A 116,098-nucleotide genomic window follows, 5' to 3' on the forward strand; every position below is an offset into this window, starting at 1 on the left:
CGACTTAATGCATCAACACCATGACGCTGCGGTATGTCCAGAGATGGGAGATATTTCAAAAACATGTATAGCCCAACCACCAAACCTGTCAGCGTTTCATATCTAAAAGCGTGAGGCCTTCAGGTTATATGTGCCTCTTGGACAGAGTAAAATGACCTCTAACTACATGCTAAAGTTTGTAGACAAACTTTGCGTTGGCTTGACAAATCCTGACCTGAACGTTTAAAACTGTTTGACAGAAGCTTAGTTCAGCTGTTAGCATGTTTAAGTACGAAGCTTTTTAACGCATGAAGCATGAACATGGTTTAACGCCGATGTTATAAAACAAGGTGTTTACCATTAGACGCTTCTGTGTTTCGAAAGCAGGTCCCTTCCTGTTTCCCTCCCGCCACCTTACAGTGCAGGCCCTGCTCTAACTCTTAAATGAGACCCTGGGGTGAACCGCGACCCGCGCCCGCCCTGCACCGCAATCCATGTGCGGTACAGGCCACAGCTGTCTGCGCACGCAGGGTGCACGTCAAGCGGGCGGCACGAAGCCGGGGCAGCCAAGCCGCTAGTCCCGCCCAGGGCGCTGCATCCCGAGCTAGGAAACAAGCGAACCTAATGGCAGCACCTTGAAGCGACCTAAACCTGAGGGCGGACAGGGCACAACGGTGTAAACCGGGCACATTCTGAAAATAACCATCTTTGCGCTTGACTTGCAGAAACAGCACATCTAATAACAGGCAATAACATTTCCATGAATTTATGCCCATCTCTTGTACGCCGATGCATGAAAAGTGGAACTACTCACGGCGGGCCGTAACGCTCTCAGTGTCATCGCTGGGTCCTGTCAGGGGGCGAGGAGTCCCGCGGGGAGTTTTCGGATCCTTCGCCGCTTAACGTCTCAGCCACGTCACTCGGCTCCCTGTGAAAGAAACGAGGCGCTGCTTCATGGTGTTGACGCATCAACACCATGACGCAGTGGTAGGTCCAGAGATGGGCAATATTTCAAAAACATTTATGGCCCAACCACCCGACTTAATGCATCAACACCATGACGCTGCGGTATGTCCAGAGATGGGAGATATTTCAAAAACATGTATAGCCCAACCACCAAACCTATCATCAAACGTGTCAGCGTTTCATATCTAAAAGCGTGAGGCCTTCAGGTTATATGTGCCTCTTGGACAGAGTATAATGACCTCTAACTACATGCTAAAGTTTGTAGACAAACTTTGCGTTGGCTTGACAAATCCTGACCTGAACGTTTAAAACTGTTTGACAGAAGCTTAGTTCAGCTGTTAGCATGTTTAAGAACGAAGCTTTTTAACGCATGAAGCATGAACATGCTTTAAAGCCGATGTTATAAAACAAGGTGTTTACCATTAGACGCTTCTGTGTTTCGAAAGCAGGGCCCTTCCTGTTTCCCTCCCGCCACCTTACAGTGCAGGCCCTGCTCTAACTCTTAAATGAGACCCTGGGGTGAACCGCGACCCGCGCCCGCCCTGCACCGCAATCCATGTGCGGTACAGGCCACAGCTGTCTGCGCACGCAGGGTGCGCGTCAAACGGGCGGCACGAAGCCGGGGCAGCCAAGCCGCTAGTCCCGCCCAAGGCGCTGCATCCCGAGCTAGGAAACAAGCGAACCTAATGGCAGCACCTTGGAGCGACCTAAACCTGAGGGCGGACAGGGCACAACGGTGTAAACCGGGCACATTCTGAAAAATAACCATCTTTGCGCTTGACTTGCAGAAACAGCACATTTAATAACAGGCAATAACATTTCCATGAATTTATACCCATCTCTTGTACGCCGATGCATGAAAAGTGGAACTACTCACGGCGGGCCGTAACGCTCTCAGTGTCATCGCTGGGTCCTGTCAGGGGGCAAGGAGTCCCGCGGGGAGTTTTCGGATCCTTCCCCGCTTAACGTCTCAGCCACGTCACTCGGCTCCCTGTGAAAGAAACGAGGCGCTGCTTCATGGTGTTGACGCATCAACACCATGACGCAGTGGTAGGTCCAGAGATGGGCAATATTTCAAAAAAATTTATGGCCCAACCACCCGACTTAATGCATCAACACCATGACGCTGCGGTATGTCCAGAGATGGGAGATATTTCAAAAACATGTATAGCCCAACCACCAAACCTATCATCAAACGTGTCAGCGTTTCATATCTAAAAGCGTGAGGCCTTCAGGTTATATGTGCCTCTTGGACAGAGTATAATGACTTCTAACTACATGCTAAAGTTTGTAGACAAACTTTGCGTTGGCTTGACAAATCCTGACCTGAACGTTTAAAACTGTTTGACAGAAGCTTAGTTCAGCTGTTAGCATGTTTAAGTACGAAGCTTTTTAACGCATGAAGCATGAACATGGTTTAACGCCGATGTTATAAAACAAGGTGTTTACCATTAGACGCTTCTGTGTTTCGAAAGCAGGGCCCTTCCTGTTTCCCTCCCGCCACCTTACAGTGCAGGCCCTGCTCTAACTCTTAAATGAGACCCTGGGGTGAACCGCGACCCGCGCCCGCCCTGCACCGCAATCCATGTGCGGTACAGGCCACAGCTGTCTGCGCACGCAGGGTGCGCGTCAAGCGGGCGGCACGAAGCCGGGGCAGCCAAGCCGCTAGTCCCGCCCAGGGCGCTGCATCCCGAGCTAGGAAACAAGCGAACCTAATGGCAGCACCTTGGAGCGACCTAAACCTGAGGGCGGACAGGGCACAACGGTGTAAACCGGGCACATTCTGAAAATAACCATCTTTGCGCTTGACTTGCAGAAACAGCACATCTAATAACAGGCAATAACATTTCCATGAATTTATACCCATCTCTTGTACGCCGATGCATGAAAAGTGGAACTACTCACGGCGGGCCGTAACGCTCTCAGTGTCATCGCTGGGTCCTGTCAGGGGGCGAGGAGTCCCGCGGGGAGTTTTCGGATCCTTCGCCGCTTAACGTCTCAGCCACGTCACTCGGCTCCCTGTGAAAGAAACGAGGCGCTGCTTCATGGTGTTGACGCATCAACACCATGACGCAGTGTAAGTACAGAGATGGGCAATATTTCAAAAAAATTTATGGCCCAACCACCCGACTTAATGCATCAACACCATGACGCTGCGGTATGTCCAGAGATGGGAGATATTTCAAAAACATGTATAGCCCAACCACCAAACGTATCATCAAACGTGTCAGCGTTTCATATCTAAAAGCTTGAGGCCTTCAGGTTATATGTGCCTCTTGGACAGAGTATAATGACCTCTAACTACATGCTAAAGTTTGTAGACAAACTTTGCGTTGGCTTGACAAATCCTGACCTGAACGTTTAAAACTGTTTGACAGAAGCTTAGTTCAGCTGTTAGCATGTTTAAGTACGAAGCTTTTTAACGCATGAAGCATGAACATGGTTTAACGCCGATGTTATAAAACAAGGTGTTTACCATTAGACGCTTCTGTGTTTCGAAAGCAGGGCCCTTCCTGTTTCCCTCCCGCCACCTTACAGTGCAGGCCCTGCTCTAACTCTTAAATGAGACCCTGGGGTGAACCGCGACCCGCGCCCGCCCTGCACCGCAATCCATGTGCGGTACAGGCCACAGCTGTCTGCGCACGCAGGGTGCGCGTCAAGCGGGCGGCACGAAGCCGGGGCAGCCAAGCCGCTAGTCTCGCCCAGGGCGCTGCATTCCGAGCTAGGAAACAAGCGAACCTAATGGCAGCACCTTGGAGCGACCTAAACCTGAGGGCGGACAGGGCACAACGGTGTAAACCGGGCACATTCTGAAAATAATCATCTTTGCGCTTGACTTGCAGAAACAGCACATTTAATAACAGGCAATAACATTTCCATGAATTTATACCCATCTCTTGTACGCCGATGCATGAAAAGTGGAACTAATCACGGCGGGCCGTAACGCTCTCAGTGTCATCGCTGGGTCCTGTCAGGGGGCGAGGAGTCCCGCGGGGAGTTTTCGGATCCTTCCCCGCTTAACGTCTCAGCCACGTCACTCGGCTCCCTGTGAAAGAAACGAGGCGCTGCTTCATGGTGTTGACGCATCAACACCATGACGCAGTGGTAGGTCCAGAGATGGGCAATATTTCAAAAACATTTATGGCCCAACCACCCGACTTAATGCATCAACACCATGACGCTGCGGTATGTCCAGAGATGGGAGATATTTCAAAAACATGTATAGCCCAACCACCAAACCTATCATCAAACGTGTCAGCGTTTCATATCTAAAAGCGTGAGGCCTTCAGGTTATATGTGCCTCTTGGACAGAGTATAATGACCTCTAACTACATGCTAAAGTTTGTAGACAAACTTTGCGTTGGCTTGACAAATCCTGACCTGAACGTTTAAAACTGTTTGACAGAAGCTTAGTTCAGCTGTTAGCATGTTTAAGTACGAAGCTTTTTAACGCATGAAGCATGAACATGGTTTAACGCCGATGTTATAAAACAAGGTGTTTACCATTAGACGCTTCTGTGTTTCGAAAGCAGGGCCCTTCCTGTTTCCCTCCCGCCACCTTACAGTGCAGGCCCTGCTCTAACTCTTAAATGAGACCCTGGGGTGAACCGCGACCCGCACTCGCCCTGCACCGCAATCCATGTGCGGTACAGGCCACAGCTGTCTGCGCACGCAGGGTGCGCGTCAAACGGGCGGCACGAAGCCGGGGCAGCCAAGCCGCTAGTCCCGCCCAGGGCGCTGCATCCCGAGCTAGGAAACAAGCGAACCTAATGGCAGCACCTTGGAGCCACCTAAACCTGAGGGCGGACATGGAACAACGGTGTAAACCGGGCACATTCTGAAAATAATCATCTTTGCGCTTGACTTGCAGAAATAGCACATTTAATAACAGGCAATAACATTTCCATGAATTTATACCCATCTCTTGTACGCCGATGCATGAAAAGTGGAACTACTCACGGCGGGCCGTAACGCTCTCAGTGTCATCGCTGGGTCCTGTCAGGGGGCGAGGAGTCCCGCGGGGAGTTTTCGGATCCTTCGCCGCTTAACGTCTCAGCCATGTCACTCGGCTCCCTGTGAAAGAAACGAGGCGCTGCTTCATGGTGTTGACGCATCAACACCATGACGCAGTGGTAGGTCCAGAGATGGGGAATATTTCGAAAAAATGTATGGCCCAACCACCCGACTTAATGCATCAACACCATGACGCTGCGGTATGTCCAGAGATGGGAGATATTTCAAAAACATGTATAGCCCAACCACCAAACCTATCATTAAACGTGTCAGCGTTTCATATCTAAAAGCGTGAGGCCTTCAGGTTATATGTGCCTCTTGGACAGAGTATAATGACCTCTAACTACATGCTAAAGTTTGTAGACAAACTTTGCGTTGGCTTGACAAATCCTGACCTGAACGTTTAAAACTGTTTGACAGAAGCTTAGTTCAGCTGTTAGCATGTTTAAGTACGAAGCTTTTTAACGCATGAAGCATGAACATGGTTTAACGCCGATGTTATAAAACAAGGTGTTTACCATTAGACACTTCTGTGTTTCGAAAGCAGGGCCCTTCCTGTTTCCCTCCCGCCACCTTACAGTGCAGGCCCTGCTCTAACTCTTAAATGAGACCCTGGGGTGAACCGCGACCCGCGCCCGCCCTGCACCGCAATCCATGTGCGGTACAGGCCACAGCTGTCTGCGCACGCAGGGTGCGCGTCAAACGGGCGGCACGAAGCCGGGGCAGCCAAGCCGCTAGTCCCGCCCAGGGCGCTGCATCCCGAGCTAGGAAACAAGCGAACCTAATGGCAGCACCTTGGAGCGACCTAAACCTGAGGGCGGACAGGGCACAACGGTGTAAACCGGGCACATTCTGAAAATAACCATCTTTGCGCTTGACTTGCAGAAACAGCACATTTAATAACAGGCAATAACATTTCCATGAATTTATACCCATCTCTTGTACGCCGATGCATGAAAAGTGGAACTACTCACGGCGGGCCGTAACGCTCTCAGTGTCATCGCTGGGTCCTGTCAGGGGGCGAGGAGTCCCGCGGGGAGTTTTCGGATCCTTCGCCGCTTAACGTCTCAGCCACGTCACTCGGCTCCCTGTGAAAGAAACGAGGCGCTGCTTCATGGTGTTGACGCATCAACACCATGACGCAGTGGTAGGTCCAGAGATGGGCAATATTTCAAAAAAATGTATGGCCCAACCACCCGACTTAATGCATCAACACCATGACGCTGCGGTATGTCCAGAGATGGGAGATATTTCAAAAACATGTATAGCCCAACCACCAAACCTATCATCAAACGTGTCAGCGTTTCATATCTAAAAGCGTGAGGCCTTCAGGTTATATGTACCTCTTGGACAGAGTATAATGACCTCTAACTACATGCTAAAGTTTGTAGACAAACTTTGCGTTGGCTTGACAAATCCTGACCTGAACGTTTAAAACTGTTTGACAGAAGCTTAGTTCAGCTGTTAGCATGTTTAAGTACGAAGCTTTTTAACGCATGAAGCATGAACATGGTTTAACGCCGATGTTATAAAACAAGGTGTTTACCATTAGACGCTTCTGTGTTTCGAAAGCAGGGCCCTTCCTGTTTCCCTCCTGCCACCTTACAGTGCAGGCCCTGCTCTAACTCTTAAATGAGACCCTGGGGTGAACCGCGACCCGCGCCCGCCCTGCACCGCAATCCATGTGCGGTACAGGCCACAGCTGTCTGCGCACGCAGGGTGCGCGTCAAGCGGGCGGCACGAAGCCAGGGCAGCCAAGCCGCTAGTCCCGCCCAGGGCGCTGCATCCCGAGCTAGGAAACAAGCGAACCTAATGGCAGCACCTTGGAGCGACCTAAACCTGAGGGCGGACAGGGCACAACGGTGTAAACCGGGCACATTCTGAAAATAATCATCTTTGCGCTTGACTTGCAGAAACAGCACATTTAATAACAGGCAATAACATTTCCATGAATTTATACCCATCTCTTGTACGCCGATGCATGAAAAGTGGAACTACTCACGGCGGGCCGTAACGCTCTCAGTGTCATCGCTGGGTCCTGTCAGGGGGCGAGGAGTCCCGCGGGGAGTTTTCGGATCCTTCCCCGTTTAACGTCTCAGCCACGTCACTCGGCTCCCTGTGAAAGAAACGAGGCGCTGCTTCATGGTGTTGACGCATCAACACCATGACGCAGTGGTAGGTCCAGAGATGGGCAAATATTTTAAAAACATTTATGGCCCAACCACCCGACTTAATGCATCAACACCATGACGCTGCGGTATGTCCAGAGATGGGAGATATTTCAAAAACATGTATAGCCCAACCACCAAACCTATCATCAAACGTGTCAGCGTTTCATATCTAAAAGCGTGAGGCCTTCAGGTTATATGTGCCTCTTGGACAGAGTAAAATGACCTCTAACTACATGCTAAAGTTTGTAGACAAACTTTGCGTTGGCTTGACAAATCCTGACCTGAACGTTTAAAACTGTTTGACAGAAGCTTAGTTCAGCTGTTAGCATGTTTAAGTACGAAGCTTTTTAACGCATGAAGCATGAACATGGTTTAACGCCGATGTTATAAAACAAGGTGTTTACCATTAGACGCTTCTGTGTTTCGAAAGCAGGGCCCTTCCTGTTTCCCTCCCGCCACCTTACAGTGCAGGCCCTGCTCTAACTCTTAAATGAGACCCTGGGGTGAACCGCGACCCGCGCCCGCCCTGCACCGCAATCCATGTGCGGTACAGGCCACAGCTGTCTGCGCACGCAGGGTGCACGTCAAGCGGGCGGCACGAAGCCGGGGCAGCCAAGCCGCTAGTCCCGCCCAGGGCGCTGCATGCCGAGCTAGGAAACAAGCGAACCTAATGGCAGCACCTTGGAGCGACCTAAACCTGAGGGCGGACAGGGCACAACGGTGTAAACCGGGCACATTCTGAAAATAACCATCTTTGCGCTTGACTTGCAGAAACAGCACATTTAATAAAAGGCAATAACATTTCCATGAATTTATACCCATCTCTTGTACGCCGATGCATGAAAAGTGGAACTACTCACGGCGGGCCGTAACGCTCTCAGTGTCATCGCTGGGTCCTGTCAGGGGGCGAGGAGTCCCGCGGGGAGTTTTCGGATCCTTCACCGCTTAACGTCTCAGCCACGTCACTCGGCTCCCTGTGAAAGAAACGAGGCGCTGCTTCATGGTGTTGACGCATCAACACCATGACGCAGTGGTAGGTCCAGAGATGGGCAATATTTCAAAAAAATGTATGGCCCAACCACCCGACTTAATGCATCAACACCATGACGCTGCGGTATGTCCAGAGATGGGAGATATTTCAAAAACATGTATAGCCCAACCACCAAACGTGTCAGCGTTTCATATCTAAAAGCGTGAGGCCTTCAGGTTATATGTGCCTCTTGGACAGAGTATAATGACCTCTAACTACATGCTAAAGTTTGTAGACAAACTTTGCGTTGGCTTGACAAATCCTGACCTGAACGTTTAAAACTGTTTGACAGAAGCTTAGTTCAGCTGTTAGCATGTTTAAGTACGAAGCTTTTTAACGCATGAAGCATGAACATGGTTTAACGCCGATGTTATAAAACAAGGTGTTTACCATTAGACGCTTCTGTGTTTCGAAAGCAGGGCCCTTCCTGTTTCCCTCCCGCCACCTTACAGTGCAGGCCCTGCTCTAACTCTTAAATGAGACCCTGGGGTGAACCGCGACCCGCGCCCACCCTGCACCGCAATCCATGTGCGGTACAGGCCACAGCTGTCTGCGCACGCAGGGTGCGCGTCAAGCGGGCGGCACGAAGCCGGGGCAGCCAAGCCGCTAGTCCCGCCCAGGGCGCTGCATCCCGAGCTAGGAAACAAGCGAACCTAATGGCAGCACCTTGGAGCGACCTAAACCTGAGGGCGGACAGGGCACAACGGTGTAAACCGGGCACATTCTGAAAATAATCATCTTTGCGCTTGACTTGCAGAAACAGCACATTTAATAACAGGCAATAACATTTCCATGAATTTATACCCATCTCTTGTACGCCGATGCATGAAAGGTGGAACTACTCACGGCGGGCCGTAAGGCTCTCAGTGTCATCGCTGGGTCCTGTCAGGGGGCGAGGAGTCCCGCGGGGAATTTTCGGATCCTTCGCCGTTTAACGTCTCAGCCACGTAACTCTGCTCCCTGTGAAAGAAACGAGGCGCTGCTTCATGGTGTTGACGCATCAACACCATGACGCAGTGGTAGGTCCAGAGATGGGCAATATTTTTAAAAAACATTTATGGCCCAACCACCCGACTTAATGCATCAACACCATGACGCTGCGGTATGTCCAGAGATGGGAGATATTTCAAAAACATGTATAGCCCAACCACCAAACCTATCATCAAACGTGTCAGCGTTTCATATCTAAAAGCGTGAGGTCTTCAGGTTATATGTGCCTCTTGGACAGAGTATAATGACCTCTAACTACATGCTAAAGTTTGTAGACAAACTTTGCGTTGGCTTGACAAATCCTGACCTGAACGTTTAAAACTGTTTGACAGAAGCTTAGTTCAGCTGTTAGCATGTTTAAGTACGAAGCTTTTTAACGCATGAAGCATGAACATGGTTTAACGCCGATGTTATAAAACAAGGTGTTTACCATTAGACGCTTCTGTGTTTCGAAAGCAGGGCCCTTCCTGTTTCCCTCCCGCCACCTTACAGTGCAGGCCCTGCTCTAACTCTTAAATGAGACCCTGGGGTGAACCGCGACCCGCGCCCGCCCTGCACCGCAATCCATGTGCGGTACAGGCCACAGCTGTCTGCGCACGCAGGGTGCGCGTCAAACGGGCGGCACGAAGCCGGGGCAGCCAAGCCGCTAGTCCCGCCCAGGGCGCTGCATCCCGAGCTAGGAAACAAGCGAACCTAATGGCAACACCTTGGAGCGACCTAAACCTGAGGGCGGACATGGCACAACGGTGTAAACCGGGCACATTCTGAAAATAATCATCTTTGCGCTTGACTTGCAGAAACAGCACATTTAATAACAGGCAATAACATTTCCATGAATTTATGCCCATCTCTTGTACGCCGATGCATGAAAAGTGGAACTACTCACGGCGGGCCGTAACGCTCTCAGTGTCATCGCTGGGTCCTGTCAGGGGGCGAGGAGTCCCGCGGGGAGTTTTCGGATCCTTCGCCGCTTAACGTCTCAGCCACGTTACTCAGCTCCCTGTGAAAGAAACGAGGCGCTGCTTCATGGTGTTGACGCATCAACACCATGACGCAGTGGTAGGTCCAGAGATGGGCAATATTTCAAAAAAATGTATGGCCCAACCACCCGACTTAATGCATCAACACCATGACGCTGCGGTATGTCCAGAGATGGGAGATATTTCAAAAACATGTATAGCCCAACCACCAAACCTATCATCAAACGTGTCAGCGTTTCATATCTAAAAGCGTGAGGTCTTCAGGTTATATGTGCCTCTTGGACAGAGTAAAATGACCTCTAACTACATGCTAAAGTTTGTAGACAAACTTTGCGTTGGCTTGACAAATCCTGACCTGAACGTTTAAAACTGTTTGACAGAAGCTTAGTTCAGCTGTTAGCATGTTTAAGTACGAAGCTTTTTAACGCATGAAGCATGAACATGGTTTAACGCCGATGTTATAAAACAAGGTGTTTACCATTAGACGCTTCTGTGTTTCGAAAGCAGGGCCCTTCCTGTTTCCCTCCTGCCACCTTACAGTGCAGGCCCTGCTCTAACTCTTAAATGAGACCCTGGGGTGAACCGCGACCCGCGCCCGCCCTGCACCGCAATCCATGTGCGGTACAGGCCACAGCTGTCTGCGCACGCAGGGTGCACGTCAAGCGGGCGGCACGAAGCCGGGGCAGCCAAGCCGCTAGTCCCGCCCAGGGCGCTGCATCCCGAGCTAGGAAACAAGCGAACCTAATGGCAGCACCTTGGAGCGACCTAAACCTGAGGGCGGACAGGGCACAACGGTGTAAACTGGGCACATTCTGAAAATAACCATCTTTGCGCTTGACTTGCAGAAACAGCACATCTAATAACAGGCAATAACATTTCCATGAATTTATGCCCATCTCTTGTACGCCGATGCATGAAAAGTGGAACTACTCACGGCGGGCCGTAACGCTCTCAGTGTCATCGCTGGGTCCTGTCAGGGGGCGAGGAGTCCCGCGGGGAGTTTTCGGATCCTTCGCCGCTTAACGTCTCAGCCACGTCACTCGGCTCCCTGTGAAAGAAACGAGGCGCTGCTTCATGGTGTTGACGCATCAACACCATGACGCAGTGGTAGGTCCAGAGATGGGCAATATTTCAAAAAAATTTATGGCCCAACCACCCGACTTAATGCATCAACACCATGACGCTGCGGTATGTCCAGAGATGGGAGATATTTCAAAAACATGTATAGCCCAACCACCAAACCTATCATCAAACGTGTCAGCGTTTCATATCTAAAAGCGTGAGGTCTTCAGGTTATATGTGCCTCTTGGACAGAGTATAATGACCTCTAACTACATGCTAAAGTTTGTAGACAAACTTTGCGTTGGCTTGACAAATCCTGACCTGAACGTTTAAAACTGTTTGACAGAAGCTTAGTTCAGCTGTTAGCATGTTTAAGTACGAAGCTTTTTAACGCATGAAGCATGAACATGGTTTAACGCCGATGTTATAAAACAAGGTGTTTACCATTAGACGCTTCTGTATTTCGAAAGCAGGGCCCTTCCTGTTTCCCTCCCGCCACCTTACAGTGCAGGCCCTGCTCTAACTCTTAAATGAGACCCTGGGGTGAACCGCGACCCGCGCCCGCCCTGCACCGCAATCCATGTGCGGTACAGGCCACAGCTGTCTGCGCACGCAGGGTGCGCGTCAAACGGGCGGCACGATGCCGGGGCAGCCAAGCCGCTAGTCCCGCCCAGGGCGCTGCATCCCGAGCTAGGAAACAAGCGAACCTAATGGCAGCACCTTGGAGCGACCTTAACCTGAGGGCGGACATGGCACAACGGTGTAAACAGGGCACATTCTGAAAATAATCATCTTTGCGCTTGACTTGCAGAAACAGCACATTTAATAACAGGCAATAACATTTCCATGAATTTATGCCCATCTCTTGTACGCCGATGCATGAAAAGTGGAACTACTCACGGCGGGCCGTAACGCTCTCAGTGTCATCGCTGGGTCCTGTCAGGGGGCGAGGAGTCCCGCGGGGAGTTTTCGGATCCTTCGACGCTTAACGTCTCAGCCACGTTACTCGGCTCCCTGTGAAAGAAACGAGGCGCTGCTTCATGGTGTTGACGCATCAACACCATGACGCAGTGGTAGGTCCAGAGATGGGCAATATTTCAAAAAAATGTATGGCCCAACCACCCGGCTTAATGCATCAACACCATGACGCTGCGGTATGTCCAGAGATGGGAGATATTTCAAAAACATGTATAGCCCAACCACCAAACCTATCATCAAACGTGTCAGCGTTTCATATCTAAAAGCGTGAGGCCTTCAGGTTATATGTGCCTCTTGGACAGAGTATAATGACCTCTAACTACATGCTAAAGTTTGTAGACAAACTTTGCGTTGGCTTGACAAATCCTTACCTGAACGTTTAAAACTGTTTGACAGAAGCTTAGTTCAGCTGTTAGCATGTTTAAGAACAAAGCTTTTTAACGCATGAAGCATGAACATGCTTTAAAGCCGATGTTATAAAACAAGGTGTTTACCATTAGACGCTTCTGTGTTTCGAAAGCAGGGCCATTCCTGTTTCCCTCCCGCCACCTTACAGTGCAGGCCCTGCTCTAACTCTTAAATGAGACCCTGGGGTGAACCGCGACCCGCGCCCGCCTTGCACCGCAATCCATGTGCGGTACAGGCCACAGCTGTCTGCGCACGCAGGGTGTGCGTCAAGCGGGCGGCACGAAGCCGGGGCAGCCAAGCCGCTAGTCCCGCCCAGGGCGCTGCATCCCGAGCTAGGAAACAAGCGAACCTAATGGCAGCACCTTGGAGCGACCTAAACCTGAGGGCGGACAGGGCACAACGGTGTAAACCGGGCACATTCTGAAAATAACCATCTTTGCGCTTGACTTGCAGAAACAGCACATTTAATAACAGGCAATAACATTTCCATGAATTTATGCCCATCTCTTGTACGCCGATGCATGAAAAGTGGAACTACTCACGGCGGGCCGTAACGATCTCAGTGTCATCGCTGGGTCCTGTCAGGGGGCGAGGAGTCCCGCGGGGAGTTTTCGGATCCTTCGTCGCTTAACGTCTCAGCCACGTCACTCGGCTCCCTGTGAAAGAAACGAGGCGCTGCTTCATGGTGTTGACGCATCAACACCATGACGCAGTGGTAGGTCCAGAGATGGGCAATATTTCAAAAAAATGTATGGCCCAACCACCCGACTTAATGCATCAACACCATGACGCTGCGGTATGTCCAGAGATGGGAGATATTTCAAAAACATGTATAGCCCAACCACCAAACCTATCATCAAACGTGTCAGCGTTTCATATCTAAAAGCGTGAGGCCTTCAGGTTATATGTGCCTCTTGGACAGAGTATAATGACCTCTAACTACATGCTAAAGTTTGTAGACAAACTTTGCGTTGGCTTGACAAATCCTGACCTGAACGTTTAAAACTGTTTGACAGAAGCTTAGTTCAGCTGTTAGCATGTTTAAGAACGAAGCTTTTTAACGCATGAAGCATGAACATGCTTTAAAGCCGATGTTATAAAACAAGGTGTTTACCATTAGACGCTTCTGTGTTTCGAAAGCAGGGCCCTTACTGTTTCCCTCCCGCCACCTTACAGTGCAGGCCCTGCTCTAACTCTTAAATGAGACCCTGGGGTGAACCGCGACCCGCGCCCGCCCTGCACCGCAATCCATGTGCGGTACAGGCCACAGCTGTCTGCGCACGCAGGGTGCGCGTCAAGCGGGCGGCACGGAGCCGGGGCAGCCAAGCCGCTAGTCCCGCCTAGGGCGCTGCATCCCGAGCTAGGAAACAAGCGAACCTAATGGCAGCACCTTGGAGCGACCTAAACCTGAGGGCGGACAGGGCACAACGGTGTAAACCGGGCACATTCTGAAAATAACCATCTTTGCGCTTGACTTGCAGAAACAGCACATTTAATAACAGGCAATAACATTTCCATGAATTTATGCCCATCTCTTGTACGCCGATGCATGAAAAGTGGAACTACTCACGGCGGGCCGTAACGCTCTCAGTGTCATCGCTGGGTCCTGTCAGGGGGCGAGGAGTCCCGCGGGGAGTTTTCGGATCCTTCGCCCCTTAACGTCTCAGCCACGTCACTCGGCTCCCTGTGAAAGAAACGAGGTGCTGCTTCATGGTGTTGATGCATCAACACCATGACGCAGTGGTAGGTCCAGAGATGGGCATTATTTCAAAAAAATGTATGGCCCAACCCCCCGACTTAATGCATCAACACCATGACGCTGCGGTATGTCCAGAGATGGGAGATATTTCAAAAACATGTATAGCCCAACCACCAAACCTATCATCAAACGTGTCAGCGTTTCATATCTAAAAGCGTGAGGCCTTCAGGTTATATGTGCCTCTTGGACAGAGTATAATGACCTCTAACTACATGCTAAAGTTTGTAGACAAACTTTGAGTTGGCTTGACAAATCCTGACCTGAACGTTTAAAACTGTTTGACAGAAGCTTAGTTCAGCTGTTAGCATGTTTAAGTACGAAGCTTTTTAACGCATGAAGCATGAACATGGTTTAACACCGATGTTATAAAACAAGGTGTTTACCATTAGACGCTTCTGTGTTTCGAAAGCAGGGCCCTTCCTGTTTCCCTCCCACCACCTTACAGTGCAGGCCCTGCTCTAACTCTTAAATGAGACCCTGGGGTGAACCGCGACCCGCGCCTGCCCTGCACCGCAATCCATGCGTTAAATTAAGTTAAATTAAGGCTTATTGTATTTGTCAAAGGAAGGGAGACTGATTTCTAGATATGTATTTAATGTTTTGAATCTTTTCGTTTGCAGAGAAAGCATGGTGGCCAACATTAAAAGGTATGTTGCCGTAACATCATCAAGGAAAAGAAACCTGGAAAGTGAGGAGGCTCCATCAACCTCCAGATAGTAAAAAAACCTCCTGTGAACCTGTGCTTAATTCAAGTATTTAATACACTTATACTGTTAAATTATTTAACAAATAAATCTTGAAATGAGTCTCTCAAATCCTGTTATTTAATGAAAACGTGTGTACACCAGTTTCCATGCAAAGGTTGTGATTTCTAAATGAGACCCCAGGTCTTAGGAGGATATGAAGAGTTTGGTTCCAAAACGCGATAAACGCCATTTTTGAAAAAAATGAGTTACTGCCAAAATCAGTATTATATCAGGTCAGTAGTTAAAAGTAAATTCTTAATTTTACGCAAAATCCAATATCCGCCGTGTTATTCTGTCATCTTTTCTCCCTTTTTTCCCAAAATGCGATAAACGCCAGTCCTCCTTTTTTACAGAACGCAATAAATCCATTTCTGATATTACAGCTCACCAGTCACGCAATGTAAACAAACAATGGCGGACGCGCTGAGTACACGGAGTCCTAGTTTTCCTCATATACTTTGTACTTCGTGATCAACAAACAAAACAAAATAATACTTTAATTGCATCGCTAAACCTGTGATGGTTTTCTGTGATGGAAAAGAAACGTAAGCCATCAGCATCTAATATTTCCCTGAGAGGCACTCGGGAGACGGGTGCTTGTTCTCCCGACAGCATCAAGCTTCTCATGCTAACACATTGACCCCAGAGGATCTTATGAAAAACTTTACATAATTTTACTCAAAGTCAACGAAAATCGAGCAGGACCAAAAACATTTTACAGCTGATCTCTGTGAAAGACGTTAAGCGACGTCGTAACCGCAATGACAGTGATCTTAATATGACAAAGTAAGTGTTTTGATTAATGACATTAATGTTTATATTTTTAATTAGTGTGTACAACTAGTCAACTAAATGAATATAACATGGCAAAGATGAATGCACATTTATATAGGCTATTGATTCAATAGATTTATAGCATTTTGAATAAAAACTTGTCATGGATTTATTGCATTTTGTGGAAAAAATAATCCGTTTTTATAATAAATCTTTGAAAATCAACTTATGGATTTGAATTTTTTATGTTTTTATAACCTAAAGATGCTATGTGAAAGTTTGTAACAGAAAATAGTTGTTTTCATCTTGTCACTTTCTTGGTATAGAAAACACGTTTTTACCAAAATTTGTCAAAATGGATTTGTTGCGTTTTGGAACCAAACTCTTCATATATTTTAAATCTGGAAAGAAATTATTTGTTTGTGCGTCTGTGAACATTTAGTGTGGTAAATGTAAACTCAGCTGCCATAGCTTTTACCATTCTCATAAAAAATCAATCAACCTACCTAATCAAATCTTAAACACTGGTCTCCTGTAGGCTGCCCCTATCAACCCTATCAGAATTCAGGGTACTACCAAATTAAATTAATTCCATTTCTCTGATATCTAAGCCACCAAGTTGTGTGGCTGCATGCACGGCATAATTTTGATCACCCCTCACTCCAAGGTTTTTTGAAAAGTTGGCAGGTATGATTACAAGCACCTGTGGTAGTGAAGACTGGGTCCGTGTTTGACGTCGTGTTAGATGACATAAGCTGACATCAGTACCATGCATGATTCAAAAGCTTCCTATGCACACAACCCCGTTGTGCAACCTCACTGATCCGCGCAACGCTGTGAAGCCTCACATCACTGAGGCACTATGGTTTTAAAAGGATGCAGTCGTTTTCGGATTCACTTCAGGTGCAAAATTTACAGCGCCGTCACAAGATGTGTCATATCATCTCAATATTTAAACATCCAATGTCAAGAGATACCAGAGAGCCATTCGATCATTAACGTTACATCCTGACTGAGAACAGGTTAGAGGACGACACGACACAGCTAATCGCTAATATGATAGCAAAAGACTAAAAGCTGATTAATGTTATGAAGCTTATGCTTTGACTGGACGTGTTTTAAAGCGTGTTGTTATTGTGCACATCTACAACGGGGGTTAAACTTTCTATCCAGTACATTAATGTAAGTCTTGCATTTTGTGCAGATAGATGCATGTTGTATAATACAGTTATGTTGTATATAAGGCTGAATACTACGTAGAGTGCGTCATATAGAAATCGCTTCCATTTGTGTTTATTAACCCTTTAGTTTCACTTTATCACGCAGCTATTCCTGTTAGAGGTTTCTGTTAAAAACATTTAATTAATCAAAAATCTAGTATGTGTTCATTTTTCTGTCATAGTTTCTTCAAAATCAAGTTTTATTTGAGTTTTTTTTTATAAAAATATGTTATTTTCACCATGACGCATACGCCCCGCCCCTAGTTAAACGAGTACCCATTTTTCAGACCTATGGATTAATTGAAATGAAAAAATGACATACATGCATCCCAATCCAGAAGGGACCCTACTTCTATTCAAATGTGTTAGAGTTTTGGTCTTTACAATTTCTTTTTGGTTCATTTTAAACAAAGTATAATAATCTTTACATATAGAGATTATAACACTCCTGACAGTGCAGGCCCTTCTAACTCTCTACTTCTAACTCTTAAAATGAGAGCTTGTGTCAGCCAGGAGTGCTTTACAGAGAATCAACTACACATTCACTATAATAAACCATGGTTAATTTTCAAGTAGATGTGTGATTTAACCCTCTACAGCACAGTGTTGTCCTCAGGCAACAAACTATCTTTTTGAGCCTCACACCGCCCCTTACATTTTTTTTATTTAAAAAAATATATGTATAATATCACCTGACATGTCTCTCCAATGAAATGAAGTGCTAAAGTGGTTGTGACCATAGATATGTATAAAGGCTAGATGGCTCAAGGCGGAGTCCCTAACGGCATCACCTGACGGCCATCTTACGACAGGGCGCTCGCTCACTCGTAGCATTGAGTTTAATGGTGCAGGTACTTTTAAATGACCATAACTTGCTCAATTTTCTACCGATTTTCAAACGGTTTGGGTTTTTACAAACGTTATTAACGTGGCTATAATTCTGGATGCTTTAACATGTTTCATGAATTTATTTTTTATTTTTAGTATAGGTATGCAGTGTCATAGGTACATCTTTGACGTTTATAACAAACCAAACCGTTTGAAAATCGGTAAAAAATTAAGCAAGTTATGGTCATTTAAAAGTACCTGCATCATTAAAACTCAATGCTACGAGTGAGCGAGCGCCCTGTCGTAAGATGGCCGCCAAAATGCGGACGTTGCACTCCATTGGCCAGCAGCGCGGACGAGCCATCTAGCCTTTATACATATCTATGGTTGTGACCTTTTGTTTGGGGGTGGAGCAGTGCTTTTTGGAAGCAAAGCCACATGGGATGCAGTGCCACCAATTGGCAGGATAAATATCACTTTTTAACATATTTAAATTGAAATAATTTAACAGAAAAATATGTGTATGTGCAGCAGTATGTCAAGAAGTATGTCTGATTGTCTGAAGACTTTCTTAGTTTTTTTTATACTTAGAACGTGTTTTTTGTTTGTTGCCCCAGGGCAACGTTGTGCTATGAGGGTACTAAAACACCAAGGTTTTTTATCTGATAAGATCTATGCATTAAAAAGTTTAACTCTAACAAACAGCAATCACAAATGATTCCACTTAACCCATTTCAGCCCGCCGGCAACTATAGTTGCCACAGTGCATAGTTGTCATTTTCCTTTTTTAAAGATTTTTTTAGATGTTATACATGTTTTATTTCTGAATGACATGCAAGCTAACAACCAAATAAAGGATTTAAAAAAGAAAGAAAAGGTATTTATCTCCTTTCTGTCACATGAGGCTGTCAACTTCTTACCTCTTCTTCCAAGAAACATGGCGAAGGCAAACCCTCCCAAAGAAAGGTAATTTTCATTTTACTAACAAATATTATTGGTTGACATTTATGTATCTACATAATCATGAAGGTCTCTAGAGTCATCCAAACAAAACAAATCTTACAAGAGATCTATAGTTTTTTATATACTTAGTCAAAAGTCCAAGCGGCAACTATAGTTGCCGGTGGGCAAATGCCTTGTAAGTAGATGTATCATGGGGAAATGGTGTATACTGTGTCAATAGGTTAATAATCAAGGTTATTGGTCTTTTTTAGTGCTTTTTTCTTTCATAATATCATACCTAAAACACTTTAACTATCATCTCTACTGTCCATTAGACCTTAATTTGATAGGGAATAAAATCCATTCATACAGGTCATTTAAAGAGGGAGACAGAGATCTCCTCTTCTTCCAAAGACTGGTTGCCCATTTTATTGATTTATTTTCATATTATTTTCATTAAAGGACAACTCTGGTGAAAAATGAACCTAGGGGTAATAAACACATGGTTACCGAGTAGATCGTTCTCTGGGATGCGTTTTCATGATAATCGAATGTAAAGAGTTTTTTATCAATAAAAACAGATTAGCGTATAGCGCTAGTATATGGGGCAAAGAGTAAGTACAAGTAAATCGCTAGTTAATACCACTAACAAGTCTCAAAATAGCCTCACACTATCACAGTAGCATAATGAGGGTCCTTACATGCAAACCGAAACATTGAGAACTTTGTAAGTGTACAAACAGTTTAATAAGGAGCTACTTCATAAAGACAGCACATTACGCGTATTCAGACAGCAGACATCTTGAAAAACAGACTCGACAAGTCGAGCCACGAACAATGTGCTAAGTGATATGAACTAAGTGATATGAACTGATTTGGAGCTGACATATGGTCCGTTGTTTCTGGAAGAAAGCACTGAATGCAACAGAGAAAATAAATAAATAAAAATAATAATAAAAAAACGTGAACAAGTCACAGTTTATATCACTTAGCACGCGTTCGTAAATCTAAACTTAAGACATTCTTCTTTAACAAAGAATTCACATAAAATGTCCAGTAATTGTACTTGTCCCGCAATAGTTATTTTGTCTAGAACAAGGCACTCATATACCTCATATGGGTAATATACTAGGTAGCCTGTCTGGAACCGAGCGTTTTTAAACCACAATACTGCATGACACTTGCGCTACATGCAACCGGCCCCTACGCTAATAGAAGTCTGTTTCTCTCTCCCTGTCTCGTCCTCGACCCCGAGGACAATGGGACAAACAGACCCATTTCCTGTTGCTGTGAAGGTCATCACACCACTGATCTACTGACTGTCCTTCAACGTGTTGCCCAGCCGATGCGCGACCACCGGCTGAACCAGTTTAATCTGCTTACCCGCCTCCTATCCCTACCCTGTTTATATATATAAATATATATATTAATTTCTCCCAAGGGCTTTTGTCCTGCTAGGAGTTTTTCCCACAGGGTTTTTTCCTAGGGGGTTTTTCGTCCCCGGGAGAGTCAGCCAACTTTGGCTTAACTTAGCACTTTACTGTATACGTTACATTAATACGCTCGCTTGTACGGTTTATCCTAAGCTGCTATATTGTACTTCTTATATTATCTATTGATTTTCTGTGTTCTCCTCTACATCTTCTCATGTAAAGCTGCTTTGCAACAATTAACAATTGTGAAAAGCGTTATATAAATAAAATTGAATTGAATTGAATTGAACAAGAGATTATAAGCTAAATGCATTTTTTTGAGGGGGGGGTTCGCATCGAATGTTCTTTGACTGTTATACATAATAAATGTGTTTATGAATAAAGGTTGATCTGTTGAAAGCCGTTATTTTGAGTAAGATGCCAAATGTATTAAAATTTCACATTAAAGGGGTGCATACAACCTTTTTGCCCACCGGCAACTATAGTTGCCGCACATTCAAATACGATTTTCAAAAAAATAAAATAAAAATGGGGAAAATAAATGCAGAACATGTTTACAGAGGACACTATTAACACAATTATATGCATGAAACCATTCAGAAAAATTTGGGCACAAATAAACATGACTAATTAGTTTTATGGGCAACATTGTGCAGTTAGACCACTTTTGTTCAGGCAATATCATGCCAAAATGATGCATAACACACACACACACACACACACAAACACGCACGCACGCACGCACGCACGCACGCACGCACGCACGCACGCACGCACGCACACACACACACACACACACACACACACACACACACACACACACACACACACACACACACACACACACACACACACACACTTGTTGGTTTATATGTTTATATGAAAATGTGGAAACATTTAAACATGCAGTGTTAGTTACAATTAGTAGTGTGCATGTTTGGCTGGAATAATTTGTGATTGATGATTTTTTTCTAATGCATATAATGCTTATATTTATCATATAAAAAACCTTGGTGTTTTTGTACCATTGTAGCACAAAAATAATAAAAAATAATAAATTCTGAGTCAGGGGTGGTGGGGGGATAAAATGTATGATGGATATTTTATCAGTGAAATCCCAAACTTCCAAAAAGTGAGGTGAAATATTTTTTCCCCAAAAAATAAAAAGTCATGCCATAGAGGGTTAAACAGGCCCAGAAAAAACACAATCAGCCTGCAATGCAATTATTCACATTTCCCCTAAAATAACTGTATTACTGACAAATACTTTAATAATAAATAAACTTAAATCTCTAGGCATTTATTGCACATGTCCTTATGTACAATTGTCAATTGATCAAACTTTCAGAATAGGATGTTGTGAACCAAAGAATCATACAACTCCCTTGACTAATTCTAGCCCTAAGATACCCCAAAAGACTCAGTTACATCAAAAGGTAGCCTTCAACATATCAGCAAACTATACATGTCTTTTAAATTAGCCATAGAGATTCCCTGCTGATCTTAGGTCAGCAGCAACAATTGGTATAAAATCACTATAGTTTATATGTTGTAATTGATTGGTTGCAGGTAATATGCATGATTTTATTAAACTATACAAAAACTTATACATATTAAAAATTAAAAATAAATACATCATAAATTACTTTGTAGAGCCAATTATTTTCATAATTATTTACAGATGGGCTTAAATGGTACAGTGCCACAAAACATAACTTGTTTTTAACTTAAAGGAGTAGTCCACTTTAAATATGGGGCCGATTGACTTACCCTAGTATTTTTTTCCTACTATGAAAAGTCAATGGACCCCATCTTTAAAGTGGACTGGACTATTCCTTTAATAATGACAAGTACAAAAAACTATAGCACCTGACCAAGAATCATAGAGGCATGTCACCGTGAAGACACAATAAAAAATTGTCTATGCTGGAAATCTTCTCAGTAACAAAACAGAGATTATTGGAAAGGGTTGCATTCTTTGTTCATGAAGTGAAGAGTTTTGAATATTGCATGTTATTCATGTTGAATGTTATTTAGTTAGGCTTAACTGGAACACATGTGTGATTAAATGGTACCAGTGTGACTTTTAACTTTATTCATAAAATATCTTAATTTTTTTCTAATATGTACATCAACTAATTAATACAATTTAACTGAAATGAAAAATGAATCTTCACTGCAAAAAATGACTTAATTACTTAGAATTTTTGTCTTGTTTTCAGTAAAAATATAAAAAAAAATCTTAAATTAAGATGTGTTGTCTTGATGAGCAAAATGACCTAGGAAAATAAGTCTAGTTTTTAGACAAAAAATATAAACTTTAAGTAAATTAGTGCTTAAAACAAGCAAAATTTTCTTGAAATAAGTTTACTTTTTTCATAAACAATTCATAAATACTAAGTAAGAAAGTAATATTTTGCAGTGTTGGTATGTAGATACACATGAAGTACACTTAAGTACAGTACAACCCCGATACACTTTTTAGCTTATCACTATATAATATTCTGTAATGCAGATGTAATTAGGAAGTCACTACATGTATTTAAGCAATGTACTGGTGAGTTTATATAAACTAAGGTACAGATAGATAAGGTAAGTAGATACAAATTAAGTACACTCAAGCACAATACCTGATAATGCAGATCTTGGTGGGTGATTGATCTGTTTATGTTTTTCCTTGCAGGCAGCTTTTCCTGAACAGGTATAGCATATCTTGACAGAGAGACAAAATATAAACACACAAAATTATAAAAAGTGCTTTTAACCAACTACAATATAAAAGGAAAAAATGTAACCATGCTGTTTGGATTTTTGCTTTTTAAGACAAGATTTTGTTCTTCTGATGTAGCAGTTTTAAGAAAAAAAAAAATCTGAATCTCCCTGTTACTCTTAGAAGCATGTAACAGTAGTTACAACAGTAGGCCACTGAATGTATACATTTATCATGTGTAAACAAAGGCTGCTTCATACCTTAGTATGTAGTACTAAGTACTTTCTAAGTCTGTAATATATATGTAACAGGTTCTTTTGGTTACATCAGTAGTTGTGTAACCAACTCAGCATCTTACATATGTACATGTACAAAATATCCAAATACAATAATACTGTCTATATATATATGACTGTAAAACCTGCCAATCAATATTAGAGTGCCACCTTCAGGCTGAATTACACAAGGACACCAAACCTCTGCCGACTGTTCTGTACATTATGTGTTCAGTTATTGTTGTGCCAAGTTTGTATTGCAATGCTTGGTAAGTTTTCTTTCCTACCTCCTTTGCAGTGTCTTCCCGAGTGTTGTCAACCTTTACTGTTCTGAGTCTCACTATAGAATAACCAAACACACTGCAAACAGCGCTTTATGAGAGCAGCGTTCTCTATGACATCACCAATTATACATGTGATGTCATCTGGTTCATGGCGAGAGAGAGAGAGAGAAAAAAAGAAAAAAAATCTGGTTTAAAGCGGCTCAGTGTAGTTCAAAATGAATCCTATATAGCATGGAGTTTTATTTCTTGTAAAAGAATTGCATGGTATTTATTTGTCTATGAGAAAACTATTTCATCGATTATATTATTGGTTCTTTATTATTATTATTAGTATTATTAAAAGTACCATGATGCTGCAGTACAAATAAACCCCGGGTAAACTGACTCCTGGGTTATCTGTTTCACGTTTCACAATGCATTTATGTTTACATTACTAAATCCTGGGTTAACTTAAGCATACAAGATGAAACGACTCTCGTACACCATGCAAACTTATGCAGCAGCGTTCTGCCTTCTCGCGTGGCTAATATTCACTGCTTTGACTAAAATATTACAGCGTTACGTTTTGCAATAATCCTTCGTCTTCGCGTTGTGCTGTACACATTTGTGAAAAACATTTGTGTTTCTCTCAGCGCTGTCTCGCAGTGTTGCCAGGTTCACGTCTTTTTGGGGGGGGCTTACATAAGTTACCGCTGTGGCCCAAGGCTTTGGTTCATGAAGCGTAGTTTTTGGTGTTTTTAAAGTGGAAATGTGCCGATCGCAATATTTTAATCTTTGAGTAACGTTAAAGCAATAAGATTTACTTCGCTTTGTAATGGGATTTCCAGTAATGTTTTTTTTTTTCGTGCAAGATCTGGCAACACTAAGTTAAGCGCTCATGCCTCCGCGTGCAGAACACTTTTCCTCCATTTAGGCTTTTTTTTTAGAATAGAGGCCAGTAATGTCCATGAAGCACCCTTGCGAAAATTAAACCATGTTTTGTGGTAAAAGTGTTGTTTACTAAAAAAAACCAAGTTTTTTTTAACTGTAGTAAAACCAAAATATCTCAACAACTATTTCTTCAGTTCGGTTACACACTAGTTTCTGTAAAGGTTACTTACCTACTTCCATACTATATAGTGCGTGAAAATCGCTACTTTACGTACTATATAGTATGGAAGTAGGCGGTTTGGGATCCAGCATATGACTTATCTGCATTTTGCGAGAGTTAATTAGTAAGGAGAATTCGGTTGTCACTCCAGTAAATTACCGCAGTGTACTTAAGGCCTAACGTTAACCACACAGCTTGAACATTTCGCGCTATTTACTAAAACATACAAGACCGCAAAATATATACGTCCATCTGTAGCATATTAAAGTGTAACGTTAACTTACCAATGGCGGCGGGTCTCTAAGTAAAAAGAGCTTCATCTCCCCACTCATATACGTTATGATTTTCAAATGCGAGCTCTATAATGACAAACCGCCAAAATGTGTTTTTCAGACGGCATGAAGACTGTATGCTTACTGTAACAATTGTATATAATTTATATCTACAATATCATATTACAACCAAACTGGATATTCAAATTTTAATAAACAGGGCAGCTACTAAAAACAAAATAAAAAATATTGAAGGGTGCGTGCACTCGGAGACTTACTATTGGCTGTTGTATTTGAATAAATAATGAGTTGAGTCTTAGAAAGGCTTATAGGTGCTATTTTGGGGATAATTTTTACTATAAATATAATTAGTTTAACATTATTATGTTATATTATTACGTTTAATGTAATAATGCGCTGGATTTTCTGAATTATATTCTTAATATGTATTTTTTTAAGTTACCGTTTTAGAGATTGGTAGTACTTTTCTGATGAGTTAAGTAATGTTACTGTTGAAGAGATTAAAGCTGTATGTACACAAATTGAGCTAGTTTTATATTTGCAGATCACGTCTCATCAGCTCTGGGGTGGTGCTGCACAAAAACGACTGTTTGATATTGTTTTTCTGTCGTGGAGGGTGATTTTTGCTTACACACGTTTGGCACTCTAACGTTACCCTGAACGAAGAACGAACACTTCTATCAAGTAACGTTATTCCGAGCCTTTGACTATGTGAAACGTGCTGCGTCTCATTTTATTACGCTAACGCAAGAAATGATGATAGACTTCTGCTGCGCGCACATTAAAAGTTACAGCATACAAACATTAAAATCATAACGTGTAAATTGACCTTGACAAAAACAGCAGCACTCGCAAAGGGGCAATGAATTTGTCGATTTTATTGTTTTATACTGTTGTCTGAGGTCTACTTATGATGTTCGCGTGGTTTTTACATTCAAAAACATCAAAAGCAATAAGTAATAGGCTATATTGTTAACTTATATGATAAAAAAGCTTTGTTGAGTGTTGGACCTTTCAAACGCAACTTGCCTAAATTACCGTAACTTACACAACACTGTAAGCGGGCATCAAAATCTAAATTGCGGCTGGTAAGTCCTTCCTTATCACTAACTTTGTATATTTCTATCGTTATATATTGTTAAGTGTTGCACCTTTATTAATCGTTTAATGTTTTTAGTAAATTAAAACAGTCAAACATACCTGTTTAGACACGGATGTTACAACAGGACATCTCTTACAAAAGCAATAGTGAAACGCTAACGTTATCTTAAATAAAGTAAAATGTCTTACCTACTGTGTGTTATTTATGTCATAAGTACACTTTATAAAAGTACACTTAAGCACACTTTTTTTTCACAAGCTATGCTGTGTCATTTTTGTCAGATCCAATAACGTTATTAGTGGTGCTTTTAATCACAGTCTCTCTGCAAATCCAGCGTCGACTTTTGGCTTCTTTACAAACGAATCCGCGGTACACAAAGTAAACAAACATTCCCCACGCGAGCTGTAACTTCTTCAAATACAAACTTTAACTACGCATTCCTAATGTTATGGTCCGACCCTCCAGCGTCTGTGTTGTTCCCAGGTTCTTCGAAGACTCCGTTTCCATGGTTACTCATAACAAATCACCGCGTCAAAATAAAAGTCTTTCAGGAAAAATATATTTAAAAGTAATTTTGGTTACCCTTTCCAATAAAACTGGTTGTTGTATTTTATTGTATTTTCTATTTTTTTTTTCTTTTTTTTCTCTTTTTTCCTTAAAGTGTATTTCTTTTACTTTAACTGTTATTTGTAATCCTTTATGCTTACAATGTTGCTACATGATGCTTTGATTGTACACATTTTGATACAAAATAAAGCACAATCATTAAAAAAAAAGTGGTTGTTGTATTTGGGTTTGGGGAGGTGTTTCAATTCTACTCTGACATCATATTTCTGCACATTCCCGAACCAACCATTTTCTTGGCTTGGTGCCAAAAAAAAAATAATAATTAGGTAAAGAGGACATTTTCAGTTTTGAAACATGCAGGGTGTTCATTTAAGTATGATGACCTCTTATATAAAAATTATCAAGTTAAAACGGATTGTTTGATTCACCGCTCCTTTTGGTCGCTGATGCGAGCATCTTAGGTGCAGTCTGGAGCCACGTCAATTATTGGGGGAGGGGGGACATATGTCGTTTTGATTATTTGGGGGGGAGCATGTTCTATTTCTTTTATTTATGAAGCACATTTAAAAGTTTTCACCAGACTGACCAAAGTGCTATACAGAATAAACCTTTTTAAGAGTTAAATCAAGTCCAAAGAAACACATAAACACACAAAATACTAATCAAGAAGAAAGTAAAACACATTTAAGCAAGACACATAATAACATAAATAGTAGATTTCTGTATGTCATTTGCCAAAAGCTAAGGGAAACAAATGGGTTTTTAATAAAGATTTATAAATACATAAAGATGGAGCAGCTCTGAGGTGTGTTGGCAGGCTGTTCCACAAGGCCCATGACAGAAAGGCTTTATCTCTGTTTTAACCTTGCAGACGGAACCATGAGAAGTTTTGGTTACCAGATCTTAAGTCTCTAGAAGGGATGTATGGAAGTAGTAGTTCAGATAATTAACTTGGGGCCAGATTATGTATTTATAAACAATTAAATAATTTTAAAATTAATCCCACTAATCGAGTTGCACTATTGTCTTCTCTCTACCATAACAAACATGTCTTAAACACACAAAGTTATAGGTAAGGTAAGAGTCAAGAGTCAAGTTCAACTAAAGCAAACAATGATCACAATAATGGTGATTTTAAATGAAACAGCCAACATCTAAAATGACTCTACAAGATGTAAAATGCAATTTTAGGTTTCAGACAGAGATGGTGAGAAAGAGGATAACAGAACTTATAATTCTGCTTCAGTGTTACTTTTTAACATTCTGTAAGATCGGGACAATATATACATCCAGCAGTGTTATTTTTCTGTGTGAGGGCTTCCTGGGGGCTAAGTGAGGGCCAGCGCTAAGGGGCCAATGTTTTGCCAATGAGCAAACCTGCGCCATCATAGGCTTGCTTGCAGGGTTGAGCCAAACGCTTATCATCCAAACCCATCAATGACGCAGGGGTACAGTCTTTTCTGAACAGAAAAGGCCCTGAACAGGAACTGTTAAAACTAAGGAAACAAAATTCTTGAAAATGCTGCTATAGCGTTATTATTTATTTTGACTGGAATTACTGAAGTAGATGAACATGTTTACTTATTTATTAACGCCATTCCAGCACTATATTCATGGTTATATAGAACTGGTTAATCTATACACAAGTTTATCTTTACAGAGACTGAAGGAAGTGCCATTTGACATCTCTAGTTCACCAAACACAAAGAGAATATGCAAACTTCACACAGAAAGACTTCCAGCTGGGGCTCAAACCGATGACCTTCTTGCTACCACTTACCTTAAGAAAAATTAGTAAATTGAATGAATCATTTTTTACAGTGTACTTGAAGTATACCCCATAATGCAACAATGCACTTTCAATAAACTTATACTATAGGTACACAGATCTAGGCCTATATCATGTCATATGTTATCTAGAAATAGTACACATTGATTATTATCAATTATAAATATCTGGATCAAAATAAATGATTGGACTGTAGTCTGAAGTAGGATATAACTCTTTTGGCCAAAATTATTAATATCCTAAAATTTAAGAGCAGTATCTTTTTAGAGACTTCAGATATGAGCATGAACAACAAACAACATCACGTGTGATATGAACCAGACTTTATATACTAGACTAAACACATACTATTCTAACATACACACACAAACATGCAGTTCAGCATTGGAAGAAAGTAGTTTAAATAGAGAAAATAATAAAACACAAAGTTATGGCAGTATTTGTACTACAGCAGAAATACAGCCTGAAACAAACCATTTTACTTAACATCGGTTAATAAGACCAAGTATGATATTTGCATGTCTGGTCCATTACATGAAAGTGTCCTGATTATGTATGGCTGTGATGTGAGGCTCCTTCAGGGGTAGGCAATGTCGTTTTTTTTCTTCTCTATGATATTTTCCACTCATATTTTTGAATGCTTATGCTGTTTTTCCACATTCTGCACTTTCCCAATAATTGCTACGGTATTCTTGCATAGAACAGTCTTAGCATCAGATGTCATGCATATGACACTTTCTGATAACTCTTTACTTCAGCAGATTTCAAAGTTGTCCTCTGATTGGTTGAATTATACAAGATTTCCAGGAGATGTGTGCATGATGTGATCTTTAACGGTTCGCCTGGACGTCATCCCTGCGGCACTTTATAGTTGCAGTTATAGTTTCATGTAAATCAGGGGCGTGCTTTAGGGTCACCATTGGTCCACTAGTTCTAGATTGACAGCTCCTCCTCTTCTAGCCAAAAAGTTGAAGGGGAGTTGACTTCACTCCAGTGCAACTCATGGCTGCTGTGCTAATGATGCTCCCAAAGAAAGAAAGTATACAAGAAGTGAAACTTAAAGGTATTGCGGAGGATTTTCTTTTTCCGGGTGGATCATCAAGACTATTGGTCCTCCTAGTTGTCAATCAGGAGTGTTGCGCAATTGCATTTTTTTTAAAAGTGAAGGCGTCGGTTCTTTTCTAAAATTCAAGAGTAATCATCAAATCCTTTTAATGGTTTATTTTAAAAACGTTGTGTCTTCCATACTGAATTAAAACCAACATATGAAATTTAATTAAGGAAATGCATCAGAAAAATTGGGAATGTTGGACAATAAATATATAACATGAATATAAAAGCTTGACAGTAAACTGTTTTGGCAGTATTAAAAACTTAAAAACAGCCACTTTCTCCAAATAAAATGTCATTATTCAATTATGATAGACAAAGGTATGCATAATAGTGTAATAGTAATAGTCTTGCATAACATGAAATACTCAAAGTAAGCTAAAAACAACTCTCAAATGTGTAATAAGCTGAATCCCACCACTGAAAACATAAGACAAAAAAACATCAGACAATACAGCATTTACTGTAGGGGTCATAAAATTTACAGATGACTTCATTTTAGAAATGTTCTATTACTATTTTCTATTCTGATTTGGCTGTGAGATTCATTAATGTTAGATGTCTCTCTGAATTAAGTATGACAGATAAGAATAAAGTCATATGAGTTCATCTAATGTTATAATAACATTAGACCATTTCCCAGAAGGTACATATAAATACAGTACATAAAATAAATAAATGAATTTAGCAAATTAATTTATGGTTTATATAGCTAGCAATTTCTAAAGGAATCAAGTTTATTTGCACAAAAAAAGTTCAAAATGATAGCAGAAAACGATAAAAGGCAAGCTTTGTACTGTTAAACTGTTTATGAGTTCACACTTACAGATAAGTTGGATAAAGTCATTAAAATGTGTATTTGGCTTAATAAATCTCCTCGCTGCTTGGCGGGGAGAGGGCTCTGCATGGGCTCGGCTTTAGGCCCAAACCCAGAACACCTCATTTTTAAAAATAGTACTAACATTAATATACAATTTAAAGAAAAGGATGTTTTATTTTTTATGAGCGTTCTATTGATTTCAAAAGTTGGTACCTTATGAATTTATTAATTATATATAGAAATTTCTTTATCCATAAATGTAAATGGGCTGTGAAAAAAGCTATTTTACCTATTTTAAATCACTACCTGTACACCTTAAAAGAAATAACAAAGCAAAAAAGACTTTAAATTGTGCTGTCGTTTGACAAATTTTGTAAGACTTTGTATTTTTTTGTATCTACATTTTAAGTTCACCGTTCAATATATAACATAATAATTAAAAAAAAACGGATTTCCTTTTTCCCTAACTGGAAATAACGTGACCCTTTCTGAAGCTCTCCCACCGAATATTGACCAACTCAATACACTTTATGAAATGCGACAGAACTTTTATAAAGACAAAAGTTTGTTTTAGTTTTAATATAAACGCACATTGCTAGACAGGAAAGGACCACCATCTACTTAATATTTAAATCAAATATACTCTTTGTTTAAATGTAATATTCCTCAATGTCTCCACGGAACTGACAGGCGGAAGACGTCAAAGTACCGCGAGAACGAGTCAAAATTAGACTTCTCCATAAGGTTTCTTGAATCGCTCTCGCGGTACTTTGACGTCATCCACCTGACGCCTCTGCTTGTACCACGTGACCTCTGCAACTTCACGCGCAAACACTTCCAGAATGTTATTATTGTTACTTGACGCACTTTTTATGTTCCATAATATTTAGAAGAAGCATTAAAATGTAACTTCATGTTGTAAGTATGTTTTTACAGCTGCCAACAAGTGGGATTAATTTTATGTCGCAAAGCGTCTTCGGAGATACATCGAATGAATGACCAGATGCACACTGGGATTTGTAGTTCTTCTTCCTCTGATAGTTTTTAGGTTTGTCTGTGAGGGTTTATGGGATTTTTGGAAACATCAACGCATAATGTCGTCTCTTTAAACTCGCTAAATTGTTCATATAAGAGATGAGGGCAAAGTGAAGCTTCGTTTTCCAGACTGATCTGGAACTTTCTATCCGCGGCTCAACCCCGCCCTCACTCCACCCATAATCCTCCGCGGCACGCCGGGGTCCTTTCTTCTCTACTGTTCAACATGTTCATGCCGGAGGGTCCGTTAAGCGTGTTCGGCCAAAGAACGAGCGGCGAGTCCGTTCGGAGTCAAAATGGTAAGTCCGGTTGTGTTTATATTCGCGCGTTAAATTAAAGCGACGGGCGCGGAAAACCGCTCTGGTGTGACGATATTATAACGGAAGAGGTGCTGCGCGTGAGGCCGGCATCTCGTAAAGCACGTGCAGCTTAGCGCTATCGGAAAGCGTTTATTCACAATATAAACATTACACAACATTGTAGGTTATACATAATTACTTGGGTATGAATATACAAAAACAATGAATGTAACGTAAAGTAATATGCATGCTAATGCAGGGCACATCAAGCGCTCGTGCCCTGATATGATTCATCTACATTTGCAGTCATGGCCGCTGCATCCATCGCAAACATTGTGAAGAGCTCACTCGGACCTGTCGGACTCGACAAGATGTTAGTGGATGACATCGGTGTAAGTGCCTATGTGACGATTTGTCACAGCTTTGATGCTTAGCTCATATATATTTTTATTTAAATCAAAATGGCGTAGACATTACTAAGCTTTTTTCTACTGTGTGTGTATGAATTTCAGGATGTGACCATAACCAATGATGGTGCCACCATCCTGAAGCTCTTGGAGGTGGAGCACCCAGCAGCAAAGGTCCTTTGTGAACTTGCAGAACTGCAGGATAAGGAGGTTGGAGATGGCACAACATCAGTGGTAAGATGTTTGCTCATCCACTGCATAATGTGAAGTGATACTCTGTGCTATTGGATATCAGCGAGAGTACAAATGTTACTGAAGCTTTGTGATGACTTGACATGTTTGCTTGAGGAACAATGGTTGTCTTGTTGCTTTGTCTAAATTACACTGTAATATCTCATTTTTAAATTAAATAATGTATGGGGTGGTACTGGTTGAAGTGACTGGCTTTGTCATGTGCCTTTTAGTAATAATAACTTATTCCTGAGTAATGTTACTTGCAAGTTCACCCTGAAATATGGGGCGGTGATTTAACTATATCTGTTTTTTGGAAGCCATATGCCCATCAAATGTTCACTCAGTCATTGCATTAGGTCCGAATTAAGATAAGGCGATAATGGAAGGCAAACACCGTGAAGCGTGGCCTTGACGCGATCGCCAATCACACAGTGGCCACAACACAAAAAAACAGATTTTGTTTTGACAGCTAATTGGTTATAGGACAGAGTGATTATCCACCGCAATGATTAATCTTTCTTACATTTTTATGCTACTCTGTTCTCTGCTCTTGCATAAATGTAATTGGCTAGCATCTGCACCAGGTTATTCGCATCAGCGGATCTGATTGGCTAAAGCCTGTTGAAAGTTCAGATTTTCAACTTCTGCCGCGGGCAACACCAGTGAAGCGACGCAGACGGATCCACAATTCAGTTCGGCAACGCGTTACATCTCCCATTTAAATAAATGAGAAGCGTTAATGCTGACGCCCCATGTGTATAGTACCTTGTATGTGTGACTATGCTAACTTCCACTTAGTGCAAGATTAGCCAGTATTAACTCTGCTCACTGACATGTATGTGTAGGTGATCATTGCTGCTGAACTTCTAAAGAGCGCAGATGAACTGGTGAAACAGAAGATCCACCCCACCTCCGTCATCAGCGGTTACAGACTGGCCTGCAAGTAGGAATCACTTTCCATGCTAACATGTAGTACTGTAGGTCTAATGCTGTTTATCAAGCCGTTTGAAAGAATCTGACTGTTTTTGATTCACAGGGAAGCAGTGAGGTACATCAATGAAAATCTGACCATCAGCACAGATGACCTGGGCAGAGAGTGTCTTATTAATGCTGCTAAGACTTCCATGTCTTCCAAGATCATCGGAGTGTATCCTTTATTCCATTGTGTTGTCAACATTGCTTTCAAAGAATCAAGTTTTTGGTCAGATTTGTCCTCCGTTGGATATTATAATAATAGTTTTGAATCACTGTTGTTGTCTTCTATCAGGGTTTATTTTCAATCTGAGAACAGTGTGAACTGTGCTTATTTTTTTCCGAGCGTATGAGCGAATTGAAAATGCGCCCAATGGAAACACGGCAATTTCGTGTAAACTCTCGTATATTGGCACTTGACGTGCATTAAATCACGTGGTCGTTCTATAAATATGGCGTAGTATGTTTGGTTGGGGAGAAGACATAAAAGTAGAAATGGGGAAATGAAGCCTCGAATGAAGCACTGATACTTCCCCTACTGTTTTGAACCATGATTCAGAGCCTCAAAGAGGGTGTCAAAAACAGTGCCATCTTTTGGTTAATAAAACGTATAGCTCCGTCAATGAATCAAAAAGCTAATTAATGTTGATATTATGTGTACGAATAAAGCTTCGACAACGTGTGTGAATGGTCAATATAATAAATGTAGGCTATTTACACTCATTCAAGTGTGGCAATAAATTCCAGTATGAGTTAATATTAAAATGATTCAATACTGTACTTTATTGAATAATTTCTACACGCACAAGTACATGTACATACACTATTATCTATACAATGTTATGTGGGATAAAATGTGAATAATGCAAATAACTGATAAAAATATTTATAATATATCTGAGATGCGAAACGTGCACGTTACTGAGCAGAAATTGACGCTTAATTTGTCATTGGTCGCGTGATTTCACCGTTAACACAAGCTTCGAGTTGAGGCTTCATCTGGCACACCCACTTTCATATAACATCACTACATAAGAGGTGTTTTTACTTCGTTTGGTGTCACAAGAACCGTCAAACGCATGGCATCAGAATACAGCAAGATGTCATCTCTGTATGCTTTAAAATCACTCTTGCAGCGTTTTGAGGTCACACACATGCCAGTTTGAACTTGCAGTCGAACATACACGTCTCCATGATTTTTGCCATGACCTATTGCGAGACAATAAAATAACATTTTAGTCACACAACATCGGTTAACGGAAACATGCATGGGGTAAATGTCACTCTAAAGCTGTATGACTGTCCTTTTTTATGAAATATGTCACATACAAAAAATTAGTAACAAGTTTCTCCAAATCCTCGATTCGGTTACATTTTTGATTCTAAGGTCACGATTCGATTCTCGATTTTTAATTCTTTTTTTTTTTTTTAAAGACAAAAGATCACTAGGTAGTTATCCTGTTTATGAAATGCATTTCAAGGAGTTGTAGCAATACATCCCTCGTGTTTAAAATATAAATCGCGTTCTGCTGGGCTGATGTTTTTAAAGGCACCTCTTAGAGGTTTATTTTCCCCTGCTTGGCAAGCCGACCAGACGTGACATGGGGGCGTGGCAGCATCGACGATCCCATTTTTTTATTCGAAGTTCAAGGTTGTGACTTAATTTCGATCGATTTCAATTTGAAATCGAAATCGTGACACCCTTAGTAATAAGTGAAGGCATTTATAAAGCCTTATTAGGTTTAAATGAGATTAGGCTTAATCAGTAAAGATGATGATGGTCCTTAACATTCTGGCAGCGATGCAGATTTCTTTGCTAACATCGTGGTGGATGCAGCCCTGGCTGTGAAGTTTGTTGATGGTAAAGGTGTCGCTCGCTATCCCATCAACTCTGTGAATGTACTGAAGGCCCACGGGCGCAGTCAGAAAGAGAGTTTCCTTGTCAATGGATATGCTCTTAACTGCACCGTCGGATCACAAGGTATGTCTCTCTTGTTTACTTAATTTTTCACCATTTATGTGTTAAACTGGTTAACACTGACACATCCTGTACGTTCAGGCATGGTGAAGCGTGTGTCCAACGCTAAGATAGCCTGTCTGGACTTCAGCCTGCAGAAGACCAAGATGAAGCTGGGCGTTCAGGTTGTCATCAATGATCCAGACAAGCTTGATCAAATCAGACAGAGGTGAGATCAGACTCGAACGTAAAAGAAGTGGAAATGTCCCATTTTCATTGCTGCCACACTATCAGTGGTGTGTGTAGTTATACGCGTGGGATAAAGTAACCTCAGCCCAAAGTCTTTGTTTGACACGATGCTCATGTGCATCTTGTTTTATCTTTGGGCGGTACATTATGTCTTCATGCCAGCTGGCATGAACAAGCTCTTGTTACACAAGAATTTAGAAATGTATTGATAGATTAATTTTGTGGAAACTCCAGAGTTCAGCCCAGACCCCTGGTTTGTTTAATTGTTTATACATTACGTTCATGTCTTTTTGTGTTTGTTTTGTAGGGAATCAGACATTACTAAGGAACGCATTCAGAAGATCCTGGCATCAGGGGCAAATGTAATCCTAACTACAGGAGGCATTGATGATATGTGTCTGAAGTATTTTGTGGATGTAGGAGCTATGGCAGTGAGGAGAGTGCTGAAAAGGGACCTCAAACGCATCGCCAAATCAACTGGAGGTCGGTGGCTTGCTTTGTTTTGTCTACATTTAAAAAAGAAAAAATTTATAATTTTATTAAAATTTAGTAAAATGAAACATCTGTTATTTAGCTAAATACATGGTGTTAAAAAAGTGTTTTCTTACCCTTAAGGGTAGACTTTGAGCAAGCGAATATTTTTCGGACGTTACTGCCAATATGGGCAGAAAGCGATTCATAAGTATACGTTTTTTGGCTTCGTCCATCTTTGCTTTTCAGTAGAGAGTAAGGTCATGTACCGGTTTCTACCTGTCACATATCTCTACACAATATGATTTTGCAGGTTAGAGTTCACCAGACTTGAAATTTGGTACGCAGCGAATATCTTCACACAAGCTTACATTTTCGGGTTGACGCATTTGCATGCGTATGAATGGAAGTCAATGATCAGATAGCGTGTTTCCCTTTCGCAAATCGCGCGAAAGAAGAGGTGAATGGTGTGGCGAGTGAGTGCTGCAGGTCATATTACGTGTAGAAAGGGCAAGTGGGAGAGAAAAGGAAGTCTGCCCGGAGTTGGAGGATGCGCCAGCGTCGTATAAGTTTGGTGTGTGGAATTTTTTTTATTTCATGTTACCTATGATGACAGCGGAAATAAAATAATAGATAGAAGTGCAGTCTATAGGTTGAATGTGTTCAAACAGCCACAGGAGACCTCTTTCTCTCTGCTCATTTATCTAATCTGAGGTACTGAACGTCTTTTCAGACTTCTGTCGCGAAAACACGGTGAACCTTCGCTATTTTTAGCCTGTCATTGATAAAACTAAAGGGGCTGATTTCCGCGTAGTTTCATTTTGCTAGCGTGTGAAAGTTGCGTGATCTTATTTCATAAATTGCCTCTCAAAGTAATCAGAACAAAAGTGGACAAAAGCGACGGATCTAAATATTACAGGTGTAAACGTTATGTTTCTCTCTCGTCCACATATACTCTCTGCAGTATTTAAGCAGCCTCTAGAGAGAAATCTAAGAGCTACACTGAAGTTGGCAGTTTGATAAATTCAAGTTATCTTTGTGTGCTAAAAAGGCACATAAGTTCATGTAGATGGAAATACACATTTCTCTTTTTTTGACAAATAAATGAAAAGCATGTTGAAATCATCAATGTCTTCCCTCTTGCTGTATCAAAATCTCACCTGGCTTTCCTCAGAGATGGTCCCAATAATGTGTTTAAAGTCAAATTCAGTTTGTGCATGATTACATGATATAACTTTAATACTGTATCCTAAATTATGGATAATTAATACATTAATAAGATGATACATTTCTGGAGTGTTAAAAATTAAAAGAAAAAATAACAAGAACCGTACAGAACTGAGAACCGTGGCCATTAAACTGTGATACGAACCAAACCGAGGGTTTTGTGAACCGTGCCACCCCCCTACTCATTTGACTTAAGTCTACAAAAAGAAAATAAGTTCAAGAAACTTGCAATTTTGTGTTTCAAAACAACATGGTGATAGAAAAGTAAATGTTATGGATTGAAGCTTTAAAGCGATAGTTCACCCAAAAAGGAAAATTCTGTCATACTCGCCCTTAAGTTTTTAAAACCAGTATGATTCTCTTTATTCTGTTAAACATAAAGGTGAGTAAATAATAGGGGTGTAAATCGAACGTCATTACGAATCATTACGATTCAATGCAAAATCAATTTTCTCCACCAGCGATGTGTGAGTTTTGCTGATACATCGAACGCTTTTTCGATGCGGTTACGATTTGATCCGATTCAATTAATTTATCAATATTTGTATATTACGTGCCTAGTTAAGCAGTTATATTTACTTACAAATGCAACCAAAATATTTGACGTGAACATTCAATTAAACTCTTTGAAAATGGCACATCTCTGTCCCAATTGAAACATTTACAAGAAGAAGCTATGAACAAAATATTTTTTTATAAAGAAAAATAATAATGAAGGGTAAAATGTCACATAAAATCAAGCTTATGGTGGCAACATCACTGAGGTAGTTTTAAAATAAATTTAATTAAGTTGGAAAAATAAATGAATCTAAAAAATAAACTTAAAGCATTTGATATGTCACACAACATCAGATCTAACAGTCAGATGAAAATAAACAAAAATCCACACTTTGGCCTTGAATTTATTTAGGCACAAAAGTAATTTAGTATCTAGGTTTTAAAATACAATGTTGCATTTGTCACCCTACAGCCACTGTTTGCTCGTCTCTGTCTAACCTGGAGGGTGAGGAGACATTTGAGGCGTCTATGCTGGGTCAGGCAGAGGAGGTGGTACAGGAGAGAGTGTGTGATGATGAACTTATCCTCATCAAAAAGTAAGATCATCATTCTTATATTAACAAAACTTGATGAAGCAAATGTGAGCTGGTGCCAAATTTGTTGCCCTTCATGCCGAAATGGTGTGGGTGTTTTTTTTTATTGTTAAGGTGTTGTTAGTGGATTGCTATGCAGTGCCATCTTGGTGTACAAATGTCACACAGATGCAGTAGGAAAAACTGTTAATCTCCGAAGCATGCAAAACATTTAAACATCTCACTTGTTTAACTAAATTTTTTGCTTCATCCGATTGTGTTTTTCAGCACAAAGGCACGCACATCTGCCTCTATCGTCTTGCGTGGGGCGAATGATTTCATGTGTGACGAGATGGAGCGCTCGCTGCATGATGCTCTGTGTGTGGTGAAGAGGGTGCTGGAGTCCAAGTCAGTGGTACCAGGAGGTGGCGCTGTGGAGGCTGCTCTGTCTATTTATCTGGAGAACTATGCTACCAGCATGGTAAGGACTTGGTTTATTTATGTATTTTTGTGTCAAACATCAGTACATAAATATGCAAACAAGTGAATTTGTCTACTACATTCTGTGGTTGTTGGTATGTAGGTTAGCTAGGTGTTGTTGGTAACACATCCAAGGATTTTATTTTTCTATTCATAAACAGATTGCTCAGATTAAGTACAAACTTTCAATAGCTTATGAACAGTAAAGCCATTCGCTCATAATCGTATGACAATAGCCAGTGGTACCCCCCCAAGTACATATATAACTGTCAGTGCCCCCCAACCCTCTACTACATCTATTTTTAAATTTGATTTTGCTGTTATGTTGACAAGCACGTTCAGATGGAGAAAGCAAAACTGAAATTATTATTTTACACAAGAATCTTTTTAACTTATCTTGGCATTGTAAGCATATTTGTTTTAAAAACCTTTTTAAAATATATTTTAATAAAATTATTAGTGTAAGATTTTATGCATATTATGAATATTGGACACACTCAGCTTTATTATGAGGGTACTTGCATCCAAATTGGCTGAAGGATTTAGGAATTACAGCTGTTTAATATGTAGCTCCCCCTTTTAAAGGGGTCAAAAGTAATGGGACAGTTGACTTAAAAGCTGTTTTATGGACAGGTATTGTCTATTTGTTAAATCATTTCCTCATGAATGACAGATGTTAAAGGTCTGGAGTTGATTTTAAGTGTGGCAATTGCATTTGAATGCTGTGGCTGTGAACCCAAATAATTCGGTTCAGGGACATCTCCATGTAAGTGATACAGATCATATTTAGGTTTCAAAAACACAACAAATCCATCAAAGAAATAGCAGGAACATTAAGAGTGACCAGATCAACAATTTGGTACATCCTGACCAAACAAAATCTTGTACGTCTATATAGGATAACAGTGGTGGATGATCGCATTATCCTCTCAATGATAAAGAAAAAACACTTTACAATGTCCAGACAAATGAAGAACACTCTACAGGAGATAAAGATGTCATTGTCAATCAAAACAAAGAGAAGATATTACAGGGAGAAATACAGAGGGTTTACCACAAGAAACAATAGCCACAAGAAGAGGAGATTAGACTCCAAAAAAGTCAGACAAGCTCTCAAAAAGCTTTATTTGGAGAGATTAAACTAATATCAACCTGTATAAGACTAATGAGAATAAAAATGATGGACAAGGCCAAGAACATCTTAGGATATCAGTAAACAACATCTTCAGTAAATAGTGTTCAGGCAGTGGGATTGCATTTCCATGCATGGTTTCCTAAGGCACAAAAATGTTACTTGAAAGTCAAAGCCTTTATTTAAACAGTTTGCCTAATCTTTGTGGCTGAAGTTGTACCATAAAGTTGTAAACACTCCCTAATAAACTATCTATTCCCCTTCAAATCAAAACAAAAATGAATGCTATACCATGCAGTACCATATATAAAAAAAATCATCTTTGTTAGAGCCTTTATCTCGCCCGAAATTTTGTTGTTATAGTTTATGAAATGGCTGTTGACAGCGCTGTTTATCTATGCATTTACTCACGCATTAACTGTATCAAACTGTGACCGCTTGCGGAGGTAATAAATAATGAATTAATATCCAGACATTTATTTGGATATTTTAGTAAAATAATGTTTATCTGGTAAATGTTAATATAACTTAGGGTAAATCTTGTTAAAAGTTAGCTACTGGCTGTGCATCAGCCTTCAACCCCGGTAACTTAAGTGAACAGCAATATGAACGTGATTTTACGAGGCTAATGATAAGCATAAATAACAGAAAAACGAAGTTAATTTAGTGTTTTTAATTCCACAAAGCATTAATTTATGGCTGTTTTATTCATGCAAAGCTACGTCGTTTTTGGGACCGAATTTGATGGATCAGCATGACTCTGTGAGTTCGTCTCTATTCTTAGACAAGCTGCATACATTGCTTTTTAATAAATCAACTTATTTAACATAACATACATTAATGCACAGATGAGATGTGTTATAAATGCCTCATATGCAAAATAAGTACTCAAAGATCTTTTAATGAATTTGCGTCACTCCGCCGTCATATTTGCTGTGCACGCTGCTGCTGCTGCTGTTAGCTCCTCTCCTCAGATGCGTCCAGCGCGAATTCTCAATTCTCTCGTTTATCAGTCAATCCGATATTACAAAACCGATATCCGATAATCGGCAAATGCTCAAATATCGGAAAACAGATATATCGGTCAATCTCTAATATTGGTGCATTAACCTACAGAGCCAGATGAAGTTACTCCCATTAAAATTGCTGCCATGCTGGTTTGATAGCGTGTGCAGTTATACGCGTGGGAGACAATAAAAGTCCTGAGTGGAGAAAGGGGCAGATAAATGTCTGCATCCATTCTGCTTTAGACGAACATCTCATCCTAATAGATTTATATTCTTTCCTTAGCTCAATTATACTCATAACTTTGTAGATTATTCTCATTGTTAGCTCTCTAGGCAAAATGTTTAATGCTCTCTCATTTGTAAGTCGCTTTGGAAGAAGTGTCTGCTAAATGAGTAAATGTAAATAAAGTCAGCAGGTTTAGCTTAATGTGTCAATTTCTTACCTTAGGTGGTGGAAATCACTGAGACTGACTAGGGAAACGGGGTATTTATATATTTTAAATCCATAAATGCAGAATGGTTTCTGTCATTTGAGCATTTGGAGACACTTACACACTTATACTGGAACTCGGTCCCCTCTCGAGTCTACTCAAGTCTCTACCATTTCTAGTCCTGTTTATGTTGTGAAATTGTGTGCACATAAGTAACTCTGTTTCTCCTTTATGTTTGCTGCAGGGCTCTCGTGAGCAGCTGGCTATTGCTGAATTTGCTCGCGCTCTGCTCGTCATTCCTAAAACTTTGGCAGTCAACGCTGCACAAGACTCCACCGACCTGGTTGCCAAACTCCGAGCTTTCCACAATGAGGCTCAGGTCAACCCTGAACGCAAGAACCTCAAATGGTGAGTGTGTCATCACAGTTTATAAATCACGAGACAGACAACAAACCCACAATGATTTCAATCATGAATTAAAATTGTGTGCTGGTTTACTTGAAATCTCAGATTTTGAAAAGGTGGTGTTTTGTAGTTGTATGGTGGGATCGGTTCAGACAATGATCTGGAACCTATGTTGCTCATTTTGGAGTAAAGTGAAAACTGTTTGTGTTAAAAATAGATGTTTTATTTTAACCTGTTTATTTTTGTGTGTCTGCACTTAGGATCGGGTTAGACCTGGTCAATGGAAAGCCAAGAGACAACAAACAGGCCGGTGTGTATGAACCCACGATGGTTAAAACAAAGAGTCTGAAGTTCGCCACAGAGGCAGCTATCACCATCCTTCGAATCGATGACCTTATCAAGCTCTTCCCCGAGCAAAAAGAGGGCGGGTCCTCATACCAAGATGCTATCCAATCAGGCTCTCTGGAAGGCTAAAAGCCATCTGCATTTAATCTGGTGTCATCCTACTCAGCTTTGTATTTATATTTAAATATAATCGATGAGCTGTTAGTGTCGACCATGCACTTTGTTTGCGTTACTTATTTTTTTCTAATATGGTTCATGTTACTTTTTGTCATGTAATGTAACATGTTTCTGTTTTCCCATTTCAACCACAATAAACCAGAATGATGGTGGGCAACCACTGATCGGTGTAACTCACTTTTATTGTTTGCTTCACTGTGCATCACAAGTCTTTGTATTTATTTGTTTCTGTGGTTGTTACCACAGTAAAATGAATATTCTTTCTGATGATAAACTTAGTTTTAGCAATACAGCACATTTAAACAAAAAGTGCAGATGTTGTAGTGCATTAATTAACTTTTTATCATTTTAATGTAATTGATTTTGACAGACAAATTTTAACTGTGTAAGTAAATGCAAAACAATAAAACTTTTACTGTGTAAATCAGTAAACAAATTTAAAAGCAATTTAATAGGAACAGACATTTCAATACAATTTAGTCCTCTTCCCAAAAACCTTTAAAGAAATTTTATATAATAGATAAAACAAAAATGTATTAAGTATTGACATTTATTGAGGATTTACACGTTAATTTGTTGTTTTTATTCTGTAAAAGCACAAAATTAGATCATAGACAGAATGTCTGAGCTGATAATTTATACAATGAAAATAAGTGTGATTTATTCTGTCAAGCTTATAGTACTACAAAATACAAAGTAGTGGTGGAGAGGAGCATTCATTTTCTTGTGTCCTAGTTTCTCCCTTCTATGAATGAAAAAAAGAAGCAGGGACAGAGAAATTATTCTTTTATTGGAAATTAGCTTAAGTCACTTAAAAGGGAGGTCTTAACGCACCTGGGAATTCATGAGTTTGTTCATTAAGCTTCCGTGTATGTATGGGTGCAGTTGTGATTAGAGAGTTGGACTAACCCGAAGGTTGCCGGTTTGAATCTCACGGCCGGTGTTGTGACTGATGTGCATGGCACCTTTATCCCAAAAACACCAGGCGGACTGCAGTGATAGCTGCCCACTGCTCCGTGTGTGTTTTCACCAGTACCCACTGGGATGGGTTTAATGCACTTTCATTGTATGTTCATAAGAGAATCAAAGTCACACTGCTTCTCACATGAACCCAGGCGAATCATAACAAAAACAAGCAATTTTTATTAATATCTCTATATGTGTTTTCAGCTGAAAATTGCCAGGAATGGAATGGGTGAAACTTAAACTGACTTGCAAGATGTGAAACACATTTATGCTTCAAGTGTTTTGATTAAAAAGACAATAATGCATTTGGCAAATACTTTGGAACAAATTGCAACCTAATTATACTTTTTATAAGTATGTGTGTCAAAATTCTGAATCCTAAACTGTCAAATTGTGTAGGATATGTTGTAGTGCTTTTAAAAAGTTGGCATTGTAAGTCACCATCCATTTTTCCTATATGGAAAACAGAAGCGTAGAGTTGGAATGACATAGAAGTGAGAAAATAGTAACAATATTTTTATTATTAGGGGTTGTGCACACCAAAGCAGCTGAAAACACCAGGCGGACGGCGACTGTATAGGCGCTTGCCAACTTTTTTCAGCTAAGCGCTTGGTTGCTTGGATACTTCTGGGGTGCGTTTCCCGAAAACATTGTTAGCCAACTACTGTCGTAAGTTTCTTCGTTACTGACAAAGTTCAACAATTTGGTGTTTCCCGAAACCATAGTTCAAACGAACATTCGCAAGCTGCATCGCAAACTTGTGTGGTTTGAATGACAGCTCTTCTTCTGTCGTTAGAAGCATCGTTCCTTGTTATTATAATATGTAGACTTACGTTGATCATGCTTTTAAACAAAATAAGCAAAAAATGTAGTACATTCTATATCCATCATTCTAAATATATTCAAATTTTATTTTACGTCTTTAAGTTTGTAAACAGAATTAAAGCGCTGCATTTGAAAACTGCGCATGTGCACAGTCATACGAGCTTTAAGACCCTGGGGAATCCCTGGGAGGAGTGACGTAAGAGGGAACTTGCGCATTAATTGATTATCTTAAAAATATACAACAGATAACTAAATCAGTCTTCCGATGCAATACATGTTATTTACAGCAATAATCTGAAATTAAATTGATTTGCACTGATTAATTAGTACTTCACCTCCCACGTGACATCATCAACTATGTTGTTAAACCAACATGGTTCAAATGACGAATGTGTGACAAAGTTACTATGCTTTCGGGAAACAGTCGTGACAAGGTAGTTCGTTTCTCCAACTATGCATCGTACTATGTTGGTTCAGCAGCAAGTTACGTCGTTGTTCGGGAAACGCACCCCTGCTTTGTTTATCAGTCATTGAACGATGCGCTGGTTGGTTGTTGTGATATTTGTCCCACCCCTCCTCCACTGAGATTGGATGGTTGAGTGAGAAGTGACATTTTTCAACTCGGCGCTGAGTGCAAAAAAACTATTGAGCGTTGGTGCTCAGCGCGGACAAAACCTGCCAGCTGCTGACGTTTTTGAAAATTGTGGCGCTTCCATTGGAAACAATTGAAAACATACATTATTGGGTTTTGAACGTACACATGGCCTGAATGTGATGTGAACAACAATCTTAAATTTAAGACCAACAATCTTGAAATGTAACCATTTGAAACAAATAAATACTACTGCATCGAACTTCATCTCGCAGCGGACATTTCTATGACCGATGCATTGTTTGTGCAGTATCATAATCAGTCAGGTCACATTCACTTGACCCCAAGCATCAAGTTTCTGAGGACTTGATGACATGAAGTTAAATGTTACAAATTTGGTGTTCACTAGGCAGGATTTACATCAATTTACACTGACTGCCATCTCCATGTATCCAGTGGCATATCTGGGCATATTTTGGAGGTGTAATCCTAACTGCCACATTATAGTCCTTCTGTGTTCCATTGACATCCACCCACTGGTGTCCAGAAAACACACCGATAACTTTTCTCTTCCACTTCCCTTTTTCTCCCTGTTTCCTGTTTGGCTCTTGTAACCTTACATAAACACCTGCTCCACTAGATCCCTTTTTAGCATCACAGTACTGGTACAGTAGGTCGTTGGATTCCTCTAAGACTGAACAGAAACGGTAGACCACCTTCCCTGATTGATCATTATCAAAACCAGAGAAGTGGATTCTTCCAGCGGGGATGTATTTTACTGCAGGAACGATGCCTAATTCCATGTACCTCGTCTTATGGGGTCTTTTCAGCTCCAGTAGGGCGTAATCGTAGTCGACTGCGACTTCATTACCAACTTTGTTTATCCAGCCGGCTGGCACTTGTGTTACTTTGACACGAGTCCACCGCAGTGATGGTTGCCTAGAGTCTGTCTCTGTAAATTTGGACCGATCGGTGTCACGTCTAATACGGTTCTTTCTCCTGAGTCCCTTGCCTTTTTTAATTAGATGTTCTTCAATGGCTACATCTTCTGTATTTCCCACTCCACCTTCTTTCATCTTTTCTCCTCTCCTCTTTCCTCCTCGTTGACGTCCTCTCCTGCGTTTGGAGCGAAGCTTCATGATGCCCACTCGAAGACTCCTGTTTCCTTTCAGGTAGTCTTGTCCATCGTGAACACAGTGAGCAGCGGTCAGAACGTGTTTTGGTGACACCAGGATACCCGAGCAACCAGTGGAGAGCTTCACAGAGGCAGAAAATGGGTAATTGGTGGAAAAATGTTTATCTGTGATCACAAAGCGCCCATCCATGCCATATACCTGTCGTTTTCTACGTTTGGAGTGTCCTTGTTTGCAGAAAACAAAAGCAGACGTGTTTTTAACATCAGTGACCCCATCCAGTTTGATTTTGGTGAAGGTGCGCGTTCCATTCTCGTACATTGTTTCATATGAGAGTAGTCTTTGCAGCTCAGTGGGCTTCAGCTCTGGCAGATTTTTTTGGCACTCAACCCCACACATTGATGGCTTGCCGAAATCATCAGCAATGAATTCTGGGCTTTGAAGTCTCACCGTGCTTTGGTCCTGGATCACTGGGATCTTTATCTGCATCAATTCACAGTCTTCTCCATACTTTGTGCTAGAATCACCGATGTAGACCAGTGATAAAATCACAGACAATGTATTTACACTAAACAGGAAATGCAGAGGATGTGCCATTTTGCTTCTTTACCTGAGGATAAGGAAAAAGAAAAGTTCTGGATTATCAGGCTCCCAACAGAGTCCTGCTCCTTTTTCAGGATAGATGCCATATTTTTTTAATGAGGTGATGGGGTATAGATGTAAAGTCCTGTAATATACTGGATATATTACTACTCCACTATTTACTGACTTAAAGGGATAGTTAAACCCCAGAACAAAAACTTTGTTTTACAAATCTGTGTTAGGGGTCTGAAGAACAAAAAGAAAGACATTGGGTGTTTAAATGACACAAATCCATAAATCATGATGAACTATTACCTGAATTCTTACTTAAACATGAACTAATGCTGAGTTAAGCCAAGTACTAATCATAAACTACGAAGAGACATTACTAAGGACTCAATACATGAATTCATTCTTAATTAATACATTAACAACTTAAAACATAAAATGTCGTACTTAATGATGACTCTTCATTAGTTTTTAATTAACTCTGCATTAGTTCATGCAAAAGTATAAATACATTTGTCATTATGATTCATGGACCCTTATTATAAAGTGTAACCAAAACAGCTTTATTTGTCATATATCTCATTTAAAACAGAAAACACATAACTAGACTAATATTTTTCTGATGTCTGATTCTATCATCAGGGGTTTAGGAAAATATAAAACAGATAATTCAATATATTGGTAATGAAAGCTGAGTATTGCTGGTATTATTGTTATGTATAAAGATTACCAATATATTACAATACCAATATAGTCTTTATTTATTATAATTGATCAATACATTGTGGACATGTATGGTCAATTATAATATAAGACTATATAATGAATATTACTGTGAAGAAATAAGAATAATTTGTTATTATTTCTGTATTTAAGCTATAAATAAATTCAATTAAATAATAATTTGATAATTATTATATTATGTAATATTATAATATATATTATATTATAATTTGAAATTAACTGTGATTTACTTTAGCAATGCATGCGTACAGTGAGATGCCAAGAAAATTATTCATATTTAATTAATGAGCAATGCTGTGGGTAAATAACACTTTCAAATCTAAGTTTAACAATGTAAAAAAATATAACTCGTTACTAGAAATATAAAAATGATTGGTGTTGTAGCTGTATTAAATATTTAAGTAAATAATCCCATGCTAAACAAATCGTCACTGTCTTCGCAACTTTAACTGGCAACTTTATCTCGATGTATGTTAATAATTTTCCCCACGTTTAGCTCTTTAATAACATATAGCCTAATAAAATACTGTGCACAATCTTACCTTAAGTGCATGAATCTGACGAAAGACGAAACAAATATTGGCACAGACAGACGCTTCTCACTACTGTAGTCATAACATTTCTTCAGGAGATCTGTGAATGTGTTCAGCAGCTGCGCGCGAGCACTTTTGTCAGTGATGATGATGCGCGTGTCTGTAGAAGGGCGGGAACTACCCAGGATTAAAACGAGCCGGTTTTTGCATTATTCATTGAGTTAAAGCTTTTTAACTCAAGTTACTTTTACTCCTGTTTTATTCTTTTTAACATTTTAAACTGTTTTTATTAAAATCAAATTTATTTTCTTTAATTGTTATTCTAAATTCTCATGTATCTTTGTTTTTATTGTGATTTTATTGTGTATCTATTATTTTTACATTTTCTTTTTTCTCTTTTATATATTGTTTCCTCATTTCTATGTAAAGCACTTTGAATGACCTCTGTGTATGAAATGTGCTATACAAATAAACTTGCCTTGCCTTGCCTAAAGCGGGTCATTTCTGACACTAGCTATGCCTCTATATTACATCTGGTTATACTGTTAAATTATACATAATTTTATGGTGATCTTTTCTTTTCACACAGTGTCGTCATTATTTGTTATTACAGTGTGTCCCACCTTGCTCATTTTTTACACATTTACAGATTTTTTGTAAATGTTAGATGTTACCGTCAAACTGTTTTAAATAATAACAAACATATGGTGTAAACCTAAGATTTTATTTCTCAATTTAGCTGATTTATCTGCCCCCAAAGTCTAAACAACAGACTTGCATTAAATACTGTTTTACATTTATATTGCCATTGCACCATAAAAATTGAAAGACTGAAGCTGCAGCTTATCTACCAAGTCATGTTAACCCTTATCCCTTATGAAAATTAACCATGAATTTTGTGTAGTAATTGTTGTGTATTGATTACTATTAGCAAAAACGTGGTTTTACTAACCATGGTTTTCCTGCTAAAAAAAAGCATCAAACCAGCATGGACCAGCATGGGAATTATGCTGGTTTGATGCTGGTTTAGCTGGTGGTCACCAGCATAACAGCACCAAAACACAACATATGCTGGTCTTGCTGGTATGACCAGCATGGGATGCTAGTGCCAATGCTGGTTTGGTGCTGGTTTAGCTGGTGCTAATGCTGGTGCTGGTTTAGCTGGTTCACTAGCAAACCAGCACCAAAACACAACATATGCTGGTCTTGCTGGTATGCTGGTTTTTTCAGCAGGGTTGACTATGGTTTTTAAAAACCATTGTTTTCAAAACCATGGTTATTTTGTGGTTATCATGGTTTTACTACAGTAACCATGGTTTTTAACTGTACTAAAACCATGGTTAATTTTTGTAAGGGATAGGGATCCTTCAATGACATATTTTCTTCAATCTTTGAGCATTAATATTGCACTCAATTGACTTATTACGTTTTATTGTTTATTTTGACAATATACCAAGAAAGCAAAGTGTAATTTGTAACTCTTAGCATGTGTTACTGTTGGCGCATTGTAAGATAAACATACATTTTAAGCTGTAAGGGAAGCCAAATACTCTTGAAGTGGGATGAAACTTTGTTTGGGTTAGTGTGCAGTTCACTAACACAGTTTCTGCTTTTGGTCTTAATACTTTGCAAATGCGTAAATATGTAATCTGGGCCAACATGTGTTGCACGTTTATTCACGAAAATATTTGAAAGATATTTTACCTGCACCACTTATTTCAGCGAAGTTACTAATTTTATTTCTTGTTGACGTGTCTACCACTGTTTGTCTTTTCTGTCTGTTTCGAATCAGATCTGTCTGTGGTCTGTAAGGTATGAAGATGCAGACAGGGTAATGCAGAGGTGTGCAGTTACTGTACTGACCACTAAATTCAGTCTTTTGAGAGCCAATGCCTAATCACTACCTGTTTCACTGTGTGGACTGTTGATGATAGAGATCACAGAGCATCTACTTGGCGCTTCTGTCCTTTTTGCTTGCGAATGAACCCAATGCTACAGTGCCAAGAATTTAAATAGTCCAAGGTTGCTTCACAGTAAATGTCAACAATGTACGATGCACTGCGTTTTGTGCAGGGTGGCTTTCCTCAAATCTACATTTAGAATAACAACAAGCACATTGACAATTACAAACACTGTCAAATAAACCAGTTTTAGCTGGTGATCTGAGAAAACAGATATTATTACTACACTCTATAAAATGTTGGGTTGTTTTAACCCATGGTTGTGTTAAATATGTACAAACCCAACTCCAGGCTTATACCTGGGTTGTTGTTACCCAACCGTGGGTTGATTCTTGTTAATGTTATGTGTATTATTGCCTGTCATCTTGTTCACCGTTCCATTAAAGTTATGTGTTATCTGTCATCCTAATCGTTTATCTGTACACATCTCGTGACACTAGCATTTGGGTTTAAACAACCCAGCTTTAATGGTTGGATTTATGCATATTTGACCCAACCATATGGTGTTTTAAAGGAAAACACCACGTTTTTCAATATTTTACTATGTTCTTACCTCAACTTAGATGAATTACATACCTATCTTTTGTCACTGCGTGCACTTTTAATCTTTGTACAGCGCATGGGCAGCTCATGACACCACATCCAAGGGGCGTTAATTCAAAATAAGTATTCGGAGTATCATGTGTGTGGTTCCCTTGAATGTGTTAGCATTTAGGCTAGCCCCATTCATTCCTATGGCTCCAAACAAAAATTTTGTTTTGTGCCACCATACTTACTCGTGTAACTACTCATGTAATGTCTTTAAATAGAGAAAACATGAAAGTGTTTCAGGGCTCCAGGCTGCCACAAAATGGTGGCATTTTGCCACCAAAATTTGAGAGTGTGCCACTGAATTTTACATCTAGTTGCACATGTGCGACCAGTAAATTTGACTTTTTTTGTGATGTGACACTGAATTTGAAACAGCACATTGTACTTTCTACATCTACCATTAACGTATTTATTAGTAATACAGTGAAAATTAGTAGAAATGTGAATATTTGGTTAGCATGTTGATTTACGGTGTGTGTCCCTACATTTTCTGGTTGTGCCCCTAAAATTTTCAGTTGGGGGACACTGTGCTCCTAGTGAAAAAAGTTAGTCTGGAGCCCTGTGTTTGGTGGCTTCTAAATTCATCCCTGCCTGGAGCCATAGGAATGAATGGGGCTAGGCTAAATGCCAACACATTCACAATGCGCTGGTCAAAGATTAAAAGTCCACACATTGAAAAAAGATAGGGATGTATTAATTCGTCTAAGTTGAGGTAAGAACATAGTAAAATATTGAAAAACTGTGGTGTTTTCCTTTAAAACAACAAAACGTTTTTTTTACATTGTCACTTACAGTAGATCTTACTATAACAGCTGTCATATAAAAAAGTATACAGAGAAAAAAACAAACATTTCTCTTTAAGATCTCTGCTTTTTGTAAGAGTTCACTTTAGTATCCAGACTGGCAAGAGATCAAACTTGAGGGATTAATTTCAGAGCATTTGTTTTGTTGAACTTGTGACATTCATTGAGAAGATAGCTTCCTGTTTTTAGCGTACCCTATGAGGAGAACTGCTGAAAGCTTGGATTGAGACTGTCGGGATACATTTGTATTAAGAGCTAGTTTGGAGGAAAAAAGTCCTTTTCCTAACAGCCTAGCAAACAGAGTGTCCAGTGATACCCTAACTCACAAGTGTAGCATGTGTGAAACCTAATAGCACTGGCACGGTAGCGTCAATAGCCTCCCTATAAGTTGTATAACGTAAACAGGTTTGGCACATGGCTAACGAAAACAGTTCACACAGAGACGCTTTCACACACACATAAATGTCTTTCATGTCTGTGTGTATAACCGCGATGCCATAGATCAGCAAATCAGCAATAAACAATACTAAACTAAAGAGACACCCTCAGGCTACAGCATAAACAGCGCTGGTTTCATCTGAAACAGATTATGGCTTTGAGCTTGTGAATTGAACTTTGCAGGTTCAGGAAATCCGCCAGTTCATAAATAAAAGGAAATGATTCACTTAATCACAATCAGCATCTAAGATATAAAAAAACTGCCATGCTTTCGTTGTTTCTTGATTGTATGTATACTTTTCATTTTTCTATACCACGTAAAGCTGCTTTGTAACAATGAACAACTGTGAAAAGCGCTATATAAATAAATTTGAATTGAACTGAATTAAATTCGATTTTTCACATCTAGTTCTTTTCATTAAAATAATAGCAAAAAACAGCCTTTTATCCAACTTGTTTGTTTATTTCCCCAATTATGACCCATGGAAGTGTTTACCAAATTACTTTGGGGTAGCTTTATGTACCTTTTGCAGATCATTAACATGCATTAATACACCCTTACACACCAAAGGAAATGTAAGAACATGAATCGGACAATAGGTGCCCTGTAGGTACAAATAAGTGTACTGAGGTCAAACGATTAATTTATGTGAGGGGAAAAAAATCTCAGATTTGGTGTGTGCACAATCAATTAAAAACATAGTAGTAGTCAAAAACAGCTTTGCTTGACGTTTTCATTTTCAAAACACCAAATTTATACCCATTTATTTCCATCTAAAAATTCTGTAATCTGATATATTCTCAAGCAAAAATTTAAGGAAAGGTAGGGCAGGAAATGATTTTATCTTTCTGGAATTATCAGGAAACTGGGACTTTTTTAGTCTGTAGTCATCTCTTGATACAACAACAGCATGTGTGTTCTTGCATGCATGATTTACATGTTTATATGCATTTCGGAAAAGTAAATTATGAAGGGATCAGTTATGCAAACAAAAACTCTGAGTGTCTGTTTATCTGGAGAACGAAACCGAGTCCACTTAAAATTTAGTTTATTTTAACAAATACCAAAAGAATAACAAATGGATTGTTTATAAATACTATAAATTCTTTCTTTCTATTACCAATTTCAAGTTGTTGTGTACATGTAAATATGAACACAATTATAGCAGATTTTCTCAAAAGCAGATTTGGGATGTTGACTTCTGTTCTGTATGGAAACATTTTTAGGGCACACAACAAAGTTTGCTTACTGCACTGTCACACAATGATAAATAGATGAATATAAATAGATGAAATGATAACAATTCTCACATGTAAACAAACTAGCCTGTTCTCACTGGTAAAACAAACTTTGAAAAACACAAAACATACTTTTTTTGTATGTTTAAATAGATGCAGAAATGTACAATGTAGACGTATTTGTAACATTTAATCGTAGGGTTTTTAATTTTTCACAGCTACAAAACGTAAAACATTTACAAATCTTTCATACTATAAAGATTGCTTTCCCTTTAACCGTTTTATTGATAATGTTACTACCCCAAACCTTACCCTAAACCCAAACACTTTTATACATTTTTAAAATACGTAATGTATTCTTATTATCCATATAACTGACAGAAATGTGTAGGATAATTTTAGTAACAATATGGTAAATGGACTGCATTTATATAGTGCTTTCATATAGACCCATGGCCATCCAAAGCACTTTACATATATTGCCTCACATTCACTCACACACCGGCAGCAGTGTCTGCCATCCAAGGCACCATCCAGCTCCTCTGGAGCAGCTGGGGTGTCTTGCTCAAGGACACCTCAACACTTGGTCAGGTGAAGGCGGGATTGAATCACCAACCTTCTGATTTGTAGAAAACCTACATGAACCACTGCTGCCCTTTAAAAAAGACATTTAAGCCGGTAATACAGTCCTCAAACAGTTTATTAGAATCATGTACTGTAAGAAATAAAAAGCATAACAGACAAGTGTAATCACAAATAATTTATTTTTAAAAGCACTACCAAAAGTAGTTAAAGTGATGATGTGCTGCAGCTGTGGTCCTCTCTGGAGTTTATGAAGTATAAAGAAATATTAAAGTTATTATTCCACCAGAACGTTAATTCCTGTCATGGTGCACATTTCGAAATTTAAATGTACACTGAATGAAAGATGGTAATGTCACATATCTGTGACAAAGCACGCAAGAGCCAATGAGCATTTGATATCACTGCCGTAAAGCAATGTGTCATAAAGCTTCTTGGCGCAATATTTACATTTGAATTTATAACAAATACAAGATTTGACGTTTATGGTTACTGTTGAGGGATCAAGATCAATTGGGATCAAGATCGCTGGATAAAGGGCTGAATTTGGATCTGTTCCTCACAATCTTAGGTCTGAATAAAAAACATCTTTTGTGAATTTATGTTAAGTTTTGATGTAATTATTGTTGCGTAGGAGAAACACATTTTTTTGTGTCATGGAAACAAACTTAATATTACAAAATGGTTTAATGATTACAGAAATGGTATTGATTTTAAGGTTTTAAAGTGTCTTGTTTGATATTTTGTAATTCTCTGAAAGTCATGAACATTTCATTAGATAAATGAATAAACTGTCATAAATAAGTCACAAAATATGCCTGAAAACATGTCATTAAAATGAGTAAGAAATGCCAATGCACGCAAATGTAATAATTATTCATATGAATGCATACAAATATGTACGCCTGTACAGCTGTTAATACATAAATAATTAACATATTATATAAAAGACACTCACATGTTGCAGTTCGCATAAATATAGTTTTTGTTGTTGTTGATTGCTTGAACAAGATTGAACTTAGGCCCACTGAGTAAAACTATTCACTCATATAACAAATCCTTTGAGTTTTGACAAAGTCTGCGAATCTGTAGCACATTATATGCTTTACACTCAGAAATAGAAAATTGTACCACAAACTTTTTGCAAAACTATAAACACAGTTCTTAACATAAAACACATCATTCAAAACTCACAACTCTTGTGTTTTATTGGGAAAATACTTAGAATTATAGACATCAAGTGATTTGGACAAGACGAGGCCATAGACCATTCTGGAGTAAGAGTTAGACTTAGAGGAAGAGAAGTGAGAGAGTTAGATGAAGAGGTATTAGAGGAAGAGGAGTGAGAAGAAGAGGATAACGAGAATGAAGAGGACCCATGTGAAAAACTTCAGGCAGCCATGTTTACAACACCTCTGAGCAGTTATTTCAGGCATTCAAGACTAAAGTCTACCTGAATTGGGAAAGCCATATCTAAAATCAAAATTAAGCAACATATCAACAATCAAACCTGACATTAACTGTACCATAACCTTAAACTCAAATTGTACTAAAAAGCACCTTTTAGAGGTTGCACATGCGAACAGGTTGTCAAACGCCTCACGCAACTCTGTACAGAGAAACATCAGTCTTTATCCATTGATTTCTGGTTCTTCTAGACTTCCATCACCAGAGTTGTTATGTTGAGTGTTGCATTTTGCCCCATTCATAGTGATAAGCGACCTTGGGTACTATGAAAGGCGCTATATAAGTCTAAGTTATTATTATTATTATTATTATAGCAGTGCTCAATGTTGTTGGCCTAAATGCAGTAGTCATTTGCCAATTCATAAATGTAATGTAAATGTAATGTTAATCCCTAAATTTTGCATAACAAGTGTCTCAAACCAACACCAAACAAATAACCAACATACACACAGACTCAGCAAATGCTGTATTTTGTCTCTCACGCTATTACTTTCTTTTATAACTTTCCCATATGATGGCATGCTTAACTCAAAAGCCAGTGCACATGTTATTAATCTGTATATGACAGTGATAAAAGGGATCAGTGTCATTACACATACATTCTTGGACTAAAAAAATGGTACGAAAAGCAATATGGGGTTTGTTATATTATGATTAGTTTAATAACTAGAGCACCCTTTAAACTTTGTTGCAATGCTGGCTATCATCCATAAAACATGACGGTAAGATTTTCACAAGCAAGCACCACCCACTTTTCTTGTAATGACAAATTGTAATATTGTAGTTTTATTTATATTGCTTTATATCTTACCAGTAATCAAGTTCAAGCCCAAACATCCAAATGAGTAGCCATTTTAGGCCACACTGTCATTTAACATAATCACAGTTTCTCTATTTAACTCTCACCTCAGATTAAGATATACGAGCATCTTTGCAAACAAACAAAGAAGCACACACACACACACACACACACACACACACACACACACACACACACACACACACACACACACACACACACACACACACACACACACACACACACACACACACACATTCCTGTACAACTACCAAAATGAGGACCGGGTAAATTAACCTGCAGTATGAGGACCACCATTTCTGCTTTAATTTGAGATAAACAAATGTTATATTCTAACACTAGGGGTGCCCATAAGCCTAGTTATCACCTCAGATTCTTAGTAAAACAAAGGGAAAGAAAAAGTTTTTTACCAGCAGAGCGAGGACATTTTCATGGGGGCGCTATTGAGTTCATTTGTCAATGTATTGTTTGAACTACATTGATTTAGCTTTCAACCATCTTTGCCATTTTATGTTTCATCATGCAAGCCACATACTGGGATTTTTAAAAAACTAAATATGTTTGTTATTATAATCTGACTACAGTACTAAAATGCAAAGAGTTTCCAGTGCAATTATTAATTATACTAAAGGAACCAAACTTTAGCAATACATACACCCACCATCCCGCAACCTCCAAAAAGCCGCAAGAGAGACACCATCCGCAGCAACCAGATGAACACCCACTCCGTTCACAATTTCAGAAAACAGCAAACGTTACAACAAAATGTTAAAACCAAAAAAAAAAAGGAAAAGTGAGAAACAGAGAAAGAGAGATTGAGATGAAGACCACATTTAGCCTTTAAAATTTTAGTTTTCTTGAAGCAGATCTCCGATTTAGAGTTACAATTGTGTTGTACACAAAATTCTTCACATCCTTCCAAGATCGTTCATTTAGGGCTTCTTCTTCCTCTATGCACTTCATGCATGGCAGTTTTCCAGGAACTCTGCGCTCGGCTATAAACTTGGCCAAGTGTTTGTGTACTGCACTCCTCTCTGCCTCACTCCATGGTCTCTTCACATTTACCTTGGCCGACACTACAAATGACAATGTAGATTTTGTAACATTAAATCATAAACCATTTACATTTATACTTTTGGCAAAAGCTTTTATCCAAAGTAACTTGCACTGCATTTAACATGTACATTATTTGCATTCCCTGGTAATCAAACCCACAATCTTTAGTGTTGCTAAGTTACATGAACAACTAAAAGTATCAATTAAATAAAGTTTTTTTTTAAACTGCAACTGCTTGCTCACAGGCCGTACCTTTGGCACTTTTGGTCTGTCGTCCTATTTTTTTATTTGGTGTGTTTTTTTTCAGCAGGTTTGCTCCTGAACACTCATCTGTAGCAGAAACGCATGAGAAGCTATTAGTAAAAACATTAGGTATTGTTAACCCTGTGTACTAAAGTGTAAACAGTAAAATGTGACATCAAGCCTTCATGAAACACTATCACACTACTTAAAACAAGATTAAAACATTACTTACCATCTACATCTGATTCTGAACTACCATCTTCACGGCATGACTTAAGTCGCTTTTCAAGGAAGGAGAGATCAGCACCTCCATCTAAAAAACAAAGTCACACATAAACCTGTGCCTGTAACAGGAGTATGGTACGGTCATGCATTACAAGATTTGTTGAGCCACAAACTTTTAGACAGTATATAGTGTAAGGGTGGTTGAATACTGTACTGTCTCTGTTGGAATTATAAAATTTTTTGCAATCTAGATGGAAATTGTAAGAGTCGGTTTACATCAACAGTGTAAAATCCACCTATGGAAAAGGACTTACCAATAACTAAGCACCCACCCACCAGATGACCTGTATGATGCGAAATCAAACAGCTGCCCACCCGACCGTCGGTTTCTTTTGAAACGTTTTTACAGCAAGGTAAAGTTCAATTTCATTCCATTTCATAATTGTTTTATGTAATTGATTTTTGTCTTCATACTAGAAGTGTTCGAATTGTTATAGTTGCCATTTAAAATACATAACTGTGAATGTGTGTAGATAAATTCTCAGTCTGCGAAAAAAGGGCCAAGATGAGATGATCTTTGATCAAAACCACAAATCAGTATGTGTGGGTTAGCAGCTAGCATATTTTACTGTTTTGTATATTTAACTCATGAAAACCTGCCTTTCAAGACATGCTTGTTGTTTAAAGTATCTCTTTAGATCAGGTCCAAGATTGTGGCATTTAAAAAACATTTTACTTCACTTCATGGATTCCAGATGCCTTTGCAATAAAGTATTTTTCTGTGTGTACCTTAACCTTATTTTTTTAAATATAAAGTTTATCTACATTTGTGTTTACAGAAATCATGTACCACAGTGTTGACACTAAAGAAGTGGACGTTGTGCCTGCAGTCTGAGTAAAAATATATGTGAGTTTAATACATAGATGGTAAATAACTGTGTATAATAAATGTGTATATAATTATGTGTGTGAGCAGTCTGCTCTCCAATCACTCACGATCGGTCCGTGCAGCGTGCATGATGTCAAACACACCTCTGTTACCTGGGGTCATTTAGGATGCGATGACGCGCAGCTGTATGCATTTGTGCTGCACATGTCCAATTGTTATTGAGGCTGTTTACCCCTGGTATTAAGATGCATTTTGCCTGTTCAGATCACAAGTGAACAATGCTATAGACAAGTGTAAACGAGGTCTAAAACTTTTTAACCTCGTCAACTTTTGACCACATTAAGTAGTTTAAAACACATTCGACCGGATTGCTTTGTGGGGCAGATGCTCATGTGGTTGAATGTGCTTGAGCAGCCACAAAAGACTGTTGACTCTCCGCCTATTGATCTAATGTATTGAGCACAATGTTTTTACATAGGATCTGACTTCTAGAGCGTACACACAATATACAGCACTATCTTAAGGCTTTCATTGATAAAAATTAAGTGGCTGCTGTCCGCCTCTTTCATTTGTTTTAATTTCCGAGCATGTGAAAGTTGTGTGAGCTTATTTCATTAATTTTTCTGTTTACTAATAATATAAGCAGCAGACTCTAACATAATATTAGTTCACATCAATTTAAACCTGTCATTTTTCCCACTCGCGTTTAAACGAAAGCAGAGGGACTTGCCCACAGTTTCCACAGACCATCCCCTCAAAGCAATCAGGACAGAAGCGGTCGAATGTGGACAAAAGAGATCAATTAAAATACCAGGTGTGAACTTGATGTGTCTCTCTCGTCCACCAAAACGCATCTTAATACCAGATGTAAACAGCCCCTTACCATGACACGAAGCTTGGCATTCAGAAGCGAGTGCCTCACCCCCGAATCAAAGTAAACCCTACCCGAGACAACCTCTGCAAAGTGCACCAAGTTACGCTTATGCGTACCACACTCTGGTACAATTCGAAGCAATCACACCAGCAAAACGAACTGTACTTTGGGCTCAAACGTACCTTGGTACGATATGGTTCACATAATGCGAGTACACCCTAACTCTGCCAAACATACCAGAGTACGATGATGGTCCTCCCACACTCATGATGGTCCCCCCATACATGTTTTATGATCCGGAAACAAGTATGTTTATGTCATTGTGATGTAAATTGTTTTTGAAGGTCAGAAGATATGCATCCTGTCTCAGCAAAGCCAGTGCAATGAAGTTCACGGTAATTGTTAAGTTTGTAGTTTATTAGACGTGTTTGATTTCATGTGGCGTTGCGCAGATCGAGAGTAAAACTCAAGCTTTCTGTCATAGTGTTTAGCAACTGAAAATATACTAAAGTTATACTTAAGCTAAAATTATACTTGGCCTCTAAATGCACACAATAGTGAGTAAAATCTAAAAATGAATTAGACAATGGCTAATATTAGACAATACTTAGTTACCCAGAGTGAAGATTTTGACTTGTATCCGAGTGATGTACTTGCATTGTAGAAGGTTGCTAGCCGTGATATTTTATGAAGATGTCAAAGGGAATGACAGGCACTTTTGGTAAAAGGTAAATGCATAGACAAATAAGTTTGGTTAAAAATATACCATTAGTTTTGAGCACGTTTTGTGAATGTTTTTTACTTCAGTCTCTGTTTGTTTAATGGTCTGATTAGTTGCTAAATTGAACCATTGAACAAATACCTTGTCGAAAATAACAAATGTTTTGGTTTCCTAGGTAATCTACGTGTTGTTTAATTTGCTTGTTATATTAATTAACTACTTTAAAAAGGACTTTGTTGTTATTTATTCTTAGCAGGGTTTACCAGAAGTTACATGTGTTCCACAAAAGCCGTTTATGTTGTTACTGCTGAAACCATCTACATGATCTAGGGATGCCACTAACGACTTTTTATAACGACTAATCTATCGATTATTCTAAACAAATAATTTACCACAAAAAAAAAATCAACAAACTTTTAATCAAACATCCCTAAACCTTAATGTTCTTTTAACGTGGGATACTCTTTTTATATTGTATATAAATACTATTTATTATGTGATTTATATATATTTTTTTCACGTTCTGGAAAGGGAAGCACACTCAATGTGACGCATATAAATTTACCTGCTAACATCAATTGATCCACAACAAGTAAAATGTATTATTCTTGCAACTGTATTTGAAGAACTCATGCAAAGCAGAAATACAAAGATTTAAGCTGCGGTCACACTGGACTTATGTGAGACCAGTTCATCAGATCTTTGGCTTCATTAATTTATGCTTTTTAGTAAAGAGAAAGGTCACTCCATAACATAACGCTTTTCTGCTGGTCACATATCTCAATGTGTTATACCCCTGTCTGCCTTGTTGCCCTGATTATTGGATTGTTTACCCGTGTATGACCTTCTGCCTGTTTACTTGGACTTATGTTTGTGGATTGCCCTGATATTAAACTGCATTTGGATCCTCAACCCTTTGTGTCTCTGAGCAGTTTGTTACAGATTTAAATGTCTGTTGTATTGTGTTTACTTAAAAAATAATCAACTTACCCTTTGCTTCCCCACTCTTGGTCTGTCGTCGTTGTCGTCTGTTCTTATTAGGTGTGGGGTTTTTCTTCAGGTTTGCTCCTGAACAATCATCTGTAGCAGAAATGCATGAGAAGCTATTAGTAAAAACATTATGTATTGTTAACTCTCGTGGTACATGTCTTCAAGATTCAAACATTACTTACCATCTACATCTAAACCATCAGCTTCATGGCATGATTGACGTGTCTTTTCAGGGGATGAGAGATCAAAACCTTCATCTAAAAAACAAAAAGTGTAACTGTGAGCTTCATACATTATAACAGGATCAGGTGTTTTATTAACTGAGCTTGACACAAAACAGAGATTTGAATCATGTCATAAAAAATAACTTACACTTTGTTTCCCCACTCTTGGTCTGTCGTCGTCGTCTTTTCTTATTTGGTGTGGGGTTTTTCTTCAGGTTTGCTCCTGAACAATCATCTGTAGCAGAAATGCATGAGAAGCTATTAGTAAAAACTAGGGGTCGACCGATATATCGCCGAGGCCGATAAATCGGCCGATATTTGGACATTTCTTATTATCGGCATCGGCCGATAAATCTTTCCATTTGGCCGATAAATTCTCCGCTTTGGTCACGTTAGCGCATTAGCATTTTGTTCCTTAGGAAGACGAATACACTCGACCCCACAGCGCCGGTTGGTGCATGACGTCAATGCACTGCGAGAGCAATCTGCTTCATATGCTTTCAAAACACTCCCGCAGATCCCCGTGCCTCACGCCGACTGGCTTTTGCTGCGCCGCCCGACGTCAAATACATAGCTAGTCTGCCACAGTGAAATAACCAACCATCATTTCCTTATAAAAATGATGTTGTGTTGTGTATAAAACTCCGGCATGCAGCAAAGTCTCACTTAAAATGTTCCGTGAGCTGTCATATCCGCAGCTCGGCGGTAACAACAACTTGGGACACAAATAGATTTAAAACATACTGAAATTTTTTTTACCTACCAAACAGTGACAAATTCCGCGACCGGCTCTTCCTCAGATATGCGCGTTGTTGTCAGTAACTTATAAAAAAGACGCTGTTTCCCTCCGCAATAACCAGCGCCACCGAAGCCCAGCATGAAAGTTGGGCGTGCACGCAGGTGTGTGTTAGGAGGACGAGACGCACGTTGTATGGTAAATACATAACTTGCTAATATGTTTGCATTTCTATATATTTTTCTTCATTATCCACCGCATTTAACTGTGCATGATACCTAATGTGTGCACCGGATTGTACATTGTCATGTTTAAGTTTGTTTTGTTTTGATGCTAAGCTACCTGTCGCTAAATAAGCAAATACTGTTATAACGTAGGCTGTGCATTTTGTCGTGTTGTTTTTACAAAGACAAAACGGAAAAACAGAGATAAATCTTTTGGTAACACTTTGCAATAAGGTTCAATAGTTAACATTAGTTAATGTATTAACTAACATGAACAAACCATGAGCAATACATTTGTTACAGTATTTATTAATCTTTGTTAATGTTAGTTAATAGAAATAAAGCATTGTTTGTTCATGTTAGTTCACAGTGCATTCATTAATGTTAACAAGATTTTAATAAAGTATTGGTAATGGCTGAATTTAACATTAAAAATATTAATAAATGCTGTATAAGTGCAGTTCATTATTAGTTAATGTTAACCAATGTAGTTAACTAATGAACCTTGTAAAGTGTAACCAATCTTTTTTGTTTAGTAATATATTTTTAACTTTAGGAAAGTAAAAACAACCTCTTACTAAGTAAAGTACTATTATATTTTTTGCATATTTTTTTTAATAAATCTTTAATTTCTGTATGTTTAAGTTAAACACATAAATTGCACTAATTGTTTATACATATTATGCTTAATAAATGTTAATTTACTTTCATTAATTGTTGGTATGCTTTTTATTTACTTTAATTTCATTTCTTATATCGGCGTTATATCGGCCAATCGGCCACATTGCTTGCTTCATATCGGCATCGGCATCGGCCATCAAAAAACCCATATCGGTCGACCTCTAGTAAAAACATTAGGTATTGTTAACTCTCGTGGTACATGTCTTCAAGATTCAAACATTACTTACCATCTACATCTGAACCATCAGCTTCACGGCATGGTTGACGTGTCTTTTCAGGGGATAAGAGATCAAAACCTTCATCTAAAAAACAAAAAGTGTAACTGTGAGCTTCATACATTATAACAGGATCAGGTGTTTTATTAACTGAGCTTGACACAAAACAGAGATTTGAATCATGTCATAAAAAATAACTTACACTTTGTTTCCCCACTCTTGGTCTGTCGTTGTCGTCTGTTCTTATTAGGTGTGGGGGTTTTCTTCAGGTTTGCTCCTGAACAATCATCTGTAGCAGAAATGCATGAGAAGCTATTAGTAAAAACATTAAGTATTGTTAACTCTCGTGGTACATGTCTTCAAGATTCAAACATTACTTACCATCTACATCTGAACCATCAGCTTCATGGCATGATTTAAGTCTCTTTTCAGGGGAGGAGAGATCAGAACCTCCATCTAAAAAACAAAAAGTGTAACTGTGAGCTTGATAGTTTATAAAACACCTGATCCTGTTATAATGTGACCTTCACACAAAACAGAGATTTGAATCCTCAGGGCGCGAAAGTGTGACCAATTCAGCCCTGGTCCGAAGACGGCATTAGGTAATGAGCCTCTTACAATCGAGTCAAAGCACCAATGTCGCGTGCGCCCAATTTATAGAAAAAAGCCAGGAGTCAGGACCACTGTTTTCTTCATAATCTTACTTCCCTGCCAGACTGGCTGTCTTAAATAGAGAAATAAATTCATTCATTGATTTGCATTGTTGATTCATTAATAAATAATTCCCCCCCAAGGGTTTAATTTATGCGCAAAAAGCATTACAATGAATAGGACATGATGATTATGTCTTTCTTTGGTGAAAAACTAATAAAATAAATAAGACTACATGAAATGTGTTTCACTTAAATAATTAGAAAATTTACAAAACGAATTCAAAAGTAGCCTATAGCCAATATGAGTTTACTTTTTGTGTGACGCGCTCCAAAACCAATGCAGCACAAAAAACTTTTTTTTACCCATTTAAAAAGCACAATGTTTTGTTATTATTGTGAGTGTAACTTTACAAAAATAAATGAACACCATTACAGTTTTGAATGTTGTTTTACTTTTATTTATATGACCATAATTTAAGGTAATGCAAGATGCAAGCTCATCACGCGTATCATGCGATCACCGGCCGGGTTTATGCAGGGCAGCAATAAAGAGATATTAAACTTTAAACATTTAAAATTCTACTTTAGGGTTTTTTTGGACATCCCTTTGGAATCACTGCCATCATATCATCAATTTATCAGGCAATTATAAATATAAGCGCAGCGCTTATGAGTGTTCAAACACTGCTGAACCCTCAGCTGTCAATCTGCCGACCCTCACAAAGTTTTACATTAAATGATAGTATATTTGTCCAATCATTGCCCTGTGCTTATTTCTGTCAATGTTCTGCATGAAGATCTTTAAAAGTTTCTACTTCTTACTTCACGATTGCGGTGCGGCCGGTCGCAGTCTTTATGTCAAATGGGCGGGTATGAAATAAATTGATGCTGATGTCGGATAACGGGTCAAGTGTTATTTTAATCGCGCAGATGCGGGTTATCAAACAGGACTGTGCATGACTCGTATAAGGAAAATGGAATGGCAACATGAAAATTATAAAATAGCCTACATGTTTATATTCTGTATTAAACCACCATGGGCCCTAAACTAGCGGTGTTAAAGGGACAGTTCACCCAAAAATGAAAATTCTGTCATCATTAACTCTCTCTCATTTTGTTACAAACCTGCAAAATGTCTTTGTTCTGATGAACACCAAGCAAGATATTTTGAGGAATGTTAATAACCAAACCAAGCATGAGTCCCATTCACTTCTATAGTAGGAAAAAATTATACTATGGAAGTGAATGGGGCTCATGAATGGTTTGGTTACAAACATTCCTAAAAATATTTTCATTCATGTTCACCAGAACAAAGACATTTATACAGGTTTGTAACAACATGAGAGTGAGTAAATTATGACAGAATTTTCATTTTTGGGTGAACTACAAATCCGATGCAGTCAAAAATTTGGGTGCACCTATTTTTTGTACTGGTGCACCTAAGAAAAAATGTTAGCCCTGATCATGTCATAAAAAAACAACTTACACTTTGTGTCCCCACTCTTGGTCTGTCGTGGTCTTTTCTTATTTGGTGTGGGGTTTTTCTTCAGGTTTGCTCCTGAACAATCATCTGTAGCAGAAATGCATGAGAAGCTATTAGTAAAAACATTAGGTATTGTTAACTCTCGTGGTACATGTCTTCAAGATTCAAACATTACTTACCATCTACATCTGAACCATCAGCTTCATGGCATGAGTTAAGTCTCTTTTCAGGGGATGAGAGATCAAAACCTTCATCTAAAAAACAAAAAGTGTAACTGTGAGCTTCATACATTATAACAGGATCAGGTGTTTTATTAACTGAGCTTGACACAAAACAGAGATTTGAATCATGTCATAAAAAATAACTTACACTTTGTTTCCCCACTCTTGGTCTGTCGTCGTCGTCTGTTCTTATTTGGTGTGGGGTTTTTCTTCAGGTTTGCTCCTGAACAATCATCTGTAGCAGAAATGCATGAGAAGCTATTAGTAAAAACATTAGGTATTGTTAACTCTCGTGGTACATGTCTTCAAGATTCAAACATTACTTACCATCTACATCTGAACCATCAGCTTCATGGCATGATTGACGTGTCTTTTCAGGGGAGGAGAGATCAGAACCTCCATCTAAAAAACAAAAAGTCCTTTGCCTATAAACTCTTTACTGAGATAATTAAGTTTCAGGTGCTTCTAACACCATGTCCTAACTACATGCACCACGGCGACATCCGATAAAAGTTACGTTTTCCATGATAATCAGAGTTTTGTCCTAACCAACCACAACGTGATACCACAATTACTCTATTTTAGAAACGGTCTGACATGTCATGGCTGACAGCTCCACCTATACAGAGATCTTATTTAATGAAAGCTATGCGCATTATGAATATTATGTCTCTCCTCTTTCATGTTTGTAGATGTTTGATTCAAAAGCAGAAATAAATAACAAATCCCTAAAGTTGCACAGGGGAAAGCACCAAGAAGCATAGGAATGTGTCTGTGTATTAGGGGTGGCACGGTTCATGAAAAAAATCCGAACCGTTCGGTTCGCTTGTCTCGGTTCGGAGCGCGTGTGTGTCGTACGGTTCAACGGTTCATGGCATGCGCAATGTATGTAGCCTCGTGCCCTGTATGTGACCTCAGATAGCGTGTTCCCCTTTCGCGAATAGCGCGAAAGAAGAGGTGACTGGTGTGGAGAGTGAGTGGTGCCGGTCATGTTACGTGTAGAAATGGCAAGAGGGAGAGAAAAAGAAGTCTGCCCGCAGTTGGAGGATGCGCCAGCGTCGTATAAGTTTGGTGTGTGGAAACAGTTTTTATTTCATGTTACCTATGATGACAGCGGAAATAAAACAATAGCTACAGCCACACGCGACAGCCTTCTCTCCGACCATTTATCTAATCTGAGGTAATGAACACTGTTTTACGTCTTTTCGTATTCAGCGCTATTTTTAGCCTTTCGTTGATAAAACAAAAGCGGCTGATTTCCGCGTAGTTTCATTTTGCTAGCGTGTGAAAGTTGCGCGATCTTATTTCATAAACTGCCCCTTAAAGTAATCAGGACAGAAATGGTCAAAAGTGGACAAAAGAGACGGATTTAAATATTACAGGTGTAAACGTTATGTTTCTCTCTCGTTCACATATTCTCTCTGCATTATTTAAGCAGCCTCTCAGTGATAAATCTTAAAGCTACACTGAAGTTGGCATTTTGATAAATGCAAGTTATCTTTGTGTGCTAAAAATGCACACAAAGTTCATGTAGATGGCAATACACATTCTCTTTTTTGCCAAATAAATGAAAAGCATGTTGAAATCATCAATGTCTTCCCTCTCGCTGTGTCAAAATCTCGCCTGGCTTTCCTCAGGGATGTTCCCAATAATGTGCTTAAAGTCAAATTCAGTTTGTGCATAATTACATGATATAACTTTTTTTAATACTGTATCCTAAATTATGGATAATTAATACATTAATAAGATAATAAATTTCTGGAGTGTTAAAAAAAACAAGAACCGTACTTAACCGAGAACCGTGACCATAAAACCGTGATACGAACCGAACCGAGGGTTTTGTGAACCGTGCCACCCCTACTGTGTATGTGTGCATGCTCTTCAGCTGCAGTGTGATAGGGCAGCGCACAAACAGAGCAAACTGTTATGATGTGGCACGCCCCTGTTTTAGCCCGATTTATAGTCGTGCATAGGTTCTACACCGTAGCTACGGTGTAGGCTATCCGTAGCCTGTCGCGCACCTCACAAAAATTTTAACAGCGCGTCAGATCTACGCAGACCGCAAGCGTTGTGATTGGTCCACCAGAACCCCTCGCGTCAGGTAAAAAAAACTGCGTCATAGGTATTTGCGTTTGTGACGGCGAAAACAAGATGAGCCAAGTTGAGGAGTGATTTAACTCAAACTGCATCAAACGTCGCTGTTTATTTACTTCCACCATTGCTGGTCTTCTCAAATTATACACAACAAGTTGCAGTTTCTTATTCGTTTGTGGGTTAACTTGCTAAGCTTCTCCTTCTTTGACGTTTGCGCTGCTGCTGTGGTGACACGCATGGTTACTGCATACCAGCGGTCTGTGCGTGTGTTTGCATGACGACGCAAAAGTATAAATGAAAACCTACGCACCTACGCACGACTATAACGAGCCCTTTAGTCCTGTTCAGTATGGACAGACAAACTGCCTGTCGCTGGAATCATATCGCTTCGCATGTAGTTAGGACACGGCCTTAGTTAGGGTGACCATACACTGTAAAAAATTCTGTGGAAGTTTCAGTGTTGTTGCGGCTGGGTTGCCGGTAATTTACCGTAGATTTGGGTTTATGTTGTTTACTGGCAAGGGTTTGTTCAAGGTTAGATGATTTTTAAATATTAACACATCTTTGTCTTTACAGGATAAAATTATACAATGGCGGCTTCATGCAAAGCATTCTGGGAACCAGAAATCATCATCAACCTTTTTCTGTTTTTTGCTTCAGGTTTTGTTTCCCAGAATGTTTTGCTTGATGCAGTTTTTTTTTAGTTTTACTCTATAAAGACAAAGACTTGTAAATGGTTAATGTTCATTTTACTTTGAACAAAATGTTGCCAGTAAAAAACATAAATTTAAATCTACGGTAAGTTACCAGCAACCCAGCTGCAATTTCTACGGAATTTTTTTACAGTGTATGTGCTATTTTCCCAGGATGTGTTCTCGATGACGTGTGCGGTCGACAAATTATACTTTCGGAAGATGCACCCGAAAATCATGGCCAAGACACGTCCCGGGAAAATGGCACGTATGGTCCCCTAGTGTTAGTGCCAAAAAAATTGAAATTTAAAAACTTACCCTCAGCCAGCTTTACTCTCTTTTTCTTTGTTCTCGGTGAGACACCCACAGAATTCAGTGTGGGACCTTCACCTGTAACAGATAACAACATTAAAATTTTATAGAAATATACTTTTACATGGACTTCTTCTAAATTAAAATAATTACATTGGTAGTATACAGTAAATGATAAATCTGCTATCAGTTGTCCAATAAAGTCAATGATTAGCTCTTAAAAATTACCCTAGTGGGTAAACCACAGGCAGTTAAAAGATGTGTGTCTACACAATAAAAATGCATTGGAGATAAAACTGCAAACGTACCACAGGCCGGTGCAAGTGTATTAAGGTTCTTCCCCCTTAAAGTCTGAGTGCCTTGCTCCATTGCAAACAGAAGCTTACTTATTTTGGCAATTTGAAATGTTTTGTCAGTTTGCCTATAAAAGTCACGGTGAACTCTGATATCATGCCCCATGAACCTTGCAACTTGCTCCAGTTCTTGTTCACTAAGGTCCAAGAGTTGGCAAAGTGTGGCAACTTGTTTTCTTAATTTAGTTGACCTCAAGAGTTCAGGGTTTTCTGCTTTGCTTTTTTTTGCATATTTCCGCAGACAGTCACATCCGCGTATGTTTGTCATCACACCGGGTCTTGCAAAGAGATAGGGATTTTCAGCAGGTACACCAGCTTCCACTCGCTTTTGAACCAACAAATCAATTGATGCCTTCATTCTCTTTGTCAAGAAAACTGGAACTTTCTTTCCTCGTTTTCCTCTGATTTCTATGCGGGTTAATAACTTGCTGAGCTGCTTTTCCAATGGTGACAAGGTTTTATAAATGTCCTCGTTTATGGCACTTGTGCTTGCTTTCATGTAAACGTCAAGAGTAAGGCGTGATGCTTCCCCTTCACGCCGCTTGTTGAAGATAATGACCTGTGCTAGAACGGACTCGTTTAATGTTTTGTATGCATGTAAATCCATTTGTTCTGTCAATTCCTTTCTTGCTTCATCTTCTACCATCCTGAGATGGTCTCTTAAAGCAATCACATTTTTTGTGAGGGGGATGTCATCATCTTTATTCCATCTTTTTTCTTGTATGGTTTGGTGAGCTGTGACAGAAACACTGTTTCTCCAGTTTTTCTCCAGAAGTTCCAAAAACTTTTTAGCTTTCTTTTCTGCAAGATCATCTTCATTCATTAGAGTCTGTCCTATTAGGACCTCCACAGCCCCTTTAAGACAGAATCCAATTTTGACTGCTGTTGAAGGTTTTCCAAACTCATTTTTGCCTGGACTAAACTGAGTTAGACACTTGGCAACACTGACAACAAGCTGATATTTTGATGGCACACACAAATCTTCAAGATAATTGACAGTCTTGTCCATGTCCTTAGCCACTAACATGAATCGGCCAAGCTCTCTCATTCTTTGTGCAATGTACTGGTGCCTGGACTTCACTCGACCATGTTTTGCGTACAGTGATTCACCATAGTTGCAAATTAAACTATCACTCCTGATATGAAACGAAACATCATCTTGTCTCATTTGGTTAATGATGCTCTGACAGCCATCTGAGGAAGCTGCAATAGGAAGCAGGGATGCGGCGCGACTTTGTATTCTACTTCGTCTATTCTTTGTTTTTTCATCGGTCACACAAGATTTTCTTGTTCTGCATGATGATTGATGTCTCCAAAGGTCTTTTCTCTTAAACATTCCAAAACAGTATGGGCAAGGCAAATAATCCTTAACCGAGGCTTTATCAGATGGCTGCTTCCACGTCACTATTTGTCCTCTGCCTTTTTCCAGAACTTTGGAATTATGTTTAAAGTCTCCTTTGTTGCGGAGCTGTTCTAAAAGACTTTTTCTTTGTTTTGATCCTAATGAAAAGCTGAAGGCATATGCCACATCTTTGACATCCATGTGTTTTCTCTCTAAATGTCTTGAAATCTTTAACTGAGATTTCCCACAGTAGAGGCAATAATGTCTTTTGTCCCAAGCTCTTTTCTTGTCTTCCCGCCTTGTGCAAATTTTTAGGGTCACATTTAATTTGGATGTATCTGTCTTTTTTATCTTGTGTAGTTTATGGTGTTTTTTTACATACGTTCTTGTGTTTTCAGTTTTTTTGATGGCACTGTCGCTAGAATTTGTGTCGGAACATTCAAGTATTTCACTGGACATCATTGGTTTCTTCCACGATGAACCTTTGTCTGGGCTCAAATCACTGGACGATGAACTCTGACCTGGTTTGTAATCTGGGTCTAGTCCTGCACAACTGGATAACTCTGATTCTGATGAATCACTATCCTCCTGCTCCTCAGAAATAGCATCCAGCTACAAATTAAAAGTATTATTATTATTATTATTATTATAAGCAAAAAAGCAGAGAGTTGGCTCCAAGTTATATATATTATATAAAAAAATTAAAAACCTTCAAATTAATACAATAAATTTTAATGGTATAAACCTTATGATCAGAAATTAAAATTTAAAACGCAGGGTTCAAGAGTTTAAATCAATTTCTTACAATTTAATAGTAAAATGAATTTAAAGTACGTTTAAAAAAAGAGGAAAAAACTGGCAACACTTTATAATAAGAATATATTTCTTAACAATTAGTTAATGCATTAGATAGCAAGAACTAACAATGAACAATATTTCTACAGCATATATTAATCTTTGTTCATGTTAATTTCAGCATTTGTTAATGCATTTATAAAATCAAGCGTTATAACTTTTAACATTAATTAATGCATGTTTAATTTGTTGATGTTAGTTACTGCATTTACTAATGTTTACTAATACAACCTTATTGTAAAGTGTTACTTACTAAGATTTGTATAATTTGAATGTCATGTAACCATTATGCAATACTACAGTACATCATAAAACCGAGAATTCATGCGACAGACATCACTTCGCCCAAGAAGCAGTGCTTCACCTTCTGAGAATATAGTTCCCACTATGTATACTGTTAAAAGATGGCTTATATGACTTTGTTATTTGTACACGGTGTGATTTGTATAGTCACAACACATAAATAGGAAAATGTTGGCATTATTTTGTCACTTATTTGGAGCAGTATGCTAGCTGGAGCCATTCACTTCCAGTCTTTGTGCTAAACTAAGCTAGCAGGGGCATGCGTCAGACAGAGTTACAGCATGCACGGAGATGAAAAAGGTATGGACTTATTTAACTCTGGGGGATACGGTGAATAAGCTAAATTCCCAAAATGTGGGCGTGTTCCTTTAAAAACGTGTCTTTACGGGATCTTTGCTGTATCTGTGTGAATGCAAACACAGATTCCGAGAAGTCATTGACAGTGTGAATGAAGATCAAACAATTCCAGACAAAACCAGGATGCGTTTTCTGTAATATCTGTGTAAAAAAGGGCTGAATAAACTTAAATACGGAAGAAAAATTAATGTTTTTAAAACATGCAAATGAGACATTAAAATATTTACTGGAAAATCACAGGGAAATTCTCAAGTAAATAATTTAGGTCAAAGGTGTTCAGCTGACAAAAAAGTCTGAAAACCAGTGGTGGCCGGTGACTTATTTTTCGAGGCCAAATGATGTGAAGCTCGTCACAACATGTATGTAACCTGTTATGTGTGTGGTTCATCATTTTAAAAATATGTGTTCGGCACATCATGTAAACTGTGCATCACGTCATGTCAAAATATGAGCCTGCTGCAGATGCTTCAAAGGGGTTTATGATAAGAGAGACGCTCACATTTGCCAGATACTCTGTTAATCTTATGTGTAATCAAAGTTAGGGTTAAGTAGGTGTCGTACGAGTATTTTGTGAACATGAGCATCTCTTTTATCATTCGACGTGTGTGCACCAGGCACGCATTTTAAAAAGAGGCATGATGCACATGGTTCACATGACGCAACAAACAAATACTTTGACTTGACGAGCAACACACGACACTGCAAACACATTATGAATTACGCACCTCAGAAGAGAAGTCATCAGCCGCCACTGTTAAAAAACCCTGTGCTGTAGCTTAGAGCCAATGGAATTGTCCAGATACTTGATGTTTTATATGTGAAACATACCTAAAAACACAATTAGACTGAACCACAGTCTCTATAAATAGCAATGCTGACATTGCGGACACGTGTGTCAAAATTTTGAGGCATAAAATCTGTTTCCGCCACACGGGACTTTTACAATGCATCTCATGCAATATCCACCCCTCGCCGCATGGTTGTTGTATGTTTTTACTAAATACAACAATAAATACGTCAAGTCTGACCACCAAAAGCGTTTGATATTTTGAGCTTTCAACCCAGAGGTGTTTGTTTTTAGTTCAAAGCAACTGTTTGAAAATGTGTGACACTTTCAATCATTTCGTGTGCTTCCACTAAACTCTGGACACTAATGAAAGCTAGGTGGACATGAAATTATATATATGTATGTATGTATGTATGTATGTATGTATGTATGTATGTATGTATGTATGTATGCATTTATATGTATGCATATAAATAAAAATTATAATATATTATATATAGGCTATATTGTGTCACCATTGGAAGCAGTGACATGAGCGACCCCCGCAACTCCTTCTCGTACTTTTGAGTGACTGACAGCTCTCTGTGCAAACACTTCAAAGTCACAACCAGATTCATCGAAACAAATAACGCAATTTGACGCGAGGTACAGAGGGGCGATTTAAATCCGATAAAGCATTACGTTATCCTCGCCGAGCGCAGCTCGTGGTTGCTAAGAAACACGCCACGGGAGCGCGCTTTGGAAGAAAGAAGCGCTTTGATCCGGGTTTAGCACGTGTTTTAAAACGTGACACGCGAACGGCCACGGAACGCTGTAATGTAACATTACGAAATACACATTTCCTCCTTACATTAAATGACAAATGGAACTTTTTAAAAGATTTTGAAAAAGCACATACCTGTGTTGAACGCTCTCCCATTGTTTCCTGGACACCAAGATTGAAAATGTATATCAGCATAACACATATTAAACATATCAAAATGTACAGACTGCACAAATACAACCAAATGAATGCATCCTAATTCATCTTAATCTATGATCACATGACTCTTAAAGTGAGGCCTACAGGCTGTACTGATGTTAAAATCTATGGTCTTAAGTTCTGATTCAATCTTAAAACATTAAACAAGGGTTAAAACATTGAGATGTTTTACAAAAACGACAGTTAGTCTGTGAATTGATATGCATTATGCTTTCTGGACAATTAAGACAATTAAAACAAAAACATGCATTTAAATAAATATGAAGATAAATAATAATGTTAGAAACACTTACCTGACGAAGAAAAGTTTGTTCAAAACGGCTTGCGCATTTATTGTGATGCTGTCTAAGTCTCTCCAATCTTCTCTGAAATCGCTCCATCAACCATGAGTTATAAACAAACGCTGATGAGCAGTGCAGTGAAATGGGGGATGGGGAAACAGTGTAGCAGTGTAGCGCTGGTCTGAGGAGTGGGGGTTGGGCGACGCAAACACGTGCAGTGTAGCGCTGGTCTGAGGAGTGGGGGTTGGGCGACGCAAACACGTGCAGTGTAGCGCTAGTCTGGGGCAATGGGGGATGGGCGTTGATTTTGTATCACAACAATATTGTCACAGTGTTTCACATGGAAGAATCTTGACTTTTTCAACATTAATAAGATCTTAACCTACGTCAGATTTAACCATTCATTTAAATATAACTGTAGTGAAAAATATATGATATTTTAACACTGTATTCATTTTGTTAAAGGCCTGCATTAAAACTTTTATTAAAGTAAATTTACAAAAGCAGTACCATTAAGCATTATATGCAAAAATTTAGTGATTATAATACAGTATGTAAATGATGCATTGATTAAACAATTCTTTATATTGGAATTATATGAGAAAATGAAGACTAAACTAAACTTCGATTAAATTAGTATGTCTACACTGTATTTAATGTACTTAACTGGCTCACAGAGGTACAGTGTTATTCGTTTGTGAGCTGAAGTTATATGGATGTACATTTACTTTAATGTGTGGCTACAAACAGTTGTGTAGTGCAAGGTATATACAGAGTATACCCACTTTATTAGATGGCATGGGGTAAACCCACTTTTAAATTTCAAATATTAATGAATAATATTAATTTCATAATGATCCTTATGCTGAGAAGTCAAGCAGCTGTAGTTAAGCGACAATACTGATTCCATTTTGGAGTTAACCAAATATGCAAGACTAATCAAACATGTCACTGTTTATAACACAGGGCATTCAACCTTAGTTTGGCCACTATGTACTGTGTCTTAAGAACTAGTCTAATCAACTAGGGCTAATCAGTACATTTTGGATTGAAATGAGATCAGTCTTGACCAGTTTTGAAGAAAATAGATTACTAACTTGTATGACTAGTCTAAACAGTTTATGCAGTCGACCACAGGACATACTGTGTGAGTGACTGGAAGATAGCATTGTGCTATCAGCCCTATAACTAATTTAGTTATAAATTGCTAACGGTAGCCGAATAGCAATGAAATCACGATGCCCCTCTCCATTCAAATTGCCATCCAAAGTCACACCTCTTTCAAAACACATGAACACGCACAGATCAGACGGTCACATCTCATGTCTCGTTCACCAGTGAGAAAACTTTGCAGTACAAAGTGAATAACATTACCAAAATAACCAACATAAACAACTGTTTTACATCAGAATTAAAGAACACTTTCGGCTGTGTAGACATAGTAACATAACTATATCGTTATGCTAATCCATAAACGAACACAAATTTCAGAAGCAACACAATGTTTCATCAAAGTAGAATATCTGAATCCATCTCAATACAAACATATCGTGTACCTGTCTTACCAAAATAAACTTTTAGACCCTTTGCCTCCTGCAGCTGTTTGCATCTCGTGGTAAAGCAAGTTGCCGATGTTCATTTGTGTTTTTGCTCTTTGCTGAGCCAGACAGTTTTTGCTGTTGTTGTTATAAAAGATTTCTTTCGTTGTGTGGCTCCTGTGCAGGTTGTCAATTCAGCAGAAAAGTTTGTCATTATCCCTCTGTTTACAGACAGGAGATGAGCGCACGTGAACACACCGATGATGTATGGTGTCTGCGTGAACAAGCTGCGCAGTGACATTCAAATTATGCTTACGGATGAGGGACAAAAAAGACAACATCCGTTCGAACCGAGATCTATGATTGGTTTAAAATTTTTTGGTCCTACGCCTTTCACAGATGACAGAAATTTCAACAAATACATTCAAACAACTTAACATAGTGATTGCTATCAGGATGTGAGGAAACTTTTAATCAGCATAACTAAAAGTGTTTCTGGATCAAATCAGATACCCTGCCTTTAACCAAATAGCTGTCTCCCTCCAAGTGACCATGTCTGTGTGGCCAGGTAATACAACATCTGACTTCAGTAAAACTCCATCAACCTCCAAAATAGACAGCATAACACTAGTGATGACAATAGAATAAATTATATGAAAAATAATAAAGTATACCTGGAAAATGTACAGTCACCTCCATAAGTATTGAAACAGAAGCAGGTTTTGTGTTATTTAAGCTGTTTACCAAAATTTATTCCAGTTAAAGTCATATAGTAAATATAGGCTTAAAGTGCACACATCCAGTTTGGATGAATGGTTTAGGCAGTTTAAAATGTGAGAGTAAAATAAGATCATCCACCACTGTTATCCTATATAGGTGTACAGGATTTTTATGTTGCTATGCTCACCATTGTGTTTTTTTAGTTAGAATGTTGATCTGGTCACTCTTAAGGTTCCTGCCATCTCTCTGATGGATTTGTTGTGTTTTGATGTATATCTAAAAGGGGCAGTTACATTAAATGGCTGTTATTCCCCTGCTGAAAAAAACAGCATCAAACCAGCATGGACCAGCATGGGAATTATGCTGGTCTATGCTGGTTTAGCTGGTGTTCACTAGCACAGTGGTTCTTAATGTTATTCCTGGAGGCCCACTGGCCTGCACATTTTGTATGTCTCTTTTGTCTGACAGACTCACTTCAGTTCATGGAGATCTCTTCTAATGAGCTGATGATTTGAATTAGGTGTGCTAAATAAGGGAGACATACAAAATGTGCAGGGCAGTGGGCCTCCAGGAATAACGTTAAGAACCACTGCACTAGCAAATAAGCACCAAAACACAACATATGCTGGTCTTGCTGGTATGCTGTTTTTTTTAGCAGGGTCCTTAACTATTTAGACAATCTGGATGTGAATGCCCTCTGAGTAAAGCTGAGGGTGTGCACTATAAACTATGTAACACAAAATGTGCTTCTGTTCCAATATTTATGAAGGTGACTGTATGTAAGGGTCAAAGATCACATAAAGTTGAAATTTAGTATCATAGTAGCACCAGACCCCGAGCCTAACCCTCATTTGACTTGACATTGTTCATTTAAGAGCATCTCTGTGGCTATTAGACACAGATGCATATAAAGGCCATATTCCTGCATAAAAACTAGAAAAACTCCTTATTTTAGAGACTTTGTATGACATCTTTGTATGATACTCAGGGGATGCTGCAAAACCACCATGTGAAGTTTGGGGCTGGTCAGATCTGTCTAGAACAATATATTGATGACAATACATGCACAATATAAGCACACCTGAAGTGTCGCTTATAGACCTTTCAGCTGCAATAACACAAACAAACGGATTTTGTGGCCCAAACTTAACTTCCAGTAAACGTCTGCATAGAACAGAAGTCCATCTACAGTACAGTAGATTATTTCTGATAACAAGCAAAATAAATAACCACAAAATTACTCAAATCAGAGCTAAAGTGTATCAACCATAAAACTGAGAAACAATTGCTTGGAGGAAGAAGACTGGAGAATCAATGAAATTATTAATATAAACTTTAATTACAGTAACAAAAACCAGGCAGACTTAAAGTTTATTTCCACATCCTTTTTGTTTCCTATCTGAATTTGCGGAATTGCCCATGTCCTTCACACGTGATGCCTTAGATTTAGACATTAAATAGGCTATACTGTCTACTGTCATTCTGTCAAATGTTTAGATGAAGGTTGTGATTTATTTCACCTACAGTTCAATTTGAAGTCATCTAATACAACATTGTTTAGTCAAGAGAGACTACACGACTGTCAGCGTGTGCCACAGTAGTAGAAACAACACAAATATGGATATAAAGTCATTAACCCACTGTAACTGTACTATATATGTCTTAATACATAAAGCTGCGTTTAAGTAATAAGTATACATGCAACCAGAGGTGGGTAGGAACGGTACATTTACTTCATTACATGTACTTGAGTAAGATTTCTGAAAATATTTACTATTAGTACATTTAAAATGCCCTACTAAAAAACAGCTAAAACCAGCATAAGCTGGTAGCTGGTTTCAGCTGGTTTAAGGTGTCAGTAGCTGTTTTAAGTTGGCCCATCCAGCCTGGCAAAGCTGGTCAAGCTGGTGGGTCTGGTCTTCCAACCTGACCAGCTGTACAGCTTAACCAGCTTAAAAAATGACCAAAACACAGGTAAACCAGATAGTTCATTAGCACAACCAGCTAACCATTAGGCCTATGTAAATTAACCATGGATTTATTGCGGTAAAAGTGTAGTAGGTTTAACTATGGTTTTTGAAATCCATGGTTGTCAAAACTTATTTTGTTCTTACCATGGTTTTACTACAGTAACCATGTTTTTTTTAACTCAAAGAGCTAAAACCAGCTCACCAGCTTATGCTAATTTTAGCCGCCTTTTCAGGGTTCACTTTAACTCTTACTGGAGTAAATTTAATGGACAATTTGTACTTTTACTGCGTTACTGTATTTTAATTCATTATTGTTTCTTGGCCATTTGCTCATTAATTACTCATTTGAGTCGATTCCTTCGTGGATTGCAAATAAATGAGTCCTTTGAGTCGATTCTTTTCACGAATGTATTGAACAATGGGCCAAACGTTTGAATTGATTCGCGAATCAGTTTGAATGAATTGTTCAGTACGCTGCGCAAACTGAACCGTCTGTTGCGGTTTTTTTCACTCATATAAAAAAACACGGAGAACATAAAGAGTGTTGGATGGCATGGATATGAATCTACTACATCTATTTACTAAAAGCAAACTTCACACGTGTACTATTGATGAAGACCCGGCAGTATAAGCGCGCGACCTGTTCGTCGTCAGATAAACGCGCGCACTATACTGTAACAGCACAGACTGAAGAAAATCCGTCGATGATTGACGTGTGATTTGCTGTATCTTCAAATGTAAGTGCTTCTTATTTTACACTGTCGATGTCATCAGACCACTTTGGCAGATGCTCTGAGTTTAGTTAACTTTTTTGCATAGTGAATTCGAAACTGTCGGTTTATTTAATATTGTCTGTACTTTAATATTGACTGTACATCGACATGAAGACTAACTGTTAAGAGATAATTTCACAGAAATGCTTCTCTATTGTGTGTTTGTTATTACAGTACTTGTACAGTAGTCTTTAACCTGTACTGTTTGTGAATGGTGCAATTTTTACACATATTGTGTAAATACAGTAACATAAATGTAATATTTTAAGGTCCATTTAAATTTCAGATACTGATCATGCAATCCTTGATAAAAAGTGCAATACCTAAATTCACCATGGTTTTACATTTTTAATACATCATTACTGTAGTAACACAGGTAACTGGATTTTAATAAATACACTCATAAAATATAATTTAAATAATATATATGGTTATTCTTGCAGAGGGTAATAAAAATGCATAAAATATGTAGGGTTTTGGTAAGACATTGAGATGTCACATGGAAGTTGACCTTTGACCTGAGATATAGCCAAAAATTGTTGTGTAAGATCACAAACTTCAAAATATCACTAGACATGTATCCAGATGTAATAAAAACCCCTTCATCTGTTTTTGATATCAATATATAGAGATCTAATCAGCTTTAACATTTGTGTCAGACTTAAAGAAATTCAGGCATTCCTGAGATATTGAATTCACAAGTTCAATTATGGCCAACATTTTGATTTGTTAAGTCACAGTGACCTTGACCTTTGAACTCTGCTCCTCAAATAATTTGCACCCTAAACATTTATGACAAATTTGAAGAAATTCCCTAAAAGCAGTCTTTTTAGAGCTATCGCAAGGACTATTTATAGGCGCAATATGTTGTAAATTCATAGGGGGCGATAGAGAGCAAACCGTGTGTGTATCCAAGGTAAAAAAAAAAATCGGTCCCTCTCATTTTTCCATCAATCTGAGGACCTCTTTAAAACTTAGAGAAAAGCCTATATTACAGCCATTGGAGGCCATTACAGTGAAAACATAGTGAGGACCGGCCTAAATGTCCTCACTTTGTAAAAAGGTCCTCACTCCAAAGGTTAAAAACTCACGCTGGTCCTCACAAAGATAGCCAAACAAACACACTGGTTTCCATGTTTTGTGGGGACATTTCATAGGCGTAATGCATTTTATACCATACAAACTATATATTCTATTCCCCTTACCTACCCCATTCCCTAACCCCAACCATCACTGAAACCCTTCTGATACTTCACATTTTCAATAAACATCATTCCGTTTGATTTATAAGCTTGTTTCCTCATGGGGACATCAAAATGTCCCCACAAGGTCACAAAAACACTGATATTCCTATCTTTGTGGGGACAATTGGTCCCCGCAACGTGATAATTACCAGGTACACACACACACACACACACGCACACACACACATTCGCATTCAATTTACATTTCTGAAGTGTCATATATTATAAAGAGATTCTCAGATGGTTTTTCATATTTAATAAGTCAGTACCAAAATCAAGCAAAAATATACACAATACTGTCACCTAGCACACTACCTATGTGTTAATTAATAATGCAATGCAATAAAATAAACATTTTGTAAATTAAAAAAAACCCAGCAAAAGTCATCAGTTTGCTTCATATTGCTCAATGTCTCACAATCTTATTTTGTGAACTGTTTTTACATTTTTATTTTATTTTTGATTATACGTAGCATTTTGACATTCTGTATCCATATTTAGATTGTGACACACCAGCTGAGGGTCACTGTGATAAATCATATCTGTCTATGAATTATAGTTTTGACTCACATTCTTCTGTGTTTGCAAGTGGAGGCTTTGTTCCAAAACCCCAAGAATACATCATCTTTGTAAAGCCGGTTTCAAAATCAATGCAGGAATATTATGTTGCCTTGTAAGATATACCCATTCTGCACATGCATTAAAGGGAAATAACATTCATGTCACCAGGTGACGATCTGTGAGGGCGGAACCAAAAGTGTGCAAGATCGGTTCCGCCCGGTGATGGTTCCGCCCGGACGACTGACTCCAAACACCGGAATTCCCGGGGTTTCCCCGAACACCAAATCAAGCCCGATATCGTACAGGTGAGGGCGATTAACACAGCGATTGCTGATAGGCCGATAAGGAGAGAAGGCTGAGTATAAAAAGACCTTTGAAGACATCGGATGGGTGTGCTGTTCTTTTTGTACTTTGTGAGTACGTTGCTTACGCTTTGTTGCTACGGTGGAGATCGGATAGGTTGACTCACATTGATCCCTTAGGGAAGACGAGAGGTTGGAGACGTCTGGGTAAGGAAGCTATTGTGTGATTTGGATGTTGAGAAGAGCACACGAAGACATTGGATGTATGGATGGGGAGACTTTTTGACAACAAAGCGTGAGTAACAATCAAAGCAAACTCTATGCGCTATTCAGAAGAAGAGTTACCGGTGTATTTTGTGAGTGTGTTGAAGGTTACCGGCCCCACTACGAGGGGAAACGTGGGCGTGCCGTACGTGGATTGTGGAACACCAACTGGGAGATCTGTAGACGAAACTCTCCATCATTCACGGCCCTGCGGATAATGGAAGCGTAGGTGAGCCGAAGAGGTAACCAGGAGACATACAGGGGTGTTGCTGAACATATTCACGTGTGAATTCTTTTCTCTCTCTCTGGCGAGTACAATGCCCAACCCGTCTCTCGAGGAGCCGAGGCCTAGTCGGCCAAGTCTTAACTTCACGCGGAGTGTGTGTGCAGAGTGCTGTGGTGAGTTGTGACTTTCATCGGGTGTTTTCACTAAGCTTGCTGTGTGTGTGCTGTGTTTACAGTAACCGAAGCCGCCCTGGCTCCGTGCAGATTGTGCGAAGTAACAGCACGTTGAGGCCGAGCCATATGAGAGAAACCAACGACTACCATAACCCCCTGAGTGTCGGCTAGAGCTCACGTCAACCCGGAAAGCAGGGAGTGGTGTAACCCAACTGCACATCAAAGTGAACAACGGCCAAGGTACATTGTACGGATTGAGGGTTGAAGTTGTGTCTGTTTAGAAGAACTCGGTGTGTGCGCGGAGCCTCGTCGAGAGTTCGCCCCAGTTGAAGACCCCCTGGCATTGACCAGGAGGGGGAGCTTGGGAAGCGTTCAGCTCTGCGGCGCCCGACCTTGCAGTCCCCACGACACCTACGAAGCTTTGGCAGACGGGTGAAGGCATATAGTGTGCGGCCGTTGTGGTGAAAGTCCGCTGCCTGGAGGAGTGAACCAAAGGCTCCAGTCTTGTGAGTAACCTACCTGTGTAGTGTGTGACCTACCTGTGTTTACAGCAACGCCTCGAAGAGGACCAAACAGTGTCAGTAGTGAGAACCCCTTACCTCTGTCTCCACGTATGCCTTGGAGTGAACCAAAGGCCCAAGTGTTGTGAGTAACCTACCTGTGTAGTGTGTAACCTACCTATGTTTGCAGCAACGCCTCGAAGAGGATCGAACAGTGTCAGTAGTGAGAACCCCTTACCTCTGTCTTCGCGTATGCCCTGGAGTGAACCAAAGGCCCAAGTCTTGTGAGTAACCTACCTGTGAAGTGTACAACCTACCTGTGTTTACAGCAGCGCCTCGGAGAGGACTGTACAGTGTCAGCCGGGAGATATACTTACCTCCGCTCCAACGTAGATCCCGAGGTGAAGGACGGTCCAGGTCCCGTGAGTAGCTTACCTGAGGACGAGAGGGACAGAGAGACAGAAACAACGTTCAGATAAAGTGTGACTCGGTGCTGGGCCAAACATTAATTGTGTTCTCCCTGTTTTGCCTCCAGGAGGAAGCGGAGGGCGCCACGGGTTCAAGAACAGCATAGAAGAAGATTCCTGGCCCCCGTCCCCTAGTGCAACTCATCCTGGAGGCGAGAAGAAGATTGTTTTAAACTGCCCTTCCCCTTTTTCTTCCCTTTCCCCTTTTCTTTTAACTATTTAATAAAGATACATTTTAATTGTAGTATACTCGTCTGTCTGGTCATTGGGGTGGTCTTGGGAACCTCCTCGAGGTGGAAAGTAGAGAGGGGCGTGGCCGGTTAGCTATCTTAGGTCCGCCCCGGCCGTGACATTCACATACCTGCAGATGCCAGTAGTCTGTATTTGTCATTGAAAATGAATAGCAGATGATATAGAACTTAGAAAATGCAATTCACAAGCTAAGCTTGCTGATCAATATATATAATGACAAGCTTAAACACATGACAGACTATTAAGAAGGATGCATTAAGACACTGGTTTTCAAACTGGGGGCTGGGGCCCCCAGGGGGGCCGCGAGATGGTGCCAAGGGGGCCCCAGTTTTATGACATTTTATGAAATACATTAATTTATCATGAATTCTGTGTAATTAAACCTATAAAATAAGGCTACTAACCAAAAGCACTACTTTGTATAATTTAATGTTTTTTTTATTAAAATGTTGAGTTTTAGAACAGTTTTTTTGTCACAAATTTTCTTTGGGGGGCCACGAAGGAATGCACTGTACACAAGGGGGGCCGCACGCTGAAAAAGTTTGGGAACCACTGCATTAAGATATCCATGCTTTTAAAATGAAAATGCACTAATGTAAAATGCACTCTTTGGAGTATCTGAAGTAATGCAGATGATCCTTCTGGGTCTGAATGTGAACACTAAGTGACACATTACCAGCAATACTAAAATCTGAGTTATAAACATGGGGTCCAAATTTTGTGTGTGTGTGTGTGTTTATGCTTGTCTACATGCACACCCAATCCACCCAAGAGTGCATAATTATCTTTGTGTGTGTGTGTGTGTGTGTGTGTACTTGTTGGAAGGTGTTGCAGATGTTTATATAAAGTCTTTATCAGTTCCACATGTTAATTTCTGCTGCTGCAACATTTTCACTATGACTGGGAAACTAGCAACTATTTTTGTTGTATATCATCTACAACATTTTAAACATTAAACATTAAAACTACAGAAACAGTTTTTTTGCTGTTGTTTTGAGCCAGATGTTGGTGCATAAAGTACTTAGGGAGCACTGTTTAAAAACATAATAATACACATGAAAAAATCATCTCTAGATATATGTACATTTAGAAATATTTCCAGAATAACATGAATTGCATGTTTTCATTTAATTTTTTATAAACAGTTGTCGGATGTAAACATGGTGGACTGTGTTGCTCACTCAGGCCAGGATTTATTCTAAAAGGGTTAAAGGCGGAGTCCATGATGTTTGAAAGCCAATGTTGATATTTGAAATCACGTAAACAAACACGCCCCTACCCCAATAGAATCTGGACCTTCTGTTGATAGACCCGCCCCACACATACGCAACCCGGCATTTGATTTGATTTGATTGGCTATAAGTGTGTTTTGGTAGTCGGCCCGTCTCCTTTTCCAAAGCGTTTTTCAAACATCATGACCGACTCTGCCTTTAATAGGTTTATTTCCAGACATGGGTGGGGCCAGAAAGTGGTGTTCCAGTGAACAACTCAATCTGAGCTACTGGTTCTGGTTCTTAATGGCAGAGTGGCTATCTCCTGAGTGCAAATATATGCATATTACCAGTCAACATTTTAGACACACATACTCATTCTATCTTTATTTTCTCCACATTATATATATAATGTTTAGAATAATGAACTAACAGCCACAGCATTTTATCAAGACATTTCTTAAGATAAATAAGAATATTTAATATAATCTATTCTAGACTCTTATTGCATGTTTTTCTTCAATATTCAGTCTCAATCATCAATAAAAAAAAAAAAAAATTATGAAAGAAATGAATATGTTTAGCACAACTATATTTTAGTTGCACTTTTTTGTAAGCAATTACACATATAACTTCAGACTAAAAGATTTTTCCTGCCAGAGTCTTAAGTGTATTAATATCTAGTTGTGGCAGGGTTCTGGCAGTACCATGTTTTGTGTGGGAACACGTGGTCATGTTTTGAAATTACACCACGTGTTTTCCTTGTCTCGTCACTTTTATCCCTCTCCCTGGTTTGTCTTTATGGTTTAATCATTGTCACCTGTTCCCCTCATTAGTTTCTCCCTATTTAAAGTCCTTGTGTTTATTGTTCTGTCCTTGTTCGTTTATGCTTTATGCCTGTGAGAAGTCTGCACTTGTGTTCATCCTGTAAATCCTGACAATTTTAGTTGAGTGTTTATAGCCGTTTTCAGTTAGAACTAGTGATGGGCAGTCCGGCTCTTTCCATAGATTCGGCTCTTTCGGCTTAAGCTCCGGCTCTACATTTTAGTGATGGCAGTCTGGCTCTTTTCATAGATTCGGCTCTTCTGGCTCGGCTCCCTCTTACGGTCCAACCCCTGCCTGCGTCTGAAGATTCGGCTCTGCTCGTTCGCTACAAAGAATCAGCTCTTAGAGCCGGCTCGTTCGCAAACGACCCATCACCAGTTAGAACTTAAAATATACAACTATGGACAAGTTAAGAGACCACTTCAAAATTTGTTTGGTTTTCTGGATTTACTATTGTAGGTATGTGTTTACATAAAATGATTGTTTTTGTTTCATTCAGTGAACTTCTGACAACATTTTCCAAGATTCTAAAAAAAACACTTTTTAATTTGTATATTTGCAGATTAAAACTGAAACTGAAAAACTGAAAACTGACCTTGAACACTCCAAAGTATTAACAAGACAATCTTTATTTTTGTCATGCAAGGAGAGTTCAGAAGTTATGGAATGAATGTTATTCACAATTCTTTACATGTCACTCCTCAGGTTTTCTTGTAATTCAACTGCCATACGTGTAGAAGTGCTCTCTTAATTTTTCCAGAGCTGTAGGCTATTTCAGGGCAGATCACCACCTGCTCCGTTTTCTGTCTGTGCCCCATCTGAAGCCTTTAGCGGCCCTTAGTGGTGAAATTAAACTCCTTTAAACTATGAATGTGGAAACAAACACAATTGGTAACCCAAACCCAGACTCTTTTATATTGACTTCTTCGACTACAACTCATTTAGTTTTAAAGGAAGCAGTTCATTTATGATTTACTCACAGGGAGATTAAAAGTCAAACGTTTAAAAACACTTATTTTGCCCCAAAATAGCGTCATCTTTTAAATTATAGTATGAATTTTCAAAAACCCCAAAACTCAAAATGTATCAAATGACTAGCAGAGCAGACATCTCCATTTACAAAGATACCAGGATTGTACAAATCTGTCGAGTATTGAGAAAGTTATGATATTTTTAATATTAGAAAACAGAGGAAAAAGTATATATGGATGTCTATGGAATGTGTGTGACCGAAATGCTACTTATTCATTATTCATTTTTAGAACGATGCTTGCAGCTGATGTTCTGACAGAACGTTCACTGTAGTCTATAGATACGCGACTACCAAATTTCCGCGGTTTATTTAAATACCCTCTCCACCATAGACTCAGAGTATAATGTTTCAGACCAAGATAAAAGATATTTATTTTGGTCCATCTACCTTTCATTAGAGACCAGAGCTTCGTGGAAGCACACCGCCCGGTTGAAAGTGACAAATGTTTAAACAGTTGAGAATTTAAAACACCGAGTTGAAAGTTAAAAATATCAAAAGCTTCCGGTGGTCGGACTTGACCTATAGGGAATGTCAGAGCCATGGCGGACCACGGAGTCTCTCCAGAGTTCCCGGAAGTCACAGTCAGCTCCATAGAGTTGGATTAGAAAGATTGAATGTGTTGAACTTAATACAAGTTTTAAGACTTGTTAATACGCTTGACAAATAAGATTGTACTATGTTAGCAATACATGTGAATCGAATGACTTTATGCATCAGTGTGTTTGTAGTGCATTTTTTCTCATTTAATTAGTACATTAGGGGGTGTTAGTAGAAAACGGGTCAGGCTAGGACAAGCTGTGGATAACTTTAGCAACACACAACAAACCACGAACAGCCTTTTATTGGTAAATTTCTTTTTCTTAATGCAGATTCATCCATTATTGTAAATATTGTGTAATTGTCACAAGTCGGGGTGGACCCAGATGTAAATAAGGTCACGCCCCTTTTTCCACCTCGAGGAGATTCCCAAAGCCACCCCAATGACCAGACACACAAGGTAGGCATAAATTAAAATGTATTTTATTTAATTTACTTAAAAATAATAAATAGGGCAGGGAAAAGGGGAACTTAAAATAACAGCCCCTCTAGGCTCTCTCCACAGCTCGGCTTCTCAGGGTTCACGCTGGCTCTCTCTCTCTTCCTCCACAGACAGCAGCTGGGACACAAAGGCACAGTGAATCGTTCTCAATTCGTTCTCTCACTTCTTCGCTGATTACAGCTGCTGGTACGTATGGTTCTCCTTCACAACGAGTCTCCTTAGAGCTCACACTTGTTCTCTCTCTCTTCCTCCACAGACGACAGCTGGGACACAAAGGCACAGTGAATCGTTCTCAGTGAGTTCTCTCACCTCGTCGCTGATTACAGCTTCTGGTACGTATGGTTCTCCTTCACAACGGGTCTCCTTAGAGCTCACACTGGTTCTCTCTCTCCTCCTCCACAGACGACAGCTGGGACACAAAGGCACAGTGAATCGTTCTCAGTTAGTTCTCTCACCTCGTCGCTGATTACAGCTTCTGGTACGTATGGTTCTCCTTCACAACGGGTCTCCTTAGAGCTCACACTGTTTCTCTCTCTCCGCAGACGACAGCTTTCTTCCCTGTTGATGGACAGACTGAACAGGTTATGCTATATTCTCTCAGGGTAGCGGACTCACGATAACGGCTAGGCGTACTGCATCGACCGGCAGTGGTTTCCAAGATAGCGCCGGGGGCCAAACCCTCTCGGCTGACTCGTTGGTTCAACAGAGGGGCGGGAGTGTCACGCCGTCACACCGGGTCGAGCGCTGCCCTTTCCTCGACGCCCGTTGGCAAATCGAAAAACCGGACCGGGGCGCCCCTTTGTAGAGACCTCGGGGCAGCGGATCTCCTTCGCCTCTGACTCTGTGATGATAAACAGCACACGGGTAAAGTAGCAATGAAACTGGTAATACTCACACCGCCAGTCGTACAGATCTTCACCGCCACTCCTAACACAAGTCCGCCAAGCGTCTGGCTACGAAAGTACTTCAGGAACTGCTCCGTAATTTCTAGGGCTGAAACACACTCACAGCATAATCGTACACAGGGTTATTCTAGGATCCGTTTTCCTCTTCAGCGCCCCTAGCGAGTGACTGGAGGCGGGTTACGTCTGACACGACACAGCAATCTCACTGCAATATACACAGCACCACTTCAAAGTGAAATTTCTACATCCAAGACTCACCCACCACGCTCAGTGCACACAATAGAAGCCCGTCTTCCTTCGCCTCGCTCTGGGCAAGAATGTGGAGATGGTAACACGGCCTAGCAGTTGTTTTCCGTCACTGTGGCTGTCTCACACAAAGATCCTGTGGCTCACCCACCACGCTGACTCAGGGGCAGGGCCACCCACTCTCGCTGGAAAGCGCTTAAAAGATATCCAGGTCAAGTACAAACAAGATACATTCAATGCATGAATTCGTTTACTCACAACTGCGGTGCTTCGGTTATCTCACGCTTCCTTAGGTTAACTTCTCCTTACGATGATTCCAGCTACACAGATAACGGTCTCTCCAGTCTTCAATACCACCAATACACAGATGGGTACTCACGATAGCACGTTCCTTCTTCTTTCACTTCATTCATACAAGGTCAGTCTCCGTTTACTTTCCAACCCGTAAGGTCTTCAATGTCTGCATCAGCCGAAATCCCACGATGCACAAAGAGAGAGAGAGCAAGTCCAACAATCCGACTGGCGTACCCGGTGAGTTTAACTCGGCGCTACAGCACACACCAACACTGGTCATAACAACAACGACTTCGGGGTGCTCCTTTTTAAAGATCCACAGCCTGTCTTCCTTTCGCCACCTGTGGCTCTGTCCTCTTTCCAGTCGCTTAGCGATCCCCGGATCAGCAGAGCCTTCGGGCTCTTCAAAAGGTGCGTGTCTTTGTTTGCCTTTGGCAAAGGAGCTTCCCCCGTGTCAGCCGCCGCTCGTGTACATCGCTCTCGTGTCAGTCGCTTCCCTTCTTGTGTTTCAGCAGAGCTATTTATTTCAACCGGCCTCCAATCATGTTTCGCTGCCTTAATCCCTCTCACCTGCGGCTCGTCAAGCCCTGATTCCATCGTCCTGGCAACCAGGAAGTGAGAAGGTCCGTCCTCATATTTGGCCCGGTGGGGAAACTTTCAGGGCGGAACCAAAACTTCCCGAACTTTGGTTCCGCCCTTAAAAAAAAGATCGTCACCTTGTGACATAATTAGAGAGGCTAAATAAAGTGATGGTGGTATAAAGTGCATATTTATGCATCAACGTATGGGTGGAGTGTTTTTGACACTGTGGTTTTGCTGGTTAATAAATTTAATAAAATAAATGTATTTATTAATAACTTGTCAAATGTATACTTACATAGTTAAGAGATTAGTAATCATTTAAAGTGATGATGATGTTATTTCCCATCAGATGTTTATATTAACAATAAAAAGAAAACTACACTAAGCCAGAAATATTATTATAATTTATAATAAATTAAACAAAGTGCTTTGTAAGTCTTTTTTAATGTTGTGCTTTATTTATAAATTAAACCAGTATGAGTTACATACTACATTCACATTTTGATGTGATATACAAATATTGTAAAAAAAAAAAAAAAACGTTTCTTGACTATAAATTAAGAAAAATAGCAGCTCTTTGCCTTTAACTCAATGAATTTCAATGGCTCACTATGGGCTTCTAGGAACTAACTGAAGTCTCCGTGAATCACGTGACGGCCGAGCTTCTGGACTTCCGTTGGCACAACTCTGTTTATCTATGGCTCTGGGGAATGTTAATGTACGTCACCGCAGTGTTGCATTATGGGACGTGGGCGCAATGTTTAGAGGCACCGCCGACCGCTATTATGGGCGATACCAGTTATTTTCTTGTCGATCCGATACCAAGTACTTTTAAGACAAGTATCACCGATACCAATACCGATTCCGATACTTTCTATAAAAAATTTTATCTATGTATTAAAGTTTATTAAAGTGATTTTATGGGGTCTTTTGATAGCCATCATTAATAATAGCAAATAAAATAGACATGACAACGTTTTGCACTGAACATTATTATAAGATTTCTTACCTTTTGGAGATAAAACAATTAAATGCTGACATCAACATTTTCCTCTTGAGCCTTTTTTATACTGATAAAATCTACTGCTTTTGAAAATAAAATAAAACCCTGATAAATGTCAGTATACTCGAATGCACTGAAAATCAAACCAGGGATGACTGTGAGGCTGATGACTGTGAGGCTCCACTTCGTCGTGCTCTGTAAGGTATTTTGCTTTTTGATGCTTTGTCATATTTGTGGTATTACCAAAATGGCGTATTTTTTGTTGTTGAATGTCAAACGAGGCTTCGCATTATTAACTGACCGCAACAATGCACTTAAACCCATTTTTTAAACCTGCTTGCACTGACTGAGGTGAGTGTGCTGGTAGTGACTGAGCGAATGAACGCAGCGGAAGGAGATGGGACTGAATGAGCGAACGCGGTGATACAGCGGAAGAAGATATAGTTCCCACTGACCTTACGATTTAAGTGTATTTATATACAAAATGGCGTCCAACTATTACTTAAAATTCTAAAATCACATGTTAAAAAACAAACAAACAAATAGAATCGATACTTGTACTTGAGAATCAATCCTTTTGATACCAATGCAGGATCGGAAATATCGATACTTTAGGATCGATCCGCCCATCACTAGCTATGCCATTTAATTGTGGGTGTGTTAAGCTTGTAAAACTATGTAAAATTGAAGAAGAACGGAAGAAATCGAGAAGTTGAAAGAAAAAGAGAAGGGACCCTATCGGGAGAAACTAAATGCTACTGCCAAAAAACTTTATTTGGACAAATAAACAACATCCATATGATTTAGCAGCCCAAGACGCACTACCTCCGCTTACATATCTGGTCAATTACCTTGTTTTTGCAGGACTTTATTTACACTTTGCAGGAGTATAAGAGCTATAAATCCCTTCAAGCTTATAGTAAGATCACACTTCTTCTTTTGGAGTCTTATGACGCTTGGCAAACCAGCTAACGTTATTTACTGACAATGTGTTAATACCTACATATAATGATTCTATAAAATAATTTCTCCGTTGTATTCTGTGCGATGAATCAACACATGTTCATAAGATGGCACTTCTGTTTTGGCCAAGTTTTTACAATTAAAATGCTAAATAATTAGCTAACGTTATGTTATTTATAGGCTGTTTCTCAATTCCAAGAACGCAAAGAACGGACTTACGTCCTCGTGGAGATCGGTCTTGCCAGGCGACCTTGGAAGAACGAACTCGGAAGTTTTGCCGCAATGACTTCTGGGGCGTAAAGCGATTTCAGCAAGTCTGCACTCGATGCATCCTCGATATCAAGAACACATCCGGGTATTTTCATGCGTCCTCTGTCCTTGCGTTCTTGAGAATTGGAATGAACTTCGACCGTTAATGATGACGTAGAGCGAGGACACGAGGACGCAAGATCGCTGAAGAACGCATATTGAGAAACAGCCATAGAGTCACAAGCAGTGGGTTTGAGCAGTTGCATTTAATAAAAAATGTGTTACAATCGTCAAAATTGTCTAAATATTTATTTTTAAAACTCATGTGGTTAGGGTGATCAGAAATGAATGAATGAATGAATCAATCAATCAATAACTTACATTTACAAGTTAGTTTGACAGTGTTAGCATAAAACAAGACAATTTAAGTGGTTCTGCTTAATCACAAATTACTGAATGACTGAACACACTCTCGCTGATACGGACTACCGGCACATCCGGGAACTTGACTGTAAATTTAGTCACCGCCCCTTTTTGGGGGATAAAAAGCCGACCCTCCACTGGCCTCCACTCAAAACAGCGGAACAAAGCAACGTTCCCACACAGCCGGCAGGCGCAAACAACCCATGAAATCACTCAGATTAAACATGTCGAGTATTTATCTGTCCACCCTGCCTGCCATAGAGCCCGAAAGATACATTAACACATTTAACTTGGTCAATATAAAAACATGTCCCTTTCATTCTCACAGCGTCAAATTTGTGTAACAACGCCATCCAGTGATTGCTGGAAATATCGCTAAGCCAGTTAGTTGTGTGGCTGGACGGAAAAGTGCACTCATTTCTCTAAATATAAAGACATAATAAATAAATACTAAGTAACTTTCAAATACGAAGTAAAATCATTCACTTGCTTCCCTGCTGACTCGATGAGGTACAAGTAAATGTCCGGGTAAGACACCTCTGGCCAATAGGGAGCGTTGTTGCACAGATTTGATGCTGGGAGAATGAAAGAGACATGTTTTTATATTGACCAAATTAAATATGTTAATGTATCTTTCGCACTCTATGGCAGGCAGGGTGGACAGATAATTACTCAACATGTTTAATCTGAGTGATTTCATAAGTTATTTACGCCTGCCGGCTGTGTACGAAGGTTGCTTTGTTCCGCTATTTAGAATGGAAGCCAATGGAGGGTCTGATTTCCCCCAAAGGTGGGTGTGAACCTGTTCAGAGACATTCTATGACGTTGCGCCGGTTGTGCGTATGCAGGGATTTTTTTGAAAAGTAAACGTTTTTCTCCTGACTGCAGCAGGCAAACCACGCGATCCGGCGTCTTTTCGTCAGCTCCTGCACCGGCTTCCCTTGTTTTTTCCACGAATAAAAGCTGAAAAACCTATTCCGTTGTTCAGTTTCCTCCCTGAACGATCGCGTGACTGCTTGATCGAGCAGTATTGACCAAACATATCGAAGTTTATTAAAATCTCGACAGAAAATACAAAAACAACCTCCAACACATGAACTCAAATACAGCGAGATAGGACGCAATCCTGCAAATATGGCGGATTACCCATAATGCAACACTGCGTGACGTCAACTCCACATTCCCTATTTATTGTCGTATTTAGTAAAAACATACTACAACCATGCGGCGAGAAGTGGATATTGCATGCCACACATTTGTATGACGTCAAAGTATTGCAAGAGCAAAGACCGAAAGTGAAAGCGAATTCGTACCAAAAAACAATAGGGCTCGTCTTTCCACGGATGCCGCAAAGGTTTTTGTTCAAAATGTATTTGTTATTTCTAATAATTTATTGTGGTCTGGGAACGTTTTTCTTGATATTTCATTATTTTACAGAATTAAGTAGAAGCTCCCGAACATGATAAATGACAGGGCCGTGCACAGGGGGGTGGCCCGGTGGCTAGAGCAACTGCCCTTCTGCCCTAATCGGCTGAGGTGCCCCTCTCGCCAACCCCAGTCAAAGTGTTCTGTTACCGCTCGTCTAAAGATCCACTGTTTCTGGCAGTGGTGTCAAAAGTATTCATATTCATTACTCAAGTAGAAGTATAGATACTAGGGTTTTAAAAGACTTTTGTAGAAGTTGAAGTATCAACTCAAGCTTTTTACTCAAGTAAAAGTGAAAAAGTACTGGTTTCAAAACTACTTAAAGTATAAAAGTAAAAGTAATGAAAGGAAAAAAAATGTCATTAGAGAAAACAGCCTAGGCCGCACCACAGGTGTTGAGGGAGTGAGACTACAAACACCCCTTTTCTCGGTCAAATAGGCACCAAATTCGAACCAAATATGATGCACTCTCAATAAAGATTAATGTTTCTACGGGTGAAATTCTCCTTTAAAGCAGTGGTTCTCAAACTGGATGTTGCCAGATGGTGCCAGGGGCCCCAGTTTTATAATATTTTATGAAATACATTACTTTATTATAAATTCTGTGTAATTAAACCTCAGAAAAATAAGGCTACTAAACCAAAGCAATAAATTGTATAATTTAAAATGTTTTGTTTAATTCAAATTTTAAGTTTTAGAATATTTATGTCAATCCACTGTACACAAGGGAGGCCGCAAAAAATGTTTGATAACAACTGCATTAAAGATCCATATATGTGTACTACTGAGCAATAATATGTGTTCCATAGAGAGGAAGATATAATGACTAGTTGCCTATAAATATTGTAATGGTGCAAAAAGTCAGTCTTCAGAGCAGTGCTGGTGGCCAAACTTTTACAGTGGTGCCCTCTTAAGTTAAAAAACAACAAAATCACACACAACTATAGTATGTGTGAGAATACAAATATGCTATTGTTATCATTTATAATTGTATTTTGACAGCAACACAAACTACAAATATGCAATTATATATTATAGCCTATATTTCTGCATCTGTACTTGTGTAGCTAATGGACTTTTGTATACTTTACTTTAGTCAGTATAAATCCAAGCAATTTTGGAGAATTACTAAATGTCTTTATTGTAAGTAAATTAAAAGTCAAGTTTAAGGAAACAGCTGATGTCTATTAACAAAAGCAAAAGATGGTATGTATGGTTATGTGTTTAATTGATTTAACACTCAAGCATTCAGCTAAGTAGGTTTTGTTAATGCAAATAAAATTTACGGCAGTTATTAGCATATACAAAACAACAATGTCTTTCTTTAGCCTAGATATCTTTGCCATGCTTCAAAACGCAACGCAGCACAATGTCATTTAAGTTGAACAACTGAAGTTACATGATATAAATTGGTATTGTTACACTATTTAAATCACACAGATGAGTTGGTGTCAGCAGCCAGCTATACATTTACACAGGCTTGTGAATGTGAACTGACCTGAAAGTGATGCGCGAGTTTTATTTCGTACTTTTCCATTTGAAGACAGAATGCCGCGTTCTGTTACTGTACAAACGGATGGCGGATGATATCAAAGCATCGCGAGGGGAGACACTCTGCATGCTTTCTAATCGCTCTCGCTGTTCTTTTATTTTTCTCTTTGCAGCGCTATCGAACAAACTTTTGATCATCTGCAGTCAGCTGGGGGGCGGGGATTGCGTACAAACCAATAGGAAGTCGGAATGGTGTATGTTTATACTTCTCATCCAACCACAATCGGATTCATCTCGATGAGGCAATTTATCAAGATAGGTTTTTTAACGATGACAAGCCGGAATGTAAAAAAAGAAAACAAGTTGAAATTAATAGAAGTAACGAGGCGATTTTTAAAATGTAAGGAGTAGAAAGTACAGATAATTGCGTGAAAATGTAAGGAGTAGAAGTAAAAAGTCGTCTGAAAAATAATTACTCAAGTAAAGTATAGATACCCAAAATATCTACTTAAGTAAGGTAACGAAGTATTTGTACTTCGTTACTTGACACCTCTGGTTTCTGGTTATCCACTTCGTGATTTCCCGCCCGCTCCGCAGCATTTCTCACATTCTGTGTCCACTCCGAAGTGGACGAAGACGACAGTTTGTTGTATTAACAGGTAGATTCATTACATTACCTCAGTTGTTGAGCTGCTCAATTAGTAGTTTGAAGCCGAGAGAGGTCGTGTTATATTTATTTTTGCTTGCTTGTGTTCTCGTGTTCACTACTTAATTTTCTCGTTATCTTTTAGCTTTAATCACATCACAAGAATACAACTTTTGTTATGTCGAGATCACGAGAAAACAAGCTGCTGTTTTCTCGTGATCTCGACATAACAAAAGTTGTATTCTTGTGATGTGATTAAAGCTTACGTGTACTCAATAGAACATAATTTTTAGACAGCAAAAGCATATTTAGCAAATTAGCATGGATGAGCAAATAAGATTTTACTTCAGGGATTCGCTTGAGATGAAACAGATTTGCCAATAATTGACCATTTGATAGCGTGGTGAATTTAGGGACCGTCTTTAAAGCACTCCATATACGTTTCTACTTTAAACAGCATTAAAATGTAATAACTTAAAGTCAACAAACAGTAACAAAACCAACGGTAAAGTGTTCGTGGTTGTCAACTATAATGCACACTTTTTTAGATGTTTTATATTTATTCAAATAAACTGTTAAATACTATTGAAGATAGAAATGTGTACAGTGCACTTTAGAGATGGTCCCCAAATTCACGAACATCAAACTTTATTTATTTATTAAGTCTATCGACAATTAGCTACGCGTGGTAACGGCGAACATAGATATGTATAAAGGCTAGATGGCTCGTCCGCGCTGCTGGCCAACTGAGTGCAACGTCCGCATTTCGGCGGCCATCTTAGGACAGGGCGCTCGCTCACTCGTAGCATTGAGTTTTAATGATGCAGGTACTTTTGGATGACCATGGCTTGCTTAATTTTTTGCCGATTTTCAAACGGTTTGGTTTGTTATAAACATCAAAGATGTACCTATGACACTGCATACCTATACTAAAAATAAAAAATAAATTCATGAAACATGTTAAAGCATCCAGAATCATAGCCACGTTAATAACGTTTGTAGAGACCCAGACCGTTTGAAGATCGGTGGAGGGTTGAGCGGGTTGTGGTCATTTAAAAGTGCCTGCACTGTTGAGCTCGGCGCTGCGAGTGGGCGAGCGCCCTGTCCTAGGATGGCCGCCAGGTGATGCCGTTAGGGACTCCGCCTTGAGCCATCTAGCCTTTATACATATCTATGACGGCGAAGACTCCATTTGCCTCAGCAGTCCACTTCAAAATAAATGAAATATTATGGACAGGAAATTACATTATGGCATTTGGATTATTATGTCTGGATAGCGAGAAAACAACTTTTGTTATCTCGAGATCATGAGAAAACAAGCAGCAAAAATAAAAATATGGATGACCTCTCTCGTCTTTCCTATGTTTTTGTATTTCTGTGGATGATTTGCTCTCTGTCTTCTTAAAGTGCTAACAACTTAGCAAACATTTTTAGAATTACAGTGATTGTCTAACGAGTACCCGATGAGATCTAATATAAATAACACCAAATTTGCTGTTGTTGGCACACTTTGTCGACAAAAAATAAAAAACAATGTTTTTTTAAAAAAAAGACAGAGTTGGAAGGGAGGCTGCAAAAGCTGTTCAAAATTGCAAACATGGATTCAAAGCTTCAGCATGTAAATCATATAGAATATTAAGAAGTTTTGTCACACTCTAAATCTTGCAACCCAGTATCACGCTAAAGCGTGTAATAGACACGCTGGTCCACTAGAGGATGCGTGTCAATGTCACGCTTTGCCTCCTCAAGGCGTGAAAATGACACGCATTTATGAGGATGATAACCAATAGGGGGCGATAATTTCTTATTGCCAACAACTTCAACAAGAGAAGCGACGCAGTGATATGCGTTCTCTGGAGCTCCATGGGTAAGGCTTTCTTGGAAATTTGGTGATTAATGTTACTAAAATTGAGTAAATCCTGTGTTTATGTTAAGTCTTTGTTGCAACGTTAGCAATATAATATCACCGCTAAGGCAACAGACAAGTCAGTGCACGCGTTTGGTCAGAATCCAATTCGCTCATATTTAGGACATAATTGTTTGTTCAGGTGCGGTCATTTAAGAAATCCTAAAGTTGGTGCAGCATAACATTTAATTTGCGTGTGTGGACTATGGAGTTATCTATAGTGGTTTTTACGTTACTAAGGTCAGAAACATTATTGGATGACTGTTTGATAATCAGCTAATGTATTAATCACAGAAAGCTGCAGTGACTGCATTATATTATGTTGCTAAACAGTTGTTCTGGCGTTTTTAAACCAGTAGTTTTATTAATTTCGCGCGGAATACAGTTCATGAAATAAGCTCTAAATGAAAAAAATAACCGTTTTAAGTGAATAATTGTGTTCATTGTAAATCTGCTCATCTAAACATACAAGGCGGAACCAATCGATCACAGAGAGCGATCGCTGCTGACACCGTCAGCAGCACTTACATTCAGATTACAATAATATTTCACATTATTACATTCAGATTACAATAATATTTCACATTATAAGTGTTTTTATATCAAATAAATGCAGCCTTGGTGAGCAGAATAGATTTATTTAATTATTTAATATTATTTATATAATAAGGCTAGTTTGTGCAGTTACATCTATGTCAATTGATCGTTAGAAGGGATTAAAATTGATTGTGTTATGTTCTGTAATTGTTGTTAATAAATCTGTCAGAAGAAAGTGTGTAAAAGTTTGACTACAGTAACCATATCTAACCAAGCTTCAAGTACCAAGATAATTATTTCATTTATTTCTCTGAATTCAGAATTCAGAACTGTTCATTTATGCAGTTTATGCTTTATTTATAGGTAGCATAACTGTTACCTTTTTGTTTACAGTTCTGCATATATAATATGACAAACCTAGGAGACTTTGCTGTAAGAGAATTAATCATGTTTTTGTTTTCTTTTCTCAGGTCCGGTCAGTACCCACCACCCTTCCCTGTTAACATCACCCACACTTTATACTTTTTCTTAGAAAACCAACGGCTCTTTTAAGAGCCACTTCAATAATCAACTCACTCACTCTCCTCAAGTAAGTATTGCTTTTTAATTTTATAATCTTGCCCTGCTTTGTACTTCTCAAAGTCTCTTTCACTCTCTCCCGTTTACTCTTATCTTTATTAGAAATGCCAGGCCAGGGGTCAACAACTAGAAAGTGTGTGGTCTGCCATACACAACTAAATGTAGCTTGCAAAACCTGCAACACATACAAGGTAGAGCAGCCACATAAGCTTCGGGTAAAAAAGAACTGAAGAAATTTGATCAGAAGCGGGAGAGCTGGGTGCATGATGAAGATATGCCGGTATGAAATTGAGATTATTGTTTTATATACATACATACATACAACATATATATGTTATTTTGCGTGTTTGTTATGTTTTGTATTGGTCAAGGCCTGGAAGAAAACCAAATGCTTGGGGGTCTGAGGTTCTGACACCCCGTTGTCACTTGACTGAGACATCCATTACATGCTTGGAAAGATTAAAGAACCTATTCAAGGTAAGATTATTTTTTTTATGTATTAAAAATTACAGGTAAAAATGTGGTGCCTTCTATCAACTAATGTAGTACTCAGCTTGTGATTGATGCTTTTAGTTTACAACTGACTTTTGACAAATGTGTCACACACCACGTGTTGAATGCATGCTCGAAAGTGACCCATGCAATTTAAAGGGATAGTTCACCCAAATAAATAACATTGTCATTATTTTCTCATTCTGACATTGTTCTAAACCAGCATGAATTCCCTTTGTCTATTGAATACAAAAGATATTTTGATAATGTATGATGATGTTGCTCATTGACTTCCATAGTATTTAAAACAAATACTATGAAAGTCACTGAGTACTGTCAACTGCATCCTTGCCATCCTTGCTCATCAAATTATCATCTTTAGCATTCAAAGGACTAAAGATACTCATATAGGTTTAAAATAATGAGTGAGTAAATGATGACAGTGTGAACTATTCTTTTAACCCATCTTAGTGAGTAGTAAACACACACACACACAGAACAGTGGGCAGCTACAACTGCTCTCAAGTGTTGGGAGAGGTTAAAAGCTAGCTAGCTTTATGTAGCTGATCATGTTTAAGTATCAATAAAATAACATTAATAACTCCATCTGCTTGGTTGTCAGTTTAATCTAAAATAAAATTAAATGCACACACCAGATGATCCAGTCCAGACACAGGACGACAGACGATATTAAACTAAGCTTGAACTCTAATGTGGATTAACGGGTTGACATTTTATTCTACAAATGCTTGCAAATAGGGCTGCAGGATAAATTGCATGAAATTGTCCTGCACTTCTCATCAGTGAAGTCAGTTCTTTGATTAGCAGTAAATCACCATCACCTGTTTTCAGATGGAGCAGCATTTACTACTCAAAGCTGTGTTTCTCTGAAAAGCTAGGCAATATCCAGTTCATTGTCACAGGCAATTTGTCAACGATGATAAATGCAATATTGCGTAGCTTGTCAGTGTACTTCGCTTTGTGTGGTAAATGTTGCTCCATCTGAAAGCAGGTGATGGTGATTTACTACTAATCAAGCAACCAGTGTCTGCATCTAGAGACCAAACATTGGCACTGATGTATGTTAAGATATGTCAGTACAAGTTGTTTTTCTAATTAAAACGCTCAAACATGCATTTTACTTTGGGACTAGTATCAACTCTGACCAGGAAACCACCCCTAAAGGTGATAACACTGGTCCTATCAGAGTAACTTTACAATTGCATATATCATTTGTTTATAACATTAACTATCACATTGAATTGGTAGACACTGTAAATAGTAAATATTGTAGTTATACAATTTCAGTATACCAGTAGAACAAGTGGCACAATTGGTCAACATCCAGACTATCAAACATCCATCACATTTCTATTTTAAATTATTACTGTTTGGTAGAACAATAAGCACTTTTTACATTTGTAAGGTCTACATCTCTTGTTACTACTGTGGCTGCAATTTATTATGATTATTTTAATTGTCGTTTTTCTCTTAAAATAATTGTTTAGGTGTTTGGTCTATAAAATTGTTAAAACGGTTGATCAGTGTTTTCTAAATAATTCTGTATTTCGAAAATGTAGGCGGGACCTCACAAGGTGTTGCAGAACAAGTCAATAAAACCTCATCAGCCCGAGTTGAATCCAAATGGACCAACCTGATCTCCAGGTACCAGTGGCCCTGCCTCATACCAGAGCAGCTCCAACTGGACCACCAGCAGCCCTTATTGCACCACCAAAGTCCCCAATTTGACAGCCAGTATCCCTTTTAGGACCCTCAGGACACCATGCAACCCCACTGCAGCAATCTGGGAAAAGAAACCCATTACCCAGATGGACCCCCAAGAGCCTCCCCAGTTTCTCTTGGAAAAGGTAAGCAAAAAAGGAGCTTTATGAAGTGCATTGAAAATAAATTCTAAGCTTTATAAAAAACCATACTCTTACTTTGTGTCATGTGAAACTGTAATCAAATTAAGAGTCCTGGGATCCCTGCATTCAAAGCATTTGGAATAGGAGTTGCAGAAATTTATATTTATATACAGTGGTGGTCAAAATTATTCGAACACCTGACAGATCTGAAATATTGATTTTTTGTTTGTTTCCAAAACATGATTACTTTTCATAACAATGGTTGCTTTGAGCACAACAAATATCAGATGAGGTGAGTCGTACTGTTTTTATCCACTTTTAACTTTATTATTTGGTATGTTCACCTTTTGCAGCAATTACAGCAGCACATCTCTCTGGCATAGTGTCAATATATTTCCTCAGAACTTTATCGGTAATGTTATCTCATAGCCCATGTGGGTTTAATAATCTGTCAGGTGTTCTAATCATTTTGGCCACCACTTTAAGTAATGAAAACAGCATTTCATGAATTTTGACGAGAGGTACCATCAATCAAATAACAGTTTTGTGTGTGTTTGGCAAATTCCATGAAATGCTGTTGTCATAACTTAAATCATGCCTGTGTTTGCCTATATCTAAGACATCGTTTTGGTGGGCTCCAATTAGGGGTGCAATATATATTGACTCTGTACCTTTATCACAATATTTCATTGCATAATATCATAAAGAAAAACTGCATACTTTCTGTTGACTGTGTGGCTTAGTTGCGTTAGATTTAGAGCCCACTTGGAACTGCTAATGATCATGTTTCATTGGCCAGTTGCCCAGTCACGTGCAAGTGTCCATGCAAGTATAAACTGTCTATTTGAGATTATAAAGCTGTGGAATAATAGGCTATTTTTTGTTGTGATTACTTTACTGTGATGTACAAGACCTTTTGCGTCCGGTGCTCACCGTGTGTAGCCTTTATGAAAATAAGTTTTTATTATAAACTGGACTAATTTTCATAATAATTTCTACATTTTAAATGTTTCTCTGTTGTTAACAGATGGTGTGAAAGAAGGCTTTCCAGCTCTGACTACAGTGCGGCCAGATCAAAGGAAAGGTGTGTTGACAACGGACAGTTAAATGACTTTTAAGCTAAATTTGAATTGGTTGATGGGGAAAAAGATCACAATCTAACTAGATGAATCAGCAATGGCCTTTAAATTCAGGAGGGGATATTTATGTAGTAGGATGAATCGCGCGCGATTATTAATGCAATATTTCCCCTCTTGTCAGTGAACTACGGCTCTGTGTAGTAAATGCGCTCCATCTGAAAGCAGCTGATGGCCATTTACTACTAAACAAGGACGAGATTTACTGACGAGATGCGCATTACAATCACATGCGATTAATTGTGCAGCACTAGTATGTAGTGTATTACAGTCTGTTGTGAATTAATGAACGGTACTTATCTGCAGTGTGGAAACTGTTGAACATGGTGGTTCTTGCACTCTATGGGAAAGTACGGATTTGATTTAAGGAGTGTATATATAAAAAAAATGCAGACTATTACTCCCATTCCATTTTCTAAAATGTATTATTCAGAAATTCTGAATGCCCACACAATGTGACAGGGAGACAGGATTTTTACTCTGTGAAGAGGGTTGCCAAATCCAGAGTTATTAAGGTTAAATGTAATACAACTCAAACAATACGCGGGTTATATAATGTTCCAGTTGAAAAGGGATGATATAGTTTTTTTTTGTTTTGTTATTGATGTAATGGTCTTAAACTTATTGGTAAACACAGTAAATATTTGAAACTAAAAAAGTCCCACTGTTTTTTAGGGCCAGAAATGGAAGCAGGTGGAGTGGGAGCCGTGCAAACTTTGGTATGTACAACGTCTCAGTCATGCCAATGAGAAGTGGCATGTTCACTGTTAATTTTAATCTGTTGTCAGTATATCTAATTGCCACTAACACCTACTGTCCACAATTAACATGCAAAACAATTTAGGCAAATAATGAAATTAAGGTAGTATGCCCAAACTAAATGGCCTACGTGAAGTCATAGTTCTGAGGATTTGTCAACCCATTAAACTCCTTGTAGAAGATTAGGTCGAGACAAAATGTAAGATTTTGGCATCATTGCAAAATGAGCTTTCCTTGTCTCTAGGTATTTATATAGATTTACCTTGCTCATGTGCTTTTCTTTAAAGTCTCATTCTAGTCAAGAATTGTATCAGGTTAAATGCATCTTTGAACATCATAATAAAAAATAATAATATAATATAATAATATAAAAAAAGTTTTGCTTGTCACATTGTATGCGCAGATCTATGAATATGCTAATCTACTCAGTTGCACAGCTAAAACATCTGTATGTAGCATCTACTTACATGTATATGGTCTAAGACCATTGGTCACCAATCCTGGTCCTGAAGGGACGGTGTCTCTGCAGATTTTAGCTCCAACCCTAATCAAACACACCTGAAGGACCAGGATTGGTGACCACTGTCTAGACGCATAACTGCTGAGCTTAGACTATATATACACATACATACATACATACATACACACATTCATTCATACATGCATACATACTACTGATGCACGCGTTCAACTGTGTTGATGTGATTGGTTATATTATGTTTGTGACGTTGGAAACGCAGGTGATTTTAAACTACGGGGAATTAGACTGCGGAATATTTTCTCCATATAATTAAAGACAAAGTTGTTGAATAATGAATTTGCACATGGCTTGTCTTTAATTGTTAAAAACACCAAATTGAGACATAAACAATGTTAACATTGTGATTCATTTATCACATATGTTGTCTTAAAGTTAAATGTGAACTTCACATTCCTCTCTTTGGAGTTACCAGAACAAAATGCAATAAGTCAAGTAATGCTTTAACACAAAATTGATGTAAAAGAACAATGAAGGCTTTCTTTTGCATTGTTGACTTGCATATCCTACTGTGATTTAATAAAACCCCACCAAAACACAGCTTTAGGAAAAAAGCTGAAGTTTTAATGTGTGTCTTAAAGGAAAACACCACCATTTTCAATATTTACTATGTAACTTAGACAAATGAATACATATCTTTTTTCAATGCATGCACTTAATCTTTGTACAGTGCTTCTTGAATGCTTTAGCATTTAGCCTAGCGCCATTCATTCCTTAGGATCCAAACAGGGATGAATTTAGAAGCCGCCACAACACTTCCATGTTTTCCATATTTAAAGACTCTTACATGAGTAGTTACACGAGTAAGTATGGTGGCACAAAACAAAACATGGAAAGTGTGGAAACCATGGAAGTGTTTGGTGGCTCCTAAATTGAACCCTGTTTGGATCCTAAGGAATGAATGGGGCAAGGCTAAATGCTAACACATTCAAGAAGCGTTGTACAAAGACTAAGTGCACGCGTTGAAAAAAGATATGCATGTATTCATCTAAGTTGAGGTAAGAACATAGTAAATATTGAAAAACTGTGGTGTTCTCCTTTAATGTGTCTACAGTTTATTTGCCCAACCAAACATGTAATTGCATTTTTTCTTTTTGTGTTACAGATAAAAGAAGTGGCCATTTGAGTGGGTGGCGGATGGGGACACTTGTTAGTGCTTCGGCATCTTCTTGGGGACCTGATACAATAGGAAGCACTATTATTTTCTCTGTGTAACTTGTTTTTCTTTTATGTTTTAAACAAACCATTGTTTCCTGGACCCTTTTATTGCTCCTCCTTTCACTTGCGTTTTTGCTCTTTTTTGGATATTAATACTGAATACTGTTAAAACTGTTTTGCAACCAAATTATTGTCAATTTAACTGTTTTAATTGATGTTATATCCTACTGTGATGTAATGATGTTAAGTGCAGTGAGTCTATTTACTTTACTTTTTTCAATAAACATTGAGGAATTCATTGGTTTCTTTATTTTCACACACACACTATTTATTAAAAAGTCTACTTGGTGAACATTCAAGACAACATAAAATGTATTTGCTCAGAGAATAAAAAACATCCATAGCTGCTGATCCTTGTATTATTTATAGGAAAACTGTTTAGTTTCTAGAAAAAAGATATTTTGTTCTGCCTGTCTTGTGTTGTTAAAAACAAATCAATCATCCATTCTAATTGATCACATATTTTACCTACACATTTTATCTATCAAGCAATGGAAATGATGTGGTTTAGAGCACCTTAATTTTTAATGTTGATAGACAACTCTATACAAAGCTTTTTTTACTTGAAGATTGATGGTGGGAAATAAGTAATTGTTTATACATTTAATAATTTTGCAGATGCTTTTGTCCAAAGCGACTTACAAATGAGGTAGCATTAAGAGCAACACAAGAACAACAATACATAAGTGCACCAGAAATAGTCTCAGTATATAAACCAACAATACATAAGGTGTCGAGTAATCACACCATCATTTAAATGTTGCCAAATGCATTGTGAACTTCTGAGCAATAGAAAAGTTTTAAAACATCAGTGTGTCATATAATAGCTCTTTAAATTAGATGATGATTCTGAAAATAACCACTTACCCATATGTGCACAGCCCAAACAGACAGACATAAAATTAAGAGGATGGACCCTGGAGTTCTGCAGTACATTACTTGAAGCTAATTGGGATGTGATCAGCCCCCCTCAACTGTTGCTGCTTTGAGGGCCATCTATAATGACACTGTTATGAGGCCCACAGTAGTGTTTGATTCAAATAAGAAAAAAATTCATTAAGGAATTGAATACTATGTCTGACAAATGCACTGGACCATTTCATGTCTTTGAAATGTGTGATACAAGGGCTGAGTGGGCAGAGTGAAATTAAAAATGTTGTCATAGGACTAAACCAAATATACAGTTGCTTTGCTTTGATATATTGACCTCTGAACTATAAAAATGATGCATATATGTGAGTCTCATCATTCAGAAAAGGAAAGGGACTACAATGATGAGACGAACTGTTTTACAAAGCCCTTGAACTCTTCCATCATGAGGAGTACTGGTGTGATCACTAGATAGCATCACAAAATGTGATACAAATTAAATTTCACTTTGCTGTCATGTATAATTATTAATTCTGACAACACTATTGTGCTTCACTTCTGCATAACCCTAAATGCATACTCATGCTGGTATGCTGTTTTTTTCCAGCAGGGAAATTATGTGTTTTGGTGCTGGTTTGCTGATGACCAGCATAATTCCCATGCTGGGTTGGTGCTGGTGGTCATCGCATACCACCACCAATCCCATGCAGGTCATACCAGCAAGAACAGCATGCTATATGTTGTGTTTTGGTGCTGGTATGCTGGTGACCAGCTAAACAAGCACCAAACCAGCATGGGAATTATGCTGGTCTATGCTGTTTTTTCCATTAGGGTTTAATATTCCAGACATGAAAAACACTACAAATAATTTCCCTGTTGCAGTGTAATATAGACTGTTAAATATGTAGTTCTTAGGTTTGCAAACTAGGGTTGTAAATAGACCATTTCAAAAGATGTAAACAGTGGTCCAGAAGCACTTCCTGTTTCAGTTTTTTAACACTAGATAAATGTTGGGATAAATTACAACCAACAGAACATATAGAACTGAGTCAAAAAGTTAAACAAACATCTTAAAGATAATGATATAGCCTATGTGTGAAATAACAGTCACAAACTGAAACAGGAAGTGCCTCTGGACCAGTAGCCTATATTGTTTACATCTTTTCAAAAGAACTATAGTATAAAGTGACTTTCTAACAGACATGCTATTGCCAAACAATAAAACATATTGTAAGAATTCAAACGAGTTCATGCTAGTTGCTAAGCTAACAGCCTGACCACAGACACATAGGCCTAAGTAAGGTAAACGTATTGGGGGGAAAAGATACTGATATTGCTAAGAAATCATTTAAAATGTCATTATTTATAATTGTGTTTCAGATTGAAATTTAAGCACTAAATGTTAGGGGCTGGCTATTTATTTCTATCCATCCATTGCTTATCCGTTTGGCTGGGCTACGGGGTGTTTGCTACACCCTCAAGTCGGACTGGTCACCATCACTGATTTACTAATAGAAACAACACTCCAGAGAAATTTTAGGGTCTAATTATCCTATTGTATTCTTTGGGTTAAGTTTAGTATGTCTAACTTTTAGGTTTTAATACAGAAAACACAGCAAATAATAAAAATAACTTTATTTACAAAGCATTTTCCCGTGCTGACAAGCATTTAATCAAAGACCAAAAGCATTCACACATACTATATGTAAATATATGTATTTATAGTATACATAACTTAAAAGTTAATCATCTTTGAACTGTCTAGTATTAATACCCTACTATAGAGCACAGTTATGCAGCAGTGTAATGAAAAACTTGTATTAATTATAACAACTATGCCATAAATAATACAACACAACTGTATATACTAACTAATTAACACGTTTTTATTAATATTTACCCTGTATTAAACTATTATATATTTTTAAGGCATAAATAAATAAAGCAGTTTTACATCTCTTTTTCAAAACAGGGAAAAGTAAACAATTTTGCAGGTACATATATGAAACAGTTTAATAATTACCTCAAGAAAATGGCATTGTAAAACATTTCCTTTCATTGAAAAGGTAACAACAGTATTAACTCATGCATCAAATATGGGTAGGTTATTGATCAGTCATTTATGTAAAGTATTTCATCTAATGACATACAGTTAGTTCACTCCAAAAGTATCCACAATCACTGTGAAAAAAACTTGATACAGTATAAAACTATATAACAATAATAGTAACATATGTAACACAGGCAAAATAGATTTGCACTTTTTTCTACAGTAAATGTCATTATGTTGACAAGATGATATGGGCACAGTTTGGTGAAGTAACCACTGCAAGAGGATTGTGGCATTTGCAAGTTGTAGCAACACAGTTGACTGTAGGAGTAGTCTGTGAAACATCGGAGGTGGAGGGGAAACCTAATAGCTAACCTGCTGCTTGTAAACGGAGATATGGATTATCATACAAAAACTTATTTAACAGTAGTTTCCCATCAATCTATGAGGCTAATGTTGCTTACAGACTGCAGGAAACGGTTGTCTAAAATAAAAGCACTGTATCAGACATCCATTACATTTCCAAATAGTTTTATGTTTTCCATGAAACACACCTGCAGTTCAGTGTGACACACAGTCTAAATGCATACACCAGTTCAGAGTTCCAAATCCAAAATGTCATCTGAACTCTCATAATCCAGCTCTTTGTGGTCCTCCAGTATCTCCTCAGGCTCATCCTCCAGCAGAGAAACAGCATTTGGTCCTAAAGCAGTGTTCTTCACTCTCCATCCCGGAGAGCCGGTGTCCTGCAGAGCCCAGCTCCAACCCCAATCAAACACACGTACCTGTGATTTTCTAGAGATCATGAAGACATTGATTAGCTTTCAGATGTGTTTGATTAAGGTTGGAGCCAAAGTCCGCAGGACACCGGCTCCCCGGGGCCGGGAGCGAAGAACACCGTCCCAAAGCCTGGCTGTAACTTGAGCAAACTTGGAACTTCTCTACATCTGCAAGCCTTTTCTGAAGACGACACAGTAGCCAGCGATGATACACTTCACTTAAACTGCCTAAAAGGAAAAAATTGAAGGGATGCATGAAAATACTTAGAGGTTTTACTTGAGGCTTATTTTGTACATTATGTTAATACTGCTTTCATTATGAAGGTCCAATTATATTCCTAAAGATTTCACATTAGTATTACTAATTACATTATACTATTAGGAAATAAATCTAAATACCTCCATGTACTCCTTTTTAAACTATATACAACAATTGCCATGCTTTCATTGTGTCTTGATTTTCTTTGTTTCTATTCTATGTAAAGAACTACAGATCATTAAGATCCAACCACAAGAAAACTATAACGTAACACTTCAGGATCTAAAACTGAGTGGGGTTTTATTGTCGTATTTGCTATTCAGTGTGTCTAATCATCTAGATTAGCTGTGATTTTTATCACCAAATGACAAAGGAACTTGATTTCAGAATGTAAAACTAACATGTGTCTTGAGACTTTTGTAAACCTTATTTATAGAAACCAATGGCATGTATCATTGCAAGATGGTAATAAAAGTTAACCTCTTACCACTGTTTTTGCCTGAAGACATTTCTGATATCATTTTCCTGATGTTCCTAGCCAGGCTTCTGAGATAGGTGCGGTGCAGTGGTGTCTCATCTCCCTCATCACAATGATCTTTGCTTCTTGAAGGCGCACTTTTGAAATCTTCTTGGTGAGGGTGTTGCTGGATTCTGAAGTCACACAAATAACAACATCTTAAACACAATTTTGACTGGTATATTCTGAAAAGCAAGCAAAACAAAAGCAGTGCATGTACAGCCCATAATCTGGTGCAGGGTGCAAAATATTTGATTCAGAAAGTCGGCTATGAGAGGTTAAAAAGAAACACTCACATAGTAAAGATTGTCTCCCTTTATCTTTATATCTATATAAGAAACATTTATTTGCTGCATATGAGCCTTTAAATAATTCTCCTTATATCACATGTGGTGTAAGCCTGCTGAAGACCTAGTTTCAACATCACCCTAATGAAAAATAATGGACTAAATCTTTAGAGTAGCAGTAAAATTAAAATGAATATTGTAATTGTGTCATTCAATAATTTAAAAGTACAGACAAAAAATATTATGTTTGTTCTTTATCTGTTGTTTCTCTCAAAAGCACTTTTGGTGCAAAAGCACATTTGGTGCAATGAGGCACGACGCCAACTGGATGCCCCGTGGGTGTGCATTATTTTCAAATAATTCAAAGGACTGGAGTCAATTATTCCTCTTATACCACAGTTACCACAAACATTGCTCTGGTGCCTTTTTTTAAGACATTTGACAAGTTAGGTGTGCAGTTATCAGAAATTAATGCATACCCACAGAACATTTCTCAGCCAATCAGAATACAGCATTCAACATACCCCTGGTATAACTGCAATCAACAAAAATGACTAAATGTTTTAGATGAGTTATCAACATACCAGTGTGATTATAAAGGCTGGCTTTTCGATGAAGACTAAGAAACATTTGTTCAATTCATTTCTGAAGGTTGCGTAGGTCATCACATCTGGTACCTACCAAATCCTAAAGCAAAAAAAATAATACAAGTAAATGATTATGATGTCTTTTAGGCTGTACATGTCCCAAATCAAATTAATGTCTCAAAGTTGTTTACAAGGACACAAGTTTATTGCGATTAAAACAGGACATACCTTTACTTAAATACTTATACATCGCAAAGATTCTCAGTTACAAAATTGATTATCACACTGCAATATTGTAAACCAATTTCAATAATGTCCATAAAATACTTTACCATCAGTAGCCTTTTGTCTGACATCTTGTACCCACTGATTCACAATGTTCTCAGGACACCCCAGTTCACTGCTCAAATCTTCCCGTCTCTGAGACTCAGCCTTTCTGAAAGAATGCCATAAAAATATGTTTGTCCTTGCAATCTTTAAAAGTGAGAAAAATCTTTGTGTCTATATAACTCAGTCATAATATAAGACCTTGATGTATCTGCTGGATAATGCTGAAGGCCTTCTTGCTTCCGTTGGTTCCACCCAATAGCATGGACAGTTAGCATGTCATTCCTGGCTATTAACAAGACATGTATGTGATGAAGGAAGAAAGGTCCCATTAATGCTTGTGGTATTTCAATTAATCCAGAAACTGACAATTGAGTTTAAAATTTAAGAGAGAACTACATGCCAATTTTTTATGTACTTTGAACAGTTACAGCTTACTCTTATGCAATCCCAAAGTACTAGACAGAAAGAATAAAAAAGTGAAAAAATAAAGACAGGTTTCCTAAAATATTATAAATAGGCATCAATTAGATACTTGGTTGTGAGGCCACAACGAGACAGGTAGCTGTTGACCATTTCGACCTCCTCAACTGCAGATGTACCAGCACCTTCCTGATTTTTGCCAGATTATCTAACAAATGTGTGACACCTATATTACAACCATAAACAGTTACAGTGTATTAATAAGTAATACAAATACAGTTTCAGATGGTACGATAAAGAATATGCATTACCTGACACTTGGTTGAATGAGCCTTGGCATGCATGACAGAAAGGAAAGGTCTCATCTGCAGTAAAGGTCTGAGTTCCAACATGGAGACTGACGCCTTCTCAAGGTATGGCGCATACTTGCAAGCAATATCTGTTCAAAAGAACTCTCCGTTTGTGGCTGCTTGAAGCTCCTTCTGCAGGTATAGGTGGATAAGAAAATATTACTCCCCGGCACATTAAGAGCTTTGAGTAGCACTCCGTGTATGCAAACAACCACCTCAAGGCCCTCTTCATCAAGTTTGCTTACTTTTCTGTTAGTTTCAAATTACATCACACCAACAGGCATCTTTATAATGATTGTAGACAATAAAGGTTTACTTTTAAACTAAGGGTTTTTCAAGATTCATGGAGCATTAAAAAGTTAATCTTCTGCTTTCTCTACTCCAGTCAGGTACACAAACTAGTTGAAAGTCAGGGTGACAAATTGATATGTAATAATGAATGACCAAGCTATTAAACTAGCCACTTTGGGTGCCAGCACACATTCCCATATCCAAATGATTATTTTTGTAAAACGCACACCTAACCTGCCAAATGTCTTAAAATACCCAAAGCAATGTTTGTGGTAACTGTGGTATAAGCAGAATAATTGACTCCAGTCCTTTAAATTATTTGAAAATAATGCACACCTGCTGCGTAGCAGCCCACTGTCAAATATTCCTTACGTTTTACATAAGCTCACAACAGCTGGGATACATTAACTATTTAATAAAGCAAAAATTACACATTTCAAATGATGGATTTAAATCAAAAAGTTTATTTTTCCTTAAAACTACAAGAGTAAAAGAACTTACTCTTTTGACTGACGGAATCTGTAGGTTTTTCTGTTGCCATCTGCACAAAGAGCGAGCATTGTTGGGTGTACATGCCGGGCAGGTGAAGTGCTCTACACTGGATGTTTGCATGATCACAAGTGCAGAAATGTGGAGGTCTCACTGTAGACAATAAACAGACTGAAAACAGAAGTTCAATAATTTGTGAGAAAGCATTAACAATGGGCACAGTAATATAGCTTAGAAAAAATGAGGCTGACAAATCACAAATAATCTGGTAGAACATGGATACCTGTAGCTGAAGCTTTGTATCTCTTCACTTCTGCTGCTTTTTAGTAGTGGACCTCCTTCAGCATTTTCTCCACCTATCGGACATTAAATGTACTCCCTTTAATGGCTGTTGCTTTGCCCTTGGGTTCCTCTGCCTTGCATAAAAGAAAGTGTGCCTTGTATGGTAATACTGAAATACAGTTAACTCTTGAGCAGTTCACACAATTATTGCACTCTAAATCGCACACTTTAGAATTATCACAATACTGCAAGAACACAATCTCAACAAATATACTCACCTTGATTTGAGAAAGAAGCATGTCTGCTATGAAAATAACATCCTTTGCTCTCCCTCTGTCTTGCTCAGCAGCCATTTCAACAATACTACATTGGTCAGACAAAGAGGCATAGGTGTTTTGGACAGTGAGAAATGAATAAAATTACAATACTTGAAAACAGAGAAGCTTGCGAAAGAGTGAGTGAGTGAGTGACCCTTTTACTGTTTGTACACAATGATGACGTGGCAACGTATGCGCACGCAGTTTGGCAACGGAAGCACGGCAAGAATCAGCAGTGAAGCAACACAGACAGAGAAAGTTAGTTTAAAAAGTTGACTTATCTTCTACACAGTTACCAAATCCGTGTACTATAGTGGAGTGGATAGAAGACGTTAGAAGATGGCCAAATACTAAACATATATTATATTAGTGCAACCAAATGCTACAACCAGACGTTTTGATGTGGGGAAATCGTTTTAATAAACTTTCTGAGTTGCTTACACGTTAGAACCACTGGGAAAAAACATCACTTCCGTTGCCAAAATGCGCACGCAGGCTATTTGATCACGTGGGCTGTAAAAGGGTCTATTGAAGTGGCTCTTAAAAGAGCCGTTGGTTTTCTAAGAATAAGTATAAAGTGTGGGTGATGTTAACAGGGAAGGGTGGTGGGTCCTGACCGAACCTGAGAAAAGAAAACAAAAACATGATTAATTCTCTTACAGCAAAGTCTCCTAGGTTTGTCATATTATATATGCAGAACTGTAAACAAAAAGGTAACAGTTATGCTACCTATAAATAAAGCATAAACTGCATAAATGAACAGTTGATCTGATGAGAAATAATTATCTTGGTACATGAAGCTTGGTTAGATATGGTTACTGTAGTCAAACTTTTACACACTTTCTTCTGAAAGATTTATTAACAACAATTACAGAACATAACACAATCAATTTTAATCCCTTCTAACGCTCAATTGACATAGATGTAACTGCACAAACTAGCCTTATTATATAAATAATATTAAATAATTAAATAAATGTATTCTGCTCACCAAGGCTGCATTTATTTGATATAAAAACACTTATAATGTGAAATATTATTGTAATCTGAATGTAATAATGTGAAATATTATTGTAATCTGAATGTAAGTGCTGCTGACGGTGTCAGCAGCGATCGCTCTCTGTGATCGATTGGTTCTGCCTTGTATGTTTAGATGAGCAGATTTACAATGAACACAATTATTTACTTAAAACGGTTATTTTTTTCATTTAGAGCTTATTTCATGAACTGTATTCCGCGCGAAATTAATAAAACTACTGGTTTAAAAACGCTAGAACAACTGTTTAGCAACATAATATAATGCAGTCACTGCAGCTTTCTGTGATTAATACATTAGCTGATTATCAAACAGTCATCCAATAATGTTTCTGACCTTAGTAACGTAAAAACCACTATAGGGAATGTTAATGTACGTCACCGCAGTGTTGCATTATGGGACGTGGGCGCCATGTTTAGAGGCACCGACGACCGCTATGCCATTTAATTCTGGGCATGTTAAGCTAAAACTAGGTAAATTTGAAGAAAAACGGAAGATATCGAGAAGTTGAAAGAACAAGAGAAGGGACCCTATCGGGAGAAACTAAATGCTACTGCCAAAAAACTTTATTTGGACAAATAAACAACATAGATCCATATGATTTAGCAGCCCAAGACTGGATTACGGACCTCCGCTTACATATCTGGTCAATTACCTTGTTTTTGCAGGACTTTATTTACACTTTGCAGGAGTTTAAGAGCTATAAATCCCTTCAAGCTTATAGTAAAGTGACACTTCTTCTTTTGGAGTCTTTTGGTTGGCAAACCAGCTATTTACTGACAATGTGTTAATACCTACGTATCTTAATGATTCTATAAAATAATTTCTCCGTTGTATTCTGCGCGATGAATTAATAACACATGTTCAAAAGATGGCACTTCTGTTTTGGCTAAGTTATTAAAACAAACAAAATGCTAAATATTTAGCTAACGTTGTCATTTAAAGAGTCACAAGCAGTGGGTTTGAGCAGTTGCATTTAATAAAAAATATGTGTTACAATCGTCAAAATTGTCTAAATATTTATTTTTATAACTCATGTGTTTAGGGTGATCAGAAATGAATGAATGAATCAATCACTTACATTTGCAAGTTAGTTTGACAGTGTTAGCATAAAAACAAGACAATTTAAGTGGTTCTGCTTTTATTAATCACAAATTACTGAATGACTGAAAATGCAGCGAACACACTCTCGCTGATGCAGGGATTTTTTAAAAAAGTAAACGTTTTTCTCCTGATTACAGCATGCAAACCACGCGATCCGGCGTCTTTTCGTCAGCTCCTGCACCGGCTTCCTTTGTTTTTTCCACGAATAAAAGCTAGAAAAACGTATTCCGTTGTTCAGTTTCCTCCCTGAACGATCGCGTGACTTGCTTGATCGAGCAGTACTGACCAAACATATCGAAGTTTATTAAAATCTCGACAGAAAATACAAAAACAACCTCCAATACATGAACTCAAATACAGCGGGATAGGACGCGTGCCTGCAAAGATGGCGGATTACACATAATCCAACACAGCGTGACGTCAACTCCACATTCCCTATAGATAACTCCATAGTCCACACACGCAAATTAAATGTTATGCTGCACCAACTGTAGGATTTCATAAATGACCGCACCTGAACAAACAATTATGTCCTAAATATGAGCCATTTGGATTCTGACCAAACGCGTGCACTGACTTGTCTGTTGCCTTAGCGGTGATATTATATTGCTAACGTTGCAACAAAGACTTAATATAAACACAGGATTTACTCAATTTTAGTAACATTAATCACCAAATTTCCAAGAAAGCCTTACCCATGGAGCTCCAGAGAACGCATATCACTGCGTCGCTTCTCGGGGTTTAGTTGTTGGCAATTAGAAATTATCGCCCCCGATTGGTTATCAAACTCATAAATGCGGGTCAGTTTCACGCCTTGAGGAGGCAAAGCGTGAACTTGACACGCAACCTCTAGTGGACCAGCGTGTCTATTACACGCTTTAGCGTGATACTGGGTTGAATCTTGTTATAAAGTCTATTTTCCATTATAATCACTTATATTATTTGATACTAATCTATAACACATCATATTGTTAAAACCATATAAATTGTGCCCCCCTTGCCCCCTTTTTGGTTTGGGCCACTGCCCCTCAAAATGTCTGTGCACGGCTCTGCAAGGGAGCCAACATACAGCAAGCATGCATACATGTTTTTAAAGAAAATTACAGTTTTCTGGTGTGGTTTCTTCAAAGACATTTCTCTGGCTCAACCACATGTCTCAAGTCTCTATTAAGGCCAGCAGTAATCTTTCAATGTTCAATTTTATTTAGTGTAAGAAGAATAATTATATCAAGTCAGCCATAGTAACATGCAGGTAGATGTTGAAATGTTACACAAGTTGAGCAAACACTGGTCAGCCTTTAAAATTCTAATATGCAGTTCCATATTGCCAACATATTATCATGCAACTTATAAAGCCTTAGTTTATTTCTGTGTCCTCGAGACTTCTTCAGGAGATGACCCAGGTGTTTTCCTGGCCTATGAATTTCCTTTAGACCCTCTGGCATAATCATACAATACCACAAAAGTACTCACAAACCTATATTTGCATTGTCAAGGCATCAAACAAATGTACATAGTTTACTTTCTATTTATTTGTATCAAATTTTTGTATCTTTAAATTTGAGATTTTTGTTAATTATATTTGTTGTTATAGAACTTCAGTTCCATTGTAATGATGGCCTAAAATAAAGGGGAAAACATAGATACTCCCATTTATTTTCATTATATACATTAGATATTTATTTATAAAGGTATGAATTTTTAACATTTCCATAACAATTCTATTACCACTTATGGTTATAATTATAACATTTACATAACAGGGATAGCTGTACAATATAAATAGAAAAATATATGACCGTAATGCTCCCAGGAGAAGCCAGAGAAAGTGGTCTTGCCCCAATGGATGAGAATTTAAAAATCAATATGGAAACTAACAGGAAGCCAGTGCAATTTTCCATAATAGGTGTGATGTGCTCCCTTGCACTGGTCCTAGTCAGAATTCTAGCAGCTGAATTTTGTACCAACTGTAATTTAGACACAGATCTTCTCTAGATCAGTCAGGTTTCTGGCCTGTCGGAGAAACACAGAGTTTGAGCTCCCTCCAAAGATTCTCTATTGGGTTTAGGTCTGGAGACTGGCTAGGCCACGCCAGAACCTTGATATGCTTCTTACAGAGCCACTCATTGGTTTTCCTGGCTGTGTGCTTCGGTTCATTGTCATGTTGGAAGACTCAGCCTCGACCCATCTTCAATGCTCTAACTGAGGGAAGGAGGTTGTTCCCCAAAATCTCGCAATACATGACCCCGGTCATCCTCTCTTTAATACAGTGCAGTCGCCCTGTCCCAAAGTAGGGATGGTTTTCTTGGGATGGTACTCATCATTCTTCTTTTCCAAACATGTTTAGTGGAATTATGACCAAAAAGTTATATTTTGGTCTCATCTGACCACATGACTTTCTCCCATGACTCATCTGGATCATCCAAATGGTCACTGGCAAACTTAAGACGGGCCTGGATATGTGCTGGTTTAAGTAGGG

General features: G+C 38.9%; 3 protein-coding genes and 3 long non-coding RNA genes across 14 annotated transcripts in view; 2 read left to right on the forward strand and 4 right to left on the reverse strand.

Annotated features, from left to right (window-relative positions):
• Positions 1–4,995, reverse strand: part of LOC141369241 (uncharacterized) — a 5,168-nt gene extending 173 nt beyond the window's left edge. Inside the window, exons 1-3 of the long non-coding RNA XR_012372815.1 lie at positions 3,878–4,995; positions 1,823–2,964; positions 794–907 (exon numbers count right to left, since the gene is read on the reverse strand). This is a non-coding gene — a long non-coding RNA (uncharacterized lncRNA). The remainder of the gene's footprint in view (positions 1–793; positions 908–1,822; positions 2,965–3,877) is intronic.
• A 7,616-nt stretch (positions 4,996–12,611) lies between these two features.
• Positions 12,612–24,061, reverse strand: LOC129431356 (uncharacterized). Its single transcript, XR_012373035.1, has 3 exons — positions 23,553–24,061; positions 22,911–22,992; positions 12,612–14,262 (listed from the first exon to the last, which is right to left on the reverse strand). It is a non-coding gene; the product is annotated as an uncharacterized lncRNA (long non-coding RNA).
• A 7,239-nt stretch (positions 24,062–31,300) lies between these two features.
• Positions 31,301–42,395, forward strand: tcp1 (t-complex 1). Its single transcript, XM_055188616.2, has 13 exons — positions 31,301–31,368; positions 31,485–31,654; positions 31,961–32,046; positions 32,167–32,295; positions 33,141–33,238; positions 33,332–33,442; positions 35,067–35,248; positions 35,327–35,453; positions 35,781–35,956; positions 38,142–38,265; positions 38,530–38,722; positions 41,536–41,699; positions 41,957–42,395. The coding sequence occupies exons 1-13, from the start codon at positions 31,316–31,318 to the stop codon at positions 42,168–42,170; spliced, it is 1,827 nt and encodes a 608-aa protein (XP_055044591.2). The 5' UTR covers positions 31,301–31,315; the 3' UTR covers positions 42,171–42,395.
• Positions 42,396–42,549: 154 nt separating this feature from the next.
• LOC129430966 (inactive serine protease 35) lies at positions 42,550–48,086 on the reverse strand. The gene is made up of 2 exons (XM_055188617.2): positions 47,612–48,086; positions 42,550–46,344 (listed from the first exon to the last, which is right to left on the reverse strand). Exon 2 carries the CDS (start codon positions 46,329–46,331, stop codon positions 45,018–45,020), a length of 1,314 nt encoding a protein of 437 aa, XP_055044592.1. The 5' UTR covers positions 46,332–46,344; positions 47,612–48,086; the 3' UTR covers positions 42,550–45,017.
• Positions 48,087–56,263: 8,177 nt separating this feature from the next.
• LOC141369242 (uncharacterized) lies at positions 56,264–76,013 on the reverse strand. Of its 8 annotated transcripts, XM_073874800.1 has the most exons (18): positions 75,093–75,966; positions 73,309–75,055; positions 72,932–72,958; positions 68,345–70,343; positions 68,043–68,114; positions 65,266–65,340; positions 65,087–65,173; positions 64,897–64,971; positions 64,721–64,804; positions 62,963–63,037; positions 62,784–62,870; positions 62,594–62,668; positions 60,874–60,960; positions 60,684–60,758; positions 60,502–60,591; positions 57,035–57,115; positions 56,812–56,889; positions 56,264–56,579 (listed from the first exon to the last, which is right to left on the reverse strand). In XM_073874800.1, exons 2-18 carry the CDS (start codon positions 73,393–73,395, stop codon positions 56,344–56,346), a joined length of 3,390 nt encoding a protein of 1,129 aa, XP_073730901.1. In that variant the 5' UTR covers positions 73,396–75,055; positions 75,093–75,966; the 3' UTR covers positions 56,264–56,343. The 8 variants fall into 8 exon arrangements, with proteins under 8 accessions (XP_073730901.1, XP_073730907.1, XP_073730900.1 ...); XM_073874806.1 differs by having other exon boundaries at positions 70,253–70,343; positions 73,309–76,013; XM_073874799.1 differs by having other exon boundaries at positions 73,309–75,966.
• Positions 76,014–96,278: 20,265 nt separating this feature from the next.
• LOC141369244 (uncharacterized) lies at positions 96,279–103,889 on the forward strand. Of its 2 annotated transcripts, XR_012372818.1 has the most exons (8): positions 96,279–96,488; positions 97,535–97,653; positions 97,746–97,923; positions 98,015–98,120; positions 99,716–100,003; positions 101,028–101,084; positions 101,812–101,855; positions 103,539–103,889. It is a non-coding gene; the product is annotated as an uncharacterized lncRNA (long non-coding RNA). The 2 variants fall into 2 exon arrangements; XR_012372817.1 differs by lacking the exon at positions 103,539–103,889 and having other exon boundaries at positions 101,812–101,858.
• The last annotated feature ends 12,209 nt before the right edge of the window (positions 103,890–116,098 follow it).

The sequence above is a fragment of the Misgurnus anguillicaudatus genome, chromosome 13 (genome assembly GCF_027580225.2).
Source record: "Misgurnus anguillicaudatus chromosome 13, ASM2758022v2, whole genome shotgun sequence".
Classification (NCBI taxonomy): domain Eukaryota; kingdom Metazoa; phylum Chordata; class Actinopteri; order Cypriniformes; family Cobitidae; genus Misgurnus; species Misgurnus anguillicaudatus.

What these genes read in the sequence shown, in the direction of transcription:
- tcp1 (XM_055188616.2), top strand. Translation starts at nt 31,316, where the DNA reads ATGACCAGATGCACACTGGGATTTGTAGTTCTTCTTCCTCTGATAGTT. An exon ending in CTTCCTCTGATAGTTTTTAG is followed by an intron (nt 31,369 to 31,484) that starts GTTTGTCTGTGA and finishes TTCGTTTTCCAG; the next exon opens with ACTGATCTGGAACTTTCTAT. An exon ending in TCTTCCAAGATCATCGGAGT is followed by an intron (nt 33,443 to 35,066) that starts GTATCCTTTATT and finishes ACATTCTGGCAG; the next exon opens with CGATGCAGATTTCTTTGCTA.
- LOC129430966 (XM_055188617.2), bottom strand. Translation starts at nt 46,331, where the DNA reads ATGGCACATCCTCTGCATTTCCTGTTTAGTGTAAATACATTGTCTGTG.
- LOC141369242 (XM_073874800.1), bottom strand. Translation starts at nt 73,395, where the DNA reads ATGGAGCGATTTCAGAGAAGATTGGAGAGACTTAGACAGCATCACAAT. An exon ending in GAGAGTAAAGCTGGCTGAGG is followed by an intron (nt 65,341 to 68,042) that starts GTAAGTTTTTAA and finishes TTTGTTTTTTAG; the next exon opens with ATGGAGGTTCTGATCTCTCC. An exon ending in TGATGGTTCAGATGTAGATG is followed by an intron (nt 60,961 to 62,593) that starts GTAAGTAATGTT and finishes TTTCTGCTACAG; the next exon opens with ATGATTGTTCAGGAGCAAAC.